Here is a 144,179-nt window from a genome sequence, read left to right on the forward strand (position 1 = left end):
AAAAAATATATATTTAAAAATTTGTATGTGAGAAATTCCACATCTAAGTTTAGTTGTCGTATAGCCTCCTATTCACTTTTTCCATATATATATAACAATAATAGCAAAAGCTACAACAATTAATGGTTCATTATTATGGTTTTACTCGACTGGTAAGAGTCATCTTGTTTTTATAATAACTTAGACTAACAACTATGGGCTTAGACCACTCATAATTTACACATACTTTTATTTAGGGGAAAAAAGAATATAAGGCGGTCCGATACCTAAGTTTATGTATGGAACCCTTCATATATTAATATTTTATTATTTTTTTTAATGAATAAATGCACAGGCTCCATGATTTTTATGAATTAAAAAAATATATATATGAGTGTTACACACCTAAGCTTAGGTACCGACAGCCTCATATTTTCATTCCTAATATATATATAGATACTTTTACTTTTCTATATCATCGGGTTGCCAGTTGCCACTAATAGGAAAAATTTACCCGCGTATGGATTACTAGTGGCAAACCCCGAATCTTATCTGATATACCCGCGTAGTCTCTCAACCACCGACCAAGTGGCGCCAGCCAGTGATCAGAGAAAACAATGGCAGCAGGAATAATAGGAGGCCAAACCGCTTGCAGAATCTCATCGTACTATGTAGTCTATCCACCAACACCATGTTCTTCCTTCCACTCAAACATCATCAAACGTATCCCAACCACATGTAATGGACGATACAGAGCCAGCCTAATCATGAATCCTGAATCTTTCGAAGTCGGTCGGCTTATCGGAAGCTACGGCTTCATGAGCGTCACTAAGTATTTTCTCACTAGATTAACTAAACCCTTACTCTGTCTCTCTGTCTGTCACTTACTTTCAAATGTATTTCATTCTGGAGTAGCATCATAATTTCACTTATAAGTTTGTTTGTTTTGGTGTTAGTTATTCATCAGGACTTCAATCAATTGATAGCTTACAAGAACAACGAGAAGAAGAGGCTGTCGGCGGTTTGCGATTTCAGGATGTTAGACAAGGCAATGTTCAAATCAGGTCTGTATCATTCCATTCTTTTATGTGTGTATCACTCTACTATAGTTTGTGTAAGTAGTTGGTTATATTAGTGTTAATCTTGAAGTTCTCGTGTGCTGTCGTTTCTTTCCTTCATTTGGATATGTACATTTTAATATGGTAACTGAACTTGTTAAAGTCTTAATATTGGATCGTTATACTAATTTTGAGTAATACAATGGGTATCTGAATTGTATTAAACATCATGTAGGTGTATTAACTACCATCATGTAGTATAGTGACCAAAAGAAGAGTGCATGACAAAATCGTTCGTGAATAATCCGGCATAATCTTGAGTGTTCTTAGTTCTGGAATTTAGCAAAACTTAATCTAACCTATAAGTAAAATCCATATTTGAAAACGACAAATGACAAGTTTAATTAGCAAAAAGTAATGTACTTTATTAGTGGCAATGAAGGCTAGATCAACTGGCTGGAGTCATCCTCGGTTTTACCCCAGGTCACGAGTGTGACTCTCCGGACTGAAGCGTCCTGGGGGTTTTTCCTTTGCGTCACCTGTAACGGCTCATTGTCTACATCTCGTAGTCTAGAGCATGTGCAGGTGTTACGATCCCACATCACCAAGTATGGGATTGGTTGGTGGTTTATAAGCCTAGGTGTCCCCTTCTCCTTTGAGCTACCTAGCTTTTGAGTGAGTTCTATAACTAGCTTATGGCTTGATGCGAGCCTATGATGGGTTCGTATGACCAGGGCTTCACCATTGTATGGTGAGGGTCGAATACCCACACCCACTGACTGTTCAAAAAAAAAAAAATGTCCTTTATAAGTGTAATCAATCATTTGGTCAGGAGGTCATTGTACTTTTCAAAACTGGTTTCCTGGGTCACTAGACATGATTCTGGTGATCTCGAGTGACCTAAAGGCTGTGAACATTTATAGAAAGCATGTTTGCACTTTGATGACTCTAACTGTATGTTATTAGGTCTATGAATTTGCCTATTAATATCTGCTATGACAGCTTTTGTGCAGGCTTTACGAAGGACGAGTAACTCAGGGCCCTCGTAGGGGCACTCCAATCATCTTTAAGGTATGTAATCTCCATTGTTGAATTCATGCTTTGATGCTTTTGATCCTTAAGTTTAAATAAATACTTTATCATATATGTTATCTTGCAGGTTTATCCGGGAAAACAAGTAGGTGGTCTTGAGGCTGATATGATGGCCTCAAATGAGCTTGGATCTCATGCTTTCCTGCAGGTACATTTAAAATGTTATATTTGATCAATCGAATTGCTTACTATATATGCATTCAGAATGATAAGTTAGGGTGTTGTTTACATCATGTAACTATTATACTTTTTCGCAGAGTTGTTCGAAAGTTATCTGCCAAAATATACAAATTCTATTAGGGGGTTTTGAGACAAAAACGGGAGAGCAGGTAGTCAACATTTAAGATGCATGATTATTCTTTTCTCGTGTACTTTTCGTGTTATGTACATACTGATTATTCTAAATGTGATCTTAATGATGAATAGTGGCTTGCATTTCGCAATGATGGCAAATATTGTGCAGCAGACTATGCTAAAGCTTCATGTGAGAAAGTTTCCAAGAATCTTGCTCTTGGAGCTCAGAAAGTATGGAATCCCTTTGAAGAAGAACAATATATTAAACGGAAAAGATATTTTGTTATTAAGCTACTTCATGGTGCTTTATGTGGTTTGGCTTACATGCATGAAAATGAAAGATTGCATCAGAGCCTTGGCCCAGCCTCAGTTGTTCTTAAGTACGTCACCATTTGTCTCTCTTTTTTCCCATTCTTTCTTGGTTACACAACCTTTATTGTATTAGAAAGCTCAAGAAAACCTATGCGTTCATAATGCAGCACGATGGTAGATAAAGATTCTGCTTATCTTGTTCCAAGGCTTCGTGATCTTGCCTTTTCGGTTGATATAAGGTATGCTTGTAGTTATACTACTGTATTATTGTAAGGATGTTTCTGCATACTGATTAGTAGTGGAAGTCAATGAAGTGAAACTAATTGGGAATTTGGTTTTGCCTTCTAGGTTGAAGTTGCTATTGTCAGTTATCTAAGTTCGATTAATAGATTGTATACCCAGTTGGATTATCTGAGGCTCAAATAGTCTGTTTCTTACCAAATGTAAGAAAATCTTTTTTGGGGTAAACTAAATAACAATTATTACCCCCATACTTTGAGACACTTTCACAGTGGTTACCACTAAAACGTCTCTTTTTCACCAAAAATATCTTTGTGATCATATAAGTTTAATTGCTTAATCAATCATAATCCGTTAAAAGCTCAAACACCTGATTATATGAACATTTTAAGTTTACAACTTCTGGACAGAGGCACGTCCAAACACTAACGTTCACAATTTTCAGATTGGGTTTTACAATCATTCAATCACTTTTAAACACACACCCAAACCCTACTATCACTTCTTTCATATAGCCAAAACCATGATGTTTCCGCATACATTTCATTTTTAAGCATATATAAGTATATAACCGATCTTCATTTTTATCATCTTTTTTTCAATAATAACTTTCAAATTAACTTTCTGTTGTAGGTTTCCAAGTTTAGAGGAAAATTCAGGCGGATTATCTGATGGTCTTTGGAGACGAGCAAGATCAGCTGGGGCTTTCACTCTAATGGAGAAACGAGCTTTTGGAATAGCTGATGATATGTAAAACACTGCTTTTATGTTAATACTTAATCATCAATATTTATATATTTATTGTAGGTTTACTCATACTCGATACTCCATAATTCTCCTTTTGCAGTTATGGAGCTGGTCTTCTTTTCGCATACATGGCTTTTATTCCATTCTGTGAAGCAGGCATAGTGGACAGCCTTTCATTGCAAGCAAGTTTTCACTTTACTATTTTGAGGTCCACTCTTTCTATTTCTCCTTATTATATTCTAACATATTCATTGTTTTTGAACGTGCAGAGGCTGTTAGAGAGTACTTTTAAACTTGATCTTGCAGCTACCAGAGAGTAAGAACTACGAGCCCTTCTATTTTATGATGACAACTTTTGGTTCCTTTTCTTCTATTTTTCTCATAATTGGCAAGTATTGAGTGGCGTTATGATAGGTACTGCTTAGCCGATGATCGGTTTTTAGAGGCTGTCAAGTTTTTGGATTTGGGTGATGGGGCTGGCTGGGAGTTATTGCAGGTTCACTTCCAATGCCAATTACCTTACGTCTCAGTCATGCATTTCCGTTGGAACTTGATCCCATGTTGTCCTTTTTTCCCCCTGAGCAGGCTGTTTATTTGTTACACCAAGAATAAATTTTACATTTTCAAAGAAGCCGATACTATTTATTGAAACCAAATTTATTGTTTCTTTCAAAACTGCCCATTAAGCTGGTTTTGTACATTATATGTGTGCAGGCGATGTTGAATCCTGACTTCAGAAATAGGCCAATTGCTGAAGCTGTAGTGAACCACCGGTTCTTGACTGGTGCACTCCTCTGAAGTATCTTCTTATGAGTGGGTGCTAATTAAAATACACAATGAGTTATTCGTGTAATTTTGTATCCTAAGACCAAGGTTCTAGTTTGGACTTATCTTGTGACATAGAGAAGTATGGTACCCTTGCAGTCAGTATCTGAAAGAAAGAGAGCCAACTGAATCTATTCCAGTATCTATGTAGGCCTATTAGAATGTTGCAGTATTCTTTTTCTAAGTCTGGGCTTAATGGAATTAGGGAAGATGCACTGAAATGAAGGCTGTTCATTTATAATTTACATGGGTTCATATATAATACGAGTAAGGAGTGGTCCACTGGTCTGTCTTTTCTGTCTACTTACATGGTTTCAAGTTTTCAACTAAGAACCACAAGAAGATATCAAATGCATTCAAATTGAACCACTCATGAAACTAGTTTGATCTATAGTTTTGATCTACACAGATCTTTAGTCTTAGCTATTTGGCATGACATATACTGGTCATCCACATGTATTGACACTATGAAATTAGCTACTGTTCCATTTGGCATCAATAGTACTAAAATGCTAGCATTATGTGAGTTTGCATCTGACACATCAACATTGAAAGCTGATATAAAATCTGGGTTTGCAAATCTTTTGGAGAATTTTTTGTGAGAACATGAATCTTTAGCATCGGACTTCACTCATCGACGATGAATTTAGCCAATGCGACCAAACAGCATTAAGTTACTTAGAGAATTAGGACCAGTTAAAAAGCACTCAGTGTGCACACTACAGAAGTTAGAGTAACTCTGAGATAAAGCAGCAGTGCTTGTTATGAAAATACAAGCATATGAAAAAATAAAAATAATGGGACTAGAGGCACTAATAGATAAATAACATTGATAACAAAGATATGTCTCAAAATTTAGTACCAAACAACCATGCAAGAAGCCAAAAAAGACTATTTCATGTTCCTGACAAATATTTTCTTCAAGCTCTGAGCTTAACATTAACACAAATGAAAACATAAAAATAACTCCTTAAAAGATGCGGACTGGCTTTCCCATTGTTGTCTTCAAGTATAAGCACCTCACCTGAATACGACAAAACAAAAATCAACATAAGAAATCTGATGTTTCCCTTTACTTGAAAAACTTCGTCACTTAAAAAGAACAAAACAACTCAATAACGTGACCGGTCCTACATATAAAGATGATTTAATGACAGTTGCTAGCAGTAAATAATTAGGAAACGATACTCACATTTTGCCAATTCTTCTTCAGCAATGAAACTAGAAAGTTAACACTCATTTGCACATTCTGGAATATCTGCTTCTCCTCCATACTGCAGTTACCAACAGCAACTCCCATGCAGAGAACCTTCTTCAGTTGAAACTTCACAGTTGCCTTGGTCTCGTTAACCTTAGCCTCAAGAGACTCCTGGTGGGAAACAAGAGTAGGGAACTTGCCTGCATTTAAAGTGTCAGAAGAACATGTTAAACTACTTACAGTTAAATGGAGAACTAAATAACATAGACAACAAAAGTGAATTATTTTGAAAGCAAAGTAAATAAACGATACACCTACCTGCTTTGTTCAAGCCAGGTCCCAACAGACGAGGAATCTGCTTGATGACAGACTCAGAAGCCAAAAAAGCTTGGTGTTTCTTAGCAAGCTTCTTCACCAACTTCTTGTTCTTGTTCAGCTTCTTCAGGCTCTCAACATCCATGTATTCGAGGCCAATCTTTTGTGCCTGTAATTGAAGTTAAAAAAACTTTACATTAGTCAATTGTAATATGGAGTATCGAAAATCTACTCAAACATATGTAAAACATACCAACTAAGTTTAAAGTATTGTAGGCCCAAATAACGTTTCCCACACCCAGCTACCCAAGTGATAAGTTTGTATAAACCAAACATCAAAAAACCTTTCGAAAACAAAGGCCTAAAATGTTGTCCAAATTAACTAAAAACTATGCAATATAATGTACCCCTATACTATAACTAACAGGCTACCAAGAACAGTTATAACAGTTCATCCAAATTTAATCTTGCAAAAAAAACAGCAGTTTCGATAACTACCTCTTCAACATGCTGGGCATCTCCGAGCATGCAAACCTTCAACTTGGGACGAGGAATGTGTGGCAACTTGACGGTACCACTAAAACGCTTGTCCTTTTGGGGATCGTAGTTCTTCAAACCAATCTGAAGCTCAATGGTTTCAGTGAAGTTACGTTTCTTTTCCTTGGCCTCAGTCGTAACTTGGGTAATCGCCTCTCTAAGGGCCTCACTCGAGAGCTTACTGTATTATTAAATTAACAATAAATTTTAACCCGTTATCACAACCGTTAACACACCACTTTCACATAGTTAATTCAACAGCAAAATTCCAACTTTTTAATCAAAAATCTCAAATCAAACTAACATTCTTAATTATTCTAAAAACACAAAAATATAACTTACGTATCCCATGGTTATAGATAAAAAAAAAGTAGAATAAAAAAAAATTGGGAATAACTAAACATAGCTTCAAACTAATTACATCCATATAATTATCAAAATAGATATACAAAAAACTAAAATCTTTAAGAATCATACAAAATATAATGAAAAAATGTAATCTATATGCAACTATGGTAAATTAGTAACAAGCACATACACAAATTTAAATCAACAGTTTTACATTAATGTAAAAGGTAGTAAGAACAAAAAAAAATGAATCTAGAAAAATACCTCATTTTGAGAAATTTTCCTGCACTTAAAGACTTGACTTCTGTTTAAAAGCAAAACACACAAAAAAATTTAACACAATAATAAGATATATGCTCAGATGATTAGATAAATAACATTTACATAAAATTAATAATAAAAAAGTGGTAAATGAAGAAGACGAAGATGGGGTACCTAGTGTGGTAAGAACCCTGCAAATAGGGTTTGGAAGTGCCAATAAAACAGCTGCTGATGATATATGATATGATATACTACGAGGGATGTGAAACCCTAAGTCACAGTGGGTGGGCCTTGTTGTATCTGGGCCTAAAAGGATAACCCATTATTTTTTTGGGTGTTAAATATAATTCGTAAAATGTTCAAATATATGGTGGCCCAAAGTCCCAAACTATTTAATCATCAATCTCCTTAATTAATAAAATCTCATTTTAAAGTACAAAGTTTTATTATCTACGAGGGTTTAAATGCCCGTGCTACACACGTCGTGTTTTAAATATATTTTTTGCATGTATTTTGTTGTCGGTTTTTTAAATAGCTAATGAAAGTTTTTTCATAAAACCATATTATTCATCAATAGATAAAAAAAACATAATAATAAGTAAAAAAGAAATAAAAAGTTTCGAGCCAAATGACTTGATTGTTCCACAAAGATTCGGAATTCTCTAAAATTAAGATAATGAAGTATTTTAATTATTCTAATTCCATTAGCATTCAAAACAATTCATTAGGCAAGATCTTTACTCCTAAATGCGTGTTTTATTTTATCCCACATGTGCTACTTTCGAAAAGTTCCCATGGTATCACAAAACGGCTATGTGCGGTTCTATCTCCCGGCAGGTGCAAAGCAGCGCTATTCCTGACACGTTAATGATTGAACTTTTATTAGACTGCAGAATGTTCCAGTAAGTTTGATTTAATGTACGTGAATAATAGATCTAGAACAGCCAGAGAGAAACTTATTGGGTGCCAAGGACAACCAAAGTTATTTACTCGCTCTTCAAGTGTGTGCAGAACAGAAAATTTCAATGGATTCTAAATCTAATAGAGCAGAAACATGTTAAACATCTAGTTCTACTTCTAGCTGTGAATGAATTATGAATCGAGTAGTGTTTTTAGTTGCTTCTCTTTGCTTTACTGCCATTGCATTTGCAAATATTCAATCAACACATTAATCATAAAATCACTAATTACGTATCAATAGTAACCAACTACAAGTTATAACATAGCATAAATAAAGATATTAGATGAAAGACTTTTAGTTATAAGAATTATTTGAGAATTTAAAAGTATTAGTTGAGCCATTACCATTGTAAATGAAGCTTCCACAAGATGTAATCTACAAGTAGATCAATCAGAGAGAACTTTATAATGACCAAACTTTTCTCTTCCAGGCGGCTCCTTATCAAAGGTCCACTTCTACTTTTCCCTTCATGCTGCTATCTGCAAATACGTTTTACTCTTTTTAGGATATTGAAATTTATATAACAAATTGTAAGACTATAATATAAACTACATATATAGTAGAAGCTTTTAAAATGAAAAGCCTTTAAAATATAAAAGCTCAGATCTAAATTCCAAAAATAATATCTCTGCATTCAAGCACGAAAAGCTTTATATTAGAAGCTTTTAAGATGAAATAATAGATGAGATAAAAAAAACATGCTATTATATTATCATAGACACTACGAACACACACACAAATCAATATAAAAATAATCGTTAAAAACATAAAAAGACAAAACACTTACTGATTTTCTTCTTGCATTACATGAACTTCTCCAAATACATCATGAAAGTATCCTGAGACCAACCAATAAAAACACAATAGCTAAAAAAATATCTTATAAATTAAATGACAAATTAAGGACCTAAGTTACTCCATTTGATATTTGATACAGCTCTATAATATAATGGAAGATGAAGAAGTTAACCTGTAATGATCGATTAGTGCTTAAAAATCGAGTTTATTAGACCATCTCACAAAAATCATAAATAAGGATGATAATTTTAGCTTCAACATTGATTTCAATACTCGTAGGTATTATGGAAGCTGAAACATTCATTCATTAAATAATGGGTAAATTACAAAAATCATGTTTGTTCGAAACTACACTGGTTATCTAGCAAGGATGAGAACCATATAACAAAATAATAATGTCATGTTTAATAATAAATGAATTCTTGTATCAACTATTTTTCTCGATATACTTTTCATTATAAAAATTATTGTTTTATAATAAATGTTATATCTACCCAACTTAATAAATGAAGTATAAATAAAACTTTAAGTCCCTGGGATTTAGCCCCCAACTGGACATTTAATACCCCTTATGTCTTTCAGTCAAATGTTGGTCACGGGTTCAAAATTTTTGAAAGACATATTGGGAAGTCCTTGCCAATGAGGTGGGGCATGGGCGTTTTCTCTAGCATTTAGTTGGTTTCCTCCAAAACATTAGTGGGACTTCCACCGCCAGTCAAGCCCTCAAATTGACTGTGTTGGTGACTTGGTCGATATCTACCGGACAATAAAGAGGCATACCACTGAGTCCAATCACCACTGCTGTTAAAAAAAAAAAAAACTCTAAAATTCTTAATAATTATTTTTATAGTGAATTACAGGATAATACCTAAAGTATCCACGAAATTACAGTTTTGATACCTTACATGCATGACACGTGATTTGACTTAACGGTCAAATAGACGACCGTCGGCGATAGGTATGGTTAGTGTAAGTTTTTGACAACAATGGGTATGACTCGTGTAATTTTTAAATTGTAGGTATGACCAGTGTAATTTCGAACAAACCTCAGATATGACTTTTGTAATTTACCCTTAAATTAACTATTCATATACATACATATATTGCAGTAATAATCACAAACCCTCAAGTATAATAATTAGAAACCCAATTAAAATCATAATGCCCCATCATAAATTATAAGTAAAAATAATAAAAACCCTAATTAATTCTCTAAACAATTAGCATTGATTTCATTCTTACAACTTTTATATATATATATATATATAAGATACTATCTATATAAACAAACTACCTCCTTAAAATTTAACACTCTACCTTTAAAATTTCTAATTTACCCTTTTAATCTATACTACCATCAAAACTTTATCCCTAAAATTCCAAAAATACCCTTAAAAAAAACCTTACGCGTGTCCCTTCTCTTCCCTGAAGTTGCTCACATAGTATACCAAAAAAATACACATGCGTTACTGAATTTAATAATTGATCAACATAATTATGCTCATCCCTAAAATTCCAAAAATACCCTTAAAAAAAACCTTACGCGTGTCCCTTCTCTTCCCTGAAGTTGTTCACATAGTATACCAAAAAAAAACACATGCGTTACTGAATTTAATAATTGATCAACATAATTACGTTAACTCTAAAATAACAACGGCGGTTTGCATTTTCTACCGCACAAAGAAACACTTGAGTTGAATCATACATTAATGTAATAATACGGTACCGGTAATTAACCAGTGTTTTATTCTTATGTCTCGCTGCATCGCGCGAGTACAAGGCTAGTTAGTTAAATAAAAATATATGGACGATGTTAGATGAAATCACGATAAATAAGGCAAAAAAATTTGGGAATTTCCTTTTCAGCCTATTGATTAGATCAAATCATACAAAAACCCAAATATATTAACCAAACAATATTCCATTCGACATCATTCAGTCAAATCCATCTCATTGATATAGAGGAACAAGAAGAACGTCATCACCATGAGTCGAAAAGCCGGAGGAGTTTTGGAAGGACTATATAAAGTCTTTTTTTGCAGTACCCCCGTCTATGTCACCTTCGTCATCGTGGGCGCTCTCGTTGGTGAACGGGTAAGAATTCCGAGCCTCCTATAATATCGTTTTATAAATATCCGTGAACGGATCGTTGAATTGGCATTCTAGCTCTTTGTGTAATTAGATTGTTATAAAGTTTGATCCATTTTGTTGGGATATTTGTGTTTCAGGCAGTTGATTATGGAGTTCATAAACTTTGGGAGAAAAACAATGTTGGGGTAATGTCTAATCTTCGATAGATGTTGTTCCTTTTGGTCTTTTATGTTATCATATAAATCAATGGGCATGTTATATTTCTTTTCGAACACCTATGTTATCATATAAATCAATGGGCATGTTATATTTCTTTTCGAACACCTTGTCCTGACATATTTGTTGTATATCATTCAAGAAAATCATGCAATGCATATATACGTCTATATACGATCTAATTTTTTCTCTTGTGCATTGGGTGTATAACCATTTACATTTGTAATTCGTTTTGACATGTAATTGGGGTATTGCAGAAACGATTTGAAGACATTTCTGTTTTGGGACAGAGGCCAGATGAGTGAAGTTTGGCTTGATGGCCTCCTTGATTTCAGTATTCGATCTTGTCTGTTCAAGAGAGGAAAAATTATGTAATTCTAGGTAATAATAATAAGTGTTGTTATGGAACAAACTTGTTATGCATTCTCAAACCCTTACTGTGCATGATGATGTAACTATTTTCATGTTTTGATAACCATGTTCCTATGGTTGGTGGTAGATTGGACTTGCATAGTATTATTATGAGCCTCAAATCATGGCAGTATGGCACATTAGCACCTAAAGCATCACTTGGGAAGTTATATCAGAAATATTAATCTAGATATTGAGCTATGTTTACATTATTGAAAATGAAAACCGACATTCAACATACTATTTAGCTAGTAATGGACTTTTATCACAATACATGAATATACGTTTTTCAATATTAAAGCATAATTTAGTAGGATACGCATGCATGATGTTACTAGCATAAATTGGTTCATCCTGCCACAAGTGTCCTAAAAATTTCTTCACATAAACTGTCATCAAAAGGTAACAAATGCCCTTTACCCTGAACCTCATGATACCGAAGATAAGGAAGCTTTTCAGAGAGAAAGCGGTTTACTTTATATGGTATGATTTTATCATCATAGCCCTGCCAAATATGAGCAGCACCGTCATTGTTTGGCCAAGGATTGCTTATATCGAACGGGTCAAACTCCCATTTTCCATAGCCAGCCATTATGTCACGATACAGAGATTCATAAACACCTTGTTGACGTATCCTTTCCTAACATGCATAAATGTAAGCCAGTAAGTATGATCAATTTATCACACAAAAATGGTTCCATTGTTAGAAACAGAAAGTATACTTATTGACTATTTGAGGTAAACATTACTAAATTTCAGATGAATCCTTATGCAATACTCTGTAATCTATAAGCAAATAATTTTTATGAGCTATATGTGAATCATTTGTGAAATATTAACCAAATTCACTTAAAATATTAGGCGAGGTTAGAATCTGTTGAAGGTATTATCTACTCAGCCTTCAGCATTTAGTTAAACTTCGTTGAGATTGTTATATTACATTTGTTTTCGCCAAGAAATATTATGCAAGATGCTGCATAAACAGTGGCTATTACCTGAGTTCCATCTGAGTTTGGTGGCAAATTCTTCAAAAACTCCAAATCTGATTGGGAAAATATATCCATTTTTCCAGCCATTATACTCAGTGCTGGAAACAACTTTTGCTCCATCCACCAGTTAAACAGCCATGGGGCATAACGTGCTACACGAAACACCCACCGATCTTGAACAAGCAGTCGCTCAAAACTTTCTTTAGCCAACTTAGCAGGTAAACAAGGCCACCAGTAATTCACAAATGGTACGACAAGTGAAGCTCCTGACAACCTTCAGTCACAATTTCTTCTATTAATAAAAACATGATATGATGGACATGAGAAAAGAAAAAATACAAATGATACCTCTGTGGTATGTTTTTGAGGCAACTCCAAACAACATAGGCACCCATTGATAATCCAATCACATAGAACTTGGGACCAATCTGCAACTTATCAGCTAGTTCTTGAACATCATACGCTTCACTTTTAACAGTTCGTTTTGGATGTGGATCACTCTCTCCATAACCCGCCCTGTCAAATGATACCATGTAAATTTGCAATTCCTCAATAAGTTCCTGCCATTAACACATTTGCAAAATGGTCACACAATCGCATAAATGCAGGGAACTAAATGATGACGTTTATAATTTATCATACCTGAGAAATAGGCAATTTCAAATCTTTGGAACTATCAAAACCATGAATTACAATGACTTTATGTTTAGCGACATCCTTGGAGATACCCCACTCTTTATAAGATAAATGTCTTCCATCATCAAGTTGGACTCGAGGTGAAGTAATAGGAGGACCACCTGGTGACCCACAAATTTTAGGAGGCGGTGGCTTGAATCGGATATAAGCCCATCCTAGAAAACCACTTGCCACGACAATCGCTATATTTACGATCATTGCTAAAAGAAAACACTATACGCACATGTCAAAAACACAGAAGCAGCTTCAGTACCAAATTACCAAGAACTGATTATGCAATAGATGCATTTTATAAGTTAAAAACCAAATGTATAAATACATGTAATACATAAGAATCAAAAGAAATTTCAGTTTTGAAAAAAATGAAATAATTTGTCATTGCCACGCTTCATCTGTTAATAAAACAAGTGAACTAATCTTGTATTTCCAAAAGCACCCAGTACAAGAATGAATACGGCAAAGAGTGTAAGGCCCGGTTTTGAACCTAATACCTCTTGTGAGTACATCAGGACGCCTGATCACTAGGCAACATTGGCGGTGGTTTAGATAAAGTATTTAAAAATGGTCACAAAGGTTCTATTTAGACCACGTACATCTGAGTCAAAGACAACTTCCTCCGTTTATTGACACATGCGCTAATATACTGAATTTGATTAGCTTTTTTTATGGGTCTGTGTGCTTATTGAGATATCAAAAAGCCGATAAACGCTTTTTTTTTCCTGAGGTAATGAGCCTATTCATTAATGAGCTTAACGAAAGAGTAAATAAGCGAGAGAAATAAGCTAATTCAAACACACATGTATGATGATCTATATCTATACTATATTATAAAGCAAAACGTCTCTAGATATTCAACATTAAACTTAAATTTTCAATATTGATTTTAAGTACTTTCACAAAATGTCCCTCCTATCTATTCTATATTTACCTAAAATACCTATAATACCCTTTCTCTCTCCTCAAATCTCAACCAATCATTTTCTTTATCTTCCCTCCATAAATCATTTATTCCTCCGATTCATTCAAAATCTTTTATCTCAAAAACCGTACATCGATAAATTATAAAAATTATATGGGTGTTCTTAAAATTTCATTCTCTTACATTAGAGATGTCATTCGATATACTTTCGACGAATTTTTAAATCCGAGGACGGAGCCCGTACGGCTAAGGCATTTGACTATCATACTCTATTACATATCAACTCCTGTGACCTATCACACTTTATGCATATCACACTCTATAACCTAGCTATCACCCCACCATCTCACCGCCGCAACGCGCGGATACTTACTCTCGTATTTCTTAAAATCCTAAATTTAATGAAAATTACATACACAGGAGAATACGCATATTTATTTATTTCTATTTCTATATATCCAGTGAATTCTTTTAAACAAAATTCTTCCAAGAGATTTTCCTGTTCGGGTTACCGGATATGGCAACTCAATTTGCACAAGTGAGATACATGCAACAGATCGGCTTGAGTAAATGATATGGAATCAGTAAGGGGTTTCAATACTGAGATTAAATAAATATGGGGAATTATTAATTAAGGGAATATAAAAGTGAATCAAAGTAAATAATTGAAAAGCTTACCGAAAGAAAGTTGGAAGAATGGTGAAGCAGCTGAAGTGTGCCGGGTGAAATGAAATGTGTTGAAAATCTTATTTAAATATACTAATAAATAACAACCATCATAAATTAATAATAATAGTAATAATATAATAGTCCCTAATGAACACATGTGATGACATGACAGTGACCAAGACTACTCCTAGCGCCTTGTTGACCAGTATTACTCGTGTATATCGTTTAATAAACCATGAAATATCTTTCGTTTTAGAATTTTGTTAATCTTAAAAGGGTGGTTTTTGAAAATTACTAGTACCCATATAATGTGTCGGTGATGTGATGATGATGGCGACGAGTGGTGATAGTAATGACAACGAGTGATAATGGTAATTGATCTAAAGAGTTTTTTTATCGTTAGATGTATATTAATAACCAAAAAACCAGCAAGACGTTAGTTGAAAGTACAAGAGTGCAATAAATTACATGAGACTTGAGAGTTCTAAAGAAACGAAAGTTAAAAACTGAAACTAAACCAATTTGACCATTCGATTCAGACTGAAGTTGTTCTACGAGCAAGTCATTGAAAACTTAAGGACTTGTCTAGTAGCATGGTGGATTGATGGAGGTTTGTTGTTGAAGATATGATCGTTACGGATTCGCTAAATGATCCAAACGTAAGCTTGGATGATGATATTGAAAAGCTTGGACTTTGAGGGCCCAATAAATTGTCTTTATGTATCTCAACTAAGGACCTGAGCTGGGATGTCTTCAACAAAGGGGTTTTGTACCATGAGATTTTGAATTTCCACAGTTCATCTCCAAAATGGCATTCAAGGAACAGATGGTATGTCGATTCTTTTCTTGAGTGACATAGTGGGCAATATAACCTTTGTATCGGTTCCTTTGAGCAGTAGATCTTTTGTCGGGGACGATTAAATTGTAAGTTAATTATTTTTAAATCGGGTTAAAGTGTAAATTGGCGATGAAAAACCAAAAAGTGTAAATTAATTTAGATTAATATTAAAAAAATTAAATGATTAATAAGAATGGAGAATTAGGCTAAAGGAGGGGGATTAGGGGTGCCAAGTGTACCCCCAATCCCCTATTTTAATTATATTACTAGCTTAAGCACCTTGGTAATACCCAAATAATATTAAAATAATTGATTATAGCTATAATAGTTTCAATGTAATGTTAAATATGAAAAGTTTACAATATATAATAAACATATAATAAACATATATTTATAAAGGGTGATGAGAATATAAGACTGTTAGGTACTAAATCTTAGGTGTGGAACACTCACATATTGTTTTCTTAATTCATAAAATTCATAGGGGCCCAAACATTTATTTATTAATCAATAAATATTAAAAAAAAATTGTATGTGAGGGGTTCCACACATAAGCTTAGTTGTCGGACAACCTTATATTCGCTTTTCCCATTTTATAAAGGGGATGGGAATATAAGGTTGTTAGGTACCTACTCTTAGGTGTGAAACACTCACATATTGTTTTTTTACAACTGATAAAATTCATGAGGGCCCAAGCAATAAAAAAAAACTCTAAATATTTAAAATAAGATACAATGTTAATGATAAATTCAAAATATGATCAAATAACAAAGAAAACCATCAATGCATTCTTGTTACTGAATTGTGTTTTTTCCTTAAAATTGACACAATTTTATAACATGACAACATGATCAGTAAGAAGCTATTTTTTTACTAAAATTGTGAAATCAAGAATAAGGAACATATAGAAACTCCTCCTCAAATAAGGAAAGTTGACAAGTGGTTTTATAATTGAAACAATCCGTATTAGTTAATAGCAAAATAAAATATAACGAAATTAGTACTGTAATATATTGACCCTAGTGACATTGACAATTCAATTTTCCATGATTTCCAAAATGACACGAGTCATTGACTCTAAGCTATAAACCAATTTAATCTTAATTTGAATAAAACTTACAATTTAATCCTTAAAGTCTATATCGCTTACTCGTATTTGGTGATTCTGCTCCAAAGCTCTTTTGTAAACAATTCATTTATTTCTTTAGTAATTTTTAATTTTTCTAATAACACACAAGTCTTTTACATTATTCAATATATTATTTATAAAAAAAAACATGAAAGATTTAGATACATAATAAATAAGAATATATTTTTGAATTTGGGAATCTAAAACAAAGATATATCCGTAGATTGTGGTTTAATAAATAAGTTTAGTACGAGTATTATGGAGAAGTGAAAATAAGCATGACATCATATATATATATATTTTTAAATAGTGAATGAAAGAGCTTAAGCTATGTTAAGTAGGATTATTTTAAGCTACTTTTTAGGAAGAGACTTGTACTTTATATATGAAGAAGATTTCACTTTTTTTTTTTTCTATTATGTCTCTGCATGAAATATTAAATATTAGCAAAATCACTAACTAATAAAAAAAAAAAAATCTAAAACTGATAATTTGATATTCATAGATAAAATAGATTTATATTTCTGATAAGATATAAGGTGTTCTTTTGTTGCTTAAAAATAATACTCCATATGCTTTAATACATAATTTGCATAAAATAAAAGATTATACTATCTTGAATTAATTTAATTAGTTATTTTTATTGCCTATTTTTCTTCTATACTAATGGTGTTGGATCCTTTCATTTTTGTTTTCTACTTTTCTGTTTGGAAGAATTAACTAGTTTGGAACTTTGGATTAAACCACAGTGATAAAACAATAAGCAGAAACTAAGCCCAAAGGTAATTTATTTGGGCCCATTGACAGCTTAAGAAAAGAAAAACATGAAATGAAATGAGCATATTATACAAACACACATTCAGCGGTGACAACAGTTTCTAATAATTTCTTTAACTTTCTTGATACTATAAGTTTTGTATAACTTCTAATATATTTTTTGGTACAACGATGTACAAAGAGGCAATAAAAAGGTTACGATTTTGGAAAAATGTAGTATGGAGAGTCGAAATAATGTTTTAAGTATCTACCAATAAACTAAAAAAGGATTGTAGCTTCTTTTAATCGACATGTGACATAATGTTAAAATGACAAGTGTCTTTTAAATTTTACTCATTAAAAAAAATCCGTTTAATAAATTCATTATTTAATCAAATTCGTATTCAAACTAAGATATTATATTCTAGTCCGTATAGGATTTCCACATCTATTGGTTTTCTAATTGTTAAAGCATCTACAAATATTTAAACTAGGATCTGTATGATAAGGTGATCTATCAGTTTCCTAAGGTTTAAAATTTTTTTTTTATTTTCTTTTTAGAACGACATTAAGGTTCTAACTTCTACAAATTCAATGATATATATAAATACAAGGTTTTTTACCCGTACGATGTACGGTTATTTAAAATGATCAATTAATAAAGTTTTGACTAATATTCATGATCAATTAATAAAGTTTTGACTAATATTCATGATCAATTAATAAAGTTTTGACTAATATTCTTTATCTACCAATAAAGTAACACAGAATTAAGATGTTCTTGAATTGGCACGTGACGTAATCCTTGATCGATACGTGTCCTTTTAATTTATTTATTTTATTAAATTAGTTTTTTTAATTGTATATTGATTCAATTTACTTATTAGACATAGAGTTAAAATCTAACTCTTGACTTATGGATACAAAACACATTATAACCTTATTTGATTGATCACTCTTATTGATAAAATTGGTTGTGTTTTTTTCTCAATTCTCCAACTCATAATACTTATATTACTAATAATAAGTTATTAACATGAATACTTCAAAATTTTGAGTTTACGAGCCGAAATAACATGGCTATTTGCTGTCATCCACTATGTTTACAAGTTCTGGTGATGTGATTGTAAAAATTTAAGGTAAATCCAAAACTTTAACTAAACATATTATATTGACCATTACTGTTTATTATAACTTAGCTTTATCATCGGTATACTTTAACCACAAATTATTTCATTCTTACAAATCATGTAAGGGGTATATTCAAATTTCCTTATGATACAATTTATATATCGTACGGGTATTAGAACTAATATATATATATATACACATTAATCAGTTATTTCATTCATTGAAGTAAATATCTTCGACCAACATGTTAATTAAGTCAAATACTTTTGTTGTAACATTAGTGTATGAAAACAGTGAATGTGAACCACATACTATCTTTTTTAATACGATGTTTTTGAATTGTTATTACAAAATGAATCTATATTTTTTTTCTTCATTCTTGTTAATTGAAGATTATTTTTCATCGTAGTTTTATACTATCTTAACAAATATAATTATATTTATTCAAACTACTTTTTTATTTATTTTTAAGTTAGAAGATATCTATATTTTGAGTAAATTACATCTTTGAGTTGTAAATTTATAAAGCGGTCTAATATTATTAATTTGATGTAATTAATGTTAAAATATGATCACGTAAAATGAACGTATGTCCGAAAAGTATTTAAGCCTACGGGGTCACACCTCAACGTGAATGTAACTATAATTAATTAATATATTAAATGTAATTTATTAATTAATTTGATCACGAAAAACTAACGGTCATCTGTTAAATGTTAATAGTTAACGGTACTTAACTGACGGACTTAACGGAGGAGACAATTGTGATTAAATGAAAAAATAAAACACCCTCTAGAATCTTCCTAAGGGGGACGGCTACAACATTAAGGGTTTTTAGAAAACCCTAAACTTGTTTTTCAAGTTAATGTGAGGCTATAAATATAAACCCTTTTTTAAAGTTTTTCACACACAATTATTAAGGTTTTCTAAGACCCTAAAATTCTCTCCTCCTCCCTCTTTCTTGGCTTCGGCCGTTCCTCACAAAAACAAAGGGTTTCGGGTTTTGTTTGGTTCGTGTGAAAGGGTATTAACAAAGGGTTGTTTGTTCGTGATTAAGTACTAGCATACGTACGTTCCAACGTTGTGTGTGCAATCGTAGAGAGGTTATTTTAAACCTTGTTCTTGTTTTAATCTCTCCAATATAAGGTACATATTCTATACTTTGGTTAATTAATTAAACTGCATAGATATTGTCTTCAGTTGCGTGCTTTGTGATTTGATTTGATAAATAGTTATATAACCCAACAGTGGTATCACGAACCTACTATGTATGTTTTTTGATTACCAAAAGATCAAAACTTGAAGGGGGGTTAGGGTTCTTGATTTAAAAAAAAAATTCGATTATATATATATATTGTTAAATTGATTTTGTAATTTAATTACATTATTTAAATATGAAAAAAGTTTTAATATATACATATATATATATATATGGATCGAAATTTCCAGAAAAATAAATAAAAAATAAGTTTTTTTTTAGGGTTCCTAATCCAAGTTTTGATTAATTACATGTTTATGTGATAAATTGTATGTAATTATATGTTGTACCTTTAATTTTAATGGTTAAAAAGAAGTAAAAATCATGAATTTTTCATGAAAATCATTCATGATTCTTACTTAGATATATTGATATGAAATCTTGATCATTAGGGTTAATTATGCTAGATAATTGTATAATTAATTGTGTGACAATGTGAATTTTTTGTATAAACTTTCTGTTTTGTGACAGTTTACTAAAAAATTTATATCTTTTAATCAGTAATGAGTGAGAGGTCGTGCTTTGAACTGTAGATGCTCAACACATAGGGCTAAAACTTTGTAGTTCTGGTCGAAATCTGAATCGGACCAGAAACAGGTCTAAACAGGTCGTGAAGCTACTGGAATTTCCAGTGAGCAAACTATGTGATTATATGATAATTGTTTGTGTTGTATATGTTTAAGGCTTACGCAATCAAGGTGACTTGATGTATGTGGTCCTCTTCTTTGAAGGGGGAGCCGAATTAGACATGAATAAACCATAGTGACATGTTTAGGTGACCTATCATAACTCGTTGCATGCTTAAAAGTTATAGTTTATGATTTTACATATTTATTGTGATATAAATTGTGATGTAAAATTGTTTTGAGAAAATATAAACTTGACTAAGCAATATCGAAATAGAGATTTTTTAATAAAATTGGAGTCTTACAACCTTGAGATACACTGGCTCACCCATTTGAACAAACTCTAAGAGAGGTATAAGCCGGAGTGCGCTAGCCTTCTAAAAGGGCGGGTTTTTAATTGCGTTCATCGCAAACCTTTGCCCTTGCGCTTCTTTGTGCGTTCAAATGGAGCTACCGAGCTCTCTTGCGTTGTTAAGACTATACAAATGATTTTATTAAATATTATGTTTAGAAGATATGCATGAATCTTCAAAACATAACTTTTTGATCACATATCAAATTGAATGACCCAATAAACTTAAGTCATTTGCCATCCAATTTGTCAAGGACACATAGGGTCGTTGTTTTACTCACTGGTACACAGTGGTGAAATGGTGATTGCATGGCGAAACCCATTCACTGGTACACAGTGGTGGTCAATTTTGCACGTTCTTAGTTGGACGACTTAAAACGAGTTAAGCGGTGAGACCTTGACCCGTGACAAAAGATGGGACAAAACATGACTACAAAGGATCACTTGATGAATTGAGTGTCTTACGTAGGTCCCATACTTTCTAGGAATTGCACTTGTAATGCAATTATTGATCGTCACTTACCTTTTGAGTGTAATCATTTCTAGCAGATCAACTGATGAAATGGTTGCATGTCATTGGGATCCTAACCTTAATGAAATTAATTGTTTATTCTATAAACATTGGGTAATTAATTTCTTAAGGATTGATTATCGAAAATACTGATTTTTGAACTTAATCTGTTTTGTAGATGGCAATGAATCCCTCCACAAACACCAATGCTTTTCGGCAAATGTTTGAAAGAGAAAAGCTTACTGGATCAAATTTCAATGACTGGTTTCGTCAACTACGAATTGTTCTGCGAGTTGAGGAACGTATGGATGGCATTGAAAAACAATGGCCTAATGAACCGGCTGCCACTGCTACAGCAGCTGAAAAAGCTAACTATAGAGTTCAGTACACTAGATTCAATGAAGTTTGTTGTTTGATGCTTGCGAGCATGTCTCCCGAGCTACAAAAATAATTCGAACTTTACACTCCATATGATATGATCAGAGAGCTGAAATCTTTATATGAGAAACAAGCCAGAGTGGAACTTTTCGACAATGTCGTGGAACTCCATGATATGAAACTTGAATCTATAGAGTCGGTTAGCAGTCATGTGCTCAAGATGAAGAGCATTTTTGACAAAATGGAATCAATGGAGTATGCTTATCATAAAGATGTTAAAGTTGGCATGATTCTCAAATCTCTTCCTAATGAATTTGAGAGTTTTGTGCAAAACTATAACATGTACTCTATGAAAAAGAGTGTTAATGAACTCCATGCTATGCTCATTGAATTTGAGAAGAAGATTCCTAAAAAGGCCAATGACTCTAATGTTCTTATGATCAAAGGGGGTCGGATCCAAAAAGCTAAAAGATCGCAACAAGCTAGAGGTAAAGCTGATGGCAAAGGAAAGGGCAAGCAAGTTGCAAATCCTTCCAAGCCAAAGAAGACTCCTCCGGCTAAGAAAGAGCATCCGGCTAAAGACCAGAGCTGTCATCATTGTAATAAAGTCGGGCACTGGAAGAGGAACTGTCCTGAGTATCTTGCCGAGTTGAACTCGAAGAAGAAGAATACTAGCGGCGCTAGTACTTTAGGTATCTTCACCATTGAATTATTTTCCTTAACTAAGCGTAAATCGTGGGTTTATGACACTGGCTGTTGAACTCACATCTGTAATGAATTACAGGGGCTTAGGAAAAGGAGGAAACTGAAGCCCGGAGCTTTGCAGTTGATAGTGGGCAATGGTCTACCAGCAGCTATTGAAGTGATTGGAGAATTTCATTTAGTTCTTCCTTCCGGTTTAATTATTGTTCTAGACAATTGTCATTATGCACCTTCTATTACTAGAGGTGTTATTTCAGTTTCTTTGTTGAAAGACAACGGATTCATTAATGTTTTTAATGATATTGGTATTTCAATTTCTAAAAATAATGTTCATTATTTTGATGCTATTGCTTTTAATGGTATTTATGAAATTGATATGCGTGATTGTGTTTCAAATAATTCAATGCATAATGTTAGCAAAAGAGCCAAGACGGACTTGGACTCTACCTATCTTTGGCACTGTCGTCTTGCACACATTGGCAAAAACCGCATTGAAAGACTTCAACGTGAAGGGATCTTAAAATTGAATGATGAATCATTTGATAAATGCGAGTCATGTGTTTCCGGCAAGATGACACGAAAACCCTTTAAGCATTCGCCAAAAAGGGCTAAAGATCTTCTTGGACTCATTCATACCGATGTTTGTGGCCCATTTAGACATGTGTCAAGAAAAGGAGCTAGCTACTTCATAACCTTTACGGATGATTTCAGTCGTTATGGTTATGTTTACTTGCTTAAACATAAACATGAAGTCTTTGAAACATTCAAAGAGTTTAAAAATGAAGTTGAAAATCAACTCGGTAAAACCATCAAGATTCTTCGTTCAGATCGAGGTGGTGAATACTTAAGCCAAGAGTTTAAGGATTATCTTAAAGCATGTGGAATTGTCTAACAGCTTACTCCTCCATATACTCCTCAGCATAATGGAGTGTATGAAAGGAGAAATCGAACCTTGCTAGACATGGTAAGATCAATGATGACCCGTACAACTCTCCCATTTTTGTTTTGGGATTATGCTCTAGAGACTGCTGTACGCATTCTCAGTATGGTTCCAACCAAGAAGGTTGACAAGACACCGTACGAATTATGGCATGGTGATGTCCCTAATTTGTCTTACTTAAGAGTCTGGGGATGTGAGGCACTTGTGAAGCGCGATACGCCTGACAAACTTGAACCCAGAACTACTAAGTGCATCTTTGTCAGATACCCTAAGGAAACGATGGGTTACGACTTCTATCATCCCGCCAAAAACACTGTTCGTGTTGCTCGATATGCTGAATTCTTTGAGAAGAAGTTAGTTCAAGAGAACAGTGGGAGGGTTGTAGAACTTGATGAGACTCAAGAGGAAGATGTGTCACCTTCTGAAGATACTAGCAATCATCAACTGGGGGGGGGGGGGAAATGTTCAAAGTAATGAACCTCAAGTCGATGATAATGAAGCGATTCCACTTCGTAGGTCCGAAAGGACAAGGCGTCCTACCGAAAGACTATGTCTGATGGTAGAAGAAGACGTTGTTGGAGATCTCGATGAGCCTCCGAATTTCAAAGCTGCATTATCAAATCCGGAATCTGACAAATGGCTTGAAGCTACGAAGGTGGAAATGAAATCCATGAAAGACAATCAAGTCTGGAGCTTGGTTGATCTTCCACAAAATGCTCAAACTGTTGGGTGTAAGTGGATCTTCAAGAAGAAGACGGACATGGATGGAAATGTACACACCTATAAAGCTCGTCTCGTGGCGAAAGGTTATACTCAACGTTTCGGTGTTGATTATGATGAAACCTTTTCTCCAGTTGCGGACATTAGAGCTATTAGGATTCTATTAGCCATAGCAGCGTACTATGACTTTGAGATATGGCAAATGGATGTTAAGACTGCCTTCTTAAATGGTTACATGGATGAAGAAGTCTATATGGATCAACCGGAAGGTTTTATTGATCCGAAACATCCCAACAAAGTATGCAAGCTTCAAAGGTCCATTTATGGACTAAAGCAAGCATCAAGAAGTTGGAATAAACGGTTTGATGAAGAAATCAAAAGGTTTGGTTTTGTTCAAAATCCCGATGAGCCATGTGTATATCGCAAAGCTAGTGGGAGTAATGTTACTTTCCTTGTGTCGATGACATTTTAATCATAGGAAAACGCATTCCAATGTTGCAAGATGTTAAATCCCATCTTGGAAAGTGTTTTGCTATGAAAAATTTAGGAGAAGCGACATTCTTTCTTGGAATCAAGATCTACCGAGATAGATCAAGGCGATTAATTAGACTAAGTCAAAGTGCTTATATTGATAAGATTTTGAAGCGATTCAAGATGGAGAACTCTAAGCGTGGGTCTATACCTATGCAAAAAGGACTTAGTTTATCTGTCAAACAAGGTGCTACTACGCCTAGTGAGGTGGAGCGTATGAGTAGAATTCCTTATGCTTCGGCTGTGGGATCTATTATGTATGCGGTTAGATGCACTAGACCCGATGTGGCGTTCGCGCAAAACATCGTTAGCCGATATTAACAGAATCCTGGTGAAAGTCATTGGATTGCTGTTAAAAATATTCTGAAGTACCTACGAGCTACTAAAGATATATCTTTGGTGTATGGAGGAAATCCAGACTTAGAGCTCAAAGTGACCGGATACTATGATGCTGGATTTCAAACTGATAAAGATGACACGAAGTCTAAATCAGGATTCGTCTTCATTTTAAACGGAGGAGCTGTGGACTGGAAAAGCAAGAAGCAAACCACAGTTGCCATGTCTGCAACAGAGTTTGAGTACATTGCCGCCTCAAAAGCCGCAATGGAAGCAGTCTGGATAAGGAAATTCATTAGCGGGCTTGACGTGATCCCCTCAAATGAATTACCCACTGATTTGTACTGTGATAATACCGATGCATTAATCATTGCCAACGAACCCGGAGTTCAAAAAGGTTCCAGACATTATGCTAGACGATATCATTATGTTCGTGAGCAGATCGAACTAGGGGAGATCAATTTACTCAAAGTTCATACAGATTTTAACTTAGTTGATCCTTTCACAAAAGCTTTGTCTAGGCCCAAGCTTGAAAGGCATGCCGAGGGCATAGGACTTAAATTAGCTAGTTATTTCATGTAAATCTGTTGTTTCAGTATTTGGATAAGGGATGTTAAACAATTTATATTTTCTATAATGAAATAAAATACTTGATATGTTTGATTTCATTCAATATTAAATTGTGTCCTATATTTGCATGTTTAATCCTTGAATATTTTATTATTAAATATTCTAAATTGTCCATTGTCGATTAATTATATGGGAATATAATTAAACGAAGACAAATGTGAGTGATTTGTTATATTCTTGGAATATGTAATGGATGGTTCCCACCAAACTCACATGATATCCATAGCGGATGCATATCGGACTACCCCACTAACGAATTATCACTTTATGGATCATCGTCATTAAGTGAAATTCGTAAATGGTTACTTTTATTGATTCTTTGACTTGAGATACAAGTAGGTCAGCATGTATGAATCGCACTTACTAGATGTAGTTCTAACTCACCTGAATAAGGGGGTACATAAAGGGCTATTTTCAGAAAGCGTCGTGAAGTATGATGACTGACACGTGTAGTCAATATAGGATTTGTTCCTTCAATTTGAAATTGAAGCATGATATCGTTTGGCGCCCTCATTAGGACTAATTAAAGATGTTTGCATGGCCGTGCCCAAATAAATCCAGATGGTTCTCGATTATATTTGGTAATCATTAATTAGTTATAGAATGAGAAACATAATCGTTAAATTATGAAATGACCTTGATCCATATTCATATTTAGCAAAGGTATCTGAACAAAGGGATAATAAATGCCTTAACCGTTTAAAACTATACTTAAATGTTTTCGGGAGCATTGGCGTGTTGCTAGACGCTAACCAATGTTATTACCTTCATTCGTTACGAGCTCAAGTGGGAGTTGTTGGATATGATCACGTAAAATGAACGTATGTCCGAAAAGTATTTAAGTCTACGGGGTCACACCTCGACGTGAATGTAACTATAATTAATTAATATATTAAATGTAATTTATTAATTAATTTGATCACGAAAAACTAACGGTCGTCTGTTAAATGTTAATAGTTAATGGTACTTAACTGACGGACTTAACGGAGGAGACAATTGTGATTAAATGAAAAAAATAAGAAACCCTCTAGAATCTTCCTAAGGGGGACGGCTACAACATTAAGGGTTTTTAGAAAACCCTAAACTTGTTTTTCAAGTTAATGTGAGGCTGTAAATACAAACCCTTTTCTTAAGTTTTTCACACACAATTATTATGGTTTTCTAAAACCCTAAAATTCTCTCCTCCTCCCTCTTTCTTGGCTTCGGCCGTTCCTCACAAAAACAAAGGGTTTCGGGTTTTGTTTGGTTCGTGTGAAAGGGTATTAACAAAGGGTTGTTTGTTCGTGATTAAGTACTAGCATACGTACGTTCCAACGTTGTGTGTGCAATCGTAGAGAGTTTATTTTAAACCTTGTTCTTGTTTTAATCTCTCCAATATAAGGTACATATTCTATACTTTGGTTAATTAATTAAACTGCATAGATCTTGTCTTCCATTGCGTGCTTTGTGATTTGATTTGATAAATAGTTATATAACCCAACAATTAATACAACGATCGTTTGGTAAATATTAAAGCAAATTAACACGGTAACCGCACAACACGATAACGGTGACTGGTGATATTGGCGGCAATGGGTGTCAGAGGTGGCGGCGGTGAGTAGTGTAGGTTATTGATATAACAGTAATTGAGGTAAATGAATTAGTGAAGGTATTTTAAAAAATAAAGAATTGATTATATAACTTAATAATTAAAGTTATTATAGAATATTCGTCTATCACAAAAAATGTAGTTTTCAACGTAGGTATGTAATCGATATCAATATAGATACAACAAAAATGTAATATTCATTAACTTGCAGCAACGCATGAACACTTTTAACTCGTATAGTAAATGGAAAATGATACGAGTAAATCAAAAATTATTTCTAGAATGAAAAAAATTTCCTTTTTCATAATATGAAAAGATATCGAGTTCATATGAAAAAGAATGAATCACATTCAGATGTCAAATCAATTAAGCAATATTCCTAATGATTATTATTCTTGGATATTAGTATGGATTAACCACTTTTAGTATTGAGAAGATAATTTAAGAACCAAAATCTCATTTATGGGAGAGGCAAAATGAAAAGGCGTTCTAGTGTCAACAGGAATAATTAAAAGAAACAAAAAGAAATAATATTTTTTTATAAGTGACAATTATAATTTATAAGTATGTAAGTTATGTCATATGTCATTGTGTTTTAATTTAACTAAAGGCTTTAGTCTATATAATACATAGGATGATTATATATTTTCTGGAAAATGATAACTATACCATCTGGATTTGTGATTAATATGTTTGGACCTGTGTAAATTTGTTGTATACCGATATCCGTACATATATATAGATACAGGGGAGACCTAGAGAGGAAGAAACCCGATTTTTGGGTGTGGAATTATATTATAGGGGACATAATTTTTCGAAATTTATATATATATATATATATACTAAAAATGTGTTTTTTTTTACAAGTAAATTTTACCTCAGACGTGTATGATGTGTGCTAATCGCACAACGAAAGGGTCCCGCACTAAGCGGATCTTAAATAGTCTTTCTCACCATACAACCTCCTTAATTGGAAAATACCGTCGAGGAGAACCTACCAAGACTCGAACTCGAAACCTTGGAGTAAACTCCCTCAGGTCCCCGCATAGCAGGTTTAGTAAAAAACCCCTAGCCTTGCTATGCATATATAAAATTATGATCTTATTATGCATATATAATTTCTTGTTATAATGTTAGGGGTAAATTACATAAATCATACATGAGGTTTGTTTGAAACTATATTAGTTATACCTACAATTTAAAAATTACGCGAGACATACCCATCGTTGTCAAAAACTTACACTGACCATACTTATCGCCGACGGTCGTTTACTTGGCCGTTAAGTCAGGTCACGTGTCGTGCATGTGAGGTATCAAAACTGTAATTTCTTGTATACTTCAGGTATCGTCCGTGTAATTTACCCTATTAAAAAAATTTATTTTGATTTTTATATTTATACTTATACTTCATTTATTAAAGTGGGTAGATATTCTATATCGAAATTCACATATATGTATATATTTATTTATTTAAAAAACTTATTTCAAAATAAAAAATTTATGAAAGGATGTCATAAAACGATACATGTTTAGCCTTAGAAATTCTAGGGTCAGTCTAAGGACTAAACCTGAAACTTCAAACCCAAAATGCTACAGATTGCTAATCCGGGATATAATTTAAAACTGTGACGAGTCTTCAACTTTGCTTTACCCCTCTAATCTGAAGGGGATGTCATCAAACCATACGAAAAATTTATATATATATATATTTTTTGTATCTGTCTAAATAGGTTTTTATTAAAAAATAATAAATCATAAAAAAATAAAATAATAATAAAATATTATAAAAGTGAAAATTTTAATGGTTTTCATGATTCTCATCCTTGTTATATTCACTAGATGCAAATAACAAAATAATAATGACATATATAATAATAAATGCCTTCTTGTATCAATTCTCGATATAGTTTTCATTAAAAAAAAACTATTTTTTCATAATAAATTTGATTGTCCAACTTAATAATTGAAGTATAAATAAAACTATAAAATTCTTAATAATTATATTTATGGTGAATTACAAGGATAATATCTAAAGTAGGTACGGAATTACGGTTTTGATACCCCACATGCACGGTACATGACTTGACTTAACGGCCAAATAGACAATCGTTAGTGATAAGTGTGGTCAGTGTAAGTTTTTGACAACAATGAGTATGTCTCGCATAATTTTTAAATTGTAGGAATGATTAGTGTAGTTTCGAACAAATCTCATGTATGAGTTTTGTAACATACCCTAATGTTAGTTATCATTTACAAAAAAAAATTGTTTATATATATTTATATTTGAATTTGAATTAGGAGCATTTTTTTTTTTTGCTCTGACCAGGGTGTTTGAATTTTTAAAACCGCCATTGTATAGGTTTGATCATTACACTCGCTAAGAGCATATATGAAGTTATAACTACTAGTTGCATGCCCAGACGACACCGCAATGACGACGACTGTGATAGTGGTAGCGATATTATTAATTAATAAAACTTAATGAATTTAATAAAAAAATATTTTCAACTCATTAAATCAATCAAATATACTTGTTTATTTGACTAATTAAAAAAAAAAAACAATTATATCGACTAACTTCATACAGATATTATTTATTCATTAAGTCACTTTATCAACTGAATCACTTAATGGTTAAAAAATAAACGGGTCTCGTAAAAAATATATATTATAAATAATTTAATTAATAATATTATAAGTATATTAGATACATATATTCAAATTAATGAACAAAATGATAGGAGTATTATGGTTGTTAACAACTTGTTAGAATAATTTTTTTTTTTTAATGTAGTATAGATAATGTTATTAATTTAACTTAATCTATACATATTGGTAGTGTCACTTGGATATATACCATATGATAGTTTTAGAGATTTTATAAGCAAACATGAAACCTCTATTTATAACGTTTTGTTAAGATTTTCCTTAAACTAAGTTTTTTTTTGAAACGGCAGTGGCGATTGGACTCAGCGGCATGCCTCTTCATCGTCCGGTAGAGATTGACCACGTCACCAACATAGTCAATCTGAGGGCATGACTAGCGGTGGAAGTCCTACTACTTGTTTTGGAAGAAACTAGTTAATGCTAGAGAAAACCTCTATGCTCCACCTCATTGGCAAAGACTTCTCAATATGCCTTTCAAAGGTTTTGAACATGTAACCAACATTTGGCTTAAAGACATAAGAGTCATTAAATGTCCAGTTGGGCTTGGTTTTTTGTATATATATATATATTATATATATTTATATTTAGGTTTTTAGTTGTTATATTAAAAACTTTCAATCAGTTTTTTTTGGTTACAACCCGTTTTACTTTATATTCAAATTTGACACTTAGTATCGCGTTTGCAAGGTGAATCGATGACCTGACTGAAGCCATTCCTAGCCACCATTGCTTTCGAAAGCAGTTAAGAACAAACGAGCATACAGCGGAAAGCACATTTGGGGTTTTTATATTCAGTTTATTTGTTGGTTTTTTTATACATTTTTTTTTTAAGTTTTCAACTAATATATTAGAAATTTCCATATATGTAGATTGTGCATACAATAATAAAAAAGACTTTTAAGATTATAAAAATTATAACATCACTATTTTTCAATGTATCATTTTATCTATGATTGTAAAGTAAACTTACAACATTATAAATTAAAAAATAACATGTGTGTAATAATATATGTTTATCCGTATAAATATATGTTTATCCGTATATTACATGAGACAATAAGTTAATTTTACAATAAAATAAAATAAACTAATTAAACTTAGTACTTTATACTTAATAATAAACCCTTTATAGGCTAGACAAAGGTTGTTTGATAAATAGTTTATGAATAAATAGAGAAAATGGAAGTCTCCGAGTGTCTTTTGCTTTGATGATAAGACCTCTCACCACCGCAAACTCTTTTCGTTTTTGTCAAATTCTTTCCTATTCTTATATATCCTTGTGTTTTGGCATACAAATAATTATATTTTGTAATTTTGATTATGGTGGAATTCGCTTTATACTCAAGTCTTTTGTATAATAAAGTTTTATAATAATTTTAATTTCCACTTATAGTAAATGGTCTAATGAGAATCTTCTAATGAGGAATGTTCGAACACAATGCCATCACATCTTTTGTACATTTTATATATACTCCAGTTGTTATTACTTTTTGTGGAAATAGATGTGTCTAAAATATTGGTACATAATACCTAGTAATAAGTCTATTTTGCCTTAATTTATATCTTACAATAAATATAAAAGAGCCCTCTAAATTCCTTTTTAAAAAATCCACAACCATTAAATGAAAAATAAAATTAAAATGTAACCTTTAGATTGTTTTGATTACCTCATCTTCCTTTTTTAATAAACATGTTATGATTAGTTGATTAGTTAAAATAAACTAATAATCAACTAACTAATAAAATATTTGTTCTAAATTAGTACCTTAACAACAAATGTTCACTTACATTGTTATATATTCTTCTTTTTTTTCAAACTATTTATTATTATATTATTAAGTTATTATAAACTTTTCAAACTATTTATTATTATATTATTAAGTTATTACAAACTAAATTCTGATTGATTTTTTTTGTCTTAGTTTTTTTTTTCAATATTTATTTGTTCTTTTCTTTATTCTTAGTTCGTTAAGTTTTATTTAATTTTTTCATGTTAGTTTAAACAATCGTATATTACCTTTTATTTATAGTATGTTATATAATTTTGTTTCAATTTACTAGGTATATTTTATTTTTCTTAAAAATATAAATTTGATTTATAGTTATTTAACATTGTATACATATTGGGTTTTAAATTGATAAGTGTACATTTAAGTTTATAATTTTTTTCAACATGAATTTTAAATTTATCTTTTTTATTTTACAAACTCTTGTAAAGAAGAGTTCGTAAACACATTATTTACAAAAGCCATGTTCGAATTTTCAAACCGCATGTGAAAGTCTACAAATTTAAAAACTAACATAATACTCACGCTGCTATATATTAGGATCACTATATTATGTCATAAAAAATCGTTTATATTGGTTGAGAAATACATAGCGATAAGTAATACATACTGGTATGTCATAAAAAAATCATAAATGTTGGTTGAGAAAAAATATATGATTTAACAAAAGTTTATATATATCATAATAACTCATCCCATGTAATTATGTGTAGTTCTTGCTCATCTTTTTCTAAATAGATATGTTTTTTGTTGTTGATTGGCTTAGACAAATCTGTTTATCTTGATATTCAATTTATCACTTAGTACAATTTCTTTTAATTTTTTTTTTTATAGAAACGTACAAACATATGTGGTAAGTCTTAGAAAGTTATAAATAATCGGTTAATCAAATTCAAGAACAAAATTTATAAACTTTAATTAGTATATAAAGCAAGTGATGTGATCGATGATTGTTTCACCGACCATTGCGGTAGGATTATTTAACATACCAAAATATAAAGATTATAATATTTAGCAAATTTTGAAAATGGAATAATAAGGCCAAACAAAAATATAAAAATGTTTAAAAGTTGAAGTCTCCAAATACATTTCACTAAATAATATATATAACTTCTTGTGTTATTATGCATAAAGTTTAATACTATAATTTCGGAAAAGTTCATTTTCAATATTTTACTTTACGTTGTTAATATAATATTAAATTATTTTGATATTAAAACTTTTATATGGCTTTCATAATTTTATTATTTTTTTAAGGTTAATTAATGTAATTAAAAAATTACACACACAATTAAGATAACATATGTCAGACACCTGATATTCACGAATAATTCACATTTATCTTAAATAAATTTAAATTTATGTTACTAAACAAATATAAAACATATATTTAGTTTTGTTACAAATAAAAATTAAAAACGTTATTACTAAAATTGTGATTTTGTATTGAAAATTTATGATATCACATAATAAATATTTAATTTATGCTTTTTGTTATATATCGTTAATATATTAAGATGTTTAAATAAAATAATATTAATATATAGCGGATACAATAATTTTGATAACATCCCCACTTTCAAACATTTAAATTTATCTACATCCTTGAATCTTTGACATGTTATTATTATATATGTTCATCCGCGTGTTACGCGGGTTAATAATCTAGTTCATAATATACATGTGAATGCACACAAACAAGCGGTATGCGCTTTGTCTAAAATTAAATATTAAAATCTTCATCATAATACTAACATAGTACATGTACAAAACATCATGATGCAAATATTAAACGATTGTTCGTTATAACAAGAAAAATATATTTAATTTTATAAATGGTTTTGAAAATAACGGTTTACATTTCAAAGTTATAAAATATCACTACAAGAAAAATGTCTATTAATAACGACTTTGTTTAATGACAACTAAAATTGGGTCACTAATAACCTAATTTAGTTACTATTAAAAATAAGTGATCACTAAACAAAATTAGTGGCCAAAAAATGACATTTTTTTGTCTCTAAACAAAATTAGTGACGAAAAGTGACCACTCAAAATTTTGGTCACTAATTTATCATAATGACCAAAATTAGTGACGAAAAGTGACGAAAATTTGGTCATTATGATAAATTAGTGACCAAATTTTGAGTGATCACTTTTCGTCACTAAAGATCCGTCATTAATTTTGTTTAGAGACAAAAAAATGTTATCTTTTGGCCAATAATTTTGTTTAGTGGCCAAATTTAGTGACCATTTTTTCTTAATGATAACTAAATAAGATTATTAGTGACCAAATTTTAGTTGTTACTAAACAAAGTGGTCATTAAACGACATTTTTCTTGTAGTGTATAAGTATATAAATTAATTTAGTGATAGATAAAGTAAAACAATAAAGTTTGATTAAATAATTGAAGGCAAAAACTAAAGGTTAAATTTCTAAGTATTCTCCAATTACGGAGTATAGTTTTTTAAGACCAATTGTAACGTTTTGGTGACAACTAAACCTCATTGGTGAAGGGGTAAATTTGGGTTAAGGTGGTAGCCACCGGGCACCGGTCAAATGAAGGGATAAGTATATGCTTCAATTTATTTTGAATATATTAATTGAGTATCGAGTAAATTGTGACATACGGTAAGATCTTAAATTCGTAGATAATAACAACAATAATAATAAAAATAAAACAAGTTGTAATAGTGAGAAGATGGTTTAATTTTGATGTGATAATATTTGTTAAAAACGATAGGACAAAAAGTTATATATGGATGGTACAATTGTTTCTTGAAAACTAAATCGATTATATTGTTTTTCTTAAAAATATTGTTAACTTGTCGTATATCTTTTTATATAACTAAAAGAGAATATTCCAGATTTTATGTAGCTAGCATTTTTTTTTTTACAAATTAATTATCTTTTTGCATAGGTGACAATTTTCTATATATTTGCCATTTAATTATATTTCAATTTATTATATTTTAATCCTAGTCACTAATAAATAAAATTCTATTTTAATCTTAATAGCTAATAAATAAATGTAAAATAGTCAGTTGTTACGATCAAACCATTGACCTCTTACATAGCAAGAGTAACATTACCACTTGAACCACTATGTTTTTTTTTTTTCTTATACTTTCGCAAAATCAGAATAAACTATGTTACACTAGAGCAAGCATATATTTTTTCCCCTTTCCCCCGTGTCAGATTTTCTCCTAAAAACAAAATATATTGACAATAACTTTTGATATTAACATGTTTCACACCTAACTTTTAGATCATGTGTCATTTTAGGTCAATTATTAATCTCTAAAGAAATCTTATCGATAAATTTAAATTTTAACTTCAATTATAACATCCCAAGTATTAGAGCATGAAACATTTAAACCATTTTTTATAAAATGATATGAATTTTAAATATAGATAATAATGAAGATTTTTATAATTTGTTAATATTTTGGTTCATTATATATTAGATATCATTATATATTTAATCAGTTCGTAATCTCACAGTTTTTATATTATCATAAACTACGAATATGCCATAAATATTAGTTATTTATTTAAGAGTTAATTACAGAAATCGTTCATGTCGTGATACCCAGCTTGCAGGTTTCATCCCTAACTTTCAAAAATTACAGTTTTAGTCTAAAAAACTTTAATCCGTCAACAGTTTTAATCCTGGCCATAAACGTCCGTTTAAACCAGGGCACGTGATGGGCAATTTAGTCATTTCATTAATATATAGACCAAAAGTGTAATTAACTCTAACTCCTTCAATTATCATCATCATCATCAACAACAACAACTAACATCTCATGTATATCTAAAATGTATCTATATTCATACATCTCCTAACAACCAAATTTATTTCTATTCAAAAATTTATACATACATACATACATCTATATATCAAATTTATACATAAATCAAATTCGTCGATGGGAGTGGTGGTGGCTAGGAACCGATCGATGTACCTTTTCTTCAAGATCTATATATACATATATCCATCTACATCTATGTATATATGTGGTGGTGCAAGTGGTGGTGACGAGAAGTGATGATGGTTAAGAACATATCTTGTTCAAAGAGAAAAATAGAGAGATAGGTAGGGATTGTTTATTATTATGAACAATAACATTATTAATTGTTTTGTTATACATATATTATTGGATATGTGTATTGAATATTTGCTTTTGATTTTTGGGTTGTTTATGAATTTTAACTTTTATGTTAAAACTTTTGTTATACATCTACTTATTGTTGATGATTTCTGGGTTGCTTTTGATTTCTGGAGTTTGTTATACATCTACTTATTGTTGATGATTATGATAAAGGTTGAAGAAGGCTGGACCAAAACTATATTTTTGAAAGTTAGGATGAAAGTTGCAAGTGATGATTCACAACAGGGATGATTGTTGTAATTAACTTTTGGTATTAGTAAGTCAATTTACGAGATTACCCATCACGTGTGAATCACGTGATCTGGTTTTAAACGGACGTTTTTGACCATAACTAAAACTGTTGATGAAGGCAAGTTTTTTGGACTAAAACTATAATTTTTAAAAGTTAGGGATGAACCTGCAAGCTGAGTACCACGACATGGACGATTTCTGTAATTAACTATTTATTTAATTTACGTTCAGCTCCATACAACGTGTGATTTAATCTAGAATGATATGATTCTAAATCTAGTATATATGTATCTATAGCAAGTATTATTTGATCTATTGTGATTTGCGAGGATTATATTGCTCTCATTAAAAGGCTTTTATGTTGTAATGATACTACTAGCTAATTAACTCGGGTTCAACTCAGATATTTTAGTTTTAATTTTAAAACCAAAAAATTGTATATAACTTTTGTTACAGATATTATAACTTGATATTAATATAAAGATAGTGAATCGACTGACACAAAAATACATAAAATGAGGGTACTAATTACATTAAAATTAAAAAGACATTTCATAAAATTATAGAAGAAATAATAATTTTCTTTGTCTCCCATAAAAGATTATGAATTTTAAATAAACATTTAATAGTAGGTTTTTTTGTGTTGATATATCTGACATTAAAATAAATTAAAGGAAATCTTTTTATAAAAAATACGTGGGTTTGCCACATCATATTTAAAAAAAAAATACTTTAAGAAGACAATCCTTCTTTATTTACTATAAAGATAAAGATATACTATACGAACGTTTTTAAGTATTTAGAAATCAACTAGCTAGCTAAAGATTCCACGAGATCAATATTCTTTTATATAAATAAAAAAGATTGTGATGACATAACATTTTTTAAAAAATGATCTACGTGTCAATTCCACACATCCTTATAATCACTTATTTAATTTCTTTTAATTTGATTATGACATTATTTTTCATAACAAACTTTCTAACTTAATATGTGTAAATTATCATTTGAAATGTCAAAAGTATTGTCATTAATATAAAATTATATTGAATATCCACTAGATCTTTAATATGATAAAATAACACATTAAAATTTTGAGGACATTATATAAGATTTTAATTATACACTTTAAATTATCAACGGGTGAAAACTTTTCTCATTTTTATTATTAATTTTTTTTTTGTAAAAGGACAAAAACTACAACGTCTTCTTCTTTTCTCAAAATTTTCCAAATAACTTCATAACTTTGCAATTTTTACCAATTGTAATTCTTTCAACATATTTACAAATAACTTATATGTTTCAGTATGGTTTTGTTTTTGCATAATAGTTTATTTTATCACTTTATTTTTATATTATAATATGACATCATATTTTAAAATTACTCGGGTATCACTCGGGCGGATTAGATATTATATATAAAAAACAAAATGCGAGAATATAATTAACACGTACAAACTACTAAAAGCTCGTTGTGGGGTGAAATATTTATACGTGTTCCCCCAACACTAAAAATGAAGTATATATAAAGGGGTAGTTCTCTAACCATTTGGTCTCAAATCATTAAGTCTCCTTAGCTTCAAGCCTTGTCTCATATAATTATAATTTAGTACGTACGTATTAGTAATAGTGTTACATTAATTCATGGCAAATATGTCGGATCCTCTTGTGGTTGGAAGGGTGATAGGAGATGTAGTGGATAACTTCACTCCATGTGTAGAGATGTCTGTCACATACAACTCTTCAAAGCAAGTTTACAATGGGCATGAGCTTTTCCCTTCATCTGTTACCGCTAAACCTAAGGTCGATGTTCGTGGCGGTGATATGAGATCCTTCTTTACACTGGTACGTACGTAATAGTAGAGATTTTGACAAACATTAATCGTTATTCTCAAACTAAAACAAAATCCATGAACCTAGCTATGATCTTGGATAATAATACTATTATAGCCAGATAACCTTAATTTGGCATATATATAAATGTACATATATACGAAGAAATTAAATCCAAGTTTTGATTAAATTGCAGATTATGACAGACCCAGATGTTCCGGGTCCAAGTGATCCATATCTTAGAGAGCGTTTGCACTGGTATAATTATTAACTCAGTTACATATATACCTTTGTTAATTGGTTCTTTTGCGTGTTCCTAATTATTAATTAGTAGTTTCTTAATTTATCTTTTTTTTTTTAAGTTAAATTATGATGATAAATTTTGTTCTTCCATGCCATGGGTTTGGAACTCTTCATCACCTTCTTGGTTGTAATAATGTCCAAGGCTAATTAACGGATATACAATTTAATTAATAGGGTTTGATCCCTAATATTCATGTTATCCGGAGAAGTCGAGTTTTTGATTCAGATATGTACTGGTCTAACCGGGGTATGCCATGATTGTCTCTAGACCTTTTGGAAAACTCCAAAATTGTACTTAGGTAGTGGTAAATTACCCTTAGCTAGCCAGGTTGAATGTGGTAGAAAGAATTGAATCAAGGGCTCATGATAGTCAAACCCTAGTTAACTCATAACATTTTATACATTCTCAAATCTTGGAAACATGAACCAAATAAGGATGTGTTGTATAATTATTAAGATTTTGATGTGCTAGACGTACGGGAGAGATGGTGAAATGGATTATTAGTTATTTGGTCTGACTTGGGACTGACCAAGGTTAATCTATCGAATAGTACTTTTTCTAATTTAGTTACGGAGTATATATAAGCTTTCTTTTTTGTTTTTGCAACATATATAACCTCGAAAACATTGGAATCTTAAGATAATTAGATTTATATAAATTATTATGGCTTGAAACCCTAATGTTTTATATAAATTTATAGGTTTAGACATCCAATGAATTATTGAACCACATATATCTTACGTTGCCGAATTGAAATAATTCTATAGCTATTTGATTATAAATTTATACACTTGTAGAAACATATTCCTTGAATTTAAGCTTTGTAAACCGATTCCCATTCTCATTCGATACTCTTCCATAGTATAAATGAAATAATAATTAGGCTCTTGAGAAGGGTTGCTACATGCTTAATTAATTAACTCAAGATAATAGATGGACTTGAAAAATATTGAATTAAGGTCAAATAAGTATTTGAAATTTTGAACGTACAATATTAAACTATCTGATCGAATATATGTACGTAATGATGTAAACTAGCTACCTTGGCTGTTTAATTAAACGTGGTAATTTTAGTTCTTGTTAATTAGTAGCCTTCTTTAAATCGTTAACAATATATTAGGAGTAATCGTTACACAAGTTTTAGAATTTGACTTTTGCTAATCCCTTTAGGAGCAGATATATATATATATATATATATATATAAATGCCAATAGTATTCCCATGATATTTGCATCGGAATCTAATCATTGAATATGAAAGACTTTTATTAGCAATTTAGCTAAATACATACTTCCATTATTTTGTCATTATTCTAAACCAAAATTATATACTTATATAACTTTTATTATGCTTCTCAAATTTATCATCCTTATTATATGACAAGTTTCATTGATCCATGTATTTAAATGGCATGAGTCATGCGAAACTTTTTTTAATTACGTCAGCTTCACCAGAAATTTAGAATTGAAACGATGATAAGTACGTACGTACATATACAAATTAATTGCTTATTTATCAATCCCGCAATAAAGAGGGTCTACCGCGAAATGTAAATGTACGTAACTACACTTTTTATGTTAATTTGGTATGTGCTTAAAGACAACTCTGATAGTCTGATTTAATTAAGTTAATTTGGTATGTGCTTAAATTGTTCTTAATAGGCCGGAGTCGATGTCGATCTACCGACATGCAAATGTAACTACACTTTTTATATTATACTTTTTGACCATAGCTTGTTTAAACTTTAGGATTATTGATATCAAAATGACAAAATCAAAATGATTCTTACGGTTAATTTACACACAATTTCCTTGTATCCATTTAACTCTTTAATTTTAGATAGGGAGATGATATACCTAATTACCTATCACATTTTTTCTATACATATACAAAATACACAACTTATAGTCGTAATATATATTTTAAAAAAAGTAGAAGTCAGTAATATATAACTGTAGTAAATGTATTAAAATAAATGGTACGTATATGTATCACTTAATTTGCTTTATGAAATCGTACTTTTGGGACATATCCAGTATCACAATTAATCTAGCTACGATCTTTGATGATCATCTAGTAGTAATAGTATAACAGTATAAAGCAACAAACCAGGAAGAAATATATGGGTACGGAATATTTGACCAGAGAGAATTTGAGACTGAACACAAGGATGTGAACAACCAAAGAAAAAGAAAAGCAACAGTACGTAGTGTATAAAGAGGGTCTACTAAAAAAGCAATATGTCAGGCTCATGTTGTTTACCAGTTTTAACATGGGACAACCAATAATGTATTGACAACGTTTGTTCCTTTCACAGGATTGTCACAGATATACCAGGCACAACGGACTCCTCATTTGGTACCTTCTTCATACACTATTTCCACCTTCCTTTTGCCATTATTTGTATTTATATATGTTTTGTTTAAAAACTAGTTTACATAAAATTAAAACATGAGCTATTAACCAAAAGAAAAAAAAACAGAATTAAAACATGATGTAGAATGACATAATTCTATCTGTTTAAATAATTAATTATGCGTTATAAAACATGATTATGGTACCATGTGTATGTATCAAAAGTTATACTGTAGTAGAGACGGTTATGTTATACTGTAGTAGAGATGTCACTCATTTTTATCTATACTATATTATAAAGAATAATCTCATGTTGAAAGTTAACGGTTAAGTTAACTTACACATGTGTAAGTTAACTTATATATGATTTTTCTGTGGGCCCGTCGCTGAAAAGTCTTAGCGTTTTTACAAAAAAGTCTTGTATATTGTAGTAGATCATGATAGTGGTGTGTAACTTACGAAAATCAATGGTCCTTTTTTAGACTTTTTTTAGTTGGTCTCAAATTATCTTTCCCCTATATATACATACTGTAATTATAACACAAAATAAGAGATATATAAGTTACTGAAAGAAAAAAAAAGGTTATCACATATTTTCAGTGCTTTTAAATTTATTATATAACTATTTAGAGTATCCTAAACCACTGGCTTAAACCCCAGTGGCCAGGGGTATCTTCTAAAGCCATTATGTGGGCCCCAGAGTGAGTTTATCCAAGGTCTCAGGTTCGAGTCTTGGGGTTCTCATCTCAAAGGAATTTTCCATAAGGAGGGGGTTAGAGGTCCAGAAAATCTCTGGTTAAAATTGTCTCCAACACGTCTTAATCATAACTCACTTTACAAAAATAAAATAAAATAGAATAAAAATTTAAAGTTTCCTAAATTTAATATTTTCAAATATTTCTATTCTTTTTTATATTCACAAACTTTGAACCATCACTAACAATTAAAAGTGAATTTTCGTATCAAATCTACTACTTCCTCGGTCTCATTAATAATGTCCAGTTTTGAATTTTAAAGTCTTTTTTTTACAATTTTGACCAAAATTATATGTATTTGTATTGCATAATACTTAATGAAAGTTATATGAATATATTGAGGTTTAGATGTGTTTTCATTGGGTATAACTTTCGCCAAGTATTATATAATCCAATAAAAAATATTTAAGGTCAAACTTACAAAAAATAGACTTTGAATATTCAAAAGTGGACACATTTAATGGGACGAAGAGGGTATCTATTATATAAATAAAGAAAAATTGTGATGGGTTGTGATCATTTGAAAACTAAAACTTTCGTCAAACTAGAAAACTTGCTAAAACACACTGTGATTTGAACTTAACACAATGTATTTTTAATTTTTCTTTTTAGAAAACACATTGTGTTAAGTTCAAATCACAGTGTGTGTTTGAACAATTTTCTGATTTTAATGCGTTATCAAAAATATACTGTTTTTTAAAACATAACACAATGTGTTTTTGGATTACATAATAAACACACATATATCGTGCTTTTAGAAAACACAATTAACATACATTATGTTAAATTCAGATCATAGTGTGTTTTAGTCAGTTTTTTATTTTTCACAGAAATTTTAGTTTTCAAATAAACATTTCACTATCCTTCCTTTTTAAAAAAAATATATATCATTAATATTGGTTTTTATTAAATGCTCACATTATTATGCAATATTTTAATCACCTTAGTTTTTAGTTATAATAGGTTGAAAACTATGATATTTTTCAAGATAACGGTTTTACTTTTTTGTTTTCACCAACCGTGTGTGTTGCAATGTGTGTCCACAAGTATGCAACTTTTGTTTCCGTTTAGTTTCATTTTTTACATAATATGAATCTCGGATGTTGATATAAACTATTTCGGCGCATCAAAATTGTACTTTACGATGAGATAATTCAAGAGGTTACATGGCTTTTCATGTATAAATTACTACCCATTCATAATAGGCGTTTGATGATAACTCATAAGATTGTAGTTAACATTTTCTAAATTTATTTAGTAGAATAGGTATAAAAATCCGAAATTAAACTCGAACTTAGAAATTGGTATCAAAATAGCTATCAGGTAAGATTTATTTTGATTTTCTTTCCAAATTGTATGATAGGACATAGGAGCACCAAAACAAAATCAAGCGGAAATTAATTTGAAAGGCAAAAATAAATTATATCTATCTAAGAAAATAAAAAATTACAACACTCTATACACTAACCTTTCATCTATTGAAAAGAGCAATAGATAGATAGATTCTAAATCACGTACATACCAAATATATTGTCAAAGGAAAAGAGAAGCTTAGCTAGCGGAGCAAATAATCACCGTGTCAAACACAACTTATTGGAGGGACGAGGACCCCCCGCCACCTCTTAGGTTCCTTCTATATATGCACGTGCATGAACTTGTAGGGAAAAAAAGAGATAGAGTAGTGGGTATTTTTTTTTTTAACGACAAATTTGGGCTCAACTCTTCATATACCCAACTCTATTTTCAGAGGAAACCCATATTAGAAAACCCATGTCTCCATTCCTGAGAGCATTTTGCTCACATCAGGATTTGAACCTAAGATCTTACAGTCTTAGGCTCCACAGTATACCAATCCATCTATTGATGATTGGTATTAGAGTAGTGGCCGGTACTTGATCACCTCTTGATGAATGATAGATGTGTGTCTACATTCTACAGTAGCTAGCTACTGAGGGAGCAGATGAATATATATATCTACAGTTGCTATCTATGTCAAACATGCATATTTATATAAATATTGTTTGATTATATAAATTACAAAAGAGGCCGGTATGTACGTAGTAGTAGTATATATATAGCTAGTAATGAATGAATGTACTACTTGAACACTACGTACAGGAAAAGAGGTAGTGAGCTATGAAATACCAAGGCCAAATATAGGGATCCACAGGTTTGTGTTTGTGCTGTTTAAACAATTAAGGGGAAGGCAGAGTGTGACATTATGCCCACCTTCATCAAGGAATGGTTTCTGCACTCGCAGTTTCGCTGATGAAAATGATCTTGGATCCCCTGTTGCTGCTGTCTTCTTTAACTGCCAACGGGAAACCGCTGCTAGAAGACGTTAATTATTAACTTAACTCTTATATATTTATAAATATATATATATATGGTGTTTAATTAATCAATGATTCATGCATAATCAAACTTATAATGCGGCTAGCTAGCTAGCAGCTAGCCAGCTGTTAATGTGTGATTACTATATATTGATAATTATTATCATTATTATTATATTATTCATGCATGAATCGTAAGGAATAGTAGTGTTTAGACTTTAGAAATAAAGAAGTGGTTGTACGTACGTGTGATGAAACTCTCTCTATATATATTTGTATCTTATATACTAAGCAATCCATTTAACTATGATCGATCAGCCTATATATTTGCATGTTTTTTATTTTAATTAATTCTTCTAATTTTATTAACAACAATGGTTTATTAATTAGATCTAGCATGGACCAAGTCAAGGCTGTCCCATGAATTTTAATGGCTCTACGCTGCATTATTTATAAAGACCTTTTTTATATCATTTAAGTATTTTCTCGTTTAATAGAATAACAAAATACCTATTATAATAAGAAACTTTAAACAGAAACACAATATCATATCGTAATATATCTCTGGGCATCATAATATGGAGTTGTGATCAAAAGAAACCACAAAAAGTGGTGAAACCCAAGGGCTACATCTCAGCCTTTGGATCAAAAGCAATAAAAAAAAAATAACACGGAGGGGTAAATAAGTAATTTTTTTACACATTATCTTATTCCTTTGTTATTTCTTTCAAATCCAAACACACACACACACACACACACACAAAAACATACACAGGCTTTTCTCTCTTTCTCTCTCTCTCACCACCAGTACCAGCACCATAACCACCACCACCACTACCACCACCGTGTTCAGATCACCATCACATTCTAATCAGAATAGTACAGCCATCGTCGTCATCATCTTTATCATTCATCATCAATTGATCTTGAAGATGTTAACAACGGAAGATCTATTGAATACGAATATATGGCTTTTTGTTATGTAAATTTGAAATATTCAAATGTAATTAGATTACATGTGATTAGATCTATTCTAACATTTGAATTTGTTAAATTTTATTGGTTATTTAATTGACTTTGTTGTTTGGTATAATATTGCCTACAAAGTATTTGATAAAATGTCTAAACCAAAGTTTCTTATATATGATTTAGTATCAAATCACATTTGATTGAATATTGCATACAAGGTGTTTGATGAAATGTCTAAACCAAAGTTTGATAATACCTTTAAAATTCCTTTATGTGCAGTATAAGTGTATATGTTTGTGTGATTTTATGTATTGAATCAAATATGATTATATAAGTTATTTGTTATTGTTTAATTTATGTTCAGAATCATATTTGGTTATATATTGACATTTTATTGATTTCTGTTTTTGTAACTGTGTGTGTAAAATCATATTCAATTTTGTATATAGATTCTATAGATTTGTGTTTTATAACTTTGTTTCTACAATCAAATTTGATTTTGTATTGAGGTTCTAGTTAACTGTGTCCTTATGCCTAGAATTAAAAATGACACACATTGTGAAAAACATATACAAAATTAACTATTCAAAATCAAAAATGATTTTACGCATACATTGGAGAAAACCTATATAAAATCATATATGATTTTTTATAACACATTGAGACAAAACCAAATGAGTTCCATACAAAGAAAACCATTTAAAATCAAAAATGATTTTACGCATAGAGTGTCAAAACCCTATACAAAATCATGTATGATTTTATTCATTCATCTAGATAAAAAAAAGTGAGTTCGGTATCATTAAACATATTCAAAATCATATATGATTTTGTATATGCTTCCGTACAAATAAACTTATTCAAAATCAAAGTTGATTTTAAGCATACACTATGAAAAATTTATCGAAAATCATATATGATTTTACGTATTTTGAGACAAGGCAAATGAGTTCTATACAAATAAACCTATTTAAAATCAATTTTGATTTTATGCATATAGTGTGAAAAACGTATACAATATCATATATGATTTTACGCACATTGTCAAGAAAATACTCGTATACAAAATCATATATGATTTTGTGTAGCACATTAAGTCAACCAAATGGCTTCCTTAAAAAGATATTTATTCAAAATCATTTTTGATTTTACTCATAAAGTCTGAAAACCTATTCAAAATCAACTATTTAAAATCAAAAATGATTTTACACATACATTGGGGAAAAGCTATACAAAATTATATATGATTTTGTATAGCACATGGAGACAAAACAAAATGAGTTACATACCAAGAAGCCCATTTAAAAATCAAAAATGATTTTAAGCATATAGTGTGAAATACCCATACGAAATCATATTTGATTTTATTCATACATCTAGACAAAAGAAATGAGTTCGGTATCATTAAACCTATTCAAGATCAAATTTGATTTTGTGTAGGTTGTTTGGTATGAGCTAAATTTGTTTTGTTTAAATGTATGCATAAAATCAAATTTGATTTTGTATAACTTTGACACCATATGCATAAAATTAAATGTGATATTGAATAGGTTTCTTGATATGAAGCTCATTTGTTTTGTCTAAATTCTCTATACATAATCAACTTTGATTCTATACATAAAGTTGTAAAAACTGAAATCCCAAAAAATATCAACACATGATCAAATTTGATTGTAGGCATATAGTCACAAAATCAAAGTTACAAAATCAAAATATCAATACATATAATCAAATTTAATTCTAGACATATAGTCACAAAATCAAATTAACTATAAACTCAATACAAAATCAAATTTGATTGTCCAAACAAAGTTACAAAATCAAAATCTCTATATATAATCAAATTCGATTCTAGACATAAAGTTGCAAAAATAGAAATCACTAAAATATCAACACATAATCAAATTTGATTATAGACATATAGTCACAAACACACAAGTAACTACAAACTCAATGCATAATCAAATTTGATTGCACAAACAAAGTTACAAAACACAAATTTAATGTAACATCCCGAACTTTCTAGTTAACAGTTGACTTTAGTCGTTAAGTCAAAATAACGTGTCTATTAAGTCTTTAGATGATTCAATGCGTCTATATGTTTAATATGCTTTAAATGCAAGGCTTTAATACCTTAATGATTGATGTGTATAAGTGTTTAAAGGTATATTTAAATGCCTTTAGAAGTTCTTAAAGTGTTTAATGTGTTGTAAGTGTTCCCTATAGGTGTTTTGAGCTTAATATGAGTCGTTTGGAAGCTTAGGGACTACTTTTGACATAGGGTTAAACTCAAAAACGGGTTAAGGGTCTTGTAACCTATCATTAGACTCATAATACAGAGATTATACTCTTCCTTTGAAGCCCTAGTTGTCCCCTTGGTTCCATAGCATTCTATTATTCGATTTCATCGTCGTTTGGGTGATTCGATGGTGTTTTGATCAAGTTTTGCATCCCCTTTGCTATCTCCAGGTAATTGATGATTAGCCACATTGATTTTATGCATAATAAGTCCTTTCAACCCATTGAGTTCTGGTTTTAGGGTTTGGGTTGGATTCAATTACGTTAATAATCAATTTTAGGTCATTACGGGTTTTAAATCGATTGTATAAAGTTGGTATATGATTCAAGGATTAATTGGTGTTTTCAATGAGTGACTTTGGTCTTATTTTAAGTGTATTTGATATTCATAAGACCTGGAGATGTTTTAAAGTCGTTTGAGATGTGTTTGGTTAGGTTTTGGGGTTGTTTTTCACGACTGGTCATCGTAACTCCCGTTATGGTTGTGTAACTCCCGTTAGCTGGGTAATTGCGATAACACCTCCACTGTAACTCCCGTTACAAATTTTCATAACTCCCGTTAGGTGCGTAACTCCCGTTACAAATATTCGTAACTCCCGTTAGGGACTGATTTTTGTTAACATTTTTAAACGACCATAACTTTTAAACCGTAACTCCGTTTTTGAGGAATAAGCTATCCACGGAATCATGAGAGAGTCTACTTTCTAATGGTAATGCTTTTTAAAGTTGAGGATGATGTCAAGTTTACAGAAAGGTTAATTAAGTGAGTGATTTCCATGTTCCGTCGAGTTATGTAAGCTCTAAAGTATTAAACGAACGTCCGATGCATCAAGTCTTGTCATGGGTGATATTTATAGGTATCTAGGCTTGAGTCATGACCATAAATAGTGGGTAATTGATAGCTCATTATGTCGTTTAATGATTATAGGTAGTCGAGAATACTTGCAAAGCTCGGTAACTTACGTTATCACTTGTTGTGTGCTTCTACAAGGTATGATACACTACTTTGACATGCCGAGGGTTCAACAAAAACATACTTTTCATATAATAACTTTCCAAACGGTATCTTGTTTGCTTATGGGTATTCGGGATTATACGGGAGGTGATATGGGCTATGTAGATACATATAAAAGCCTGAAATGCTACCCCAATGATATGATATGATATGCAATGAAATGTTATGCAATATTATGATATGTAATGATATGCAATGTTATGAGATGTAATGATATGCAATGTAATGTTATGCAATATTATGATATGTAATGATATGCAATGTTATGAGATGTAATGATATGCAATGTAATGACATACAATGTTATGAGATGTAATGATATGCAATGAAATGTTATGCCATGTTATGAGATGTAATGATATGAAACAAAATGCTATGTAATGTTTGAGATGATTTGAAATGTGATATATGATGATGATATGTGAAATGTGCATGATTACATGGCTTGTTCATCTAGTTCACTAGACCTTTTAAGTTGCCATGACACGTGCACGTTTAAGGGCCCAAACGTAAAGATGTATATGTGATGATTGTTTAGGTTGTGTAAACACCTAAACTATATGAGATGAAATCGAGCTCGTAATTTTAGATGAAAGTGTTAAGCTTAACCCGTACTTGCCCTAGCCCGGTTAAGTGCGTAGATGTGGTTGCTTGGGTGGCTCCTTGCAACATGGTCAAAGATGTGAAGAGTAATACGGGAGGTTTGACCCGCCCCACTTGTCTTGAACATACGGATTACTCCGGGATTAGTCTAACGGCTAACCCTACGACTTCAAACCCTAAACCCTAAGCTACAAAGTAAAACCCGAGGGGAAAGTTACATTCTAAAACCCTAAATGCTCAACCCTAAAATGCTAAAGCCTACAAGAGGGGGACGGGTGCATATGGTACGCTTAAGGGTTTATGGTTTGAAGTCGTAGGATTAGCCGAGGCTAACCCTACGACTTCAAACCCTAAGCTACAAAGTAAAACCCGAGGGGAAAGTTACATTAGAAAACCATATATGATTTTGTGTAGGACATTTAGGTAACTTCCATCTCATTCATAAAAAACAATACGAAATCAAAAATGATTTTATGCATCATTTAGAAAACCTATGCAAAATCAAAAATGATTTTACACATACATTAGAGGAAAACTTTAGAAACTCATTTATGATTTTGTATATTACATCGAGTCAAAACCAAAATAAGTTGCATAAAAATATAACCGTTTGAAATCATATATGATTTTAAACATTGTGTGAATTATCCATACAAAATCATTTTTGATTTTATTCATACTTATACAAAATCATTTTTGAATTATCCATAAGAATGATTTTACGTATGCATTGGGGAAAACATATACAAAATCATATATGATTTTATTTATAAATATAGAAAAAAAAATGAGTTCGATATCATTAATCCTATTCAAAATCATATATGATTTTAGTCGTAATTAGTCAACCAAGTATACCAAATCATATATGATTTTGTGTAAGACATTTAGGTAACTTCCATCTCATTCATAAAAAAACAATACGAAATCAAAAATGATTTTATGCATCATTTAGAAAACCTATGCAAAATCAAAAATGATTTTACACATACATTAGAGGAAAACTTTAGAAACTCATTTATGATTTTGTATATTACATCGAGTCAAAACCAAAATAAGTTGCATAAAAATATAACCGTTTGAAATCATATATGATTTTAAACATTGTGTGAATTATCCATACAAAATCATTTTTGATTTTATTCATACTTATACAAAATCATTTTTGAATTATCCATAAGAATGATTTTACGTATGCATTGGGGAAAACATATACAAAATCATATATGATTTTATTTATAAATATAGAAAAAAAAATAAGTTTGATATCATTAATCCTATTCAAAATCATATATGATTTTAGTCGTAATTAGTCAACCAAGTATACCAAATCATATATGATTTTGTGTAAGACATTTAGGTAACTTCCATCTCATTCATAAAAAAACAATACGAAATCAAAAATGATTTTATGCATCATTTAGAAAACCTATGCAAAATCAAAAATGATTTTACACATACATTAGAGGAAAACTTTAGAAACTCATTTATGATTTTGTATATTGCATCGAGTCAAAACCAAAATAAGTTGCATAAAAATATAACCGTTTGAAATCATATATGATTTTAAACATAGTGTGAATTATCCATACAAAATCATTTTTGATTTTATTCATACTTATACAAAATCATTTTTGAATTATCCATAAGAATGATTATACGTATGCATTGGGGAAAACATATACAAAATCATATATGATTTTATTTTAGTTAAAGCAATGGCTTCCTTAAACAAATCATATATAAAATCAAAATGATTTTTAGCATACACTTTCACATTCGAAATTTGATTTAGTACATACACTTTGGCTTAGACATTTCATCAAACACTTTGTGGGCAAAACTCATTATAAAAATTTTAAACAACAACAATCAATAATACAACTTCTTATCATATGAAAAAACAAAAATAAGAGAAAAAGACTACAAATCATGGATAAAAATGGTTTGTTTGTCAATTTTTTATATTAAAAACATAAACTACATAAAATATCACTCTAATAATATCTAAAACATCATCTTTTATTTGTTGTTGTTGCTAGTGGTTTGAGATGAAGATCCAGATTTTAGTGGTGGTGGTGGCGGCGACGGCGGTCGGATATGTTGGTGGTGGTGGTGGTTACTGTCCAAGGAGTAGGAGAGAGAGTGTGTGTGTTTGTGTGTGTGTGTGTGTGTTTTGATCAGGAGAAAAAGAAAAAAAGATAAATGAAAGATAGAGTCTTATTTTTTTTAGTGTAAATTACGAATATACCCCTTCATGTTTTATTTTTAATTAGGAGTAAATGTTAATCTCCACCATTGATGGGAATGATCCGAGGGCTAAGATTAAGCCCTTAAAATCCATAAAAAATTAAAGATATAATTGAACAAAGCTCTCATACTATGAACCTTGTAATATCTCAACTCTTTTATATCATCATAGTATTTTCATTGTGCAACTAATTAAATTAGTGGTGTAATATCTCAACGTTGTCCGAGGACTATTCACATTTGGTTAATGTGTTGGGATTTTCAAAAAACGTGTTCTTTGTTGTTATACAGTACTAATTATTTATGTTGTGATGGCATATCACTTTATATGGCAATGTATAAAGATAGTGTCTGATAATTTGCCAAATTATATGGAAGTGTAGTAACTTTGTGAGTTCATTTATACATATTCTGATAGAGGAAGTGTTATTTGAGAACTCACAAATAAAAAAGAACGTGATAATAATTCTGGACCATTTATTTTTTTATATTTTCTTTCTCTTTCATTAAATAAGAAAATTCACCCAAATCATTTAAAATGCTTTATCTCACAAACCGTAAATCGTTAGACGAAACAAAAAGCATGGGTAGTCTTAATTTCGTCATCTTTCATTAGAGATCCAATTCGATATAATTTTGACGACTTTTTAATTTTCGTTTTTTTTTTGTTATTTGAGAACTCACAAATAAAAAAGAACGCGAGAACAATTCTGGACCACTCATTTTCTTATATTTTCTCTCTCTTCCATTAAATAAGAAAATTCACCCAAATCATTTAAAATGCTTTATCTCACAAACCGTAAATCGTTAGACGAAACAAAAAGCATGGATAGTCTTAATTTCGTCCTCTTTCATTAGAGATCTAATTCGATATAATTTTGACGACTTTTTAATTTTCGTTTTTTTTCCCATCGCGTTCATCCTACACATGTGTAAGATCATTGTTTTCACATGTAAATTAGTAAATGAACATATGTACATAACAATAAAGGTCAAGGGCGGAGTCCGTCAATCCATGGCAGAGCCATGGAAGCCAAGGACGGAGCCCGTCAGTCCATGGCGGAGGAATAACGGCTAAGGGCGGAGCCCGTTAGGTAGATCACCCGTCACTGGTCACCCCCTATGACCTATTACCCTCTATGACCTATCACCCTATGACTTATCACCCTCTATGACCTATCACCCCCACTAGCTTTGGTTTATGAATATCCTTAAGGGAAAAGCCCGTTCCGAATCATAATTTTTGTTCAACCTACACATGTGTAAGTTATGTGTAACTACCAAAAAGAAAATGAAAATTAAAAAGTCATCAAAAGTATATCGAATTGGATCTCTAATGAAAGAGGACGAAACTTTAAGACTACCCATGCTTTTTGTTTCGTCTAACGATTTACGGTTTGTGAGTTAGAACATTTTGAATGATTTAGGTGAATTTTATTATTTAATTGAAGAGAGAGAAAGATGAAAAGAATATGTGATCCAGAATGGTTCTTGAGTTTTTTTTTAAGAGTTCTCAAAATAACTAACCCTTATTCTGATAATAATAAATCAATTTAAACGGCAACCTGAAAATCAACTTAATCATAAAATATTATTGAATTTTTAAATTGAGAAAAGACTTAATAAAATCCACTTAAATATTTAAGGTTTTAGATTGATTTTTAAGACAATAAATAAATTAAATTGGTTTATCACTTTCTACGTATATATCTAACTTTATGTGTTTTACATACATTTCCAAACTAATAGCTCATTTGTTTCAAATCATTTACAAATTACACAACCTCTGAAGTGCATTTACCTTCTTCAACATCACTTCAGTATTTTCAAGGGTTTGGGCTTATGGCATATTGGGCTCAATAGCACATCTTTAAAACCTCATCAGCTACATTGTTCTCCGGCCACTAAAAATTGTTTCCACGCCTTTACGGCCCACTCATATTATTTATACTTATTATGAATATCAGTATATGCTTAATGCTCCAATTCCATATGTCAATCCGATGTGGGAATTGGGATAAATATAATTAGTTAATTACTCCACCATACCACTTTTGGTACTTTTCGGAAAAAAAACATACCACTTTTGGTCACACAGGATTTGTGAATAAAATCAAAGGGTTTCAAACACAAAATTTACAGTCTATTTAAGGGGAATTTTTTTCCTAGCAAACTACATCCTTCCTTTAAGGTATATATAGCTTTGCCTATGCAAAATATGCTTTTGGTCTAAAAATTTATCTAATTTTCCAGAAACATATCACAATGACATTAAATTCAACTCATAGACAATGGTTTATATTTTCTTCCAAACTCTATTTTTGTGCCCCGTAAGTTTATATATTTGCTAAACTCGGTTTTTCTTTCTGAATACTTAGTAACTTATGCACAAAAGTATTTCTTTATCAACATTTGCTACCGTTAAAGGTTGATAAAGTATAGGATAGGTAATGGGAGGATAATATTTTATAGTTGAGCTACAACCGCACGACATATATGGTGTAGTAGATTTGTTAATTTTTGTCTCATCATCTAATTTGCCTATTAAGTATTAATAATTTGATTTGGTTAATGTACTTAAAATTGGGTCAATTGGGTAAAATAATAATGATTCACCTAAATGAAATGGGTCAAAACTTGTCGAGCATTTGAAATCACCCAAAACGTATAATACGGAGTATGAATTGTCCCTACTGTTGCTTTGTTTAATTTTATTTTGATGGTGCTCATGTTGGATGGATATATTTCATGGATTTTTATGTTTCTTGCTTTGATTTTGTTTTATTTTGATCGCTGAAATTAAATACAAGTTGTGAAGTGATATCAGATGATGTCGTCTCGTGGTTGGGTACACTGATTGGTCTGACAATTGCTTGAAACTTTTACAGTTTGGTATGTGAAATTTTTTCACAATGTGAATTGTGTATGCAGTAATTTGATAACCTTTTTACGCATCATTTTTCTAATGTTAAATAAATGTGTACACATGACAACATAATACTCCGTTGATAGAGTCTTTAAAGGTCCATAACAAATTTTTTTTATTTTGGGCAGCAAGTTATAACTGTTTCGTTTCAACAATTATATGTGTCCAATTTTTCCTATTCACATTTGCCATAGAAATACGTTAGTAAACATATATAGAACCGCTCCATGACAATTTATCAAACAAACCCATACTGTAGTTTTTGAATTGATGAAGTGGTTTCCTCAAAACTAATATGTTGACCACCACAAAGGCTGATTAATGTCGTTAAATGGCTCTTAAAACTCAGATCCTGGTTTATCTCAATTAACTTTAAATTCAAACACAACTGAAAAACAAAAAACTACTACTTCATCAAGTCCAGAAACATTGTTGAAAAGTCAACAAACCCCAAACAATAAAGGAAGTGGACATGTAAATGACTTGCCTTGAATTGAATGGAATGCCAATTAGCTATGGTGCTTGTCTCACAATTCACTTGCCTAATGCTTTACTAATAGATAAGTAGGTTGCCTGTTTCACTATTTACTTGCCTAAGGCTTTGGTAATTTACTAATTTTATTCACTTGTCTAAATTAAGCTTTGGCAGTTAATAGCATTATATCAGCCAATCAAAGATATTTGTTGGTCGACAATAAACACCAACAAGATAATAAAATACATATAAATTATGTATTGGTAGAACTATGGATAACTTGTAGGACTCTACCAACCAATCCCAATGTGTTAGTCAAAGTTAATAATTAATTTTAAACTTCTATATATTCGATGGTGGTTGCCTTGCACGTTCTTTAACAGCAATAAATAAGTTGAACTGAGTAAACCCGACTTTTGATACATACGGAATATATATATGGAAGGAGGAACATTAGCGTATAGTAAAAAGAGCGGATCGAAAAAGAAAATGGATATATGTCCATGTGAATTGTGTAATCATTTGTAAAAACAATAATTCAACTCACAAGTGACATGTATCTAAAGAATATTATTGTGAAATTTTCTAAAGAATATTGTTTTCGATTTAGTGACAAACTCATAAACTTCATTGCAAAAAAGTCTTTTGTTTGTGTGACTATCTTTTTCTTTTACTTTTTTTATAGAATGGTTATGAATTTATTTTTAACTTCGGTAATATTTTTAATGAACTTAGTTTTCTATATATATTTTAACTCTTAATATTTTTAATGAACTTAATATTTTTATAGAATGGTTATGAATTTATTTTTAACTTCGGTAATTAATCATATCTTAATATTTTTAATGAACTTAATTTTCAATATATATCTTAACTCTTAATATTTTTAATGAACTTAATTTTTAACATATCTTAACATTGTCACCACCGTCACCGTCATTATACAGCTGTATTGTGTGAGCATATAACTAGTTACTTATAATGGGATCATGATGCAACATGAGTCGATGATCAACTTTATTACCTATCAATGTTGTTGCTCGCTGACAATCACGATGGTCGATCATCATGAGCCCGTCGCTAAATTGTAGCCACAAAAAACAAGTAACATTGTTGCTTGCAAACGAGATTTAATGATCCGACTTGTTTCCTTCGCATATTAACATTGCATTAGATAGAAATCCTCTAAAGTTGATCAAACTTTTTGGATCAACTTTAATTAGTCATTGGATTAAATTATCTAATAGTCAATATTTAAACATCAAATTTTAATTCTGACCGTTAGATTTTATCCAATGATTAAAGTTGATCCAACTTTACCTATAAAATTAGATCAACTTTAAAGGATTCTAATCCCATTGCATCGAACTTGGTAATTTCCTTTGCATATTAACATTGCATTTTCCTTAGGTTCATAACTTGTTTTCAAACTTTAACTTAAATATATCTCAATTACATTAAAATTAAAAATATCATACGAATTTTAAGTCAAGCAAAAGAGTGTGACATGTCATCTTTATGATAACTTGATTTAAAAACATTTATCGGTCCATTTGTTGCCCCGGATGATAATGAATGCTTTATAGTTGTATTAGAAGTCCATTTTTTTTATTTGTACGGATGTTATTCCAAATTTATACATTAATATAATATCCTGGTAAAAGTATTAAACAAAAAAAATTGCCTAATAGGGAATGATCAGTTGAAGTTGGAAATTAAACATATACTAGTATATATAGCACGAGAAACAACAAAGATAAATTGTGAAATATTTTATTTGTTTTGAATAGTACGTCGTGAATAACGAACCGAGCAGCCACTTATTATTATTATTATTATTGAAAGGATTAAATATTTGGGAGTGTAAATTGTTGAAGAGTGAGTCAAACCCATAACACTTATTTCCTTGATTTTCTGGAATTCAGTTTAGGTGTGGATTTATGAACGTGGGTTGATTTAGTCATTTCCAGTTATTTTGTTAGTCAATAAGGCCATGTGTCAGTCGTGTCTAGGTGGTTGAGATACTGCGTATCTTTTGTTATTTGATTTATGTTTACGTTGTACTTCGCCCCTATATAAGGGTTGCTTGAGTCTATGTCAAACACACCTTCTAGAAATCAAAATTATCAATTTAGTTTATTTGATCATTATTCTCTTAAATATAAGGCTTGAAATATCTTAAGAATTTTGCAACTTTTTCATATTGTGTGTATGCATCAAAAATTTTGAACATTGTATGTAAGTATCTCGCTAATTTGAACACTTAATGTAAAAATGTATACGTGGCAAACCATATGAGCGCTGCCCACGTAGAAGTTTTTTATTGGTCAACGTAAAAATTTTACATTAAGTGTTCAATTAAGCAAGATAATTACATACAACGTACAAAAGTAATTTTTGATACTTAATTACTTACAATAAAAAAAAGTAGTAAAGTTATTTACACTTCAAAATACTAAACCTTTATTGAAAATACGTAACTTGTGTATTGCAAGTTTATTAATTTTTCCCGTAACCTTTTAAAATTCCTGTAAATCAAATCAATTAATGTCACTAATGGACAAATAATTATGTTGTGTGATAAATTATTCGGATGTTCATGGTTCAATTAATGTAATTCTATACAATGAGCTTTCAATTTCATGTATTTAAAAAGGTCTTTTTTTAATGTCCAACAAAACCCAAATTACAAAACCCAAAACTCCACAGGATGACCTACAACAAATAGTCTCGCCCAACTGGTTGGAGCCTAATTAGACTTAATGATCCAGTTTAACCATTCCTGAAAAAATCTTACGTGGTATTAATCGGGATTTGGATGTCGGATCTCATGTGTAAAATTTAAATACCTTACCACTTCATCTAAATTCTAATCATCTAATAATTGAGTTAACTTATTATGCTTTACACATATTAATTTTACACCCTTTGTCATTGATGGTGTATGCATAAAAAGTATAAAAAAAACCAAGTGACACACTCTATCCTAATAAATTATGCAGAGACAATTTTAGTTTTTTAGATTAAATAAGAAAATGATTGTAGCTCTATTGAGACCTAAGAAGAGTGCAGCAAGACACATGGCTGCCATGATCCTGGGAACGATCCCATGAAGTAGTCAAGGCAGGTAGGCCAACAGAAACTTCCAATTCGCAATATCTAATGTACTTCGTGATACAACTCATCTCATAATTAGGTGGCCCGCAAAAACTATGGCTATAAAACAATAATAATGTTTTCTTCCTTATATAGAAAAAAAAGTTATTTTATGCAAGCAGAGAAAAAGTAGATAGTACATATACATTATAATTGGTATTATATTAAGCTTAGTCTAGTTTATGTCATTTCAAAATAATTTACAATTACTCCAAACAAATATATTTACAAAGAATACTTATTCATTTTTGGTCTTCACTATAATTAAGTGTTCTTTAACGATATTTTTTGTTTTTATCTACGATGATTAACGAAGATAACAGATGGAGCTAGAAATAAAAACTTTATAACACTCAATTGAAAAACTCATATGTCGCCATAAAGTAACTATTAATAAATTAATATGTTTTATAAAAGTTTAATTTACTAATAACATAAGTATTTTTTTTCTAACGGTTAATTGATAGTCAATTTTCAAGGAACACCGGATCATATATATAATGAATCAGCCAACACAACACTCCAATCCGCTGGAGGTTCAGGAGTTGTTACTGTTATATAAGAAAAATCCTACAAACTTGTCACTACAAATAATCGAACCCAAGATCTACGGAAAAAATCAAGGATGCATTTGCCGATTAAACTAGCTTCATTCGCTACTTAAGGTGTTTATAAATCATTATCAAAAAGTTTTTATTATTTTAAAAATTGTAAATAAAAATTTTGATTCAAGTTATATTGGTTATTAATGTGATATTTAAAAAAGACTTACTGTTTAAAGGAAGTACCTATAAGATTTTAAATTATAAAATTATTAGACTTCTTGTGTTTTAATAATGTAAATAATATTATAAATTAAATATATTGTTATAATCTTTTTATAATAACTTATAAGTAGTTTATACAAGTAGAATATAAGTATATGCATCTTAAAATTAAATGTTAATTACACAAATCATCCTTGTAGTTTATATATTTTCTCACTCGATCCCTCCTCTAACTAAATTGGCCAAAATACTCTTCAACTTTATTTTAGTTTCAATATGCTTTTGAATTACATGCATATATTAATAAATGATTGGGAATATGTGACTATGTTAGGTATTTAAGTTTGTGTATAAAATCTTTTACATTTTAATCTATAAAACCATATGAGTCTAATCATTTATTCATCGATAAATATTAAAAACCTAGTATGTGAGAGGTTATATATCTAAGCTTAAGTACATGATAGTCATATATTTATATTTCTCATATTAATATTGAGTACGGTTCTTGGAAAAAGTTAGCCTAATGAGGGAATGAAAAGAACATTGATTTTTATCGTTTAGTTACCTTACTTTTTCTTTTAACAATGAAAACATTCGAAACTTTTTCTTAAAAAAAGAAGAAAATTAAAAAAATATAAAAATACCTTATTTACACGTGTGTACTTACACATTTGTAAAATTTAAAACACTCAACTACAATGATCTTTATTCTATTTATAATAAAAATTAGAAAATGATTAATCCTCTAAATTATTTACAACCGTGTAAGTTTTATATTTTACAAATGTGTAAAAATACTTAACCAACTCCACTTAGATGGGTTGACCAGGGGTATCTTTTAAATCTACTATGTGGGCTCAGAAGGTGAGTTTATCCCTAAGGTCTCGGGTTTGAGTATTGGGTTTCTCATATCAAGGTATTTTCCATAAAGAAGGAGTTGAAGGTCCAACAAATCGTTGGTTCAAATCGCCTCCAACACTTTTGAATCGAAACTAACTTTTCAAAGAAAAAAAAAGTTGTAAAAATACTTGATTCATTATTTGCTCTTCAAACAAATCCTTTTATGTTCCTTCTTTTCTTAAGATATCATCTCATTTGATACTATTTATATTAATATTTAGAAAATTATTGATTCTTTAAATATTAATCTAAAAATTCTCATAAGTTATATGGATGTGACAAGTGGATTTTGCTTAATCTCTTTTCTAATTTTGCTCCTTGATTATTCACATGTTATCATCCTATAAATTAAGATGATTTTTATGTTAATAAATTAAGAAGATTAATCATTACCCTAATTAATATTTATACACAATTTTATTATAAAGTGGGTATGCATGATAAATTTGAAATTAAATTAGATATATATAATGTGAAAATTTAGTTGGGTATATATGTAATAGAGAAATGCTATAGTTACAAACATTTTTTTACTAACTACTTTTACAAACATATGTGGACCAATAAAGAAATAAGAGAGAGAGTGAAGAAAGAAAAATGAGAAATAACTCCATTGATGTTTATTATATATATATATATATATATGGTAACACCGGTAAGAACACTTTTAAAATAAAAACAGTGAGAACACTTAAAAACATCATTTTAACGCATTAAAAGTCCATATAATTTCTTTTCACTTAAAAGTAATTCATCCTTATTACATTTTAAAAACAGTTCATATAATCAAACTCTTCGCAATTTGTTTCAACTTAAAAGTAGATATGAAAAAGGCTGAGATTTAGGAACAAACGTGAAATGTAGTTACAACTTACAACCACTTGGATTTTCGACCAATATTCGGAAGTCTTTTTCTAATCTACTATTCAGCGATAATATGATGCTTACGTAATAAATAAATGGACGGTCCGAATCATTAATTGGGTCTTTTCATTTTTCCTTTTTACATGAACAAGTCAACACATACGCGGTTAGGCGTAAAACCGTATTCATATTTTAAGGCGTAAATTCATTCTAGCACATTACCCAGTAGGCCTGTATACAAGATCCATCAACCTCTGTCCATTTCTGAATTTATTGCCCGCTACGTAAAACCATATCGTTTAAGAAAAACAAAACTTTGATTATGTCGTTGCTTGTTGATCATGTGTCAGAATTGAATTCCTTGTTTGAATTTGAGATTTTTATATTATATTATAAAGCAGATTTTCCTTAAATTTTCAACATTGAACTTGAAATTTTCAATATTGATTTTAAGTACTTCCTCAAAATGTCCCTCCTATCTATTCAATATTTATTTAAAATAACTATAATACTTTTTTTCTCTCTTCAAATCTCAATCAATCATCTTTTTTCTCCACCCTCTATAAATCATTTATTTCTTCAACTCATTCAAAATCTTTTATCTCAAAAACCGTACATCGATAAATTATAAAAATTGTATGGGTGTTCTTAAAATTTTATGTTCTTTCATTAGAGATGTCATTCGATATACTTTCGACAAATTTTTAAATCCGAGGGCGGAGCCCGTACGGCTAAGACATTTGACTATCATACTCTATGACATATCAACTCCTATAACCTATCATACTTTATGACCTAGGTATCACCCCACCATCTCACCGCCGCAACGCGCGAGTACTTACTCTCGTATATCTTCAAACGTAACTTTTCTTGTTTGTTTTGACACTATTTTTTTTTTCTAAAATGTGTTCATCATTGATTTTTGATTATGACCATCTTTATAAGTGCCGATGTAGTTGTTACTGATATGATTGCTTGATTGCTTGATCTCTGTAAAATTTGTAGTACCACGTACCACTCATGAAAACTAACAAGCTTGTTTGTGATTGTGCTTTAATCGAATATAAAAAATATATAACCAATCTTGATTCAAAAATATTTTGATCAAACAATCTCATATTTCTTGCGCCAAATAGATAATCTTCCAATGGTGAAGTGTTGATTCAAAGCTACATGTTGCAACATATGTGTAAAAAACAACAATATTTGTAAGATACGTCAAAATCTCATTTACGACGACTTGACTTTGAGAATAACATAATGAATAAGCTTTATCACTATTGAAACTCATTGACATTTTGTGAATATAATTTTATAAGTGAACAAAATTCTCATTTGATAAATGATTGATTTCAAGCCAATATAATACCAAGTTGTAGTATATTTTTCTCATTGTGAGATTCAATACGAATTCGGATCCATTATTTTATTAACTATGAATCTTCAATTTTGATGTCCAATTAGTAGAATTAAACCGTATTAGAAAAAACCAACCCTAATAAATATTTCTACCATTTGACAATTATCTGATATTTTTATTTATTTTTGTAATTAATATTTCTGATTAGGGAAATGAAGACAATTCGTAGTAGTGGACGGTCCAAAAATGCATGAATATCTATATTACTTTATAAAACAAACTGTCTCCCTTTAAGTAATTAAGATTTTAAAATGATCATATTAATTTTTTTTTATTCACTAATATAACATCTTCATCTATTTACCTATAATACCCTTAATAAAATAAATTACAACATAGTATTCCAACCCTTGAAAAACCATATTAACCCCTCTTACATTAATTAATTTATATTTACCACTATGCTACCACTACCGTTACCGCCGCACATCGTCGCCGCACTGCAGCCGTTGTCACACTTTCGTCGTTACTACCCTCACCGCTGCATGTCGCAGGGCGCGGGCATCCCTTTAGTAAACTTGAATATATAGAGATTTATGAATGAAAAAGTGGCCCTTTGCAAGTTGTGAAACATTGAATCTTACATAAGGTACCTAAAGACGGATGCATATCATTTCATGCGATATAGTTCCCCAATGACCATACTTTCGTATTTATTACTTCTTAGCATATGTCAATATCATGTACACTTTTATCCATTAAAATGTCCATACACGATCGATAAAGACCGTATTCATGTTTCGATAATTTGACCAAATATAACTAACATTTTTACCATCAATTGTTAAATATATTCCATAGAGCTTCATAGATAAATCCTACTGCCTACATATCCCTATATCAAAAATCAAAGGATGTCTGGCAAAGTAAGCAATCAAACAATCATAATTGCTGATTAAATAGTTTGATTGCAGTGACGGATCTATGAATGAAAATTAAGCTTGTCCAGGTTTAATTTTTTCCCGTATTCAATTACGGGTCGGGTCGGATTTTCAAAAAAACATCACATATATTAAAAAGAATTCTTTCACAAAGTACTTATCAACAATTAAGCGAAATTCTCATAATATTTTCTAGTTTTACTTTATCATGACATTAACTCAACTTATATTCCGACCACTATCTTAACTACGAAGAAATAAATGGGTTCTTATTATCGTACAATTCTTATTATACGATTAAATGGGTTCTTATTATCATACAATTCTTATTAAGCGAAATTCTCATAATATTTTCTAGTTTTACTTTATAACATTTTCTAGTTTTGCTTTAGATTATGTTGTTTTAACCGGGTTCATGCTAGATTGCCTTCTCACCCAATACCTATTAGGAGGAAAACTCCTTATTAATTTGTCATAAGGCACAACAATTATCAGAGGTGGATATTGTCACTTCGAAACTCAAACCCAAGTATTCTTGAATCCAACCCTTTATTGGAAGGACTTTCTTTTATCAGTGAGCTATTAGGCAAACAACAACAAATTGAGTTTCTACTTTCTAGTATGATGAGTTAGGAATTCTCCCACGTTGATGACGATATACAATCAATCAATTTAATTATGGAATAAATGTCTTGAAATGTAATTAACTATGATCAAATATTTATTGTAGGAAACAACTATAAATTTTGGATATTATATCATACTAACTTGTTAAAATGTCCACATCGTGTAACAGGTTACCTATAAAAGAGATTTCGGTAAATAAGTCAATTATATATATTTCAAAGCTGATGTGGCTTTGGTGACATGGATTTAAACAAAAATATACTCAAAACAATATGCATAATCCATCCATTTAATTAAGGGGTTAACAATTATGCTTCTAGCAGCAGTCTATTTCCAGGAGTTTGTGAGGAAGATGATTTTGTATTTACACATGTGATTTTCATAGAGAGAGTTTGTGAGGGGAAAAACATGGAAGATTTATGTTTCTAGCAACATATTGGTTTTTCTTAAAGGCACCCACAAAATGTTGATGATGATAATGAATAGAAGAAAACCAATCATATTATCATTGATATTGATGAGTAGAAGAAAACCATCAGATTATCAATCTAGATAATTGCCAACACAAATCCAACTCTTCACCGCCACATATATTGATCAATATTTACATAAATCTACATAGACACACACACAGACATATATATAGATTGACCGACGGTTGTGCTAATGGTGTCGGAAGAAGCTAATGAAAAAGATGTCGGAGGTTTAAGACGGTGGTGGTGAAGAAGCTGCCGAAGGTAGAAGACGGTCGTGGTGGTGGGGGTGATATAAATAGTGGTAGTAATAATGGTGGCGGTAACCTAACTTTAAAGAAAAAGAAAGATAGGTTAAGAACGGATTTTTAGGCCACAACTCCGTCGGACACCACGACGCCAGTGGTTGGGTCTATTTGTGTTAAAAATCAAATCTGAAAAACAAGGGTATGTATTAATTAAAGCTTTTCCGGTCATCGGAGAAGTTGTTGGAGACCATATGCCGACCAAACCATTACTTGTTTGATTCTCGATTTAAACCTCGATCCGTTGGAAAATTTTACAAAAAAAATCACCGTGACTTGTTTGTATCAAAATTCATTTGGGCTGAGCAATAAAGGAACATAATCTGAATATTTACCGGTCCTGAATTGAACCTTCGATATAATTTTTGGGGATCTGCTAATATTAAATTTTTTTATTTTTATTAATATCACAAAAAAAAAAGTAGATAGATATCGAAATATGGAGTGAGTGGCATTTCATTGGCTCCTACGTGGATGAGATTGGGTGAATAAAATTGTAACCAGCTCCATGTCATCATTTATCCGGTTGCATACATAGTTCAGACATTTTAACAAATGACCGTCGTATAATACACACAAATCGTAGTTTGTTCCTACTATATAAATTTGATCATAGTTAGTTACATTTCGAGATACTTAACCCATTAATTATTGGTAGAAGTTTCTTAACTTTTATGTGAAATATACAACAATCATGAACCGATCGTCATATGTCCGAAAAGACGAGATGGGTATTCGCGTAATGTAACGGCAGTGGCGGCAACAAGTGGTGATAGTGGCGGTGGTGGTAACGATGTGATTATTAATCTAAAAGTAATTGATGTAAATGGTAGTGTAGTTATTTTATGGTTAAAAGATGTATTTTTTATAAATAATTTTATTAAAAGTATTATAGAGATATTAGGTGAAAATATTTAAATTAATGAATAGATGAAATAAATAGTTTGGATAAATATGTTTTTTTTAGGGATATATTGAGGTGAGTTAAGAATGTATTGAAAATTAAGAGTATTTTTGATAATTTAAAGATAAAAAGTTGAAAAGATGGAAAAATCAGGGCCGACTCTGAGGTGGTGCAAGGGGTGCAACCGAGCCAGACCCACTCTCTTTAAGGGCCCACTACTTCCAAGAGCCATGGTGGTTTGCGGTGGTGGATGACAACCACAAAATTTTTGAAAAATCGTGTTAAAGAAATAAGAACCTTTAATGAGACTAAGCACATCAAAGTAAGAAGATGGGAGTGGTAGGCAGCTTGTTGATTCAATTGTTGTTGTTCTGCACGTGGTGGTTTGTGGTGGCGACAACAACCATATATATGCGATACTCTGTATTTTCTGATGAATGCAAACTTTGGTTAAGAAGAAGAAGTCAAAAACACTTATGGACGATTTGGTAATTTCATTGAGTAAAAGGGGGTTAAATACATGCAGGGTCGGTTCTTTTATTATTTGTACCTTTAGGATTTTCTTAGTATATACTTTTTAATTTTGAGTGAATTTTTTGGTCAAGAATTTGTGAAAAATATCTTATAATATTACATATAACTTGTTCATATATAAACAAGGTTATTTTATAATAAAATAAAACTATCATTATTATAATTATTATTATTAATATTAATATTTTGAAAAGTATCTGTTTTGTTTCATTCAAATCACAAATTACGTGAGGTTAAAGTTACAAGCGTTACAAAATCTTTATAAGAAATGTTGAAAAATGTTACTGTCATAATGTTTTAGGGACTAAATGTTCAAATCACAAATTAATATTGCGTATTTATATTGACTAAATGTTTTAGGGATCCATTTTAGTTTCGAGCCGGGTCCTAAAATTTTTTTATATTCTCAGAGACGGCACTGGAAGAATAGTTTGTTTTATAATAAAATATAGATAAGGTACGACAATACGAAGACAGTTTGAATATAACATCTATGAAGTTATGATAGCAATAATGGGTTACATCGACACATCAACTATGGTTCAATGTCGATGATTGTATTTTTGTTTCGTTGATGAGTTAATTAAACTCCTATGTATTTTTATTTTGTACCAATAAGTTAGGTAAATGTGTAATTGGTTTGTCGGGTAACGAAAAGTCTTGAGTTTATACTTTGATTAATTGGACGTTGATACATACTAAATGGGAAGTGATATTTATACAACAGAATTAGCCGTGTACAATAAAAATACAAATTGTAATACATACTATTGAATTATGCAGAAATTGTTGTAAATGTCTAAATTCTGTTGTAGCAATATCATTTTCCATTCTATATAGTTTCGATATATATTTTCAACTAATCCTAATATCCTTACAATGTACGCTAGCTATATAGATTGTATTATAAATAAATTCAAATATGTCTTATATATGATTCGCGGGTATGAGATAAATTATGGTTAAAGTAAACGATGATCAAAACTAAGTTATAATAAACAATAATGAGTAATGATAAATATAAGATATGATTAGTTAAAATTTGGAATTCACCTTAAATTTTTACAATCACATCAAATCAGAACTTGTAAGCATAGTGGATGACAACAAATAACCTTGTGATTTCGATCGTAAACTCAAACTTTTGGAGTATTCATGTTAATAACTTATTATTATAGTTAATATAAGTAATAGAAGTTGAAAATTTGAGAATGTAAAAGAAACAATTTTATTATTGAGAAAACGATCAATCAAATAAGGTCATAACATGTTTTGTATTTATAAGCCAAAAGTTAGAGTTTAATTTCAAGTTTAATAAGAAAATTGAATCTATATACAATTAAGAAAGCTAATTAAATAAAAAAATTTAAAACGACACATGTCAATCAAGGATTACGTCACGTGTCGTTTCAAGAAAATCTTAATTTTGTTAATTTTGTTTTAGTTTATCGATAGATTTGGTGAATAACAAAAATTTAAAAGCGACAAACTTATCAGTTAATAAGTGATGCTTGGTAGGAGTTGGAGGTTAGAATGGATTGAATTGGATTCAAGAAAGATGGAGTGTCTTTACATAGATTGGACGGTCCAGTAGAACTAACTTATATAATTGTATGTCTTCGTACACAATGTCCTCTCCCCCCTTATTTACATGTCGATCGGTATTTATTACTCGTATTTTTTTTATGACCATGATTATTTCTAGTACGATTTAAACATATTAAGTTGTCATTATCTATTATCTATCTATTAATATAACCATTAATATAACTAAAAAAAGAAGTTGGAGTACACTTGCCTTGTCACCCCTAATCTCTCACCTTTATTTTAATACTCTCTCCTTATTAATCCTTTATTTTTTTAATATTTAATTAATAAAAAATGACCGACATTTAATAAAAAAAATCTTATAAGCCAACATATGTTAACCATCATCTACGACTCCGTGTTGTGAACAACTCGAAAAAAATCAAAATGTTCGAGATGATCTTTGTTGATGAATTGTTATGTATTTTTCAAATTATATACTCTACACTTTTTGTTTCTCTTTTTTATCTAACTAAAGTTGGAAAAAAAAAGCTAAACTGGAATCAATATTTATATGAAGTTAATTTTTATATGTTTCTTCTTTAGTTTTCATATTAATTAAGTTGTGACATTAGACATACACTTTTTGTTTCTTTTTTTATTTAACTAAAGTTAAAAAAAAAACTAAACTACAATCAATATTTATATGGAGTTAATTTTCATATGTTTTTTCTTTAGCTTTCGTATTCATTAAGTTGTGATATTGGTCATACACTTTTTGTTTCACAATTACTATAAGATTTATATATATCTTGAGACTACCCGTCCAACTTATAATATATTTAATAGTTATAAATAAGACATAATGTTGAGATTTAATGAAATTATTATTTTTTAAAATTGTTTTTACATCAAAATTTTTAGTAGGATAATAACGGTATAAATTTATATGTCGAAAGTTGAATTTTTTTATATGTTAACAATAATTAATGACATATTAAATTTTTATAGTATTGAAATTTAACAGAAATAGATAAAATCATAAAAGATGTTAAAATGAGGGATGTTGTCATTTTTAGAATTTTTTTTCTATTTTTAGTTATTCTAGTCACTATATACATATCGGATATATTTTTTATTTAAAAATTATAAGACACTAGCAACGTAAAGTTAAATACTTATGACTAATATTTATTACGCTATATGATAAAATCCTATATAAAGTCATAATATGATAACAACGTACGACATAAAACAATTAAAAATGTTATAAAGGAAAAGAATTAAAAATATAGTTACTTGTTATAGTTATAAAATGTAGAAATTACTTTTTATAACTAATGCCTGTATTAATTTGAATTTATTAAATTAAATTTAAAAAGTAAAAAAAATATATATAAGACAACATTATTTTGATCTAATGGGTATAATTAAACTTAAACTTTATCTAAGGTTCACACTATTTCAATTATGAATTAAGGATTCTTTTTTTTAGGGATCAGATAAAGGGATAAAGGCATAGGAGTGTAACCAACTATGACCAAAAGGTTATGTAATGTACCCATCTACTTGACTTGATATCTAGTGTAACCAACTTTGTTTTTTTGGGTTAAGTAATGTAAGCAACTGGCTACAAAAGGTTTCTATTAGGTTATATGTAATATATCTGTATCATCATCATCCTCACTAAAATCGCCGGAAAAATTAAAATCGCGGTAACTTTGTTGTTTCTTCGAATTAAGGCTTGAAACTACCACCAATCGACTCAAAAATTGATCCCGCACAAACCCTAGTCAAAAGATGTTGAAAATAAAGTTCGCCGGGAAAAAAAGGTGATTTGCCGGAAAAATTAAAATCGCGATAACTTTGTTGTTTTCTTCGAATTAAGACTTAAAACTACCACCAATTGACTCAAAAATTGATCCCGCACAAACCCAAGCCAAACGATGTTGAAAACAAAGTTTGTCGGAAAAAATGACGATTAGCCGGAAAAATTAAAATCGCGATAACTTTGTTGTTTTCTTCGAATTAAGACTTGAAACTAACACCGATCGACTCAAAAATTAATCCCACACAAACCCAAGCCAAAAGATGTTGAAAATAAAGTTCGCCGGAAAAAATGGTGATTCGCCAGAAAAAATGGTGATCAATGATGACTTGTTTGTTGTTTGATGTTCATGTTGATGATGACGGCTGGAATCTGGAAACAAAGGTGGGAATTTTTTTAATAAAAAAGGAATAAAATTGAAAATGGTAACCTGCAACTTGTTTGTTAACCGGTTGCTTACATTGCATAACCCAAAAAACAAAGTTGGTTACACTAGACAGCAAGTCGAGTAGATGGGTACATTACATAGCCTTTTGGTCATAGTTGGTTCACTCCCATGCCTTTATCCCTCAGATAAAATAGTCTAGCTACTCAACGTAACCTAATGATAAAAAAAAAAGATAACGCACGCACATGTATATACATATACATACATACATGATATGTCCATTTATATGCATATTCCCATATCGTTTCTAAGTCGTTTTAAGCTTAAATATGTGAAAATTATGTGTATATTCGATGCTTTGATCGTATTGTTAGTGGTTGTAGGCTTAGAACAGGTGAAATGGTTAGAAACAGCCTATCACCATTCCGTGGCGCTTTATCACAATCTTCCGTGTAATGCCTATCACCACAAATGTCACAACCCGCAACCGCCGTCTTCAAATCCTTTTCAATCAACCCGAACCTACCATCCATGCTTGCAAATTGCTTATCCATGTGACTTGCCAATGCCTTAATTTCAGCCACAACATCATTACTTCTTCTTCCCGTTTTCACAAGATCCGGTTTAGTCCTACCCGCTTCTCGAATCACAATTGTACGAACCATATCTTCCATAATCTTATACGCTTCGTTGTAAGTGACATTATTAATGTTACCTCCACAAGCCCAATCCAATTCCCTTTGAGTACGACTATCTAAACCCCGGAAGAAAATAAGAATGTGTTCATTCAATCGAATACCATGACCGGGACAATTCCTCATCAATTCCTTCAATCTTTTCCAAGCATCTACCAAATCCTCACCACTAAGTTGCTTAAACGCCCGAATCTCCAACTTCATTGTTTCAACCAATTGAGCCGGAAAGAACCGCTCAATGAATCCTTCCCTCAACTCTTCCCATGTTTCAAATATGTTGTCATCGAGATTCTTATACCAATTTGCCGCTTCTCCTGTGAGAGACAACAAAAACAATTCAAGCTTAACATGTAGCATTTGAGTCTCCCAATACTTAAACAATCGAAAAACCTTTTCAAACTTCTCCACATGATCATACGGATCCCACTTAACAACCCCGTCAAACTGATTTTCTTCCACCCGAAAGCTGTTTCTAACCATTCACCTATTCTAAGCCTACAACCACTAACAATACCATCAAAGCATCGAATATACACATAATTTTCACATATTTAAGCTTAAAACGACTTAGAAACGATATGGGAATATGCATATAAATGGACATATCAATACATATATATATATATACCCATGAACATAGACATCATCACTATATAATATAGGTCCATCATATAAGACATTAAATAAATATATTTAATCTTTTGACAATATCTGTGAAAAAAAAATACATTTCGACTTATTTTTGACATATATCTAATTTTTCGTAGGAAATTCATTATAAATTCTATTAAGTTTCTGACAGATTTGAAGTGGGTTCGATTTCAACACTAATTTGTTGGAATCGGACATAATTACTTACACAGTTACACTAACACAAAACTTTCTTCCCGTAAGAATTTTGTCGATAATCCGTTGGAAATTTTCAACCAATTTTTTCGTTATAAAATCTATTAGAGTATTGTGCAAAGTTTAGTTTGTCAATAGTCCCCTTACCTTTTTCTAAGATCTGATAGATGTTTTAAAAGTGGACATTTTAAGACTGAATACTTATGACACTACAATGCTATTTTAACACCGAATACCTGAGGGGGGAGGGAGCCGAAAGGTTCAACCCTCCCATCTTATTTCAAATACTCAATTAAATTACTCCACCTCATTTCAACTCTCTAACCTTTTTTTAGTGGCAACTGAAACTCCCAACCTTTTCTTCACATTTTAATAATTTATCCTTAACATTATAAACTTTACATAACTAACCCTTTTTAATTTATATATTTTATTAATAACAAAATACATTACATAACACTTAAAACACATTACATTTTATGAAAGGTGCCTTATCGTTGCATGGATCGTAATAAGACGTGATTCGTTATGTCAAGAGTGCAGAATCCTCTTGAGATAACTAGATTGCTATTGCCTTTTGTTGATTAATAAGTAATTAACCAACCCAAGGAGATGCACAAGGCTTGTGGTTCGTGTAGAAGAACACACGAAGGAACAAATAACCTTAGCTTGTAAATTCGTGAATATCTCTCAAGAATTCGTAAATCATTAACCTAATTTCGTAGATTAGGTCTTGTATTTATACTAATTGATATTGGGTTGTGTGGGCTTCGGCCTTAATCGCGTAATTAGGCCCGAAACAATAAACAATCGTTCTGCCTCGTGCTGACGTCAGCACGAGGTTGTTCCTACATGCTGATGACGTCAGCACGAGGGACGACCCTTTGTTCTTTGTTTGACTTTGTTTGACTCGTACATAACATCCAATCATCGTTTAAGTGTTCTACAACACTTATAAACCTTGATTCTATGTTCTTGTACCTGCAAAACAATATGTAACACACAAACACAATACAAAACATAAACAGATATAATATTGAAGTTCAAACGTAATCATTAAATATCAACACAAGTTCTTATTTAATGATTACAAACAAGTTCCTAAAAACATAAACAATAATCAAATCTATGTTGCGATTGTCACAACGAATCTGCATCTACATTTTAAAAGTAAAACATTACATAATTAGAAAAAAGTTATGTTATGCCAAAAAAAATGTTGAAAAAAAAACAATTATGTTAAAATTTCACTTTTGCTAAAAAATTAAGAAGCTAAAAGGTTGAAGAAAAAACAAAACAAAAAAAACTTCATAGTTTATATATAATAGATAAAAAAAAATGGTTTATATTAGTAAATTGGTTTATATATAAGAAAATAAAAAAAAATTTGGTTTATATATAAGAAAATAAATTGGTTTATATTATTAAGTTAGTTTATATATATAATAGATAAAAAAAAAAAAAAAAATATTGCTCCCTAGCACCCGAAAAAAACCAAAAACAAAAAAGAAAGTTTGACTCAGTTTACATAATTGGTCCCTAGCACCTATTTTCTTCCACCTTTGGTCCTATAACGGTCACTTTGGAACTTTTCAAACTTTCCACTTTCAGTCCCTGTCTTTACCCCACACCTCCATCTTCCTGCGAGCTAGAAGCTCACGCGTCCCATCTCCCTCCAAGCTCGCGGCCATGGCATCCGAAGCCCTTTTCATCTCCTTCAACCCTCTCCATTTCCCTCATCTGCTCCCTCCCCCGTTACGATATAACAACTTTCATTTAACAATATATATATATATATATAATATAACATTATTTTAATACCGAATACTTACGATATTAGTAAAAATATGACAACCATTTATTAAACTCTTACAATTTTGTTTTATTTTAATGATATACTATTATTCATTTTCTACACATGAGTGCTAGATATATAAATAATAATAGTTATTATTATTATTATTGTTATTATGGTTGTTATTGTTATTAATATGAAAGTATAATAATTTAATATAAATTAATAATATTAAAAATTTGGTGACCCATTGGGATTTTTGACCTTTCGGTATTCCATTTGTGTAAAAATCTCAGTTCTTACACTTGTTAAATGTATGGATGGAAGATTAGAGAGTTATTTTTCGAGAGTTATGAGTTACATCCTAGGCAATCTTGTAATTTAGAAATAAGGGTAAATAGTTTGCCGTTGTATATATATATATATATATATATATTTATATAATTATTAAAACAGTAAGAATCTGAATGATTGTAAGGCATACTCAACTTAAAGTTATCTTATAACATTGCCACATATGATAAATCTTATGTGGCATCTCCACATATTTTTTGATAATATTTTTTTATTCTTAAAAGAAATTTATTTTAAATATTAAAAAGTAATGACTTACCTAATTTCTCATGCTATATAGGTAATAAAATCTATTTATTTTAGCTAAAAATTCGGTTCTTTTTTCTAACCAAAATTGAAGATCACGTGTAATTAAATGAATCATCGATAGCTACTTTGATTATTGAAACATGGACCTACGTATAATACAGTGTATATTAGAATTAGAAATTTTATTTATCTAACTTTTTATTTTATTAAAATAAGTGTTGGGTTGTTTTTAGATTTTTATGTATGTAATTTGGTTGTCCTTTTTGTTGATCTATAATCATTTATAAAAATCGATTACCATTTTGACATACATACAATAAGACATATTAAGATATTTTTTGAGTTTCATTGTTGCTATGTATTTTATTGAAAATATATTATAATTTTCTTTTATAACGTGTGTAGCCGAGTCCAGATTCAATGCATGTTGTTTAATATTTTTGTTGACCGGTTTTACGATATTTTAATTAGCCGCACATCGTGCGGGTAAAAAACCTAATATAGTGTATATATATATATATATATAGGGTAAAGTTATTTTAGGAACCCTAAAAAGGCAAAAACTTTTAGGAACCTTCACATGATCATATAACTATATAATTACTTACACATGTTCATATGACTATCTATGCACATTTGATCACAATCTATCTCATGGAAAATTTATTTACAAAAACTTGCATACATGTGATCAACTTGCATACATGTGATCATAGTAATATTCGTGCACACGTGATCAAAAATATATATCTCCACATAATTGTATAACGGATGATAATCCATATATTATGGTAATTGTAAATTCAAAATTATACATATATTATTCAAATAACAATCATAATGTAAAAATAATTATTGGTTGAACTTGATTTGAGAAGTCTTTAAAAGTTCATAATATTTTAGGGGTTTCTAAAATAACTTTTCAATATATATAATATATATATATATAATGTAAATTATAATATCATGATAATAATAAAAATAATAATAGTAATACAATAATTTTTATAAGAACAATTAGTTACTCGTAAAAAATAGCAATACTTATAATAATTAATTTTATGAACAATAATAACAATTCCTTTAACACTATAAAACTCCATACTGTTTTCATAATACTATCAATTACATAAACTATTTTGTGTAGAAAAATATTAATCATTACATCATGTAATTGGTAATAATATACTCTATTTATACATTAACTACCTAATCAACCCGCATATTGTGCAAACATCTAAATAGAATTTGATTTTTTTAAAGATACAACACAATGAACCGTGTTTAACTTTTTCTTATGTTAAACACAAGTTTTTAAACTATCTTATGACTATAATTTGCTTAAAAAACATAACATAACATTAGCTATGTTAAAAATATAATGTTAATTCAAATCTATACTTTTAACTCTAAAATAATATTATAATAATCAAATATAAAGATTATATATTAAAAAGTCTTCTTTAAAATGAAATGATATCATCACAATTTTGTTTAATTAATATAAAAGACTGAAATACTAGCTAGACTATCAATTCAACTTGTAATGGAAATTATTTCTATGAACGAAACAATTTAAAGAAATGTTTAAAATTTTAATTCTTTCATTTTCTTTCAACCAAAAAGGTTAAAAGAATGAAATTCAAATTTTAGTTACATTAAACTTTCACCCCCTTACAGAAATTATTACACAAATTAAAGAACAAAATTCGAAACCATACGGTAATCTAAAAAACACGAGCCGAGTCACATGTGTGTTATCACTATTGAATTAACGAAGATACATATGCATCACCAAGCAATCCCAAATAAGCAACATTTTTACCAATTACATTATTTTATAAGTTTAATTACGTGGAATGTATCTTGACGGTCTAAATGAGAAGCATGAAAATATTTATATTTATATTTATTATTTATATTTATATACGAGTATATATATATATATATATATACTTATCTTAACCAAAAAAATCTGAGAAAAATTAATATTGATTGGGGGACCTACCATTCCTTTATCGCCACTTGTATCCTTCCCTTTTCTCATTTCACCTTATTAATTTGTTTCCATATCGATCTTTATATATTACTACTTGAGTCCTAGCTTCTTCTTCACAAATTTCTTTGCGTCTCTTTTTTTCCTATCTCACAAAGTGATTTTCTTCTTGCTATCTTTTCAAAGGTTTTATATATAGACTTATATATATATTATTTTCTTGATCACTAAGCATTATCACACTTGGAACAAATGGCCGAGATGGGTAGCATTCTTGATTTTCTCGATAACAAAAGCATTCTAGTCACCGGTGCTACTGGTTTTCTCGCTAAAAGTATCGGTTTCTAACCCTCTTAATTTATATGTTTATATATGTATATGCATATTTATGTATACACTCGGCAATAATGTTCATGATGATACAAGAAGATAGTTAATTATATGTAAATGAAGTAATTAGTAATTAATTACTCGTAATACACTAGCTTTCTTCGACATAGTACATGTGATCGATCATCTTATTTGCAAACTTGTTACGCTCGCGTTTGGCTATTATTCTCTTACAAAAAATCTATTAATTGCCGTTTATTTCCAAAGTGAAGTTTTGAACCCTTTCTCGATCGATCATCTATGTACGTAGTTAGCAATTATTTAATAAAGATGATGAGTTTATTGAATAGTTTGTTAATTAGTGATGGTTGCTTCTTTTTTATATGCATGGCCAAGGTCAAAATAATATTTAAGAATATTTCATTGTTGTACATGCAGTATTTGTGGAGAAGATTCTAAGGGTTCAACCAAATGTAAAGAAGTTATATCTTCTTGTCAGGGCTGCGGATGCCAAATCCGCATTGCAACGCTTCAACACTGAGGTATACATATATATACTACATGTTGTTTTTAAGTATATATATACGGCAGGCAAATTGTATATATATAATCAATCTAGAAATTACGAGTAATTTTTAAGGCAAGCTCTAGCTAGAATAAGGTTTCAATGGATCCAAATTAAATACAATGTTGTGAATTTGTTATATGTGTCTCACGACGATAACATGATTAATAATTAATGGAGTAACATTTATATATATATATATTTATATAATTAATATATGACAGTTTCTTAAAGTACGTAGGGTCGGTAGGGATCAATACTATATATGGTTACTGTGACAAATTTAGACGTGGTGATGTAACTCAACAAGCTAAGATACAAAAAAAATTAAGTTTAAATTATTATGTCTTGCTTGACGTGACTACGTACAATCTTGAGCTGAATGAGATATATGTCGTCGTCGTTAAATTAAGTGAACTTTCAATAAAACGGGACTGCATGTTAATGTTCATTTTTGCACACAACTCAAGATCGATCAGGTTATAAATTTGTGGTGGTTTAATATATAATCTAGCTAGCGGAGTATAAAAATATAAGTATTAATTTTAATTTATTATATATATCTAGATAAGTTTTCATAAGGGTAGGCGACACAAATCGCGAATTGAATAGTACGTTTACCAATAAAAGTCAAAGATAAACAATCTAGTATCTAGGTTAGTGAACCTAATTCAGAAAATGGCGGTAAAAAAAATATATATAAAATAATACGTACTATCGGATATTTTTATTCACATAGGAGTATATAATAATAATAATAATAATAATAATAATAATAATAATAATAATAATAATAATAATAATAATAATAATAATAATAATAATATAGTTTTTAATTTGCATGAACAAATATATGTATATAGGCAGTGGCAAAGGACTTGTTTAAGCTGTTAAAAGAGAAGTATGGTACAAATCTGCAATCGTTCTTGTCGGAAAAGGTTACTCCGGTCGCCGGGGACATAACAAAAGAAAATCTAGGAATAAAAGACGACAATTTGATTGAAGAGATGTGGAGAGACGTTGATGTTGTTGTGAATGTAGCTGCCACCACCAACTTTGATGAGAGGTACAACTACCTTCCTATATACTATATAAAATAATATATATTGCATCATCTCCTAGATTTCATAAACTGGTCACTCAATTTGATGTTTATAATAATATATGTCAATTCTATAAATGATAATTTAATTAAGACATCTATTTTGGATGAATGTATTGAGTAGTCCCTTAAGTGTTTTTTTAATTTTTTTTTTTTTTTTCTAAATCATTACTTACATATTATTAAAACTTCAAGATTTAAATATACTAAGTAGCTAGAGTATTAATTAAATCTAACTAATCATTTGATTTCAGGTACGACATTGCTCTAGCTTTAAATGCATTTGGAGCAAGAAACGTTTTCAATTTTGCTGCCAAGTGCGTCAATATAAAGTTGCTTCTTCATGTATCCACTGGTTAGTATATATATGTGTGCACACTAATTACTTGTATAATCTAAGTTTATTATATATTATTCTGTGGTCTAGTTTATTTCTCAAAAAAATCTGTTAAACACAAATCATTAACTAATTAACCAGCCAATGTCCGAAAGCAAAAAGTCATAAAAAAAAATATGGATATATATTTTGGTAACCGGCCGGGAAAATAAATTGTGGATATGACTACATGTATTTTTACATAATAATTATGATCGACAAATTAAGTTGAAGTTATATATATTTAACCTGCAGCTTATGTCTCTGGTGAGAAACCGGGGCTTATACTAGAAACTCCATATCGGTTAGGGGAGGCACTTAACGGCGCACCTGGACTAGACATCGATACTGAGAAGAGGATCATTGACGAAAAATTGAAAGAACTTAGCTATGATGAAACTGCCACAGAGAAATCTATTACATTGGCCTTGAAAGATCTGGGCATTGAAAGGTAAAAAATGATTTTTATTTAATCCATTATCCTATTGACGTTAATAGTTTATTCTTTATAAAAATTTCTTTCGTGATAATTCGGACCTCATTAATCACAATGTGTCCCATTAGCATTTACTACAAATAGAAGTCGTTGGCTATGTTATCAAAACATTAATATTAACGTACGTACCATAAAAGTTTTCATGTAATAAATATAAATATTAAAAATAAATGGTAGGCTCATTAAAATGCAATATAGCATTGCACTTTTAGTTGTTTGACACATCACCAAATCTACCGATGGAATATGGTTAGTAAGCATCTGGTGAGTTCTTCGGATCAAACCCAGGGGTTGGATTTTATTCTTTAACTAGTGTTGTGCTTTCGGGCGGTTAATCAGGGGTTTTATTCTTATTGGGTATTTGATCGAGCTGAAAAGGTATGTAAAATTAGCTTATGTTAAAATTTTCGCTTCAATGATTAATTCAAGTCTTTCAAAAAAAAAAAATCTACCGATGGAATGGTTAGATATTCAAGTCTTTAATTAGTACTTCTAAAGTCGGGAATTTAAATATTGATTGAGACTTCATGGTTTTTCCTGCTGAACTTGGACTATTCAGTAAATTATGCGTTAGCGAACATGTGGGGTCTAGCTTAATCCAATGGACGTTAAAAAAAGAAAGAAAGAGAAACATCACGTACCGAAGCTCACCATAGTTGTTAGACTCTTATGAGTTACGAGTCGAGTCGATTTAGACCGAAAACGAAGCGACTCGTCGTGTGACTTTTTTTTCTCTGACTCTTACGAGTCGCGGTGTGAATTTGAAACGAGTCACAAACTTATGATTGTTTTAGTTTGATAATATAGTTATATATTGTATATCATATTTATGGTTACATTATTTTGTATGTTATATATGCATTTTTTTATTCTTTTAATATAAATTTAGAGATAAACTGTAAGTTTATGACTTAAAAGTATCGAATATGTGATATTTAGGTAATATATTAAAATAATCAACTTATATTTTGCTTATAAATACGTTAAATATATATAATTATACAATATTATGTAGTATATACAAATGTCCGTACTCTTACGAGTCGAGTCACGTTACGAGTCCCAAGTTACAAATCAGGTTATCGAGTCGACTCAAAAATTACGAGTCGACAAATATGAAGCTCACCTTAATTCATTGTGTTGTATCAAGTGTTATATATATACATATTTTTGTTTTTTACACTATAATATACTCGTAATATATTCAATATGTCTATTTAGGTTTTCATTTATTTAATTACCTGTATAACAATAGGGCAAACAAATTTGGATGGCCAAATACATATGTTTTCACAAAGGCACTAGGAGAAATGATTCTTGGGCACCTGAAAGGCAATATGCCGTTGGTCATCCTTCGGCCTACCATTATACTTAGCACGTATAAGGAACCCTTTCCTGGTTGGATTGAAGGTGTACGGTAAGTTTCGCTTTTCCTTCTCATATATAATTAAGCTATATATATGACATAATAATATTCTACAAACACAAATTAATTAACTTGTAACAAATAATATATTAATTACTCCGTATTAAATTTCTGTAAAAATAGTAAAATTAGTATTAAAGGTTCTTCAATTGTATTTGGCAACTACGTACAGGACAATTGATAGCTTGGCACTTGGTTATGGCAAGGGCAGGTTATCGTGCTTCCTTGGCGACCCCGAATCCACAATCGATGTGGTGGGTTTACTTTCACTACATGTTATATATATATATATATTCTTTGCTAATATCTAAGGCGGTACAAGAAAGAAAAAAGAGCAAAATTAAAAAAGAGCAAAATCTTAAAGTTAATGAAAATATTTTCAAAAAGAAACGTATGATTATTTGTATTTTCAAAGGGTAGCGGTCCATCCTGCCCGCCCACCCCTTGGTACCGCCATTGTTTGTAATAATAGTTTTACATAATCTCGAAATGATGGATTATCCATTGACAGATACCGGCGGACATGGTGGTGAATGCTATGATCACGACAATGGTAGCCCATGCAAATCAACCATGTGAAATGATATATCACGTTGGATCGTCGGTATCAAACCCTTTGAAGTACAAAGGAATCCAAGAAAGTGGTTATGAGTATTTTACAAGGCATCCATGGGTGAACAAATCTGGTAAGCCAGTGATTGTTGGCGAGATTAAGGTGTTAAACTCCATGGAGAGCTTTCATCGATACTTTGCTCTTCGTTACATGATACCGTTACAGGTACGCTAGCTAATTAAATATTCATCCCCCCGGCCATTATATGTTAATGTCTAGTCCCTCCATCTTTAACTAATTACGTACTCGTTGTTCATTAATTCGTTCATCCTTCAATTAATTATTTATATATATATTTTTCTGCATTCAGGGTTTGAGCGTCGTGAATTCGGCATTATGCCATGCTTTCAATGGAACGTGTACAAATCTTAAAAGGAAGATCAATTTTGTTCTACGGGTAGTTGAGCTATACAAACCTTATTTGTTCTCAAAAAGCTTGTAAGTTGATTTCTTAATTAATTGGTTAATTCATCATTGTTTTCTAGTAATTATCACGCCGTTTGATTTCTTTTCAAATATGACTAATCATTTGCATTAATTTGATATATATAACAGCTACGACGATATGAATACTGAAAAACTACGCCGTCAACTGGTTAGAGAAAACGGGGATGAATCAAATATCTTCTATTTTGATCCAAAATCAATTGATTGGTATGATTATTTTGTGCGTATACACCTTCCTGGTGCTGTGAAGTACGTGTTTAAATGATTGCAGGCCGATCGATCGAGCTCACAATGTCAAGTTGATGCATATGTATTCTCGTTCTTTTTACAAGTGTGTCATAAATATATATATATATATAATATTTATCTTTTATTTTATTGTATATATAGTCGTTGATTGAACGGCAAATATATACATTCTAATTAAGGACCAAAAATCTCCTCTTCTGTGTAACTACATGTATGTATGTGTATTAGCATTATTCATTAATTAAGAATTCAAGATATTTGTTGTGTCAAAATGAACCATGGTGCATATGATTAGCTTCCTTAATTATTTTCAAGTTAATTGTTCAAATAACAAAACGTACGTTCCCATAAGTTTTGTGTAAGTAAATTTTATATGTCTTGACTAAGAAATGAAAAATCAAATTGACACGACATTGAATAATAGGCTTAATTGCATCGACGACAACTAACAATTCGACATAATCTCGCAAGGACATGGTACGTGTTATAATTCCCAGGCTTACATCCATGTATGTATGGCGGCCAGGCAGGGGAGAATTCCTTGTCTTTCTCAAGAGGGTCATGTGTGATCCTAAAATTAGTTTAATGTATGATTTCGAAAGATTAATACGTCTCATCAACCGTAATTTATGACTACAATAATCTGATCTGGTTAGTCTTGCATAACTCAGAGGCTATATAAGATGAGATATGTTCTTGTTTCTCTATTTGGAAACCCCATTAGTAACGTACGTTAACATGTGCCCGGATGGACCCAAAGATGAACGTTAAAAGCTAGCATATGTTCAAAACTAGCCAAAGTCAAATGAAGAAATTATACTTTGTGCGCTCTGGCTATTAATATATATGGTATATGGGACAACAAGTTTTCTACCCATTCACCTTTTTTTAAAAAATCTACTAAACTAATTATGATTTCCACGATTTATTTTTATATGGTCACCTAACGTATAACTAGCAACATCGAATAGTATAATTAACAAAAACATTAGTTGATCTATAGATATTTGCAACAACAAAACCAAAAGATTGAGATTATTAATCAATCTTCATGAACAACCCAAAAGTAACCAATGTATGACAAAAAATGAAAGCTTTAATAAATTTGGGCCATCTGGCCGAGGTGATATAACAACAGCCCTCCGTATAGTGGATGTTGCCCAGGTGTCCAACATTGACACAAAACTAATAAGCATCTGTACAAGTTTGAGAGGTCATAACTCATAATTTATAAAATATATATATATATATATATATAAATTTTGCAAAGTGAATTTTGATTCAAACATATTAGAGGCAATATTAACCAAATATTTTTAGACCTCCAACTCCCTATTCAGCTATTCTTAAAAAATACCTTTGAGATGAGAACCTCAAGACCCCAGAACCCACATAATGGCCGGATTTAGAAGATAACCATGATCACTGGGTTTTAAGCCAATGGTCACTCATAATTTATAACTATGTTACAAAGTTTCACTTTGATAAAAAACAAACAACTCTGTATTATGGATGGTTTGTACAGTAAACTTTTATTGGGCTTATATTAATCTTGATGATTTGAACTAAAAACAATCCTTACTTACAGTATAATACGTATGTATAATCTTATGGGCTACTTCTTGGGCTGGAAACACTCCTAAGTCCCATGACATGTTTACATTTGCAAAAGTTTTATATAGGAGACAAATTTGAATTGCTAGGTCTTAATACCAAATCTATGTAATGGAGGTAGTGATAAATGTATAACACATATATTAAGAAAATGATAAATCTTTTTAAATAGGAGAAATTCTGTTAAAACTATAAAAAAGTAATATGTGTTATCCATTATTTCTCTTTCTTAATTTTGCCCTCTGGTTTTTCTACATGTCATCATCTCATGATTAGGATGATTTTTATGCTATTTAGTTATGAAGATTAATCATTTCCCATATTTTAACCACTGATAAAAATATACATATTATATTACACAATGTATAAGGGTTTAAAACATACCCGTATATTGTTGTGGATAGGTAAACATTGTTTTGGAATTATTAGTTCCTAGTTAATGGTATACATTTTCAGGTGAGTCGTGTGGATCATTCCAAACCAAGCAAATGGGCTTATTTGTCATTCGGGTTTGGGTGGCTGTTCGTGTTTTTTTTTTTATATCACATGAATTGAACATTGCTATTTTAGTTTACCGACATTTAAATGATTCAATGGTTAGATAGGAAAGCTGGTAGAAAAACGTTACCTTGATTCCGTTAATAAATTTGTTTTTCTAAGAAAAAGTTAAATCACAAGATGAAACGGAGAAAAAATTAAATCACAAGATGAAACGGTGTAAGAAAGTACCTCTTAAAAACACAACATCATTTTCCATTATTTACATTAGACTTAAGCTATGTGTGACACAAGCTTTTCAAGAGCTTGGAGTTTTAGCTTTTTATTTTTAATTAAAAACTCTTAAAATGTTAATAAAAGATTTGTTTGAATGTAACTAGTTTTATCTTTATTTAAAAGAAAAATCTCTAAAATGAAACTTTATTTGAAATAGCGTTTCAAGAGTTTAACTTTTTGATGAAACTTTTAATCTTTAAAAATATAAAAATACCTAGGTTTAGCTACAACTTACATCTCCAACTAAAATTTAGCTAATTACGCGGCTACCCATCTCATTTGTTTACATGAAGAGCCAAGAAAAATTGACACATCTGATGTTCTGATGTCATCCGAAACACTGTAGATTATTTTTCGTTCAACGTTATCTTGTGTACCTCTAAATTCTAACTTCCATCCAAAAATATTTCACACAAAAATTGAAAAATAAACATGGCATCCACCACTTTAAGCCGGACTGTCCACACCCTCAGCCTCGGCTACTCCAAACCTCAGCCTCGTAAATCTTCCCCCTCTCACAGGACTCAAGTCCGCTGCGAATCAGTCGCAGCTGGAAACCGTCAGCAACTAATAACCACCGTTAGAAACGGAAATGATTCACTTGAGATATGCAGAGTACTTAACGGAATGTGGCAAACCAGTGGCGGTTGGGGCAAAATTGACCGTGATAACGCCGTTAACGCTATGCTTAGTTACTCCGATTCCGGTTTATCCACTTTCGATATGGCTGATCACTGTAATTTAAAAATCCTTTAATCTATTTATGTTTTAAATTAAATATAATAATTCACCATGAATATAATTTTTAAGTTATTGTGGTTGTGACACGTGGCAGCATCTGGTTCAATAATATCTCATCACTAAAAAAGGCCAAATGTATATCTATATATTGAAGTTATGCGGATTGAATAACTGTATATATATTTGTTATTTTATTGTTGTGCTACTGTTTGAGTTTGACAATGTTGTTGAATCATTCGTTTGCGTTGTATTCGATTATATTGAGGACTAGTGGTGGAGTTGAAACTAGGAAATTGGTGTCTAGAAAGGCCTGTTGCTGTGTGACCACAGACGATAAGAAAGTGAGTGTGGTTAAGAATGGGAAGGATTCGTTAGAGATTTGTCGTGTCGTTAACGGGATGTGGCAGACTGGTGGTGGATGGGGAAAGATTGATAGGGATAATGCGGTTGATGCTATGTTGAAATATGCTGATGCTGGCTTTAGTACTTTCGATATGGCCGATATATGTAAATTTATAAGCTTCTAGTTGGATATATGTTGTTGACCAGTTTTCGGTTATGTTTGTGTTTATGTATACCATATAACAGCTGTTGCGGTTTATGATTTGTTTTGTTATACTGTTTTGATATGGCAGATGGACCTGCAGAAGATTTGTATGGATTATTTATCAATCGTGTCCGCAGAGAACGTCCACCTGAGTATTTGGAAAAAGTGAAAGGGTTGTTATACTTGATCTTTATTCTTGGACGTCGTGACATGCTGTTTAAGCCTTGGCTTATAATAATGATGTTATCTGATTGAATTTTTTTGTTATGGAATGCAGTCTTACCAAATGGGTGCCACCACCAGTTAAAATGACGAGTGATTATGTCCGGAAAAACATTGATATTTCACGAAAGAGAATGGATGTTGCTTCTTTAGACATGCTTCAGTTTCATTGGTATGTATCATGTTCTCTCTTGCAAATTCATAAGTGTTTTTGTCATATTTTACTTTCACTTGAATAGTTTCACAAACTGGACTAAAAACCTACCAGTTTCTACTTTCTAATAATAGGTGTCTCCGTGTGTTAGTTAGGCCAGACTGTATTTAGAACTAGTGTACTAAATTTAGGTAGCAGGTTTCCTAAAATGTAGTGATTTATGTATTACCACACACAAAATGACTAGTCAGACAATTAACACCGTACTAAAGGCATAATATATTATGGACCTATATACCAAACAATCAAGACCTCTACAGTTTGCACTACCAATAAAAACAGCATTTTGACTGGTATAGGCTTGTCATATACTCTAGTACTAGGTTAGCACCTGTGCGATGCACGTTTGAGTAATTTATTGAGTGATTCTTACCTTTACGAATCACAAAGTTCATTTGCAGAACTCAACCGAAAGGTGTAAAAATTCCATGTAGTATAGTGAGTGTTCAATAGCATAAACAATAAACAATAAATGTAGAGCTGAATTCTCAGAAATCTTGTTGGTGAACCTAAACAATAAATATTGCACACTTTGTAAGCTATGACTTAAGAAGCAAATGTTCCGACAACTCATCAAACAATCTACAATTAATGGCAGAAAAGAATCCCTAAATCATTGAATCAAATATCATATGCAAATTCAAATGGAAGGTATAAAAATATATAGATGTATAAAATATAACAACAAAAAGAATAATAATTTTACTTATCGGAATGTTATCCACTTTATTGGAATTCCAGTTTTCAGAGAATATGGCACCACCAAAAGAAAAAAACTACTTCAAATGACAACTATAAAAATATAATGAGTTAGAATGTGGATGCAAACATCGTTAGATTAATAACATAACATGCATATTATTATATGTATCGAACGGGGGGATATGGTCACCTCACAAAATTTCTACACATTAAAATATTTAAAAATAGTTAGCAAATAAAGGAATGAATGAAAGAATGATAATTACTAATAATAACTAATAATAATAAAAAAAATTCTAACTCGTAAATAGGAATTCACAAGAACATGAAAAAAGAATAAAATTAAAATTGAAGTGGGCGAAATAGGTTCAAAAATGCTTAAAGATTTACGTATGACTTAGAATATTTAATTTTTAAGATAGCCTATCATATAAACTAAATATGAAATTGGTAGGTTTGGAGATGAGGGGTTGTTTAAGTTGGACAAAATGTTATAAATGTCTAATTGGCTTAATTGCCTACCTCTTACACGCAAGATCCGGTTTCGAGACAATGTGTACGCATAATTTCGTTTTATTCTAATTAAATGTTTATGATAGTTGTTGTGTAAAGTGCCATGTAACTCATGACCCACGTACCAATGACGTGGAGAGGTCAAATGAATGCCACGTAGGATTCACTTATCCTCACCTATAGGCAAGGACAGACCCAATATGTGGGCAGTGGGGTCAGCGGCCCCACTCCAATTTTAGTACAATGTAATTTTTCAAAATTTAAAAGGTATATTCATAATTTTTTTTCTAAAGTAAGAAAAAATAAGTAGAAAATAAATACAAATGTTACCTTCGTGTCATAAGCATATTCTTTGGAAGTCATTGGTCATCGAAAACTTGGGTTGTTTTGATTTTTAATAGAAAAAATGAAGATTGGTTAATAAAAATCTTTCCTTGTTTGGGTATGTAAATATGTAGTACATTAATTGTGTAGCTGTTTGTGGAAATTTTATTTTCTTTCAGATAATTATATATATTTATTGCAAACAACTAATTATAATAACCATAATAGTTATGTAGGAAAGATACATATACAAGCTAATTATTTCTAAGAAGTATATTTTTTGGGTTTCTTGCATTATGAATGAATATGTTTTCGTTTAATAAAACTTTGTCCGACATGTGTGATTTTTATTAATTAAAAAAACTGGTATTTTTAAATATGAGTGTTACACTTGGTGTGACGAACAAAATTATTTTGAGAGCCCATATTCTATTCTCGAGTTAGGGCCCCTTTTTTTTTTTTAACTTTCTCGGGTACAACTCTTATAAGTATGACAAACAACTTTTAAAATTGCCCCCTCGCACACAAATTTCTGGCTCCGTCTTTGCCTATAGGTATAGTAAGAAGATGACATCCCATTTTTAAAATAGAAAAATACCAATAAGAAGTTTCACGATATTAAATGTCTTGTAATGCTTAATTGTAGGAACACGGGTTGTTTCTAATAACAGAACTCCTGAAAAGAATAAATGGAAAATTAATATGCTCATACCTTTTCAAGCTACACCTTTTGTTGCAGCCATTCTAGGGAAAAAATATAACTCTAGGATAATTCTTGACTCGAAATGACCTTTTGTTTTTGAACCAGGTGGGATTACTCCAATAAGGGCTATCTTGATGCCCTTAAAAATCTTACGGATTTAAAAGAAGAAGGTTTGATATTTGTTAAATATCTTTCTCTTCTGACAACTTCCTGACAAGACTTGGTAACTTCATCTTTGGATTTGCAGGTAAGATTAAGACAGTAGCTTTGACTAACTTTGATACAGAGAGGTTACAGATTATATTGGAAAATGGGATTCCAATTGTTAGCAATCAGGTAATAAATTTTGATACTAATACTTCTCATATAAGTTAGTAATATGTATATCGCGTTCTGTTCCATTTTCTTATTGGTATGTTTGTTACCGTCATCAGGTTCAACATTCACTTGTTGACATGCGACCTCAACAAAAAATGGCAGAACTTTGTCAGCTGACTGGTGTAAAACTTATAACGTATCTTCTCTCACATACATGACTCAGTGGCTTAACTTTTGCATCTCTTATATAGTTATATACTACCTTTTCTATTGGCCTAAATATGTTTCACCTTTAGGCTAAAGTGAACAGTTTTCTGCCTAAATTTTTTCCAGCTTTGTTTCATTAATTTTTGTTCTGTTTCTGTTACAGGTATGGGACAGTAATGGGTGGATTATTATCCGAGAAATTCTTGGATACCAACTTATCGATCCCATTTGCTGGACCTCCACTCAACACTCCTTCCCTACAGAAGTACAAAAGGGTATGTTTCATTTGTCACAATCATGAAATATGAAATTTCCAAGCAATAATGCTCATATCAAGAACAAGATAGTTAAAGTATAAGCAACTTCAGAAGATTTGTAAATGAAAATCATGGACTTTCAGTGAGTGTTATGTAATCAATCCTGTCATTACGCCAGATGGTTGATGCATGGGGTGGATGGAGTCTCTTTCAAGTTCTGCTTCGAACTCTCAATCAGGTAGCATTGAAACATGGAGTCTCAATTCCAACAGTTGCTGTAAAATACGTCCTAGACCAGGTAAACCTACTCATCCAGTTTGTCTCAAATGCTCCATTGTCAATTAGCTTAGTTTTACTGAAACCATGGAATCTCAATTCCAACATGTCTGCAATTGCAGCCATCTGTGGCAGGGTCAATGGTGGGTGTCAGACTTGGGTTATCAGAACATATTAAAGACACTACTGCTATATTCTCACTCAGACTCGATGAAGAAGATGTAAGCAGCATTAAAGAAGTTTTGGGTAAAGGTAAAGATCTTATGAGAGTGATTGGTGACTGTGGAGATGAATATAGACGTGCATAAGACAATCACCGAACATTTAGCTTGGTGATATTTGAGCTTTTCCGTAAATGGTAGTGGTAACATATTGGATGTTATAGATTCAAATCTTGTTCGAACACTATGTTGCTATTTTTGGTCGCTTGTGCAAACTTTCTCTACGGTGTCAGTCATTTCATAGCTACCTAGGGTCTAAACAAAGTTGTTCACATGTACAATGTTGTTGTTTGATGTATTAAAGTATTATAGATATAACAGGATGAGAAAGTTGTTAAGTGCTTGTTCCAAACCATCTTCAAAGTGGTGTTTACCAATAATATATGATTTGGGAAAAGTATGAGTTCTAGTACATAACTCGTATAGGTGACATACATGTGCAGGAAGGGATCAAGGGAGGGATAAACCATCTTTTCCAGGGAGGGAAGGAAAGAAAGAAGGGAATGGAATGGAATGGTGGTTACTTAAAACATGTTGCGGCCGAATGCATTTCTTTGTTTACTTTTTTCAGTTTAGATGTATTGAGTGGTAATGATGGGATGGTAATGATGTGATAAACGAGTCTCACAAAATGTAGTGATGGGTGACTGATCATTGGAGTCCAGAAATAGAGAGTTGACTCACTGAGTGAGAAGTCACATATCCTTTACCCCTAACATATAATTTTTTTGGTTGATTGCATGCTAAACCAACAATTGTACATATCCTAAAAAGCCTGCACCGTTTTGCGTGCCAGGTCTTTTTAATTAAATACTTACCTTCCTTTTAAAATATATAATATATGTACACAAATAGTTAACAACAACCAACTTTGACATAATGGTTGAAGGGGATGTCTTTGAGTTTCAAGACAAGAGTTTGAGGCTGTTGCTATGCTTTTCGCTTACATAACTCATTCTCCTTTTATTGTTTATTATTTATTTATTTTTTACTTTTTGTATATATGACATATATATAATTGATTATTTTTTAAACATCGCTTATTAGATACATATATATCTACTTAATTTTATTTTTTTATCTAAATATAGTTTTCAATATTTTATTAACTTCTTCAATTTTATATATTTATACAATTGGTTAAAACGGTTTTCTCAAACTCAAAGATACAAGTACGCATGAGGATATTTATATAAAAAATGTTTAAAAAATCGATATCAAACTTTACATGTTATCGCATACAATGAACGAAATGTTTTCCGGGACAACGCCCGGGTAACATATCTCGTTATTTTCTAAATAAAAACGTTTGTGGACTGAAGTATCAGGATGAAACAAGAGCACGGGTGTAATTGCCATTTAAAAAAGATTGAATAAAAGAGTGTTTTTGAGTCAACCTCATTGTCGACTTTACATGGTGTGCATTATTTAGAATTTCATCATTTACCATAACAATATGTAACTTTAGCTAAATTGCTAGAAATGTGTTAACAAATGGTCTCAGCAATGATGGCTTGACATACGATAAGAAAGTGATCCTTTCATGTTCAAATTTAGGTTGATATTGTATTGTTTAGTTGACTTAAGTGCGGAAAAAAAAAGAGAGAAAAAAGAAGTTTTTTACTAATCATCTTAAAAATGAGGAGAAAAGATTTAAAACAAAAAACAACTACACTTCACCTAAAAAATAGGGGAAATGTACATATTTGTGGTTTTGCAACCTATATTTGAGATTTAATACTAAGTTTGTCTTATGTAAGAGTTACTTCCGATAGATTTGATTTATATTTGTTTTTAATGGGTTGAATGTGGTTGATAAAAAAGGGGTAAGCTCATCTTTTCTTTCATTTCCGGCATAATACACAAGTTTATATGTTCCGAGTAGTATGTAAGATGTAAAACGCCAAGGAAGTTACAAACGTGGATCGATGTGGCATTTTAAAGAACAAGTCAAACACAAGGTCACTTCCACAAGTTTATATATGTGTCACGTCTTTCCTTATAGAGACCAAGCATTGGATCTTATAAAAGACAATATAAGGTTCATTTAAGCATATTTGAATAGTTTAAGTATCTTCACGATCTTATCGAAGATGCAATTTTTTTCATGGAGTAGACATGTCAGTTAGGCCATTAAGTCTTATTATTTTTACATTTTTTTTGAACGGCCAATATTTATATTCACAGCCCTAGCGGGAAGCTAGAACCAACAAAGTACATTTACATTGAGACACCAAATATTTATATTCACAGACCATTAAGTCTTATTGGGTTGTGATTTTGAAACTTCGCCATCTAATTTGTTAACCACCCGAGCAAAAAAACTTCAAACCTTTGAATTTTATGACAAAAGGACAACTATAACAACTAATTTATGTATCTTAACAATAGTCCACAAAGCTGTCATTAGCAATACCTTTTGCATTTTAGGGAACAATGTTTACAAAAATTTTCATATAAGTATGTACAACTATAAAAATTAAATTAAAGAATTTTCTCTTTATTAAAGTGATATCAAAATTAAAACAAGTATAAACAAGTACATGATATATTAAACTGAAAATCAATTAATTTTGATGGCTTCCAAGATATCAAACATAACGCACAAAAAAAAAAAAATATACTTTATTTATTTTAAAGTTAATTACCGATGTCGTTCATGTTATTTGTTTTAAGTTACAGGTTTAATCCTTAAATTTGATAATTTATAGTTTCGGTCCTAAATTTTGAAACACTATTAACAATTTTGGTTTAAAAGTGTCGACTTTTTACCAAAAGTCTGATGAGTCCAATTATCATTGTTGTTAAAAGAAATGTTGGCTTTTGGACTAAAAGTGTAACGAAAGTTAAAAATCAAGTATCAAAAATAAAGATGTTAATCGTAATTTTCAACAAACAACATGGACGATGTTTGTAATTAAATCTTTATTTTAGTTGAACAACAATTTATATACTCCTAGTTAATTGTTTACTTGAAAAAACGAAGTGCGTGAAATTTATTTATAGGTTACAGGGGACACGACAAACACAGCCTCCAAATTATTATCTTATATACTAAAAGAGAAAATCGCGACAATAGCCAATTTTTTTTACGATCGTATCAAAATAGCCAAGGTTTTTCGGATTATCACAAAATAGCTAACAAAATCGCAACAAAAAATGAAAATCGCAAAAAAAAAACGCGAAATCGCAACAAAAAATGCCAAAATCGCAACAAAAAAATGGAAATCGCAACAAAAAACGAGAAATCGCAACTCGCAGTTCGCAACAGTTTGACTTTGACTTTTTTTTTAAAAAAAAAAAGATACTAGTTTATTATATTAGACATGAATACAAAACCTCAAATAAGCCCAAAACTTTCATTAATTTTAAAAACACAATACAACTAAATAAAACATAACATTTATTTAAAACATAAAACATAAAGAAATTAAAACACACAAAACATTAACCTACAACACAAATACATAAGAAACATGCTAATAATGTTTTAGTATGGAAAGCATCTGGATTATTAGACCCCTCCTTATAGGAATCTATTTTTAACCCACGTTTAACATTATTAATGAGTTTTTCTCTCTTCTAGATACACCAAGAACACAACTCCTTATAACTCCCACTTCTTACAATATTCATCTATTATTTTATTATATCATTTTTATTTTTCACAAAATTAAAAATAACACATTTTATTTATAATTAAAACAAATTACATTACTTAAAAATAAAAGAAAACACAAAATTAAAAGAAGACAGTACTTGAAAACACATTACATTACTTAATTAAAACACATTACGATTACTCTTCATCTTCATCATCCTTTATTGACATTTTTCCTAAGCCACGGTAAGCGCTTTCGTTAAGCCACCACTTGTCGTGTTGCGGACATTTGACTTCATCGGTTGTTTTGCCTTCTTCGCAATTGTTGTGGTACGATTCGACCTAAATGCATTGGTCACCCAACGTGTGACCTACCTCAAAAACATCACGGACCACCCTCTTCACCCTCTTGATCTCATCCTGCAGAAAATAAGAATATGTCTCTTCGTGTTTTGAAACCTTGCGTCCTGGTGCTTGTATTGCCTCAACCTGTTTCTCGCATTGTCGTTTTTTCTCCCGTAGGTAACCCATGACCCCAGAGAGGTCAATATGAAGGAGGGTGTCCTCTTTGATATCAGCTATGATTCTTGTTTTCATCTCATATTCGGTCAGACGAGGTCGGTGAACGTTCTTTTTTGATGATGAAGACGCCATTTGCTTAGAAAGAGTGAGTAATTTTTTAGAATAATGAAAATTTGAATGATGATGAGACTGAATTGTGCTCTGGGTTGGTATTTATAGAGTGACAATCCAACTAGCCGTTCAGGGACTAAAAGTGTAAATGTTAATGAATTTTTGGCCGTTTGAGGGACTGAAAGTGTAAATATTTTGAATTCGAACGTTAGAGGGACTGAAAGTGTAAATATTTTGAATTCGATCATTGGAGGGATTGAAATTGTAAATATTTTGATTTTTTGAACGTTGGAGGAACGTCTTTTACTTTACCTATAAATACTTGCTTCTTATCAAACATTTCTGATCAAATCACAAACTTTTATACATTTTAAATGGCTTCTTCATCTTCATCAAATGTCCCTAACCGAAAACCACCAATGACTATCGATCAAGTGGATGACAGTATCATGGCTGATCTCCTTGACCACCAATTGTTTAGAGAAGAACTTGTTGCAGTTATGGGAAAGCTAATTGCGAAGAAGAAATGGTGTTTTGAACAAATCAGATACATAAACCGAGTATTGTACTGAGCTTGAGTGTCAATACTTTACTTATTTGCAGGGGAAGATCGACAAGACCCAAGTTGCTCTGGAACAACTTGACTGTGCAGTTACCACCTTGGAGCATTTCATCATAACTGTCAAAGCAATTTATGAGATAAAGAAATAAGTTTGTCTTTTAATAATGTGTTCTACGAACTATTATTATGTATGTTTCTCTTTATTAAGTTTGTAATGTTTCTTATTTATTTGTGTTGTAGGTTAGTGTTTTGTTTTTTTTAATTTCTTAATGTTTTATGTTTTAAATAAATGTTATGTTTTATTTAGTTGTATTGTGTTTTTAAACTTAATGAAAGTTTAGGGTTTATTTGAAGTTTTGTATTCATGTCTAATATAACAAAATAGTATCTTTAAAAAAAAGAAAAAAAAAAAAGTCAAAGTCAAACTGTTGCGAACTGCGAGTTGTGATTTCGCGTTTTTTGTTGTGATTTTCATTTTTTGTTGCGATTTTGACATTTTTTGTTGCGATTTCGCGTTGTTTTTGCGATTTTCATTTTTTGTTGCGATTTTATTGGCTATTTTGATATGATCGCAACGAAAATTGGCTATTATCGCGATTTTCTCGTACTAAAAACCAATGTACTCTTTACAAGTACTTTTGCCTAATGTACAACTTACAAAGATTTTATGCGTAATGTACAACATGATCAACTTTTTTATATCTTGATACAATGATAGAAAATGGTGTCCCTCTTGGCTTATTTGCTTCCTTCCATATGTTTCTAACAACAATACTAAAAAACTAATGAAATCTAGTGAATTTCTTTGTCATTATTAATTTATTACATACACATATATTTCTTTGTTTTTAAACTTACACTAACTTCATGTATTTGGGTTTCTTGAAGTTCTACTTTTTTATACTATTGATGTCACTCTTCTACCTCAAAAGTTATTTTTAGTTAATACTCGTATTTTCATGGGATTAGTTTCCACGAATGTAAAAAACTTTGAAAGAATGTCTATAGTAGAAAATAACTAAAGTTGTATGTATTGTATGTAAACAACTTTGAAATAAACATTTCATGGGATTAGTTTCCACGAATGTAAAAAACTTTGAAAGAATGTCTATAGTAGAAAATAACTAAAGTTGTATGTATTGTATGTAAACAACTTTGAAATAATGCTTATTGTATGTAAGAATTTCGTTTTAACCAATTAAAATATGACAAGTGGCACCTGTATATGGTTGCCACGTATATTTTTTTACATACAATAAACATTTTTTCAAGTTGCTTACATACAATACACATAACTTTAGTTTTTTCCTACTATAGACATTCGATCAAAGATAGTTACATTCTAAGAAACTAATCCCTATTTTCATTTTTCTCTAGCTCATTCCATACTTGATAGTTTTCGATCTCTTCACATCAAAATTTATTGTTATGTACATAGTACGTAATCCGTAAGTACATAAATAGATTTAAGTTTTGTTCATCGTTAAATAATAATTTTTTTGGTTGATGGTATTGGAAGCTCGATTAGCACACCATATGCTTGATGAAATGTTTGAATTAAAGGAAAATCAAAAAAAAAAAAAAAAAAAAAAAAGGAAAATCAAAACACGTTAAAAATGTCTGTCCGCCTCTTCCATGAATTCATGAATGTGGGAAAGTAGCTATTGTGGTATCCCACGTATAATGATGAGATTTTTTTGTATATATACTCCCGAACCAAAGATTAGCGACCCGCAAAAGACAAGTGGACGAATCAGTATTCGCAGGTAAAACTCACACCTTGGATAATTTACTTCATACGTATATATGACTATCGCATCAGTCCAGACTTCATGATATCCTTCTAACAAACATCCTAATCAACATGCTACGTCACCTTTTCATCCATCTTTCTCACAAATACTTTTTACCCATAACAATAATATTTCCATCCTTGTTACAAACAACCAAATAAATTCCAAAGTAACTTTTGTTGGGAAAAAGTGCATTTTTCCACCACTTTGGACATCAATAAATATATAGTCGTGTGACATATATTGCGAACCGTTTAGTGGTTTTGTAGTCTCTGGCCAAGGCTACGTAACAAACTAAGATGCGTCCAAATTGGGTTAAAGGTGAATGAGATATCGAGTCTCAAAGTTGTGTGTTTGGTGCATAAGTTGGAGTTGGAAAAGCTTTGTCCCACATTGGTATGGGATATAAACTTTTACTAGTTTATAAGTGGAGGTTTCTAAGCTATGTCAAGATCTTGTGTTGTGTTTTACTCTGGCTTCTACCCGCGCGCAGCGGGGGGGGTGCAGAAGTCAAAATTCTCTGAACCAATGCGTGTACGCGCCTGCGGACACGAATGCAGCTCGAAAAATTGGGGCCCGCGCGGGCTGTTAAACGTCCGGCAGTACGCTGCTTTTAACCGGTGTACCCTGAGAACAGACGGCGAATCTGTTTAAGGGAATTGTGTCAAACACAAGCCCGGTTCTTCTTTATTGTTATTACATTTTCTTGTTTTGCAGGGAGCTTTCAAATCGCCTCTTTTATTTAGTTCCTCCATTCTGTTCTTGTTTAATTCCTTTATCATTATTTTAATCATTTTGTAATATATATATATATATATATATGTATATATTTAAGGAATTACATATTGTTATTATACTGTTATTTCCAACAACTTTTGTCTTTTACTTTTATCTCTTCTCATTCTTCCTCATCCTTCTCTACAAACAACCATAAATGGACATCCTCCATGTCACCACTCACATCAATAGTCTACAAACACCCTCCATGTCACCATAAATTTCCTATGGACATCCTTGTTGTGGATGGTCTAATAAATGATACGCTTCAAATTTACGACAGGTAAGGAAGGACAATCAAGAAACTAAAACAATAGGACCTCACAGGCCACAAAGCTTTCGGACGACAACTTATTGTACGTAATATAACTTTAACAATATTGTGATCAATGCCGTGCACTGTAAATAGGAAATGATAATCGTACCATATTTTTTGATGCATTTACCACACTGTACATATTTTATAATATATCGTACAAGTATGTAATGCATCACAGTGGTAAATTAATCAAGTTTTGTGGTACATATTTTATAACTAGTATGTTGATTTGTACTGAATTAATATTGCTTTGCTATGCAGACTTACAATGTAGCAGCAGATTCTGTTCTTGGATGGATAGAAGCCGAGGCTGACAAGCTAGGATGAGGAGATGATGGCTGCAGCACCACTTGATGAGGGAAAGAAGGATAAAAGAAGAAGAAAAAGAAGGATGATGATGCTGATGAAGAAGAAGCTGCTGATGAAGATGCTAGCAGGAAGAAAGACAAAAAGAAAAAGAAGCGTGTGGCAGAGGAAGAAGCTGTTGAAGCGCCGGTTGAAGAGGAGAATGTTGAGAAGAAAAAGAAAAAGAAGAGAAAAGCATGCTGAAGATGAGGACGAAGCTGAAAAATCAAGCAAGAAGAAAGATAAGAATCGAAAAAGAAGAAAACCGACGAGTAATAAGATGTATGGTTTTTATAGAAATATCTAAAAAAATTTTGGGTGTTTTGCGAACAGGTATGAAGTTATTACCCTTATTGTAGTAGGGTTTATTTTGGCATTTCTGAATGGTAGTAGCAATAGCTGATGGACTAATTATCCCATATGTATTAGTAATTTTTTAGATTATGCTTTTATTTCTTTACTTGGTGTTGATATGTTGCCTACGGTTTAAGATTATGGCTTTTGGAAGAAAACAAAAAATTGGGTTTTACCATCAGAAATGTTGTGTTGAGTTGGAAGTTAATTGTGAATTTGTTCCAGTGATACTCATTATCCAAAATACGGTTGTAGCCTTTTCATTGTTGGTGAATTGCCTTTACATGCACTTTGTAAAGTTCCATGGCCCCATACCGCTTAGGGATTGGATCTTGTTATTATTGTTGTTGTAAAGTTCCATGGCAAACAAATGTAGGATAATTTGAGGATTTGGGAACAGTAATGGTTTTAAACAGAATCTTGTATCCATATATTTATGCTCTTTTTTTTTATAAAAAAAAAAAGTTTAATTTCATTATAACAAGGCTGAAACCCAAATATGGTTCACCCCAAAACAGATACATCCCATTACAACCTTTACAAAAGATATTTAATACATTTTTTTCTGATCTAGATCCTTAATCTTTGATCTGTTATTAAGCCAAAGAATGCCACGGGACTTGGTATCAATTTATGTAGTAAAGTTCTAGAGTTATTATGTGTTGATTTATGTTACAAAAAAATGTTTAGAAAAAGAGTGCTTGCATTTTCAATAAATTTGCGTATTTAAATGACATTTGAGTTCGTTTAATAACAAGCTAGGCTCATTTGTTTAGAAAAAGAGTGCTTAATAACTCAAGCCTAGCTTGTTGAAAGTTCAATGCGAGCCAATGTGTCTACATTTGAGTTCGTTTAATAACTAGCTCGGCTCATTACCGGCCCTTAGTAGAAACTCTAAAAGTAACTGCTCAGTGCAGTCTCCCGCGGGTTTTGAGCCCAATACCTCGACGGTGTATGGGAGAGGTTAAGATGTAGGCAGACCTTACCTCTACCTAAATAGAGAGGTTGCTTCCAGTTTCTATCTAAATGGTAGAAAAGGCCCTCCAACCTTTGCATGGGATGAGGATTGAACCCATGACCTCTGTTTCCAGAAACAAAAGTGTTTACCTCTAGATTACCCTTTTTTTTTTCCTTTACAGAGATTGAAACCCCAATTTTAAATTATCTATGTATTTGTTTGCAATTTGCACTTTGCAGGCTGTGTTAATAGGAAGAAAAAAAAACCTTAATCAATAGAAAAAGGAAAAAACAATTAAACTGGCTCATTGAGAAGAATCCCAAAATGGGCCATAATTAAACAAATGGGCCTAAAGAATGAACCATCTAAAAAAAAGAAGAAGCCCACAAAGCAGAGGCCTTATCAACAAGTATATAAAAGAGGTTAGGGTTTGACACACCGTCCACAACCCTAACGCACACACATTACACATTCCACTCCGAGCGGCCGTTGCACAGGTATCTTCATCCTTCTGATCTACATCTCTATTTCACATATCAACTTTTAATATCACTATATAATTAATTATCAAATATATACATATATAATTTATTTTTTTTGTAGAAAAGAAAGAAAAAATGAAGGTTGTAGCTGCATATTTGCTGGCTTTGTTGGGAGGTAACACAGCCCCTACTGCTGAAGATTTGAAGACCATTCTTGGCTCAGGTCAATCTCAAATTTTTTTATATAAGTCTCTCTGTATATATCTCTATAAATATGTGTGTGTGTGTATACATATATATTTCCATACAAATTGCCTGCTGGTTAATTTGCAGATATTAATGCTACACTGTCTATTGTGTGTTTAACTGTTGATAATTATTTCACTTGTTACTTTGTACATTTCTTGTCTTAATAATATCTTGTTAGGCAATATAATGTTCTATTGACAATTTTATTGTTCAAATGAATCTTATAAGCTAGGTTTGATTTTTTTTTTTTTTGTTCAAGCTAACACACTTGATTAGTTTGATCACAATTAGAAGGGTTTTGTTAAATTGTATATTGGAAATCTATAATATAAAAGTAGTCCTGTTTGTTTACCATTTTATCTTTTTTTGTCTACAAGTAGCATTTGTTTATTTTGTATATGTGGGTGTTACTTAAAGACAAACATAAATTTATGTTGTATATGATTGCCACAGTTGGAGCTGACGCCGATGATGATAAAATTAAGTTGCTATTGTCCGAGGTGAAAGGAAAAGATATCACTGAGTTGATTGCATCAGGCAGGGAGAAACTGGCTTCCGTTCCTTCTGGAGGTGGCGGTGTTGCTGTTACCGCTGCTGCCGGTGGTGGTGCTGCCCCGGCTGCAGCTGCTGCTGAGACCAAGAAAGAGGAGAAGGTTGAAGAGAAGGAAGAATCAGATGATGTAAGACCTCTTTTATATTCTATTTATCTTTTGGATTTGTTTTCACATATTAAGATTGTAGGAATTGTCCATTTAATAGCTTATCCAGTTTTGTATGTGGTCTATGACAACCAAAAACAAGTTCATAAGCTTAAAAGACGAAAACAAGCAAACTAATATATAAATAGGCCATGAAATGAAACTATAATCTAGACATTCTGTTGATGGTTTTGTAAGTCATTGACTTTGTTTTACTGATTTGTTTTGTCAATTTTATTTGCAGGACATGGGTTTCAGTTTGTTTGATTAAGGATTAGAAGGTATGAAGAATTATGTCGGTGTTATCTTGGAATTTTTTGGTAGTGATTTCATAGTGTATCTTTAAATGTTGATCTTTGTGAGACCTTTTAAAAGTTTATTTGGAGTTGTTAAGTGAAGTGGATCTGTCAAACTTTTTTCTGCATATGGCTTAGTTATCATCTTAAATTTTGTGATGATCTTTCCAAGCTTTATTAGTAACATGTTACTAGTATTTTAGTACTCCTTAAACTCAGACTGTCGGCTGTATGTCTATGGGCTTGGTGGGACAGTGGTGTGAAAAATTACGCAAATGTTTCATGCATTTTTTTTAAATATTCACAAGACATACAAATAGGACCTTTATTAGCTGCTTTTTCTCGTCTGTTTACATCATTTCTTACAGTCTTGTCCCTGACTCGATCTGTTCGCCTCATTCTGGTTCCAAGTTTTGTATGTTTCTGCTTCCTGCTATCTTTTTACTACTGCTTAATGGTGTTTAAAACTGGACTGGTTTTGGGAGATTGACTTATTATACATATTGTATTGTATGCTGTATATGTTCTATATATTAGCCTATTAAGGATAAACTAATCAAAATGTAATCTGTTCACTCACTTTTAGATATTTGTTTTCTGTCATGTAACCGAGAAACGAACAATTAGAATGACTATACCCGCTCCCATCCCATGACCTTAACACGATGTGTTATGTTATTTTTATGTTTATACCTGCTCCCATCCCATGACCTTAACCCAATGTGTTATGTTATTTTTATGTTTTTTACAAAGTTGTTTGGGCGTGCTACCCGTTTAACTTATAAGTTATGATTATTATATATTTTTCTTGAATAGCTGAGATAAGTGATGATTTATGTCTTTCCTTAGACCATAGATATCAAAATCCTAACCCTCGTTGAGTAAAACTAAAACATCAAGATTAGTTCTACCACCTAACCATAACTTGTACTAATGCTCTTAGCCTCTCTGTTTTGTATGGTGAGTCATGAACTCCTGATATATGATGCGGAACTTTATCTTATTGCGTTGATCGTAAAATATGAAATTGGTTAATAATGAGCTTGGTTTGATCGATATTAGACTTGCTATTAAGAAACAGATTCACTCATACCATGTATGAATGAATGATAGAAAAAAAAATGAAATACATGTAAAAGGATCAGGGAGAATGTGGCGGTTTATCTGCTCTGTTTATTTAATAACACACATACATCTCATCAAACTCAAATTCATTTAAACTTTAGTATTTTTATTTATATAGTTGATGAGGCTATGTGCCAAATATCTGCAAATACGTTTACTCACTTGCCTGGCAAATGTGAATATGATGGTCATCTAGTTATGGTGCCAATGACTGGGGCTCTGAATAATGTTACATACTTACATTACAGACAAGTATATACTAACAAAATAGAAGTTTAAATTGTATTCTATCATATACATCTGGGCTCTGGTGATTGAGCCTTAGAGCACCCCTAAATCCCAAATGTATCTATACGGGCTCCGTATTCATCATCCAATACGGTCCACACCATTATTCATCATCCAATACGGTCCACACCATTGGGCGTGGACCGTATTCGTTCATATTAGACCGCGTATTGGAGGCTTCCGTGGTGGTGAATACAGAGGTTTGCATGTTGTTTTTTTTTTATATCATCAACGACTACTTCTAATAAAAAAAATTAAATTAAATTAAAAATTGAATGTAGGCCACAAATTTCAAACAGCTAGTTCTCAAAACTTTTAAAAAATTCAACCTTTTTCACCATTTATTCACTTATTTAACCTATTTTCATTCATTCAACCAAAACTCAAACACATACTTTCCAAATCCAATCCATTCTTCAAACTAAAAATCACCATGTCTTTCATATCGAGCATCCATACATACACCATTGCTTAGCGATGACGACAGTGATGACGAGCTCATGGCTATCATGAAAGATTGAGTGGAGCTCAATGAGGCCGAACCGTCCCAGAATTTAACTCGGGAACCGGTTTATAGAGGTCGGTATGGGACTTATGACCGACTCATGATAGATTATTTCATTGAAGACTCAACGTTTGCGCCGCACCATTTTAGGCGGCATTTTCGATTGTCAAAGAACTTGTTCATGCGCTTCATTTGCGATATACAAAGCTACTTTTTGTCTCCAAAACCAAAGCATTTTACCCGTATGGAAGACTTACGTGTCGACGCAAGAAAAAGGGTTGGTTTTACTACCATCCATAAATGTCTATCTGCCATACGACAACTAGCGTATGGCAAATGTCCGGACTTACTTGATGAATATTTTCATATGGGGGAGCAAACAACTAGAATATGTCTTGAAGATTTTTGTAAGTGTGTTTTTGAGCTTTATGCAGCCGAGTATTTGTGAAAACCCACGCCTGGTGACATACAACGTTTGCTAAGCAAACACGAAGAACTTCATGGGTTTCCGGGGATGTTAGGAAGCATCGATTGTATGCATTGGCCATGGAAAAACTGTCCAAAATCATGGCAAGGGCAATATACTCGTGGTGATACCTGACGTCCAACCATCATGCTTGAAGCGGTTGCATCTTATGATTTATGGATATGGCATGCATGTTTTGGCGCTGCAGGATCTAACAACGACATAAACGTCCCAAATCAGTCAAATTTGTTTAGGTATTTTTAATATAATTTATTGCTTTTTTAACAAAATTTATCGCTTTTTAGTATATTTTATCGCTTAATTTATAACATGTAACATATTTATTAAATATAGGGAAATAATTGAGGATACGGCTCCTGATACTTCATTTAGCGTTAACGGGACCGAGTATAAGAAGGCATACTACCTTGCTGACGGCATTTATCCAGAGTGGTCTATGTTTGTGAAGTCGTTCTCATGCCCACAAGACGAGAAAAGGAAAAAGTTTAAGAAGTACCAAGAAAGTGCTCGAAAAGATGTTGAGCGGGCATTCGGAGTTCTTCGAGGTCGTTAGGAGATACTTCAGGCACCGGCAAAAGCCATGAGTGTTAATAAGATTCGCCAAACTATGTATGTGTGTGTTATATTGCATAACATGATTGTTGAGGATTCGGGAAATGCCATAACCTCTTTCGAAGAGGATTTCATTAATAAGCCACGTAACTTACCACAGCGAACATTCGAGGAGAGGCTAAAGTTGCATGAGCGGGCCATCAAGAAACTTTGAGACCGACACGTCCACCATTCTCTACGTCATGATCTCGTCGAGCATATTTGGAGTCTTCCGTAAGCCTTGTTGCGTTTAAGTCATTTGTAGGATTGTTTTTTATTTTAAATGCATTTTAATGGTTTTTTTTTATGTATGCTACTCGTTTTTTATTAATAAAATGGTATTTTAGGATTTAACATAATATTTGTGTCTATTTTATAAATTATATTTGTGGTTTTACTTATTAAAAGTTTGAAAATAAATATGTTGGAGTGTATTCGAATGTATTAGATGTATTGGGTATTGGGTATGAATTGAGAAAAATGTATTGGAAAGAGGTTTTGCTGATGTAGCACTATATTGGTTAGTATTAAGGCAACCCATTGGAGGTGCTCTTATGAACTGGGTATTGGACTTAACCAGGCCTAATCTTACACTGGTCTTTATATATACAGCCACTAGGTTTTCTTGTGCATGACCAGGAGTCCAGGACTGATCAACCATATCGGTCAAAATGTCAAATTATAGCCTTATAGGTAAGGTAGCAAACTAAATATTCTAAAAATAAGTGTATACTCTATAAATACACTAAAGGTACGTTTGGTGGGGAAAATTTCAAAGAAATAAAATAAAGAGAAATGAAATTGACTAAAAAATTTAATTAATTCCTTTGTTTGGTAAGGACAAAATATTGATCGGAGGAATGACTAGAAATCATTTTTTATGTTTGGTAAAAGACGAAAGAAATGAAAATAAACTTGTGTTGGTACAAGATATTTTTTCTTTTCTGCATTAGATATTATCTCATCTTAATAAATGAATTCATCATTGAATTATCAAAATAAAAACAAAAATCCTATTTTGCTTCCGACATATCCATCATTTCAAACAAACATGTACAAACCCAGATTTTATCAACAAACCCAATTTCATAAACAAGCCCAGATTTCATCTTTTTAAACCCAAATATATGCAAGTTTAAATCATAAACTCAGATTTCATCAAGAAACCATCAAACTCCATTAAATGAATCCAAGATTCACAACTTAGATATAGTAAAATAGTTTGTTTCAAATTTACACATACATTAGATCTGACAACAAATTAAAACACTAGAGCTAACAAGAAAAGAAATTGGGATGAAGAAGAAATAAAGAAAATAAAAAAGAAATATGTGATGGTGGTAGCAGCAAGAACATCATCGTACCACACACCACCGTTGACCACCATCACGCACCACCGTCGACTACCACTGGGAATCCCCGTCAACCACCACTAGGCACTGTCCACAGCCGACCACCACGCACCACCGTCGCGCATCATTTTGGTATATCCCTATTTGAAGATCTTGATCATATTTCTTGTTTTTTTATTTGATGGGTTTTCATATAGATCTTGATGGGTTTTCAACTATAAACACATGGTGGTTAGAAGGGTTTATTGGTAACGGAAAAAGAGAAGTGGGGTGAATTAGATGTAGGAGGTGAGAAAGTTGGAGAAGAAATGATTTACTGGGATAAGAGGGGCTATAAAATCTTCATAAGTGTGAGGAATGTGCAATGCACGTGGTATAGTTTTTATAGCCATCTTGTTTAAAGTCTAGTCCATTTCTCAGTGAAAAACACTGAGAATTTACTATGAAGAAAGTTCATTTCCTTCCAAAATGTGAAGAAATCAAATTACAAAGGAGCTAATTTCTCGAGAGTTATAATTCTCCTGTTCATAATTTCTTTTCTCTACCAAACAGAGAAATCATTTCATTTTCATTTCTTTATGTCCATATCCCCTACCAAACACACCCTAAGTTGTTACCAATAAAATGTCATTTTATAATCACTAAAATATTTTTGGATCAGTTAATATATGTAAGTAAACAACTGTTATAAAATAAGTAAAAAGGGAAACAAGAATGAGACGGAAAATGAGATTGATGGGTGGTTAACAATTGTTTTTTTTTCCTGTATCAATGATCAGTTGATGTAGTGGTTTGGAAATCCCTTGATAACTTATAGCTCTCCGGTTTGAATCTCCATGTCTACCAATTTTAAGATATAGGTGTCCCTCTATGAGAGCTTGGTCTGGGTTTATCCCTACTAATCATCGTACTTTTGGATGAATTAGTAGGGAAATAGGCATTGTTGTTTTCGCAGATCCGATTAAAAAAACGTATGCTAGACCACTCGTTGTAGAATCATGACACGAAGCTTCAAGCAAAATTTATCTTTCAAAAAAATAATAAAATCGGCCGTTAACTTCAACTAACCAAATCAAAGTATATATATGTTAATGTTATATGTATAATGTATTTACAAGCAAGTGTCAATTATCATTTTTAAAGAAATGGCATAATGTCCAAATTAAACCCCACCATCGTACCGCCGTGGGGAAACAATGTCACATGGTGGGTAGGGTCGGTGTTAAACAACCACCGGTGGCCACCTTTGTCATTAGGCAACTCTTCTCTTCGAAACTCCTTCAACCACAAACATATCTCTCTCCCTCTTTGCCCCATGCTCGTTGACAAACATACACACTTGTATATGTATGTGTTTGATAAATCACAGTTTGGACAAATAATAGACATACACACAAGTATATGCTGTGTGAAACAATAGATAGATAGTTTGGATTTATTCAAATTTTGCAACAAGGTATGTAGTACAAATAATCATCCCAGGTTGGCATGATTCATGATGTACACAAAATATCTCTATTTTTTCAAACTTATTAATTACGGCAAGATATCTTAAATTAAGATCAAGTTATCTATATGATACTGGAATAATATACTACCATTTGCACAATGTGGCGACATATGGTTTTGATTATTTTCGGGTTAAGTCACTGAATAAATAATGTACTTTTACTCATTTACATGGTTGCTCATTGAACTAGATTATTATTGATATGTATCACTCATATACTTTTCAATTTTTTACATGGTTGACCAAGTGTTGACTTGATAACTTGCTACAACAAGTTAATGTCTATATGCATGGTTGCCCATTGAACTGGATGACTAATGTACTTTCTCTCATTTACATGGTTGCCATTGAACTGAATTATTATTATATATCACCAACAAACTTTTCTATTTTTACATGGTTGACCAAATGTTGACCTGATGACCTACCTAACATGTTAAACTCTATATTTACTTTTTTTTTTCCAGAAATTATCTTCATCAATTTTCCAGGCAAATATTCTGGTAAAAATTCCGGCAAACATGTTCTTTCGTTTCATATTGACCCAAACGTCCATAAACTAGGTCAAACTGCGTCGTCAGTTTGAAAATTTAGGTGATACTAGACTTTAAAATATTTTCAGGCGGGTTATTATTGAACGAAAGGAAAAGTAAAATCCTAGAGTACGGGTCATAACGGATTGAGTTGATTGCTGGGTTGTTAAAACTTTCAAGGTAGAAGATCATAGACTAATTTATATTGCTAGTACAATTATATTATTATGATATTAATAAAAATATAAACATATCTACTATATGCTTTTACAATTGTTATATAATATTATAATATAGTTATATAATAAGTTTCTATTGAAAATTAATGAAGAGGATGAAAAATAAAAATAGATATTAACTTGTTATTGTAGGTTATCGGGTCAACATTTGATCAACCATGTAAAAATTAGAAAAGTATGTGGGTGATGTATATTAGTATTTCAGTTCAATGGACAACCATGTAAATAAGGGAAAGTACATTAGTCATCCAGTTCAATGAGGAACAATGTAAATAGACATTAACCTATTATAACATGTAATCAGGTCAGCAATTGGTCAACCATGTAAAAAATTTAAAAGTATATGGGTGATACATATCAATAATCCAATTCAATGATCAAGCATGTAAATTACGGAAAATACATTGTTAATCTAGTGACTTAACCCATTATTTTCTTAAATAACTTACTAAAGACGGTCACAAATACAAACGAGTGACATGTTAATGCGGTGGACTTGACCTTCATGAGTGGAGGCAGTATGAGTATTGATAAATTGTCTTGATTCAGAGACTGTGTGCTGCTGGAGCAGTGTTTCTCGTCCTGGACTAATATGATTTTGTTTGGAGACAAATGACGATACTAGAATTAGATTTTATTGCAAAGGGGATTGATCGGTTGCCAGATTAAAACAGACTAGTTAGAAAAAAATATTGTTAATTTAAAAATTTAGAATGAAACTTAATTAAATATTACTCCGTATGTTATAGTTGAAGGGGGTTGAGCACCCTTTAGTCTTCGTACTAACTCAGCCTCTGTTTGAAGATATTGCGTCATCTGAGTACTCATCTCTGGATCTACTACTAATATAAATTATTTTAACAAACTTTTAATTAACTTTTACTGGTTAAAAAGTTACGTGTGTAATTGGAAAGCATACTATGGAAATTACAACAATATTATAGCATAAAATCATCTTTTACCTTAATTTGTCCAGTAAACAACGACAATTTTTTGAAGTCGTATGTTGTCACCTCAGTCATATGTATCCACGAATTTTTTCAAGTTAAAAACATTATTAATTAGTTAATCCAAATATATAACCGACTTGCATCGAGTGCACCATATATGAGTCTAATGACCGAGTGCACATATATATGATCAGTCTAATTAATGACCTTATAGATGCAAATAAGATTGCATTAAATATTTCATGGCGTAAGATATGTTTTGTTATAGTCTTATAGACAACCTATATAACATTGGTGACTTTTAACCTTAATTGACTTGTAATTAAACGTAATTAAGTGAGAACGACTTTGTGAATGTATATGAATTATTGAACGTTTTGACATGTTTTAACATAACGTTGGGTTTAAATGTGTTTACGGGTTCGTTTGGACGTTTAAATGATTAACGAATAGCTATTTGTCGAAATTAGCGGAGCGGGGCCTCAAAAATGAGACCCCATGACCGACCTCTCTATTCCCTCACCACACACTCTTCTCTTCTCTTTTCCTTATCCTTTTTTTTTATCTCTCCCTCTCTCACCCATATCATTCATTCTCCTTCTTCTTCATTTACCAAAATGCTCCACCATAAATTGATCATGAACCTTGCAAATCTTGTGTTGTTAGTGTTAAATTAACTAAACTTCTTGGCAATAATAACCTATATCATCAAAAGTCCAAGATTTTTCCAAGTTTCAAGTGTTCATCCAAGGTTTTAAGCCCTAAATTCGGATTTAAGGTTCTAGGCCGAATTGGTAAGTGATTCATAACTCAAAACGTTCCTTTTACATTGTAGGTTGCTTCCTTATTGTCAATCTAAACGTTTGGTGGTCCATATTGGCGAAATTTATGTGTTTTAGCTTAAAAACGTGTTTTTAATCAAATCGTTAGAAATTGGAATTGGGTTTGTGAATTGGTGTGCTTTTATGTCATGGTTATACTTGAATTTGGTTGTGTTAAAGTTTGATAACCGGATTTGGCTTCTAAGGTTGTCGATTTTTAGGTCAAAACCCGTTTTCTTGTTTTTCGTAATCTCCGGACGATGTTGATGAACTGACGGATGATCCGTGTTCATCACATCATCCGGCGGATCATCCGGCAGATCGTCCGCCAATCCCCTGTCCACCCCTAGCGTTTTCGTTCGGTTATCGGTCGACTTTCAATGATCCAAAGCTTGTTTATTAGTATTATATCATCATTTTACGATCAACAAAATTGTTAAAACACATTTCTAAACGCTTTGATTTTCAAGTCAAATTTTGGTGCTAAGTCATCGAACCGAATTTAACTAAAACCTTTCCCCTTGTCGCTTAAACGTTCTTGAATCACTTCTAAGTATCCTTGGGGGATTGTGGCATAGTTTAGCTAGCTAGACTTTATCGATTGAGGATACCTTGCGATGATAAATTGTTGATTTAATAGGTTGTGATCGTTGTGCTCCCCACTCACCCGTTTAAGCTCATTCTAGTGACTTCTAGGGGCCAAGGTGAGTTTCGTAAACCCTCCCTACTCAATTGAGATTCGGGCTGAAAAGTATACGTGCTTGTTATTGTTGTTTAATCGATTGATTGATTGTTTGATTAACGTATTGACTTGTTGCTCGGTTAATTATGCTTCCATTTATGAATACTTGTTGTGGTTTGGGTAGTTGTACATACATGGAAGACAGTTAATACTTTCAATGAATAGGAGATGTTGTGGGAAGGCTGCGGGTGACCCTATATATAAGCATCAATGATTCCTTGAAATTAGAATCGTAAGAAGTGTATGTGCATTGTGTTGTTGATTAATGGAAAACGTTTTGATAAGGATCGGGACATAGGATCTCGCATGATAACATTTTCCCCCTTAACGTGTTATAGATTTGTGATGGTGATAACGATTAAGTCCATGTTAATGGCATAATAAGCCCACGATTTGTGGCATAACTTTGTTGTTAACGATATTGTTTAACATGTATATTGAATATGAATGTTTAGTTGTAACGTAACGTTGATATTACGCATTTGAAATATATGTAAGTCGTGCCGTGATATTACGCATTTGAAATATATGTAAGTCATGCCTGGAACGTATTTTACGCATTTGAAATATATGTAAGTCGTGCCATTATAACTATAATTGAACGTAAACGTTGACTTGTATTGATTTGTGATAACGTGAAACCTTTTAGGGTTTCCTTGGAACGTGGTTAAGTACTCTAATCCTCGTATATCGTTAACGGTTGTTATCCCGACACACTTATTTCCTGTTACTTGTCCCTACGAACTCACCAACTTTATGTTGACGCGTGTTAGTACACTTTTCAGGTGACAGGTTAGCTCAAAGATGTAATGGATGATTGATTGCCTGATTTTGCTAGAATTGGATTTGGACTTGGACTTCTTGGATCCGTGATTCATTATTCCCGATTAGGGTTTATGCTTAGATGTGATCCGGTTTCTTGCACTACTAAATGGTTCGTATGGATTTACTTGATCCTTTTATGCATTTAGTTTACTCTACATAATTTCCATGTCGTGCTGTGCTTTTCTTGTGATACCCCATGATTCTGCCTTGTTGGGGTGTTACAACCTACAAGAAAATAAAATCATGCAATAAGAATGGTTTCATGCTCAAATTTCTTGATGGCCTTATTAATAATTTCATCATTCAATCCTCAATAGAGAAACATCAAGTTCTTTGCACTAGATAATAAGGATTAAGTATCCCAAAATGTAAGTAACTTTGCAACTTTTTTTATTGTGTGTATTCATATAAATTTTTGAACATTTTATGTAATTATCTCGCTAAATTGAACGCATAATGTAAAAATGTATATGTGGCAATTATATGAGCTGCCCACAGAAAAGTTGTTGATTGGTCAACGTAAAAATTTTACATTAAGTGTTCGATTTAACGAGATAGTTACATAAATTATTCAAAAATTTTGATACATACACACAATAGAAAAAGTTACAAAGTTACTTACACTCCGGGATACTAAACCCCAGATAATAATATGTGTAACTTTGTATGACCCCTAGGTTGTAATAACTAAAAAGTGTTATTCAGATGTGTTTTCTCTTAAATGAAGAGTTTTACTTGCAATTTGCAAACAATTATTAATTTGAAAAGTTAAAAATCACGATGAAAGAAATAAAGATTTTTGAGGTTGTAATAAAGATAACTATTTTCATATAACATAGGGCCTTGTTTATCTTTTACTTAATAAACTTAATAGTTAAGAATTTAATCATTTAGTCAAATTTTATGTTTCTTTTTTGACTTAATAAACAAAAATAACAGTCAATTACTTATATTTTACTTAATACATACAGACATTCTTAATGCATTCAGTCATTTAATACACTCAGTACTTAATGACTAAAAAAAAACGGCCCTTACTCTTTAATATAAGATATATCCTCTTATATTGTCCTGACTTTTTATTCTTCACTTTTCGGAGTGTCGATAAATCTAATTATTTATATTGATTTACAAGAAACTAAACAGTAATATATCCTCTTCTCGTATTTATAAATTTGTAACTTTTACACTAAAATGAGAAGTATTTAAGAATTAAGCCACGACCAAACTCTTTAGATATGTAAGATAGTGAAGGAAATGATTTAAAATGTCTATGTAATGGAGTAATACGAGTATATAGAATGGATAAAAGGTTAAAGGACAAAACAGGTAAGTAACCATATAGATAAAACAAACGACCTTTTCTTTCTGAATAGTTTTAGGCAGAGCATCAGATACGGGTTATATAAGAAAAAATACAAAACAATCTTTTCAGTCACATATCATGATAGTGGCCATATTTTAAACTTATTCAACTTTAAAATCGATCAAAATATTTGTAGTAGTGTCTAAATCAAATATTTGTACCTTGTGCCTATATTAATTACAGATATAGGGTTTGGTTTAGATCGAATTACATTGACATGATTAGAAAATTAGCATGTATATATCAATGTAGTTGTAAATCACAATGCTCCTTTTTGTGGCCCATTTTGTATATAGGGTTGAATCTATTTAATGTTTGGTTAAATGAGTTATTATATAGTTGAAGTTATTGGTAGTTGGGTTTAAGCTTAAAAAAGAATTGGATTTAATTGATACTTGCAGTTAAAAAGAAAAAGAAAAAAAGTTGGGTTTAAGCTTAAAGTAATAATATGATTGAGATTATTTGTGATATAATTGAGAGATGAGTGGTTGTGTTAGATTAAAAAAAATACTAGTATATATATATATATATATATTATATAAATGATAAATCTAGATATACTTTTTAAATTGTAATGAATAATAACTTTCATATACTTTTCAAAAAAAAAACCTTTTTAAAGTGTAATGAATTAAATATATGTATATGTATTATAAAGACATAGCCGACGTTAAAGCAAGTATGTTAAGAACATATCTGAACTTTGAAGTGTCTGGTTATGAAGAAGTCACGAAAGTAACAGTTTTACGTATTGTCAAAATGTTTAGTCTTTTTTCGCTTGTTTTTACTTCCATTTTGTAATTTAGCATTCAACAGTAGGACAAATAATAAAAACTTGAGTAGGCATCACTCATCAGTTGATATAATCTTTTAATTATTAGGTGCATTTGGATTATAGTTGTTCCTGATTCAGTGGATGATTCTTGCAAGCTATTTCACGATTAATGCTGGATTTAACATGATATTTTACATGTTTTAGGTTACTAATTATCAATCTGAACGTGACATGAGATGTTTCAATACAGTAATAAGCTAGTCATTTTCTTCGCATGTTGTCACAGAATATGCTTTTACATGATAAAATATTGGATACAAACAATCACTACAACAAAAATGTCATTTACTCACACTTACTTTAAACAAGTGTGAACAAATTTCTTAATTTGTTCACACTTAAAAATGTTTAAAAAGTATTCATATTTAAAAGTGTGAAAAAATTTGAAAAATCATAAATTTTTCACACTTATATATGTGGAAAAAAAAAAGTTCACTCTTCCAAGTGTGTAAAACTATATAAATTGTTCACACTTTGAAGTGTAAGGAATAATTTATAACACCAATTTTTTTCACACAATGAAGGTGTCGAGAAATTAGGTGTTACAATTTGACTTTCACACTTTTAAGTGTGAATATGTTTGACATTTGTTCATACTTTTAGGTGTGAATTTTTTCTTTCCACATATATAAGTGTGAAAAAATTATAATGTTTCAAAAATTTTCACACTTTTATGTGTGTGTATTTTTTAAACATTTTTAAGCGTGAATAAATTAAGAAATTTCTTCACACTTCTTTAGAAGAAGTGTGAAAATAAATGAAAATTTTTTTGTAGTGAATATATTGTATATGTAGTATTAGTTTAATACCAATACATTTATACGAAACTTTCGAACACAAACTTAATAAAGACAACAAAGATATAACAATGATAGAAATAACATATAAAAACAATAAGGAAAATAAGATATATAAAACGTATAACAAAACAATAATTAATTCTATACAAATAATAACACTCTGATGATGGTGATCCTATATTGTATATTGCTTTAGACGTTACATGAACATTATACGTAAGGATGGTGAATAGTAGTATCTATTGAAAGACAGATAAGGCATCTAAATTTGTTTTCAACTTTACTAGTAAAGTTAGAAGCATTTTGACCTTTAGATTGAAATCAAATGTCAAGATTCAAAGATCATCTTTAAATCTTGACCTTTGATTTTAATTCAAGAGTTAAGATCACCAATTTTACCAATAAAGTCCTCATCCTTGAAAGACCATATACTAATATACAACGAAAGTAGGAAATAATTAAAAACAAATGCTTAATGGTAAAATCATATATAAATGCGAAAAGCTATGTTGTATATAAGAATAACGAGATAGGTACCCGCGTAATGCGGCGGCGGTGACGGCAACGGGTGGTGGTAACGATGTGGTTATTAATCTTAAAGTAATTGACGTAAATGGTAATGTGATTATTTTATGATTAAGAGATGTATCTTTTGTAAAAAACTTTATTAAGAATATTATAGAGATATTAGGTGAAAGTATTTTAATTAATTAATAAAGGAGATAGATAACTTGGATAAATAGGAGTGTAAAATATTTTAGGGATATATTGGGTATATTTAGTGTGTGAGTTAGGAATGTGTTGAAAATTAAGGATATTTTGGGTATTTTAAAGGTAGAGAGTTGAAAAGCGGGGAGGGTAGTTTGTTTATTAATATAGTATAGATATTTCCATTAAATTTAGGGGTTTTGCTAAACGAAGCCCCGAGAGCTTTCTTTAAGGTGCATTAAATAGTTGTACACTTACCATAAAAATCAAGGGATGGTCTTTCATATGAAAATATACAACCTTCTATTACACGTTAAGTGAAGGCTTAAGGCTTCATTTAACATTTAAAAAAAAAAAATTAATAATAAACCAAAGATTCCCTCCATTAATTAAGGTTTGTGAATAATTGTCAAATTCTTCATTTCTAACTTTTGCATCTTATTTTTCGATAAATTCAAACGAACAACCCACTTACCGCCTTCTTTTCCTTTTTTCCAACTTGTGATATATATACTTTGAAACATAATTTGACTACACGACTAACAAATAATGAAATAAATCAATTGCATATGAATTTATTATGAGTTTAATTGATGCACTCCTTTTGAAACCTCTCAAATACCAACTAATGTGCAAAACAAAGATATTATGGAACTAGCATGCATAATACTACATCTGTAATGTTTGAGTCCAAGTCACCCTCTTCTACCTTCACCCAATCTAATGGAAAATAGATGTGATATACTGATATATGATATGTGGTATACGTAAACACTACTGCATAAAAAACATGAACCAAAATTTAAACAGGCAAATAATAACCAAAGTATAACGAAAGTATAAACTGTACTACAAAATAAATCAAAAACGAAATAAGCCTGCCAAAATGATTTGATATTAGAGACAATAAGCCTCCCAAAATAATTTTACGTGAAAATAGATTTTTTTGTTGATAAAAGTATAAAACTAGAAGGAAGAGATTTTTATGGAGAAAGAATAGCAATCAAATATTAATTTAATTATTTATAATTAATGGAAAGAATCTTTGATTTATTATTAATTAAATTTAATGGAAATATTATTCTTAGCAAATCCCTTTTTGTATTAACCCAATGAAAATGATGTAAACAAATATATACGATCACAAACAACCAAATATATAATTACAAACATCAAGATTCAAATTCCACTGAATAAAGCATCCATCTCTCGAAATTTATTACATTATTACTTATTATTTCAATTATTTATATAGCGTATTCTGTTCGTTTACGGTTTATATGTGATAAACCGTCAAACGTATAGTTATGGGCCTTAGTCTTGCGGTCTACAAATCGTAAAGACGAGTTTATTAGGTAGCCGTCATTCTGGGAAAAAATAGATGGGATTAATAAAAGAGAAAAAGTTACGGTATATGCTTCTTTTTCTTTTGTAACAGAATTTATATTTTGTTTACTATGATAAACCATTACAGGATTGATATGTTGAACTTTGAACATACATGAAAATGAGTTAATTGATACAAGTATAATTAAAAATGAATATGTATCGTAGATAATAAAATTCTACATTTGAAAATTGAAATAGACTCGCACGTTTTTACCTAGTTCCACCTTAATTTCAAACAAGTTGTTTGTCACAAATACCATGAAATTGTATCACTACATAATCCAAAGAATCTCCTCCAACACAAGATCGATAATAACCCAAAATCTATACACATTATGATTGAATGTTTGAACTGAACTCAACCCGCTAATGATGCTAATAATATTCCACGGGAGTGTCAGAACAACTATCATCCGACACAACTTCACGCCTGTTATACGGCGGAGGAACATAAGGTGGTGTGGTGCATCTCAAAAGTGCCCAATTCACACCTTGAAAGAACCCGTGTTGTTTGATAGCCGAGGCGCCCATAGTAGACCCTAATCTCCCAACCGGGTCTTTAACCAACAACTGAGATATTAAATCCTTAGCCATAGCCGGGATCACGGGATCTTTAGGGAACTCGAGAGCACGAGCTACAATATTCGCTAACGTTAACTCATTATCCATCCCTCTAAAAGGCGTAAAACCATAAAAAAGTTCAAACATAAAAATCCCTAACGTCCACCAATCCACCGCACTTCCATGCCCCTCCCCCGACACAATCTCGGGTGCTAGATACTCGTGCGTCCCAACAAATGACATAGAACGCACGTCTACTGGCTCGGCTACAAATTGCGGGCCAGAGTGGTTCCCAGGCTTTTTCTTGCGTCTTCTCATGGGATTAAGGCACGAGACCGATGGGATTCTACAATTTGGTAAAATGCATGAGGAGGATGTCACTTTAGGTGGGTCGAAAAATAATGGTGGTAGAGGGTTCAGGCCGTTTTGACCCGAGAAAACTTGAGCCGGGGTGGAGGCAGTAAGGTCACATTTTAAAGAGAGGTCAAAATCGGTAAGCATAATGTGACCATCGGTTCGGACTAAAACATTTTCGGGTTTGAGATCTCGGTAAACAATGTCTAGCATGTGAAGATACTCAATAGCTACTACTACCTCCGATGCGTAAAACCTGGAAAATTATTTCATTTCATTTATTAACAAATCAATTTCCGTAAATTATGTAAATTACAATTAAACACTTCCATCAATTAACTAGAAAATACAAAACAGTTCCGGGTCAAAGCTTTCCACCCGCACAATCCGGGATTTATTTACATAACTAAATCCTAGGCAAGTTTGTTTCAATGATCAAATTAATCACGATCTTTCATGATCTAATATTATTGATGTGACAATGGTACGCAAATAGGTTTATTTTACTTTATTTACTTTTTCTAAACAAACTATCAAAAATTCTGTCTTTCAAACACATTTTACAAGCTTTAATTAAATGGGTGGAGTACAAGAGTACAAGTGTATAAAGTAAGCAGCATACTCGTAAAAATTCAATAGTCTAAAGTTTAATGGATAAATATTTATTGTCTTTAACAGGATTAAATACAATTGTTATTGTTTTTTTCTACTAAAATGAAAGAGTGGTGGAAATAATTGATATCTTCGCAAAGAATTTGTCAATATATAAAACCCTTTATTAGACAGCAACAATTAAGGAAACTTTATTAAAGACATTATTATTCAAACAAGAAAATTAGGTGGGGAATTTATATGCTAATTAAATGTATGTCTAGAAATAGAAAATTCTACGATATACATTATCAGTAATACAGTGCAATCAAGTTGTCGTGATCACAAATAAGGGCAATGTGCAAGAAATAGACAATTTTAATGGGCTCGTGATGGTGGACAACGATCAATTATTTACTTATTTATGGCATATATATTGGGATGTAATGTACCTCTACATATACATATGGATTTGAATGATTATACGCAATGTCCTTAGCTGTCTAGAGTCTTTGACTGTTTTGACTTATGTAGGCTGACATTTAAAACTTAATAAAATTAAAAGTTTTGTTAATGACATTATTGTAGAGGTTAGTCTCCATGTAACTAATTTTTCTACTCTTGTACGGTTATCTACATCTTACATTTATATATTTGGTTCTTGTGGATACTTGTTATTAGATACGATTTCTAAAAAGCCAAATAATCAGTAACTACATGAGTACATGTACTGTATACATACAAGCTCATACTAAAAGCTCCTAGAGTCCTCGTAGTAAATACTAGTACCACTACCACTTTTTTATACATTTACAATGTGTTGGTAAAAATCAATATATAAAAAAAATGACATTTATTTCGTTAAAATTATATAAAACGGTGCCATTATTACCCACGTGGCATTGGTTAGACTTGTAATACTTTGACTTGTTTTTAAAAATGCACACGAACTCACGTGGACTGGACTGGAGCATGTGTAATCAATATACCCATATGAGAGACTGGTCACTTTCTTCTCACTCAACATTATTTTCTACTTAATTAAATAAAAACTTTCTACGAGTATTTATTTAGAATTTAATTTGAATTTTCAATTGTGGACCAGTCTAGGATTAACCACATACACCACCAGCAAGTCCTTCCATTGTGGTCCTTGACCAGACCACATGAAACGTTACTCACCGTCCAATTTATTATAAACCAAGTAACCAATCACAAAAATGATACACACTTGAAAAGTGTCGATACAAAACATTACTTAATTTGAATATTTTTGAAATTGTTGTACTGAGAAAATAAATTTAATAAGCGTCCTGAAAATAAATGTAAAAAGGCTTATACTTCTTTAAAAAGTTTTTTTTTTTCTTTTTTTTTTTTTACAAATTTAGAGTGTATTATTGATGGACATATTTCACATTATCAAAGTTTAATTCAATTTTAAGTCAATGTGGATAAAATTGGCTAGGCCAATCATCCCATTAGTTATATTCTCAATGTATAAAGATGATAATAATAGTGAAGCGCAAACTAATGTAAAATTTAAAATTCGAGAGAATATTGAAATGCGAATTGAGTACCTGACGGCGGAATCAGGGAAGCGTTTGAAAGGCTGACGTTGACGGAGGACATGAAGATCACCACCGGGACAAAACTCAGTCAAAAGACACGACCATTTAGGCGACTCTAAAGAGGCATACAAGGTAGGCAAAAAAGGATGTTCCAACATTTCCAATATCTCTTTCTCTGTTTTGGCCCTTCCTTCTTTATTTCGTCTCGCCAGTTCCCTTTTATCCATTACTTTAGCCGCAAAAACCGCATTCTTCATTGATGATGATGATTTTTTAATTTCTGATAAATAAACCGACCCGATATCACCCGCACCGAGCCTGTGAATGAACCGGAGGTCAGCAAGAGATAAACCGTTGCCATTATTGGGCTCAGAATGTATAGCATTCCAACAGGGGTCTCCTGATGATGGTTTTGTGGTGGTTATGGTGGTACGTGAAGAGTTAGTGGCGGTTGTCCACGTGGTTTCGGAACTGGAGCTTGTGCTCCGGTTGATATCGGTGGCGGTTGTGGTGGTGGTGGTGGTGGAATTGAAGCTTATGCTTTGGAGGTCGTCGGCGATGTCGTCGATCCATGGTGGTTCCATTTTGATTGAGACAAAATCGATGTAGGTGTGGAGAGAGAGAGAGAGATATGGAAGATGGTGAATAAGAAAATTTTGTTGTTGTTTATGAAGAGTAAAAGGATGGAGGGTTTGGGCCTACTAAAGTTATAAGCTTATTTGTTGGGTTAACATGGGCCCTGGATCCATGTTTGTTATGTGGAGTGTATACATTTGGTAGTTATTCATCTTTTCATTCCAATCATCATGATTTATTATCTTTTTTAATTTGTGTGTGTTTAGAAGATATTGATTGTTACTTTTCAAAAAAGGAAGATATTGATTGTTAACTATAAAATAGCATGTTGCCTATGCAATACGGTAGGGTAATACAGTGGTGACGGGTGACAGGGGTTAGATGTGGTGGCGGCGACGGGTAGTGTAGGCTATTGAAGTAAATGTGACTGATCAATGTAGTTATTCAAAGAGTATTTTTGTAATATTGCATGTGTAACATTCAACCTTTTCAAAAATAAAAAAAATGTCTATTTTTTATAAGTAATATATATATATATATATATATATATATATATATATAGGGGAAAGTTAATTTGAGACCAACTAAAAAAAGTCCAAAAAAAGACCATTGATTTTCGTAAGTTACACACCACCATCTTGATCTACTACGATATACAAGACCTTTTTGTAAAAACACTAAGACTTTCTGGCGACGGACCCACCAGAAAATCATGCGTAAGTTAACTTACACATGATGATGGTGTACAAAAATCTTGTATATCGTAGTACATGATGATGGTGTACAAAAATCAATGGTCCTAATTGGTCCTAAAATAAAAGGTGGTCTCAAAATATCTTAACTACAACTATATGAATCAATATAGCTATTATAAGCTTTATTAAATCTAAACTACAGCTATATTTGTATAATGTGTGATATAGATCGTATATTGTCTTAGCTTAATTACTCCCTATATATAAATGTAAAATGAAGGTTTGTAATGGTGCCACCTATTGTTGACTTAGTTTAAAATATTGTGTGGGATATAAGCGGCTTAACTATGAACTACAAGTGGGGTACCGAACAACCGTTCACGACGGCAATGGCATGAAGACTAGTGGTGGTATCAGTGACAAACTGACAATGGGGATGGTTATGAAAAAAAAATTTCTAATGAATGGCCATCATTAACTTAAATAAAAAATTTCAATATTTTATATCAAAAAAAAGTTCATCCTTGAATTTTATAGTAAAATTTCAACTATTTTATGCACGCTAATAATTGTTATTTACGTGTATAACTAAAATATTATACCTTTACAAAAATCATTATGTATTTTTGAAGCATTTTTATAGATATAAATGACACATTTAAGTCGTCAAATCTTTTCATTTATTTGATTTTTATATATATTCGACCCAAAGAATTTGCACTCGTCTCCACATAAACATCCATCATTCCATCTCTACTATTTTTGTATTCGTGGATGGTAGTATTATCCAAAAAATTGACCACATCGATCAATAATTAAATGTTTAAGTTCAATAATTAATCATATAAACACAAACAAATTTACTTATATTGATGATATAAGGAAAATGATAAATCCTCTTAACCAAATAGCCTAATAATCCTCTTAAAGTATTAAGAAGGTGACATGTGATATCCACTAATTCTCTTTTATAATCTTGTCTCCTGATTTTTTTAACATGTCATCATCTAATAGTTAAAAGAATTTTAGGCTATTTTGTTAAAAAGATTAATTATTTCTCTCAATAAAATGATGACTCATTTAGTAGTTGTATATCTATAAGAGTAATGTTATGATTACAAACCAATTACAAATAAACTTTTACAAATTAATCTACTTATTGCGTTAAATATATGTTAGAAAATTTTTATAGTCAACTTGTAGCATGAATTGAGGCATGGGATGTCTCCACCATTACTACGTGTCACAATTGGGAAATTAACCTTTTTGTATTAAAGATGCTTAAACTCAACACCACCACCCCTTAAAATCAGTTAAATGTTTCCTAAGGTATCATGGGCGGTGTCTCCTTCCATTTGTCATGTCCCCATGACTCTATTTTTGTCAATTAGAAACAATTTACTTTACATGCTCTTTTTTTCTTTTAAGCACAAACTAACACTAATATTCGTATGATATACGATAGCTATATATATTGTATCATTAAAAAATTTGAATATGCCTCATACATGATTTGTGATTACGAAATAACTTGTGCTTAAAGTAAACGAAGCTAAATTATAATAAGAAGTAATGATAAATATAATTAATATATGTTTAGTTAGAGTTTTGGATTGACCTTAAATTTTTACAATCACATCAAAATCGGAACTTGTAAGCATAGTGGATGACGACAAATAGCCTTGTGATTTCGGGTCGTAAACTTAAATTTTTAAAGTGTTCGTGTCAATAACTTATTATAAGTAAGATAAGTAATAGGATTGAAGAATTGAGAAATAAAAAGTGAAAATTTTATTAATGAGAAAAAGTGAAAAAGTGAAAATTTTATATTACTTATTATAAGTTATAAGGTGATAATGTGTTTTTGTATCTACGGTTTAGTGTGCTGGAATGCAATAAACTATGCCCAAAAGGTTATAGTGTGCACAAACTAACGTTTTTTTTTTTATAATTGTATGCATAAACTTAATAAAAAAGTTTATATCATGCAACTTTTTGTGACCAACCAATAAAAACCTTAGTTTGTGCACACTATAACCTTTTGGGCATAGTTTGTTGCATTCCGGCGTACTAATCCCTTGTATCTATAAGTAAAAAGTTAGGTTTTAATTTTAAGTCTAATAAGGAAATTAAATTTGTATACAATTACAAAAGCTAATTAAAAAAAATTTAATTAAATGGACATATATCGACCAAAGATTACGCCACGTGTCGTTTTAAAAATATCTCAATCCTTTTTTAGTTTATTGTTAGATACCGTTAAACATGTTGTTAAGATTCTGTCATATCAACTAGCACGGTACACACAATGAGACGGTGGCGGTTGGGACATTTGATGATGGATGATCTATGAGTATATCACAACTCAACTCCAAAATTATTGCTAACCTGGTTCTATTAAAAAGAAAGAATAACAAAGCAATATATCTTTTGATGATTGAAAAACTACCAATTGCGTTAGTCAAAGCAACGTGCGAGTTTCATACTAGTATCTTATGTTAATATATATTAAAAGACATTTAACCTAATATCAATTGACCAATCATAACTATCAATTTATCCATTTCAATTAAATTAGTACATGTCCTAATATAATTTACACTTCTTGTTACTTATCATCAATTTACACTTTTAAACCTTTCTTTTTCTTAAATAATTATTTTATTAGAATAAAATACATAAAATATTAAACTCATGTTTATCTTAAATATCAGACTAATTAAATAATTAAAAAAATATTCTTTTAATAAACAAAAAAACCAACCAACTATAGTCTCATTCAACTATAGTTATAACTAATTCTTTTTTATTATAATTTATCAAATTATCAAAAATTATATATTGATAAGAACTTTATAATCTAAAACTTTCATGAGAAAAACAAAAAGCATTACAAAAACTACAAGAAATTTCCTTAACTGTATTGTTAAGAAAACAGTTATAACAACAAACATTAAAATGATATTGATAGACGAATATGTTAAATGTTTCGTCAATGTTCCATTATTACATTCTATTATTTTGATTTTCATTACCCTATTTATATTTGACTTTAACAGTTTGCTATTTCATAATTACATTTTTTATATTTGAAATCATCGGTTTGTTATTTCACATTTTTTCTTAGATTACATATATTTAATTTTATCTTCTATATGTCATAAACAATGTGTATATTCAACACATGTCTTAATCCAGTATCAAATTATATGTAAAAGATTTGAAATCTAATCTTAGATATAAAACAAACTTCTCACATACAGATATTTAAACAAAATAAAAATGTAAAGTAATAAATAAAATACTTTGATAGATAACTTTGTCAACCATGCATCTCATGAGTTATAACCTCCATTTGAATAATCCGAAGAATGCCTTAACTAGATATCTAATACGAGTATATCAAAAGGATGGATAATCAAACTTATTTCTCGATTAATAGAAGCCTAAAGAGATGAATAGAGCCCCAAATGAGTGATATAATTTTTATATTTGCACATGAAACTTTTTTATGCCCGTACAAAGTATCTTCAGTTTTTCCATTTAGCGAACTGATTAGCTTATGATGAATTTAGTTCTTACTCTTTTTTTTTTCACCTGTACCCTATATAATAAATGGCTAAATAAATGGCTTTTCATTGCAAACCAATTTGTTATGTTATATCTTAACATCATTTATCAATTTATCATATCGTCAACGGCCCAATAAAGCATGGACTTTATTGTTTAGTACATTGCATTCAAGTTGGGTTGAAATAATCATAAGTCAATAACTATATTGGAAAGTGGTGACCCCGACTTACCGACGAACAGGAGAAGAATTTTCAGATCCATATTTTGCGACGGGATATAATTATGACTAGACATGGGCAAAAATCTGGTTCCTAACCGATCCAAAAAACCCCCGAAATTTGAAACCTATTCCGGTAATTAAAGTACGTCGGTTTGGAACCGAATCTAATTTTTGGTTCCAAACCAGTTCCGATACTTGGTCAAAACCAATCTCACAATTGTTGACCATAAGCGGTTTCATTTCTGTATTTTTTGGCTGTTTATTTTTTAGTTTTCTTTGTAAAATAAAATAATTTTGGGTCTATGATCTATTCAAGTTTTAATTTTTTTTTTAATGTTGTCATTTTTGGTTTCCTTTTATATATCTACGATGAAGTGCCACTGAAGTGGTAGTGGTGTTGCACTTTTCTAATACATTTTTGCATTTTAAATCCACTTACGATTTGACCAGAGCACGTTTTTGTCTGCATTTCCTTTTTTATGTTCTTGTATAACATAATTACGTATATTTGCTATGACAATCTTATGAGCATGGTTGCGTTATTTCCCTTACATAAACACATATTTTACATAACATACGTTGATGAAATATGCCAAAGTAATTGTTTTGTTGTTGCATTTGATTTTTTTAGTTGGGTATTTTGTTGAACCTTATTTCATTTTTGAGCCGTATCGATAATGAATGCATGTAGACATGATAAACGAGGCCCTGCAGAAGGGGTTATGTACCCACTAGTTTTTGTTTATTATAATTTTTATAGGGGTGACTTTGTTTTAACAAATCATCCTCATTTATAAACATCAAGCATTTTAAATATTTGTTTTTTTTTTAATTTCTTTTGTTTTTGTTTTTATTTTTTTATGTTATAATACAAGCCCAAAAATGATGCTTGATGAACTTGTATGGATTGAAAATTTAAGAAACACTATTGTAAAATGTGTATTCTATTTATATTTTGCGATATTATCAAGAATTCGTCTTCTAACTACTTTCTACAATATTAGTTGAAGAGAATTAATTTACAAACATCTCAATAATAGAACATTTATTGCCAACATCGAATCAAGGAAAGTCTTCAACAAAACTTTTTATAAGATGTATAAATGATAGATCAATATGTATTGGTGATATCGTGATACATCATACATGTAATTATAAGGCTAGTGACAACGTGTCCGTGTGAGGAGAGCATAAAATTTGACCGTTAAACAGTTGTATGACCGTTTAAAAAAATAAACAATAAAAATATAACCCTGCTGTTCATACCTATTTAACACTACCAATCCTTAAACAAATCACTAATATTTTCACTCAAATCAATACCAACACTCTAAAAAACTCTTCATGGATCCAAGGAAGAGTTTCAAAGCAATCCAAAAGTCATGGACGGGCCTTTTGATCTAAACACGTACACTTGATCCAAGTGCAATTGCAACCCCCTCCTTATTATCCTCAAACGAGTACTCAACCGTTATATCAAAACCAATATAAATTATATAATTATATTCTACCTCAATCGATTTCTATAGGCTAGTGTAGACTCTTGCATAAAAAGATGAATTCGCGGTGAAATACAAATGGTCTTGCGATTTTTTTCAGCAAAAGGATTTTACCTTTGTTAGCTTGCCGACTTACGGTTTTTAAAGGGTAATTGAGGGAACCCTAGTCCCGGTACTACAAATGGATACCCATCGACTCACCCCATATGAGCCATATGATGTTGGTACAATACCTTCATCCTAATCCCCACATGATCTGGGCACCCCGAAGGATCAAACCCACATATTTAAACTTTACATGTGGGTCTAAGCTTTATTGGTAACGGATACCTTAAAGGAGTTAGTTGCCGTAGTTTTTTTCCCCCTAACTATTATGCAATGTATTCTTTTATTTTATTTATTAATGAAATTTTATGTTTTAATTAAACTGTTTAATATAATTTTGAACGTTAAAAATGAAAAATAAATAGGTGAGTCATGAATTGGAATACCATTAAAAAAATATCGATTTGTGATCAACCCATTAGACATGAGTGACTAAAAGAGATAAGATTTTTTTAAAGTTGTATCAATTTTATTAGTGAAGTTGGGGTTCATTAAATCAAAAAACAAAATTTAAGATTCAAACTTCACTAATTTTAATACAATTATTCAAATTGTTTCTTCTTTATTTGTTCAAGCAACTTTTAAGAATCTTATCCAAATTAAAAGTATGGAATCCACCATATTAAAGCCCAAGCAATTGGATGGATGTATGGAGTAGGGGTGAGAAAAACCGAACCAAAAATCGAAAAAAATCATGAAAACCAAAAAAACCGAACCGAAAAAACAAAAAAACATTGGTTTTGGTTTTCTAAAAACCGAAAGTTGTGGTTTGGTTTTAGTTTCTAACGAAAAACCAAACCGAACCAAAAATATATATGTTTACTTTATTTTATATTTACATCATTTTATTACTAATTTTGATAAATATGTTAATATATTTGCATTTTTAGGTGTATATAATAATATCATTTATATGTTTTAAGTGAAAGTACATAACAAAGTTAATTTGTTTTAATAATTGTATAATTAAACAACGAGTAAAAAATATAAATAGTTATATATAAAATTTGTTTGAAGTTTGTACAACTTACTTTTATGGATTTGTTGTCATTGTTGTACTGTTATTGTTACTAATATTGTTTTCAAAACGTGTTGAAATTAATTAAGATGTAATTATGGTATAAACTTATAAACTTTTCAAGCTAAATTTGACCCAAACCACAAGTGGTTAAAAACCGACTAAAACAGAAAACCGAACCGAAATAGACCCAAATCGAAAAATCCGAAACCTAATGGTTTTAGTTTTTAAAAACCGAATTATAACGGTTCGGTTTCGGTTTTAGTTAAAAACCGAACCAAACCAAACCATACTCACCCTTATGGAGCTCCATCCAGAACCTAAATACAAACCAAACCTTGACCACAACCCTACACCATTCGATTATGATCAGTAGTTACTTCAAACTTGGCAGACATAAGCCAACTCTACCTCAACTTTGTAGAATATTCAAGCAGCATTACCTTGTAGTTGTAATTCATCCATCATTTGCTCTCCTGATGAGGCATAACTAGCCATACCATACACTTGAAAAGTAGATTGTATTATTCATTATCAAATATCAAGAAACTAACCACGTATAAGACCACTTGAGCTCTTCTATATCAAGACCTTGACTAGAAAAAAAATGGAACAAAAAAAAAAACTCTGCCTAACTGAATTATGCTAAAAAAATTGACCTAAGTTCTAACATAAAAGAGAAATTATTAAAAACCATATATTTATTTTGGGCTTTTGGCTCAACCAAAATTTAATACTAAACCTCTTATCGTGGTTCAACCAATTTCCATTTTGGGCACAAGCATTTTTGAAATTTTGACCAGATATTAATTCAGAAGTGATACAATTATTTATATCATTCAGAAACTTATGAACTGGGAAAGTTAGGTCTAGGTATTTTTTTTTTTTTATTATGAGAGAACTTATAGTTTGAAAATAAAGACATGAGTAAAAGATAAACATAATTTCTAAAATTATATTTAAAATGTATAAAAAAATTAACCACTAAATGTATGAATTATGAGTTAAATATATTTTTTTTATGAATATAATAATAATAATAATAATAATAATAATAATAATAATAATAATAATAAATAATAATAATAATTTGTTAAACATAGTCTTTTAAATAATACTCATATGTGATAATTGTCTTGAGTCATAACATAACAATGTTTATATATCCTAATTTCTTATTGCAAACTTTTTATTATTATTATTATTACAATTAAATTCTAGAGCATATGCAGGCTACACAACCATACCAAGGTGGTTTCTCATAGAATCATATTATGGCACATAAGCACCAATACACAACCACATCCTCTATTCTATATTATAAAACAGATTTTTTCTAGATTTTCGACATTGAACTTGAAATTTTCAATATTGATTTTAAGTACTTCCCCAAAATGCCCCTCTTATCTATTCTATATTTATCTAAAATAACTATAATACCCTTTCTCTCTCCTCAAATCTCAACCAATCATTTTTTTTCTCTCTCCTTCATAACTCATTTATTCCTCCAATTCATTCAAAATCTTTTATCTCAAAAATCGTACATCGATAAATTATAAAAATTGTATAAGTGTTCTTAAAATGTCATGCTCTTTCATTAGAGATGTCATTCGATATACTTTCGACAAATTTTTAAATCCGAGGGCGGAACCAGTACGGCTAAGGCATTTGACTATCATACTCTATGACATATCAACTCCTATAACCTATCATACTCTATGACCTAGGTATATAACCTATCATATCAACCCCACCATCTCAACACCGCAACGCGTGGGTACTTGCTCTCGTATCTATAAAACATCATATCTATAAAACTAACACAAGAATTAGATTCCACAAAACCTAAAACTCAGACCCTTTAGTATTTCAATACACAATCAAACAAAAGAATAAAAAAAAACCAAATCTAAATGTCATCGACAATTTTAAGCATCGTTATAACGATGTTGGACCAAGACTTCGGAACGACACCACAACCATAAGGAATAACCACGTGGACTAGGGTGGTGGACTTCAACACCGTTCACACCCCACTCATCATTGCAATTTGCAAACACTCTCATAAAAAGTCAAGTATAAAATTGGTAAAATAAGAAACCATATGATTTTTATAGAATTGTTTACAAAAGAATTATTAATTATTTTGTAAGAGTTAAAGATAAAACCTTTGAACTCTGTTAAGTTTTTGTACCTATCATGTCTCAGATTTATGAGAGTATATTATAGGTTTTCTTTAGCTTGTATCATGGGAAATCATATAATTTAAGAGTTTTTTTTTTTAACATTCAAATCTTTATTTATAAAAGAAACTAGCGAGTGGCTAGAAAGGTATACATTACAAGGTGACAAAGGGATAAGAGAATACATATACAGGGTACTAGGTTATACTAGAAACGAAGTTAAAAGTACACCATTCTTGCCAAGGGATGGTTCTTTTGGGTGAACGATTTGCAATCCAAAAGAAACTGGTGGATTTGAGTTCTTTGAATGCAAATATTAAAGACGGTGTCTTGCCGGAGAAAATGCAGTCATTTCTAATTTTCCATATAACCCAACAGAATGCAAGGATAATCAGGTTCATTATTTGGCGTTTGTTGGGGCTGATACAGGGATCTCGATGTGCCATGAGGAGCTCTCGGATGTTGAGTGGTTTAGCAAGTGGCAGGTTACACCAGCAGATAAAATATGACCACAAGGATTTAGCAAAAGAGCAGTGCAAGAAAAGATGGTTTGTGGATTCATCTTGATAGTTACACATGATGCAAGTTTTTGAGCCCACCGTGATGTTCCGCTGTGCTAGCTGATCCATAGTGGGAAGTCGGTTTAACTCAAGACGCCATCCAAAGATGTTTATCTTCAGTGGTGCAAGACGGTTCCAAGGGTAAATCGAGTGGGTAGGTCCGTAATGAGCAGAATGAAGGCAACCTTTGATTGACTTTACTGTAAACAAACTGGAGGGGTCATGTTTCCAAAGCCAAGAATCCTTTGAGTTGGATAGGGTAATATGTGAGAGTTGCGATAACATGTGTTGAAGTTGGAATAGTTCATTCAATGTTGATGGAGGGCGTGTCCATTTGTACAACGATTTTTGATGAGACATGCTTTATGCCTTTCTAGTCTATATAAATCGGGGTATGAAGTAGAGAGTGGTACATCATTAATCCACATATCGATCCAAAAATGAATCTGAGTTCCATCTCCAACCCTACCTGTAATCATAGTCTCCAAAGAAAGATTAAAAGGACTAAGGTGGGAGTTTAGTTTGGCAATGGTCTTCCAAACTCCCACCATTGAAGAATTAAGGGAAACCAGTGAGCAATTTCTTCTCAATAAGTGGATAGTAGATACAACACGAGCCCAAAGGCTATGGGGTTCAATGCGTATCCGCCACCACCATTTTGAAAGCAATGATAAGTTTTTAATTTGTAGACTACCCAACCCAAGACCGCCCATATTAAATGAAGCAATCACACAATCCCATGAAACCCATGCAGTTTTTTCTCTAGAAGAAGACCCCCCCCCCCCCCCCCCCAAAAAAAGATTTACGAATGGATTAAAGTTTAGTGATGACACTTACCGGGGCCTTATACAGTGAGAAATAGTAAGATGGGAGGCTGTCAAGCACAGAACGAATTAAGGTGATGCGACCACCGAGGGACAAGGTTGAAGCTTTCCACATAGCAAGGTGGTTTTCGAAGATTTGAATGACAGGGGACCAGTTTCTTATTAAGTTCATGTTTGAATCTACAGGTAGCCCAAGGTAAGTTATGGGTAGCTGGCCATTATTGTAGAAAAGGGTGGTAGTGGAGCTGGTGGTTTGTTCCTGGGTGAAGTTAATTCCATAAAAATAAGATTTATGGAAGTTTACTTTCAAGCCTGATACAATATAGAAGCATCGCAGGATTCTGGTAATGTTGGCTATATGTGTTAACGACCAAGAACCCAAAAGCATCACATCATCAGCATATAGGAGATGACTGATATTGGGCCCGAAATTTGGGAGCTTGATCCCAAAGATTAGGCCCAGTGTGGTGGCCCGTTGCAACACATTAGAGAATGCTTCCATGGTGATAATAAAAAGAAAAGGGGATATTGGATCACCTTGAGGAACTCCTGTTTTACAATTAAACTCAGGAGTGGGACAACCATTGATCAAGACTGCAGATCTAGTTGAGTCGAGGGTGCCATTTATTCGGGATAGCCAACAAATGGGAAAGCTCATCTGCTTCATCACAAATATGAAAAAGTTCCAGCTTACTGTATCAAAAGCCTTTTCAAAGTCCAACTTTAGACAAAAAGCCTCCCTATTGGTTTTTTTCAACCAACCAATAATCTCATTAAGCATAAGTGCTAGTTTATAAAATAAAAAATGAACAATGCTCTGTTAAAAATAAAAATATAAATATAAAATAATATGAAGGAAATATATATAGTAGGAAAAAACTAAAGTGATCCTCGACTCAACTAGATATATGTGACCAAATGACTATAGAAGGAAAAAACTAAAGTTATGTGTATTGTATGTAAGCAACTCGAAAAAATGTTTATTGTATATAAGAATTTTGTTTCAACCAATTAAAATCTGATAAGTGACACTTGTATATGATTGACACGTATATTTTTTTACATAAAATAAATATTTTTTCGTGTTGTTTACATACAATAAACCTAGCTTTATTTATCCTGGAAAAAACAAACATTTATGTTAGTCATCCGCCAATTTTGAAACAAACAGCAGCAGCAGAGGAGGAAAGCAACAGTGATATTTCTCGTGAATTTTCCTTATTTCCATTTATTTACTTTCCAATCTCTCCCTCTCTTTTACTGCTTTCTCTCGTGCCTGAACTTACTAACCCCCTCTCCTCTCCTCTCCTCTCTTCTATAATTCCGTTTCATTTTATACACATATATATTTTCTTTCACAAAAAACCCAAACCCTAACCCCCATATTTCTACTGTTTCAGTTCAGGTAATTAATTATTTTATCTTTTTATTTACCTTTCCTTTAGTTACTGTATTATTATACGCCCCATGTCCAATTCTAAATTGTAATATGTATCTTAGTAATCTTTGAGAGGATATCTGATTATTATTATTATAGCTTTCCGGGGAAATTTATATAAAATATATTCAACGTAGGAAGTGTAGGAAATATTTTTTTACACCTTGATTGATGTATTGGTGAGTAAAGTACAGTTTCTGCACCAAATAGTAAAGTAAGGTGCAACATAGCGTAAAAAGTAAGTGTAGGTGTATCATCCCTGCTTTTTAATCGAAATAAAAATAGCACAATTTATAAGTTATGCAGGAAATCGCTTTGTTTTTTATAGTTGGAATTGAAAGTTTCAAGCTTTAAATGGAATTGAAAACTCTCACTAATGGTTTAGTTTTGAGTTAAGTTTCATTCTTCGTGGTATTCTAGCACCATCAAGTAACGGTCCCGTATTTGTAAAATTTTGAACAATCATAACGGAAGTGTTAATTACTGTTAAATGAACAAAGTAGTTAGAATCTAAGTGTTATAATTGATGTTCTATTGGTTTATTGATTTGAGTATATATACTTATTATATGTGATAGCCCATTCTGCATGATTGCAGATTTTGGAGGTTTATGATATTTTCAATACAAATTTGCGATAGATTTCATAAGATATTGTTTACAAATTGGTGCTAGTATTATTACTTTGAGATAAGGTCATTGATCTTATTCTAAAGTCTGAATGGTCAAACTGCAGGGGGGACAAGGGATCTACATTTACTATCACTTCTATGCTATTAATTTCCTTTATTAGAAATGGGTTAATGTATTGACACGGAAGGACCATATTGAAAAACGTCTGTCAGCATGGGGACTGTTTATGGCGCTGGTGAAATTATTGAGCTAGAAGAAGGTTCGGATGGTCAACCTAGTAAATCTTATAAGAGGTGCTATGTAGAGGATGAGCTTAACCAACTATTTGAGTCTGTTAGGATTACTGCTAAGACTCAGGGTTTGTCACAAGTTCTTAAAGATAAACAAAAGAAATCCATGAAAAGACCAATGAGTGTTGTCCCGTATCAACCATCAGGAATTGGAATTTCACAGCCCGTTAGTATAAAGCAGGCACTGAGAGGATTAAGTATCTCTCAAGCGGCAGAGATGGCAGCTATGAAAAGGTTATCAAAACCAACACAGGGTTCAGTGGGCTTGGAAGGTGGGCCGGTCAAAAGGTCACAAGTAGCAGCTGATAATGGGGTTGATGATGATATATGTCATCAAGATACGGTGAAAGTTATTTCAGAAAGATCATCATTAAGTTCGACGAAGGAATTGGTGCTGAGCAGAAACATTAAGCTGAAACTTTCTTCTTTATCCACTCGTTCTAGAAAGAAACTCCCTATGTTGGACGAAGTTCAAAAACCTGCTTCAGTTGTTAGCAAACCATCTTTAATCACTGAAGTAAAAAGGAAAGGTAATAACGTGGATGAGACATCAAGATCGAGAGAAAAAGGCGAGTTCTCTCAGAGCTCAAAAAGCAGCATCGGTGAATGCAGCAGCAGTACTAGCTTTAGTTGTGACAGTGGCATCAGTAAAAGTTGTTGCCGGCCTCACATGTCGAAAGATTTGAGATGGGAGGTTGTGAATTGTGCTCAAAAAGAACATGGAAGCTTAAGCATAAGAAACTTCAAGTTGGTTAAAAAGATTGGAGGTGGAGACGTTGGAACTGTTTATCTTGCTGAACTTATCGGCTCAAATTGCTTCTTTGCTATGAAAATACTGGATAACGAGTTATTGGCTCTTAGAAAAAAGGCTACACGAGCTCAAACAGAAAAAGAGATACTGCAATTGCTTGATCACCCGTTTCTCCCTACGTTGTATTCCCAGTTTACAACTGATAAGTACTCATGTTTGGTCATTGAGTATTGTCCTGGAGGTGATTTGCATACGATCCGCCAAAAACAGCCCTCCAAAACGTTCTCTGAGCAAGCATCCAGGTAACAATTTAGATTCGAATCTCTTTTTTTTTTTTTTGTCACCATGATTATTGGTTTGTTTTACATTTTTTTTGTTTTTGAAGTGTAGGTTTTATGTTGCTGAAGTTCTCCTTGCTTTGGAGTACTTGCACATGCTTGGTGTTGTATATCGTGACTTAAAACCAGAGAATCTATTGGTACGAGAAGACGGTCATATAATGCTAACCGATTTCGACTTGTGCCTAAGATGTGATCCTAATCTGACTCTGCTAAAACCATCGTCACCGTCCATTAATGGCAACAAAGACACAAAGTCCAGCTGCATAGAGCCATTCTGTTTCCAACCCTCCTGGCAAATCCCATGTTTCACCCCAAAAATGTCTGCTAATCCAAGGATAAAAGCGGATGCAGTTTCTCCGGTAAGCCCATTGCCGCAACTAGTAGTGGAGCCAACTGATGCTCGCTCCAACTCATATGTTGGGACCCATGAGTACCTGGCTCCCGAGATCATAAAAGGTGAAGGACATGGGAGTCCGGTGGATTGGTGGACAACTGGGATTCTGTTATATGAGCTTTTATACGGCAGGACACCTTTTAAAGGCACGGGAGACAATGAGACATTGGTAAATGTGGTATCTCAAGGTGTCTTGTTTCCAGACAGCCCAATGGTGAGTTTTCATGCTAGAGACTTGATTAAATGTTTATTGCAAAAGCAACCTGAAAATAGGTTAGGTTCAGTGAAAGGAGCTGCAGAGATCAAGCAGCATCCGTTCTTTGAGGGCCTGAACTGGGCTTTGATACGGTGTGCCACACCACCGGAAATACCTCAAATTTACGATGCTAGGACTTAGGAGCATGGGTGCAAAGGGTCCTGATGAGCATTCGGGGTTAGATATGTTCTAGGAAAGGTTGTTTAGGTCAACAGAATGTTGGTCTTTTTCTTGGTAGTTATTACATATGGGACGACTCTAAGTTATATATGTTGTAAAACATATAATAAGTATAGTACATTAGGATTTTGTATAGTGTACATGTCTACATGATGTATTACAAGAAAGTTGAGCATAACTTATATATATAATGTATCGTTATCTCATATATGAACAACATGCATGTAGAATTATAGAATATTGTGGAGTCGTTCACTCGTTCTGATTGATACTTATTCCTTCTTTCCGATTCCATGAGACATGTTATAGATACCGCGTCCCTATATAAGTACACAAAAATAAATAACAAGTAAGGAGTGGTGCATTTGTTGTAGTTAAGTTGATTTGAAGAAAAACAAGTAGAGTGGACTCACTATGAGAAAGAGGGAAGAACCGGCCAAAGCAAGAGGAATAGCGACTGAAGTAATCTTGTCCATTGGACCTTTTAGATACGTCGGTTTATGGATGCTTTGGAACAGTTTTTGCTTCTCAATGATCTTCTCTCTTGGCCTAAAAGGTTCCTCCTCGACCATCCTGCAATAGACCAGTTTTTATCAATCGATGTGTGTTCACTGGCCTTATTTTCTTTACCTTAATCATGTGATAAACTTTGATTACTTAGATATCAAGGTCACATATGCTGTTGGAATATTCGTTTACAAAGTTCCCCAAACATTTGCCCAAACTAGAAAGCCGAATACAGTTGCACAGACCGAAAAATATCAATAAAACTCCACATAATCAAGTAACATATATGCTATTAATTTAATGGTATATAGACACCAATCATTAGTAAATAGCAAAAACAAATCTTGGTCAATTATGAGTGAAGAAGCTTGATTAGTTAATAATGATAAACATAATATATAGTCAAACCAAATATGTGGCAAGGTAACTGAGGCTAACATGTTAAGGAAATACAAGTCTATAATTTTGATCATCCTAAATTACTAGAATGAAACTTTATTTGAGAAGAAGACTTACGTGAGTATGTATATATGTTGTATGTATGTGTGTGTGTGTGTGTTGGAGCACAAGCAGTAGAAACGGAGAATCAAGACAAGGCAATAGAGCAGAACTCACGTAGGCACGTACATGAAATACGACTAAACGAGGATTCGAGAATGGTTGAGAAAGAAACAATAAAAATTAAATCATTGGTGGAAAATTGGGCTTCACATTTTGGGCCCTTATATTTTAGGCTCACTAAAGATCCAAAATTGAAACACTTTTATTCCCCAATTTAACGCTACATGTTTCACCATATTTATGGAAGCAACTCATCTATTCATACCCTGCTCAAAGATTAGTTATTATTGTTGTTTTACCATATGAACTTCTAAACTTACCTCAAATATTTTATAATATTTATCAAGGATTAAATCTGGATTTCTCTCTAAAATACGTAAGGCACTATCAAACATGTTAATGTCACACTCAAAATCTCATTGCTTCTTGTATTTCATATCTTATAATCAATTCCAAATGACATAATAACTACTGTTTTTGTAGTCGGTTTTAACAATCTCCATACTATATATTTTCTCACATATTTTTTTGTTTCATTACAACCTACTCACTTTTACGGCCTCTAATTTTCATGGTAGTGTACATAGAAACCTTATATCAACATTAATGATAAATTGTAAGTTCACAGCCTCCTATATATAAAAATGGGATGGAGATTCCCTCAAGTTGAAAACAACTCGAGGGGTCAAGTTAGAGAGATCATGGCCTTTGATTTTAATCAAAGGATTAAGAATTTCCTAACTTGACTCAAGTTAGGGGCTTAACTTGAGAGAATCCCACTCCATAAAAATGTATGTATGTGGTCTGATCCCCTTATCATAAGAACGAGCACACGACTCTACTATCTTGATGATCCGCCCAAATCAACCAAGTTAGTTTGTTTAAGTGTTTCTCAAAACTCTGTATAAGTTAAAGTTAAAGGCGTGTATTGAAATTACATCCTTAGGTATATACTTAGCACGGTACCCGTGCGATGTGGAGGTGGTCTTGGCGACGACGGTGTGATGGTTAGACGACTGTTGTTGGTGGAGCGACATTGAGATGTGTATATAATTGATGTAAAGAGTTAATTGACATATTTTAAAAGATAAATGGTTAATTGACATATGTGAAAGTATTTTAATAGGTGCTATGTAAAAATATTTCATATTTTTAATATTACCAAAAATAGGTTTATTATTTTTATAATATAGGATAGAATTATAGATTTACCACAAATGTATGTATGTATGAATGTGTGACATCGAGTGCATATCATATCTATAGGATTTTTTAGACCATTCTTAGACATTGGCTCAATTCTTTCATAGCGAATTAGCAATAGCAATAGCAATGTATACACACACATACATTTCTCTTTACTACTCGTAATATTTATTTATCATTTTCTGTTCTTGTCAATTTCTGATCTAATGAAATGCTGACATATATACTACTATTCCCTCCCGCCTCACTTCAAAATATATATTCTCTTAGAAAAGATTGGGCAAATCGTATGTAGGCGACCCCCTTTTGTCCTCTCTTTATAAAAAGCTTACATCCCCACATCACGTCTTTTCTTTCCATTTCTTTTTCCAGGATTCAAATCCCTCTTTTTTCTAATCATATTGTTATTTCATTTATGTGAGATTAAATCATTAGGCACTACTTTCATATCTAAATTAATTATTGGTTTTTACTAGAGCCATTTATATGCATTAAAATTTGGACATTTCTAATCGATTTCCTTTTTCTTTTTTTAAATTGTGTGCATATGTCTGGTACACAATACTTTTGGTTATGAGGGATTATATATAGATAAACATAGTTGTTTTCTAAAGACAAATTAATTACACATCTATACGTAATTTACACTATTTATAAGTTTGTTCATCATAAGACTTGAACCTGGATCATCACACGTATCATATGAGAACCTTATGGTTGATGAGTTATCACACATACCACATGAACTAAAGCTCACGGTTAGATAAACTAGATGTTAATTTGGTAACATGCTAATTAAACTCTAGAGATTATGTTAATATACATAGTTTCATATCATATTTATCTATCTTTTTGATAGCTATATGTCATGATTAATTTGAAACCTCTTGTAGAACATAATAACGTGTTTAAGTGTTTTTTAATCATTTAACTTACCCCATGTCTTCATTAACAAATTAAAAGAAAACTAATAATGATTTGGTTTCTCCTTTTGTGGTAATATATATATGCATAATGAGTTGGGCATTTTGTACTTTCCACCTCATTCCAAGATTGTTTTTAAAAAAGTTACTTGAGTTGGTGCCCATTTTAAACCTAACATAGATTGAGCATCTTTAAAAACAACAGGGTGTTCATTTTTGCAAAAGATGGCCTGCTTATCTACACCATTGGATCAACAACAACAACAATCGAAAAAGATGATCCGACTGAAGAGCTCCGGACTAAGTAATTCTAAAGAAAGCTCCTTGATCGAATGTGATGATGAATTGTCAAAATCGGCGTTGTTTGCTTTTCGGGCTAAAGAAGAAGAGATAACAAAGAAGAAGATGGAGGTCAAAGAAAGAGTTCAAGCTCAGTTAAGCCGAGTTGAACAAGAAACTAGAAAGCTTGCTGAAATCCGCAATGTAAGTATTTGTTTTTTATTTTTATATAATTTATACGTGTTAAATGTACGAAAATTGTAGTAACTATCAAATCTTGCTCTTAATTGTAATACCAACATCGGAACATTTGCACCTTTCACTTAATTAGTCACTATAGACTCTTCGTTATTAACTTTCTTTTTTCCGGCTGTTCCAATTTAAATGTTTTAGTTTGACTTTTTGGTAGTATTTTGTTTTTATCTATGACGGTAAATATTCCATCCATACATATGCCATGTAATTCGAATCCACAACCTAATTTTGTTTGTTGAGTTATGTCTAATGTTGGTAAATCTAAATCCTTTTGGTATTGGTTACTACTACTAGTTATTAGGGTACCCTATTGGCCTATTTACAAATGCATAAATTTTTATGGTCGGGGTTCTATCTCCATTCTCATAATTTGTGGCTTTCGAAAGACCAATATTTTCACACATATGTTTTAAACTAGACATTCAATTTGTTGTACGATCACTACTACTCATTATGCACATAAGTTAGAATCATTATTAGCAATTTAGCATATTATAAATATGGAAACAAATAATGTGAGTGTAGGATCTTGAAGCATTGGAGGATCCAAAGTGGAAGGAAGGATTGATGGTAAGAAAGAAGGTTGACTTGGTCAATAAAGAGGTAAAGTCGTTGGGACAAATCTGCCTTAAGAAGGTGAGACATTATCATTACTTCATACCTTTTCAATGTAAACAAATATTTACGTACTATACCTTACCATTTTCATCATAAAATCAAAATTATAAGATGCGGTACGTACACTAACAACAAAGCATATACTGATTTTGCAAACGACATTAAATCTTAAAGATATATATATATTTTTTTTTTTAACGGCAAAAAAGATATATATGTGGTTCCGGAGACGGTGTATCCTTTATTTTATTTTATTTTTACAGTTAGATACGATGAAATGACAGATGAAATTTTTTTAAAGCAACCGTTTTTCATTTTTTTTGTCAAGACTTTCTTATCACTGTTTTAGTAGTAGTCCTCGATCACATGTATTTTGTGTATTATTGAACCAACCTCGGCGTTCTAATTTGTAGGAAAAAGAGTACAGAGAAGCTATTGAGGCATTCAATGAGAAAAACAAGGAAAAAGCTCAACTAGTTACCAGATTAATGGAGGTACTTACTCCTAAATACTAGCTCGTATCTTTTTAACGTACAGTTTATACATCAATATTCATTGGTAATATATAGATCATTATTATATATCAATGTATGATGTCGATACTCGATATATTAAAGAATATTACTTCTTCTGAAAATTTGCAGCTGGTTGACGAGAGCGAAATGGTGAGGATGAAGAAACTTGAAGAGCTAAGCAAAAAATTTGAGTTATTTGCGTACAAATAACTAATTACACTAGTAGTACTCTATTACTCGTATATTGATCGATTTCATTCAGCTTTTGTGCGTGCGTTGTGATTTAAGCCTAGCTACATATGTAAAACAACTACTCATATTTTGTATCTCGTCACTACAAAAAAATTTCCATTTATTCACATTTGCTTTTAACAAGTGTGAAAAAATTGTTTAATTTGTTCACACTTAAAAAAGTGTAAAAAGTATTCACTTATAAAAATGTGAAGAAATTTGAAAAGTTATAAGTTTTTCACACTTATATTTGTGGAAAAAAAAGTTTCACGCATTTAAGTGTGTAAAAGTATCTTAATTATTCACACTTAAAAGTATGAGGATTAATTTGTAACACTAAATTTTTTCACACAAGAGAAGTGTGAAGAATTTTAGTTGTTACAATATAACTTTCACACTTTTAAATGTGAATATGTTTGACATTTGTTCACACTTTTGGGTGTGAACTTTTTCTTTCCACATATATAAGTATGAAAAAATTATAAATTTTTAAATTTCTTCACACTTTTAAATGTATATACTTTTTAAACATTTTTAAGCGTGAACAAATTAAGAAGTTTTTTCACACCTCTTAAAAATAAGTGAAATAAGTGTGAATATATGACATTTTTGTTGTAGCGCGTATTTGTTACACGTTTCTATGTTAAATTGTTTGATAATGCCCAGGCCGGATTCAACAATGATTTTATATGAATGTTTAGAAAGTAGTATTTCAGAAATTTTGTGATGCTAGACTCAATTCGGTTATGATAAAGAAAACTCCACATCCCTATAACTAATTTAATTCGGCTTTACTTCGGAAACTTTGTTGGCAAATGATTCAGACATAATGAAATCACTACAATCTTTGGGGAATCTGTAACTATTTTTTTTAATTACCAAATTTCTTATGCTGCCAATTACGGCCTTACGGTACGGGTCCGTTCATAGCTTTATAAAACGGTTGGCCCAAAAACTATAATCCTTGGGCCGGTCTTCAAATTTAATACAACTTATTAAAGTAGTATTTGGTTTTGATAGTTAAGACTTAAGACCGAAATTGAGACATGCTCTTGCTTGTATACATTCCTTAATTTATTAAACATAATACTCCTAATTAAACATTCTAATAATATCACCAGAGATAGATTTAAACTGATATAGGTAAACACATTATAATATGGTACTTTCCATTATGGCTCAGTGGTTGAGTACCTACCAGCTTTACATTTGGAGGTCTTGAGTTCGAGACATAGAAATGACATTTAAAGGAATTTTACAATAAAATCCTCTAGTGAAACAAGTTTGAGTCTTGCAGAGGGGGCAATGTTCTATCCCAATTAAATGTCATGTCTTCGGGCGGTTTAGTTGGGAGTTACTCCTCCTACTAGGTATTGAGGGTAAGGAGACTCTCTAGCATGGGACCGGTTTAGACAACGTAAGTTAGATCTCCTGTTGCGAGCAAATGATCCACACCTTTAATAAAAAGGTAAACACATTATGGATGATCAAAAAAAAAAAGTTTAAATTAAAACAATAGACCACATATATCTTAGTTAACTGCTAGCCTTATTCGGATAACATGAACAAAAAATACTTTATCTTCTTTCTCTCTTTTTTTTTTATAACAAAATAGTAATCTATATCTCAAAGTATTTACTTGAACAAATATTGATACGCTTTCTGTAAATGTTAAATTGATGCATCACTATTACATATAGAGATGTTATGTGAAGTTATTTGTGTTTTTTATTGCCAAATATCAACAACATCGTAACCTTTTCTTACATATATATATATATATATATATATATATATATATTCTTAGGAGGTGATATGTACGAGTATTTAATAACTTTACCTCATACAACAGTTAAAAAGTAATATGCCGAAAAATGTATAAAATATGCAATGGTGCAATTGTTATGTGGGGTTAATATATACATATACTTGGGTACTGCTATGTAAATTATCAGGGGCATTTTTGAATCTTTATAAAACATGAGGGTTGAATTTGTAACTATTTCTTTTTTTTTTTTTTTTCTGTGTAAATGGTTAAGTACTGTTTCATATATTATTTCCCCATTTTATATACCCATTAAGATGTTGGAACAAAGAAAGTGTAATCAATTTAATTATTTTTTTCCCCTTCCTGAACTAAAATGCTTACTAGGAAAACCATTTATATATATCGTAACGTACTATCACATCATATATCAAATAGAATGTCGACTTATGAAATCATTGACTGGTTGTTGACGACAAGTTTGGTATAGAATTAGTTATAATCAAAGAATGTATGTAAAATCCAAAATCCCAAATATCTATTGGCCACGGGATATTGTCCTATTAGAGGACACAATTGAACCATTCATGTGCAACTTTTGGGGACTTACTTTCCTCTTTGCATTAAAAATAAATAAATACATCCCATGTAATTAAGTAGTTGAAATTTATCTACGAGTATGACTGTATGAGAAGGAACATCGAATCGAGCATTTACACACACACACAGAACCACACATATACTTTAACTTTTGTCATCAACTAAATTTGAACAAAAAACCATGATCAAGTTTACTAAACATTGCAAAACTGATTATTGCATGCGACGACTTCAAATCATGAAAATAAATAATAAAGCAATTAAATCTATGGTCCTAATACTTGATCAATATCTTTTCATTTGTTTTATAGTTGATAGTAGATTTGTTATAATATATATGTGACCATTCTTCGCGCGGTGGATGCTTAGACCATTTCAATAGAAAGGTCGAAGTGCTCCTAGCAATGGGAGAGGAGGCACATGTGTATATTTTTTTTCAAAATATTTTTTTTTCATTTTCTTGTATGTGTGTACGTGTGTGTTATATTTGTGTTTTGTGTGTAACAAATATTAGGATGTCATGTAATGGATGTTTTACTCAACTTAAGTGTGTAACAAAGTCACATTTATTTTTCTCATATATAATTATGTACGTTGTACAAAAGGATGCAGTTCTTGTTTTTTTTTTAATTTGATTATATATTGTATTTATTTTAAATTCTAAAGTGTTTTTCATAACATAAATTCTAAAGAGTTAAAGTAAATAAAAACCATAATAATTCCAATAAAATTGATGTAAATAATATCCTGTTAGAAGGACCACTCTCTTTAGGTAGCAACATATATAGATATCGCATGCATAGGCATGAAAAAAAGGCATAACCTCACAAAAAGTCACTTTAAACATATGACAATGAGTCTCATGAATGCTACATGATCATATATAAAGAGCAAGGATAGGAACATACAAATGCCTATAGCTAGCTAGTGTTTGGAAAGAGGCAGGGTACTCACTACTCATAGACACGTGTTAGCCTTTGTATGGAATAATTATAAGCTTCAATGATATAGATACAACGGTTTTACATATGAATTCAGTTGTGTCGTCGAGTTGTCTTTTTACAAGTATTACTTTTTTTCCAAGACGTACGTACATGCGCAATTGTACTACATCATTATGACATGTTAATATGTTATTATACTATTTCTTGATTAAGATTGGTCTTATAAGAGTTATGTTGTTTTCTTTAATTTGTTTATCGTGTGGTATAATGATATCTGTTTAATCTTTCTTATATTCTCATGTGCCAATCATATTCCACAAACATCATCCACAACAAATACACATGATCTAATTATTTTTGACACATTTTTCATTAACATATGTGGCTAAAAGGTAAAAATCCAGCATATTTTTAAAGTAAATGATATATATTTTCAGAGTGTGTTACTAATTAAATGAAGTTTTACCATTGAAATAACATATTCCTTTTAAATCATTAATTTTACCATTGAGGCCTAACATGGCGACCAGTTTTATCATTTGGTAGCCTCATTTTATTCGAATCATGGGCAATACGAATCATCATGAGTAGTAATATATGAATTACCATACCAACCAACAAAATTACTCTGTCCATATTAAGCCACACGTTTATTGATTAAAAAAATGATAATAAATTGAATAAAATGTGGTGTGTTGGCCTTCATGGAATTTGAACACTTAAATCTGATATATTCGATCTTTTGTACTTCTATGCATCATAATTCATTAATTCAAGTCCGACTTTCATAACTCTTCATTTGAATTGAATACCCCATTTAGGCATTTATAATAATGCATTATTAATTCATACTCTATATCCTACCTTTTGATTAAATTATTAGAACATCAGAACATATACATCTAGAATTAAAATCATATTATTGTAACAGTTGTGTGCATCTTTTACAAAATAGTACAAAGTTAAATTTAATGTTGGTTGACATGCATGCGTTGATATGATTTCGTTGGATATAACAGTTGTTAAGTATAATACGGAATAGTTGTATTATATATAGCTGTACGTCTAAACTACTAAAGTTGATATACTTTCCTATTATTAGGTGTTTCTCAAAAGCATGAGCCTAAAATTTCTATCTATACAAAAGGTGAAGAGGATCATGACATGAATAAGTTCCATTTGGTAAGTGGGAAGAAAATGAAATTTGAAGTGAATTTAGGGACCAAATTGTGAAAAGGATAGATGGTTCAGTAGGCTTGTAACTGAAGCCAATTCATCTTGGAAATATATTCTCCTTACTCCCTCCTACTTTTATTGTTCTTTCTTTAATCGCCAAATAATAAACTTTTTCCTTTTCTGAAATACGTCATGGAAGTCCTCAAAAGTAAAAGAAAATCAGCCCCCATTGAACGATTCGAAAATGCCTTGGTAAATCCAAGACAAACAATAACGTCTATTCTTCGATTGATGCATTCTTTATGGAGAAATAATTTACACATGCATGCTTCAACTAAAACAATAAAGATTAAAGGAACCAATATAAGACGGGTTGTTACAAACGTCATGATCAATCACGCGCGTAAACTCCTGTTGTCCACGCCAGAGCTAGCTACATAACCAAGATCCACACTATGACAGATGTATGAGCTTTGTGCTCAACACACTGATAGGTTTCCAGAGAAAACCTACAAACTCCCAATGATAAAACCCGTAGAGTGGATGAGACTCCAAAAACATCCAAAAACAAGAGAAAAAAAAAACTAAACTTTCATTTTATTCATTCATAAATTTAACAAAGAACTACATATGGCTATATATAGCCTTAGAAACTAAAGAGATACAATAAACTAACTGCTACTAGTTGGAACATAAAACTTGGAAATTAACGTGGTGTAATATGCTAACCGCTATTTATCCTCATCTTTGACCAAGTAGACGTAAACTAAACTAAAACTAAATAACATATATAAAATAACATATTTAAACATTTCATGAATGTTTATCTGCGTGCATCCTTTCTCAGTCCCAAGCCAAAGCTAAGCCTATATCATTATATAGGACAACACCGTATCACACACCCAACTATGACAGAGTAATACTTAGTAGTTACTCAAAAGTGACTCAATAGTACTAAAAGATTAGGCGGTCGCTTTAGGTCTCTAAAATTGTAAGGTCTCAATATTCTGTATATTAGAATTAATGTTGGGACTTTGTACTAAGTATCATTATCTAATTTGCATTGCGGTAACATCTTTTTGGTTTTTGCATCAACATCTGCATTTCTTTTATTACTAGTAGTTGAATAACAAAAGTCGAGCTACTTTTTTTTTTACTTTAATTTATATGGTAATGAACTAAACCCCCAAAATTGATTTAGTTTAAGGCCTTCAAAGACCTTGAGCCGCCATTAAGTTACTATCTTAGACTCATAAAAAGCTTATATTATTTTCTTATGATATATCAATGCGAGATATGTATTGTTAATTAATTGTGAGATGAATCAGTTAGATTCTATTGATGCAAAGTGCGGTTTCGGTTTATTGAGAGAAAGCAAACACATCTCAATTTGCGGATGATGTAATAAAAAGTAAACACCTAATCCAAGAGAAAGTGCATTATAATTATCATGTACCACCTTTAAAAAAAAACTATCATGTACTCGTACTAATCTTTTTAATTTGGGTAATGCATTATCCGAGTCAATTAGGATAAATTTATATAGAAATATGTTGATATCGATCACCTTTTCAATAATATATCCGTTAATGAATTATTTTGTATGAAGCAACTCATTTCCTTTTTATGTAAGAGATTTGCTAACTAATGCTTATGGGTACTAGTTATGATGTATTTAAATTATTTAAGCAAAGGCCTATCTCAAGAAAATACAAACTAACAAGTTTGAATTTTATATCTTAGTAGCTTT

The 144,179-nt window shown here is 31.3% G+C and overlaps 13 protein-coding genes across 15 annotated transcripts; 9 read left to right on the plus strand and 4 right to left on the minus strand.

Moving 5' to 3' along the window:
• Positions 1–472: 472 nt before the first annotated feature.
• Positions 473–4,788, plus strand: LOC122603308. The gene is made up of 12 exons (XM_043775982.1): positions 473–811; positions 936–1,043; positions 2,051–2,108; positions 2,197–2,277; positions 2,387–2,458; positions 2,556–2,803; positions 2,903–2,974; positions 3,609–3,725; positions 3,823–3,904; positions 3,992–4,038; positions 4,137–4,218; positions 4,437–4,788. Exons 1-12 carry the CDS (start codon positions 597–599, stop codon positions 4,518–4,520), a joined length of 1,266 nt encoding a protein of 421 aa, XP_043631917.1. The 5' UTR covers positions 473–596; the 3' UTR covers positions 4,521–4,788.
• Positions 4,789–5,351: 563 nt separating this feature from the next.
• Positions 5,352–7,501, minus strand: LOC122603428 (60S ribosomal protein L10a-1-like). Its single transcript, XM_043776126.1, has 6 exons — positions 7,381–7,501; positions 7,210–7,249; positions 6,559–6,778; positions 6,064–6,229; positions 5,740–5,945; positions 5,352–5,571 (listed from the first exon to the last, which is right to left on the minus strand). Exons 2-6 carry the CDS (start codon positions 7,212–7,214, stop codon positions 5,518–5,520), a joined length of 651 nt encoding a protein of 216 aa, XP_043632061.1. The 5' UTR covers positions 7,215–7,249; positions 7,381–7,501; the 3' UTR covers positions 5,352–5,517.
• A 3,328-nt stretch (positions 7,502–10,829) lies between these two features.
• LOC122603672 (cytochrome b-c1 complex subunit 9-like) lies at positions 10,830–11,791 on the plus strand. The gene is made up of 3 exons (XM_043776443.1): positions 10,830–11,059; positions 11,194–11,241; positions 11,530–11,791. The coding sequence occupies exons 1-3, from the start codon at positions 10,952–10,954 to the stop codon at positions 11,575–11,577; spliced, it is 204 nt and encodes a 67-aa protein (XP_043632378.1). The 5' UTR covers positions 10,830–10,951; the 3' UTR covers positions 11,578–11,791.
• A 62-nt stretch (positions 11,792–11,853) lies between these two features.
• Positions 11,854–15,029, minus strand: LOC122603671. Of its 2 annotated transcripts, none has more exons than XM_043776441.1 (5): positions 14,966–15,029; positions 13,315–13,581; positions 13,021–13,232; positions 12,679–12,946; positions 11,854–12,323 (listed from the first exon to the last, which is right to left on the minus strand). In XM_043776441.1, the coding sequence occupies exons 2-5, from the start codon at positions 13,564–13,566 to the stop codon at positions 12,033–12,035; spliced, it is 1,023 nt and encodes a 340-aa protein (XP_043632376.1). In that variant the 5' UTR covers positions 13,567–13,581; positions 14,966–15,029; the 3' UTR covers positions 11,854–12,032. The 2 variants fall into 2 exon arrangements, with proteins under 2 accessions (XP_043632376.1, XP_043632377.1); XM_043776442.1 differs by having other exon boundaries at positions 13,315–13,568; positions 14,966–15,027.
• Positions 15,030–37,887: 22,858 nt separating this feature from the next.
• On the plus strand, positions 37,888–43,835 carry LOC122603495 (CEN-like protein 2). The gene is made up of 4 exons (XM_043776209.1): positions 37,888–38,088; positions 38,273–38,334; positions 40,698–40,738; positions 43,609–43,835. The coding sequence occupies exons 1-4, from the start codon at positions 37,888–37,890 to the stop codon at positions 43,833–43,835; spliced, it is 531 nt and encodes a 176-aa protein (XP_043632144.1).
• A 31,159-nt stretch (positions 43,836–74,994) lies between these two features.
• On the plus strand, positions 74,995–80,750 carry LOC122605488 (fatty acyl-CoA reductase 3-like). The gene is made up of 10 exons (XM_043778440.1): positions 74,995–75,205; positions 75,640–75,743; positions 76,630–76,832; positions 77,123–77,223; positions 77,500–77,695; positions 78,996–79,157; positions 79,339–79,420; positions 79,678–79,944; positions 80,090–80,217; positions 80,335–80,750. Exons 1-10 carry the CDS (start codon positions 75,124–75,126, stop codon positions 80,489–80,491), a joined length of 1,482 nt encoding a protein of 493 aa, XP_043634375.1. The 5' UTR covers positions 74,995–75,123; the 3' UTR covers positions 80,492–80,750.
• Positions 80,751–83,192: 2,442 nt separating this feature from the next.
• LOC122603182 (1-deoxyxylulose-5-phosphate synthase YajO) lies at positions 83,193–88,446 on the plus strand. 2 transcript variants are annotated; one of them, XM_043775819.1, is made up of 9 exons: positions 83,193–83,599; positions 84,240–84,324; positions 84,429–84,545; positions 86,935–86,999; positions 87,077–87,165; positions 87,264–87,343; positions 87,518–87,629; positions 87,790–87,909; positions 88,010–88,446. In XM_043775819.1, exons 1-9 carry the CDS (start codon positions 83,296–83,298, stop codon positions 88,193–88,195), a joined length of 1,158 nt encoding a protein of 385 aa, XP_043631754.1. In that variant the 5' UTR covers positions 83,193–83,295; the 3' UTR covers positions 88,196–88,446. The 2 variants fall into 2 exon arrangements, with proteins under 2 accessions (XP_043631754.1, XP_043631755.1); XM_043775820.1 differs by lacking the exon at positions 83,193–83,599 and adding an exon at positions 83,792–84,111.
• Positions 88,447–97,872: 9,426 nt separating this feature from the next.
• Positions 97,873–99,303, plus strand: LOC122603664 (60S acidic ribosomal protein P2-like). The gene is made up of 4 exons (XM_043776433.1): positions 97,873–97,947; positions 98,054–98,155; positions 98,635–98,861; positions 99,124–99,303. The coding sequence occupies exons 2-4, from the start codon at positions 98,068–98,070 to the stop codon at positions 99,148–99,150; spliced, it is 342 nt and encodes a 113-aa protein (XP_043632368.1). The 5' UTR covers positions 97,873–97,947; positions 98,054–98,067; the 3' UTR covers positions 99,151–99,303.
• Positions 99,304–100,886: 1,583 nt separating this feature from the next.
• On the plus strand, positions 100,887–102,502 carry LOC122606231. Its single transcript, XM_043779195.1, has 2 exons — positions 100,887–101,813; positions 101,914–102,502. The coding sequence occupies exons 1-2, from the start codon at positions 101,707–101,709 to the stop codon at positions 102,131–102,133; spliced, it is 327 nt and encodes a 108-aa protein (XP_043635130.1). The 5' UTR covers positions 100,887–101,706; the 3' UTR covers positions 102,134–102,502.
• Positions 102,503–114,383: 11,881 nt separating this feature from the next.
• Positions 114,384–117,972, minus strand: LOC122603878 (serine/threonine-protein kinase D6PKL2-like). The gene is made up of 2 exons (XM_043776718.1): positions 117,325–117,972; positions 114,384–115,412 (listed from the first exon to the last, which is right to left on the minus strand). The coding sequence occupies exons 1-2, from the start codon at positions 117,897–117,899 to the stop codon at positions 114,617–114,619; spliced, it is 1,371 nt and encodes a 456-aa protein (XP_043632653.1). The 5' UTR covers positions 117,900–117,972; the 3' UTR covers positions 114,384–114,616.
• Positions 117,973–129,741: 11,769 nt separating this feature from the next.
• Positions 129,742–133,057, plus strand: LOC122605415 (serine/threonine-protein kinase KIPK2-like). Its single transcript, XM_043778363.1, has 3 exons — positions 129,742–129,973; positions 130,741–131,980; positions 132,069–133,057. The coding sequence occupies exons 2-3, from the start codon at positions 130,851–130,853 to the stop codon at positions 132,808–132,810; spliced, it is 1,872 nt and encodes a 623-aa protein (XP_043634298.1). The 5' UTR covers positions 129,742–129,973; positions 130,741–130,850; the 3' UTR covers positions 132,811–133,057.
• LOC122605416 lies at positions 132,968–133,970 on the minus strand. Its single transcript, XM_043778364.1, has 3 exons — positions 133,873–133,970; positions 133,263–133,422; positions 132,968–133,169 (listed from the first exon to the last, which is right to left on the minus strand). Exons 2-3 carry the CDS (start codon positions 133,419–133,421, stop codon positions 133,122–133,124), a joined length of 207 nt encoding a protein of 68 aa, XP_043634299.1. The 5' UTR covers position 133,422; positions 133,873–133,970; the 3' UTR covers positions 132,968–133,121.
• Positions 133,971–136,172: 2,202 nt separating this feature from the next.
• LOC122605738 lies at positions 136,173–137,997 on the plus strand. Its single transcript, XM_043778694.1, has 4 exons — positions 136,173–136,529; positions 137,106–137,216; positions 137,612–137,692; positions 137,843–137,997. The coding sequence occupies exons 1-4, from the start codon at positions 136,272–136,274 to the stop codon at positions 137,921–137,923; spliced, it is 531 nt and encodes a 176-aa protein (XP_043634629.1). The 5' UTR covers positions 136,173–136,271; the 3' UTR covers positions 137,924–137,997.
• Positions 137,998–144,179: the final 6,182 nt, after the last annotated feature.

The sequence above is a fragment of the Erigeron canadensis genome, chromosome 6 (assembly GCF_010389155.1).
Source record: "Erigeron canadensis isolate Cc75 chromosome 6, C_canadensis_v1, whole genome shotgun sequence".
Taxonomy (NCBI): Eukaryota; Viridiplantae; Streptophyta; class Magnoliopsida; order Asterales; family Asteraceae; genus Erigeron; species Erigeron canadensis.

Excerpts from the sequence above, each read along its gene's own strand:
- LOC122606231 (XM_043779195.1), top strand. The coding sequence starts at position 101,707 with ATGCTTGAAGCGGTTGCATCTTATGATTTATGGATATGGCATGCATGT. Across the intron at positions 101,814-101,913 it reads AATCAGTCAAATTTGTTTAG|GGAAATAATTGAGGATACGG; the intron begins GTATTTTTAATA and ends TATTAAATATAG.
- LOC122603428 (XM_043776126.1), bottom strand. Across the intron at positions 6,230-6,558 it reads ATGCCCAGCATGTTGAAGAG|GCACAAAAGATTGGCCTCGA; the intron begins GTAGTTATCGAA and ends CTTCAATTACAG. Across the intron at positions 5,572-5,739 it reads TGAAGAAGAATTGGCAAAAT|GTGAGGTGCTTATACTTGAA; the intron begins GTGAGTATCGTT and ends TGTCGTATTCAG.
- LOC122605738 (XM_043778694.1), top strand. The coding sequence starts at position 136,272 with ATGGCCTGCTTATCTACACCATTGGATCAACAACAACAACAATCGAAA. Across the intron at positions 136,530-137,105 it reads AGCTTGCTGAAATCCGCAAT|GATCTTGAAGCATTGGAGGA; the intron begins GTAAGTATTTGT and ends ATGTGAGTGTAG. Across the intron at positions 137,217-137,611 it reads GACAAATCTGCCTTAAGAAG|GAAAAAGAGTACAGAGAAGC; the intron begins GTGAGACATTAT and ends TCTAATTTGTAG.
- LOC122603878 (XM_043776718.1), bottom strand. The coding sequence starts at position 117,899 with ATGGAACCACCATGGATCGACGACATCGCCGACGACCTCCAAAGCATA. Across the intron at positions 115,413-117,324 it reads TTCCCTGATTCCGCCGTCAG|GTTTTACGCATCGGAGGTAG; the intron begins GTACTCAATTCG and ends ATAATTTTCCAG.
- LOC122605488 (XM_043778440.1), top strand. The coding sequence starts at position 75,124 with ATGGCCGAGATGGGTAGCATTCTTGATTTTCTCGATAACAAAAGCATT. Across the intron at positions 75,206-75,639 it reads TACTGGTTTTCTCGCTAAAA|TATTTGTGGAGAAGATTCTA; the intron begins GTATCGGTTTCT and ends TTGTACATGCAG. Across the intron at positions 79,945-80,089 it reads GTTACATGATACCGTTACAG|GGTTTGAGCGTCGTGAATTC; the intron begins GTACGCTAGCTA and ends TTCTGCATTCAG.
- LOC122603664 (XM_043776433.1), top strand. The coding sequence starts at position 98,068 with ATGAAGGTTGTAGCTGCATATTTGCTGGCTTTGTTGGGAGGTAACACA. Across the intron at positions 98,156-98,634 it reads GAAGACCATTCTTGGCTCAG|TTGGAGCTGACGCCGATGAT; the intron begins GTCAATCTCAAA and ends TGATTGCCACAG. Across the intron at positions 98,862-99,123 it reads AGAAGGAAGAATCAGATGAT|GACATGGGTTTCAGTTTGTT; the intron begins GTAAGACCTCTT and ends TTTTATTTGCAG.
- LOC122603495 (XM_043776209.1), top strand. The coding sequence starts at position 37,888 with ATGGCAAATATGTCGGATCCTCTTGTGGTTGGAAGGGTGATAGGAGAT. Across the intron at positions 38,089-38,272 it reads TGAGATCCTTCTTTACACTG|ATTATGACAGACCCAGATGT; the intron begins GTACGTACGTAA and ends ATTAAATTGCAG. Across the intron at positions 38,335-40,697 it reads CTTAGAGAGCGTTTGCACTG|GATTGTCACAGATATACCAG; the intron begins GTATAATTATTA and ends TTCCTTTCACAG.
- LOC122605416 (XM_043778364.1), bottom strand. The coding sequence starts at position 133,421 with ATGGTCGAGGAGGAACCTTTTAGGCCAAGAGAGAAGATCATTGAGAAG. Across the intron at positions 133,170-133,262 it reads GTTCTTCCCTCTTTCTCATA|GGACGCGGTATCTATAACAT; the intron begins GTGAGTCCACTC and ends GTACTTATATAG.
- LOC122603308 (XM_043775982.1), top strand. The coding sequence starts at position 597 with ATGGCAGCAGGAATAATAGGAGGCCAAACCGCTTGCAGAATCTCATCG. Across the intron at positions 3,726-3,822 it reads TTTGGAATAGCTGATGATAT|TTATGGAGCTGGTCTTCTTT; the intron begins GTAAAACACTGC and ends CTCCTTTTGCAG. Across the intron at positions 4,039-4,136 it reads GATCTTGCAGCTACCAGAGA|GTACTGCTTAGCCGATGATC; the intron begins GTAAGAACTACG and ends GCGTTATGATAG.
- LOC122603672 (XM_043776443.1), top strand. The coding sequence starts at position 10,952 with ATGAGTCGAAAAGCCGGAGGAGTTTTGGAAGGACTATATAAAGTCTTT. Across the intron at positions 11,060-11,193 it reads GCGCTCTCGTTGGTGAACGG|GCAGTTGATTATGGAGTTCA; the intron begins GTAAGAATTCCG and ends TTTGTGTTTCAG. Across the intron at positions 11,242-11,529 it reads GGGAGAAAAACAATGTTGGG|AAACGATTTGAAGACATTTC; the intron begins GTAATGTCTAAT and ends GGGGTATTGCAG.
- LOC122605415 (XM_043778363.1), top strand. The coding sequence starts at position 130,851 with ATGGGGACTGTTTATGGCGCTGGTGAAATTATTGAGCTAGAAGAAGGT. Across the intron at positions 131,981-132,068 it reads TTCTCTGAGCAAGCATCCAG|GTTTTATGTTGCTGAAGTTC; the intron begins GTAACAATTTAG and ends TTTGAAGTGTAG.
- LOC122603671 (XM_043776441.1), bottom strand. The coding sequence starts at position 13,566 with ATGATCGTAAATATAGCGATTGTCGTGGCAAGTGGTTTTCTAGGATGG. Across the intron at positions 13,233-13,314 it reads TGAAATTGCCTATTTCTCAG|GAACTTATTGAGGAATTGCA; the intron begins GTATGATAAATT and ends TGTTAATGGCAG. Across the intron at positions 12,324-12,678 it reads CAAACTCAGATGGAACTCAG|GAAAGGATACGTCAACAAGG; the intron begins GTAATAGCCACT and ends TATGCATGTTAG.
- LOC122603182 (XM_043775819.1), top strand. The coding sequence starts at position 83,296 with ATGGCATCCACCACTTTAAGCCGGACTGTCCACACCCTCAGCCTCGGC. Across the intron at positions 87,344-87,517 it reads ACTGGTGTAAAACTTATAAC|GTATGGGACAGTAATGGGTG; the intron begins GTATCTTCTCTC and ends TTTCTGTTACAG. Across the intron at positions 87,910-88,009 it reads TAAAATACGTCCTAGACCAG|CCATCTGTGGCAGGGTCAAT; the intron begins GTAAACCTACTC and ends CTGCAATTGCAG.